Consider the following 137,300-nt stretch of genomic DNA (forward strand, 5'->3'; position numbering starts at 1 on the left):
AAATGTACAAATGATACGTTCATTTAGAGCTGTGTTTTGATCCAGCCAAGAAGTCAAAATAGGTCCTGAATGGTTCAGCTTCTGCCTACAGCACAAATCTGCCTCTCTGTCCAGGGAAATGACTAGGACAGAAGGGCATGTTTCATGGCATCCTCTTAAAATCAAGAAGGGCTGAAAGGGAACAAAGTCAAGAAAATCAAAGAAGAACAAGGCTGGGAAGTTAGGCTGTAGGAGAGCTATGGCATTAGACTGCCTTATCTTTACACTCTCATCCCCTCCACTAACTGCCAAGCTATGACACTTAGGCAAGCTGCTCAGCCTCCATGGTCTCTTCTGTATTATGGGGACCTGCTCACAAATGTGTTTTTGTTTGTTTGTTTTTGTTTTTAATGCAGAAGAATCATCTTTTTTTAAAAAAATCATCTGAGTTAATGCCCTCAGCACAATTTCTGGCACATAATAAGTACACCGTAAATTTTAGTTTTCACTCTTAGTGATTTTCTAAAATAATTTCAATTTCTTCTCTAAGGTTTTTCACTAAACATGATTTGTTAACTATATAACTAGAGGTAAAATGTCACAAATCTCAAAGAGCTTTGGTATAAATATATTCACAAATCAGGGGAAAAAAATTCTACTTCTCACTCCCTGATTTGTGAATATCTAGGGCCCCTCACGCCCACATACTGGGGTCATTAGTCTGTTCTCTCTGAGTTGGAAGTAGCCTCCTCCCAAAGGCAATCAGGCTATCTGTACACCCTGACAGTAGATTGAGGGTTGGTTCCTCTCTCAAAGACAACGATGCACAGATATACTGGATTGCTTTGCTGTAAAAAGCCAAAGAATCTCATCAGTCTGGGGCTGTGCATGCTTGGTTTCTGGCCTGGATTGGTCCGCCAGGCCTTGCAGAGAGAGAGGGAGGAAGAAAGAGAGAGAGAGAGAGAGAGGACAGACCTCATCCACCTAAAACAAAATCAGGCTGACACAGGAAAGATGGCTTATGCTTTGTTTAAAGGCAAGTGTCACGACTTTTGGAATAACAGTCGTGCTGAAAAACTGACACACTTTTCGTCCTGGTATGGCTTTGCATAAATTGTTCCCCTCCCTGCAGGAGTAACTGATACCATCTGTGAGCGTTCTGGGCCCGTCACTCTCCTGATTCCCTTTCAAGCTGCATATTTCTCTTCTTTGCCTCTTTTCAAAGGTGTAGTTACACAAGAGTGTCCTCCGCCACCCCAACCCCCCACCCCAAGCTCTTGGCCAAACACTGGGTCTGAGCGCCTTCCCCAAGCCTTTTAACCCCTTGCCTCCAGCCGGGCATCTGAAGGCGAAAACAATCCTCGGAGCCCGGCCCTCCCACTGCCTGTGATAGGCTGCCTGAAATAGCAACAGCCCGTGTCACCGAAAAGGGCAAAGCCTTCGGAAATAGAAACAAAGTTGGTTACAAATCACACTGGTGTTTCTTTTTTTTTTTTTTTTTTTTTTCACCCTTCTTTAGCAGGCGACCATGGGGAAAGTGACCACTGCCGTCAGAGCCGACAGCCCGGGTGGCTCTGGGCCGCGGGGGCGCCTGTAACTTCTTCGCGACCATGGTACCTGTTGAAAACAGCGAGGGCCCCGGGCTGCTGAGCCCCGGGAGGACAGCAGCCGAGACCGAGGGCAGCGGCGCAGCCAGCGGCAGCCGGCATCCTCCCTGGGCCAGAGGTAAAGCGAGGCACAGGCCGGCGGCGGTACTCGGCTCTCGCTCGTGTGTGTGTGTGTGTGTGTGTGTGTGTGCGTGCACGCACACGTGAGCCGGCGAGGTGCGTGGAGAGAAGGGGACAGGATCCGGTGGGAGCAGGAATGACAAGGAGCTGAAGTGTGAAGATCCAGGTCCCACTCCTGGCGGGATGGGTCCATCGGTTGTATTGGCGGAGTGGAGAACGCTTACATTTTGGGAAAACTGACCCACCAGAGAGTCCCGTGTGTAAACACACACACACACGCACACACTTTTTCATTTATTGGCCCAAATGGGCAATCTGTAACAAGTGGACATTTAGAAACCCCGTGTTTTACATCAGTGTTTTCAGGAGGCTTCACATAAGTATTAGTTACGTAATTAATGAACACAACTTTCTTTTTTACGCTCCCAGCCTCCATTTGTGAAGAAGACTTTGTCATGAATTCAAGCCTGAAACCGCTGCTTGATTTGCTCCTGCTCTCTTTCCAACAGGCCTTTCAAACTGAGGTGCCTTTAATACTCTTTCCTTTCTGAGGTGAAATCTGAAAAAGTTTTAATTCATTTCAGTGATCTTGGCTCTGCGGAATGCTGTTCTTCACCTCCATGTTGACAAATCCCACAAACACGCTGCAAGCTCTTGGCTGTCCTTTCCTACTCTTCCAGTTGGTTCCCAAAGGAATAGAAACCAATCATGATAGGAATAGAAACAAACACAAATAATTCTCTCTCTAAGGTTTTCCTCAGCTCTTCTCCCCTTCACCATTCCATAGGTTCCCAGGCCAGAGATTGGAATTTCATGAATAATCCAGAACACTAAACCATACAAAAGGCACCTACCTTTCACCTTGCAGTGGATCTATAAAGTTATGTTTGCACCCTGGGTTTGTCTGACCTTGGATTTGAATCCACGACCCCTCTGTTGGAGGCGTGGATTGGGTCCTCGGCAATGAGAAGCTATCGGCCTTCCCTTCCCTGCTCCCTGCTCGGCTTTTCTCCTGCTTTCCCACTTCTGGTCAAGAATGAAGGTCTGGGGTCGTCCTTCAGGATGGCTGAGTCCCTCTCTGAAGCAGAGCTGCCCCTTCCTCCACATGTGTTCTCTGGCTCATTAGTCTCAGAGCAGCCCAGGGAAGCTTGTATTTGAGGGTTCAGGGAAAGAATCGCAATGTTCTCTCTGAGTTCCTGAAAGATTGAGCTGCAGTGTTTGCTGAGGTGGCCAAATCAACAAAAGAGTTCACTAAATAGTCGTGATAATGTCACAAAGAAGAAAAGAAACTTTGTCCTGAGGGGGCCTCGGCAGCAACAATTAAAAAAATGTACTATTTAATTTTGATACAGCTTTGAAAGCATGGTGTACTCCTAATAGGTTAAATTGTGCAAGTGCACAAGTATCCTGAAATAAGGTCACAAGTATGTGTGTTTGGAAAGATTGAATATATTCACAAAATGAATTTAAAGTACAACTGTTTGTGTTCTAAAGAAATGATAAGTGGGTAAGTACCGTAAGTTATTTTTTAAATTTAATTCTAAATGAATCTCTGTTATATAGAAAAGGAAGCTGAAATGTTTCAACTAAATCTTAAATAAATACAACTGATTTGTGCTATAGTTTACATTTAGATGAATACATATATTTTAGTGTCACTTGTCTATTTTCCCAAGTTGTCTGACACATCTCTTGGTCCCCAAAGGCAATTATATGTCTACCGAATTCATAGTACAGGCTCGCTGTGTGGTTTGGGATGATACTTTAGTCTGTTTTATGAAGATGTTGAGGCGTCATACAATAATGCTTGCCAGATACCTCTTTTGACGTCTTTATATTTCAAACTTTCATAGTTTCATCCAGGAAATTCAGAGTATTTAAATATGCTCAATAATAATCATTCTAATCCTACCTTTGACGATTGAAGTTTTTGTATATTCCTAGATGGGAAAATTAAAGCACAAGGAGGAACTAGTCATACAACCCAGGGGAAGATAATTAAGTCATTCGAGAGACCGAAAAACAAACAAACAAAAAATTCCCAAACTCCATGATTGCACATCCAAATGCTTTTCTGCCCAATGAAGAGTGTTGGCAGATCTTGTTTGGCCATCCCTCCTTCAGCTGATGAGAATGCTTTATTCCAAGAAATTATGACACAAAGTGCATATATCTTCAGTAAATTTTTTAGTTTATAATCTACAGACATGTTATAATTGACCTCATAGGAAGGGTTGAGCTCAATCCTGGTGCCGACCCTAATATACATGTTATTGGAAAAGTGCAGTACCAGAACATCTCACACAAGAGAGCGAAGATGCGCAGTTGGCTTGAGTTCACTCAGTGCTGGTGCACAACTGAGTGTGGTAGGCCAGATGCCTGCTCTTCCATCTCAGGAGATGGGTCTCCCAGGCTCTTCTAATTTCATGTTTCGAATGACTGGCTGAGGGGATGGTTTCCTTAAGGCCCCCTGTACCCCAGCAGCAACTGCCCCAATGTTCCGAAACCAAGAACAATATTCATTGTATGAATGCAGGTTCTCAGCACATTAGATCCAGCTATCGAATGCACTGGAATTCAGGTCACTAGAACTGGACTCACTGACCCAGCGGAAAGGGCTGGGCTCCATCCTCTTAAGACCCTTCTCAATCCAAAATGCCACAGCCTGAGACATAAGAAATGCATACTTGGGCTAATCAGATGAGTGTTCGAAGGCATTTTTCTCAGACTCGTTTAAATCTGTGAAACTCCTTTTGATAAAGGAGAAGCTGAATAGGTGATCGATATGTAAGAGAAGTCATCATGTCGCTTCTCTGGAGATAAGAGGGGAGGTAGAGAAAGGAAAAACTTGAGGCCGGGGGCTTCCTGCTCCCTTCTCACCCCTTGTATCCCCGAGCAGACTCCTGGGTGGGACCACATTAGCAAACCACAAGTCCATCACCTCTCTGCTCATGCAGGCCATGCTTAAAGAGGTCAGGGCATTCTTACTACGCTCCCACTGAGTCTTGGAGTCCCATGGTTAACCTAAACCAGGCCTCCTTGAATTCAGTCAGGCCTAGTTTTCTCAGGCTTCTTTAGGCAGCCCCATAGGAAGTCTACTTTTCAGAGAGCTGAGGAGACTTTTAGAAGCAAGCTCATCCCCAGGGAAGAGTAAGTCAGACCAACCGGCTTGACCTCATAACAGAGCCTTGGTTGTGAGAGGAACAGTTCTAACAATGAACCAGTCATTTTGGGAAGACCCAGGGCCTTAGCCATTACCATTCCTCCAGGCTTTCCATGTATCAAAGAATGACAAAACCTCTGACAAAAATTATTGTGTTTTAAAAACACACGTATTTAATAAATTAATGGCTGATAACAACAAAAAGTCATTGTATGAAGCTTGATATTGCCAAGGGAGGGCCAGGATTTATAGACATGTGAATCTATGAGGTGCTGTAGACTCTTTTGTCTGAAAATAAGACCAGATTTAAAGATAACCACCTCTCTTTTCTCTTCAGTCAAATTTTCTCTATGATTGTGCATAACACATCACTTGGAAATGACATCAAAAGTCTTAATTTGAGGCTTTTTGTGACTGTGAGGCTCCAGCAGGGGGCTTCTCCAAGATCTAGAAAGAGAGAAGGCTCTAAACAAACATGGCGGCACGGTGTTTCACCACAAACACTGGGTGGTGTGTCGCTCACACAGCAGGGCTCTTGTTTCCTCTGGAGATCAGTCTGACCTAGAGAGGGCAGAGAGGTTGCCACTTGCCACAGACTAGCTCCCAGGGGCCACTGCGCAGCAGACACGCATTGGTGGGAATCGGCGGGTGGCAAGGCCTGACAGACATCGACAGAGCCTTTATGCAACGTGGCTGACCTGGTGGGACTGAAATTAATCAGTAGGCACCAGTGTGCCCGAGCTGGTTTTACAGCTCATGTCTCTTCCAATAGGTCAGTGCCCCTTTCCCAGCTGTTAAACATTTGTAATATCACCCTTCTTTCTGGTAGGACTGCTGTCAGGAGCCAAGGTCTCTGAGATCCCAGGAACAGGTCTAATGGTAGCCCTTTACTTACGATGTTTGTGAATTTTCAACGGGGTACTTTTTAGTGGGCTGGATCTTCTATTAGCTGGTTAAACAAGCAAAAAGAACAACCAGTCCCAACAAAGAATGACTCCACCCTGGAGCTGCCTAAGGAAACTTCAACTGACATGTGGAAATCAAAGGTGATTTGGCCAATTTTAAAATGTTATTTTTAATTGCTGTAGATATGTGGGATTCTATTTTTCATTCAAAAATAGTTCTTGAATATGGTTTTGTAGGTAGCATTTTTACAATAGTAAGAACCTAGGTAATACTTAGCCTAAGGGTGTGAAATGTTCTAAGAGCTCCCAGTGGCCCTCCATTAGTGTGCAGTTGACTTGTGCCTCTAAGCATTGAAATGGCTCTTTACTCAGATTGGGTGGGAAAGCACCGATTGTATGCGATTCTTAAAGATCCAGAGTTGGGGCTCCCTAGTTCATTTTTCTTCTCATGCACAGTCTTCCCCAAGAAAATGAATTATTGAATAAAATAGGGGATGAAAGCCATGTAAAAAGACACCGAATTTTGATGGGGAGGAAGGGGGAAAGTCCACATAGACTTCTTCCCAAGGAGCTATTTGACCAAACTCCAAATAAAGATATTTTCTCATCCATCTTCCTTCAGAAAGTACCCAGTCTCTGTTAAAGGCAAAACTTGAAATCACCCCAGATATTTCCCAGCTGAAACCTTGGAGTCAAATACATAATCTTTGTAGTAAATCATGAATTCATAGGGTTCTTTTCAATTTATGTTTGGTTTGTTCTGGCTCATTGGTATCATTTTAACCTCCTTTGTCACAAGAACAGTCATTTATGCATTTGCTAAATGGCTATGCCTTGGTGATATACTAATATTTTATACAATTTAGTAGAAGTAATAATAAGACTCAGATAAATGATCACATAATTTTAGTTTTAGTAGCGTTCATTCTTTTTTGAACAATTTCTCACATTATATTGTTCTGCCAAAATACAAGGGAGAAAAACGCCATCCTTTGTTTGACTTTTAGGAATTTTTTTTTTTCAAAGATTTTATTTATTTATTTGACAGACAGAGATCACAAGTAGGCAGAGAGGCAGGCAGAGAGAGAGAGGAAGAGAAGCAGGTTTCCCGCTGAGCAGAGAGCCCGATGTGGGCCTCCATCCCAGGACCCTGGGATTATGACCTGAGCTGAAGGCAGAGGCTTTAACCCACTGAGCCATCCAGGCACCCCAGCAGTATTTTTTACCTGGAGTAAATCAAGTGTAACTCACCTTGAAGCTGTTATCTGGTGCTTCCCCTGGAAGTAATTGTTTCTCAGGAACACTCATGACTCAGGTCTGCCTGGCATAATGAGGGTCTGGGGGCTGTTGGTTACATCCATATTATTTGCTTCAAAATGTTATGCTCCTGCCTGCACCTGCTTCCACACTTTGTGGAAGTCGGAGTTGGTAGCAATGTGCAGTGCTAATTTAGAAACCTGCCCGAAGTGATATTTCAGCCTCAGATGTGCAAGACTTTAACGAATGGAGAGAAAAGTTGTGATTAAGATCAATTTGTAAGGTGAGAGGGCATTCCCAAACTAATGAAATATTTCAATTCCACTGGGAAACAAAATTGTTGAAACCCCAAGGCAAAATTATGGGAAGAATTTTTCACGAGGTAAGCCCAATTATGTAGGTACTGCCAAAAACGAAGGAATTCAAGAATTTATGGAAAGGCATAACTGTTATGCTGGGATCAAGGTATCATTTTACTTCCTGCACTATCAGTAAGGGAGACTGTTTCCAAGTCTTACTTCCATGTTATGGCGATTTTACCCCACAGATTCAGGCTAAACAAATCTTTATTGAACGATTATTGTGGGTCAAAGGCTTCTATTACTATTATCGCTTCTTATCTTTGCAACAACCTCAATGAGATATTATCCCCAGTTCACAGATAAGCAAACTGAGGCTAAGAGAATAACAGCAAACATTACCATGCCCAACGCAGTTTTCATTCTCATGGATTCTCGTAACAACTTTATGAAGTTGGTAATGTTGTTATCTACATCTTGGGAGTGAGGACACAGAGGAACAGAAAGGTTAACGGACATGTCACAAACTAGCTGGTAACTTGTCAGGCACTCTGACTCCTGACTGTACCTTCACCCTTCGGCCCAGGCACCTCCAAGGGGGAAGAAAGGGATGCTCTCCAGGAAGCATGGGTAACGTGTGCCAGAGTCTCAGTATCCTAAAATCCAGTCCAGGGTTTTGCCCGCCTGACCATTAATACCATCCAGCACTGATGTCTCTACTTCCTGCTCTGTTCTGTGATCTGATCTGGGATTTGGGGTCTCTGTTACAATCATTTCAGAACTTTATTGCTTTTTTATTATAGCTACTTCCCTAATTTTCCTTGCAATATGTCTTTGGCTATAAGGTTATGGGTTTCTGGGTAAAATATATATTCTGGTACCAGAATATATATATTCTGGTATCAGAGTTCTGATTGAAGGTACTGTGAGCTTGGGCAACTCACAAGGAGTATCTTTCCTCTGTATTTCCGTCAGGGGTCACAAGCACGTAGTTACAAGGAAGCACCATCTTGAGCCATCAAATCCAGATATAAGGTAGGAAATCTCTCAGCGCAGTGCTCGCGGTGACCACCATGCCAATCGCACTATTTATCCAGATAAACCTCTCACCATCTGTGCCCAACACAGTGCCGGCCCGTGGTCCATCCTTCATCGTTACATGGGTAAATGAATTAAGGGTTTGTTCAGCTAAACTAAAGAACATTTTCCTTCAGCAAGACTAAGTGAGCTGGATACTTCAGAGTGAAAAAGGCCACAGAAAACCTTACCCATGGTTACAGATTTTTCCACCTCATCAGAAAGATAAGAATCTAAGTAATTACAAGATGATTGCTTAGCCAATGTTGAGTCCACTAAAACTCAGATATGATGCTAGACCCTAGGTCCAGTGGTGAATAAGAGACAATCATGTGATGTAGATGCTTATTACCAACTGGTGGAGAGAGAAAAGAGATCGGGGAGCCCACGATGGAGAAGGTAGCCGGATGAATGATACTCTGCTAGGACCCAGGTGGGGGGCGGTGTGGGCAGCTCTACCAGCTTTTAACGGATTCTGGGAGATAGGAAAGCGAAGCTGAGTTAAGAAAGCATAACTGAGGTCAATGCATTTGCAGAGAGCATTAGAAGCAGAAAAAATAGCTTGTGCGCCAGTTCTCAGAAGAGAGAATGGCACATTCAGGGACCTACGGATATTTCTGTATGACGAGAGCACAGAGTTCATCCAAGGGCCAGAGTATGGCAGAGGAATCTGAAGATGTAAGCAGGGACCATATCAGGAAACTTTCGTGCTAAGCACCACGAGAGGAAGGATTCTTCGGAAGAGGCTCTATCAGTTTAGAGAAACCAAGCCAGTCTCCGCAGGTGATCACAGTGGGGACAGCATTAGGCACCCCCAGAGAGCCTCACCTGCATGTTGAAATCAGCTTCCTGGGGTCACCATTCTTTTAATATTTCAACAGACAGAGCTCCAGCCCCTCTAAGGTTAGATCCACATGCCTCCTTGCCCCCCACCCTTCTCTGCCCATCCTCAAACTCACACTGTCTCCCTTAGGAGCCTTGTGATCCTTCTGATCACTTTTTGTGCCAACTTCCGGCCTCTACTGATTGTTAACTTTCACCTTGTGCAGCGAGTCCTTTCCTCATGTCATTGCTCTGATCCACGTGTCGATCACCACCCCTTTTCCTTCCCATTCTCAAATCCCATTCATAGGAGCTCTTTGTGGATCGCTATAGGACAATTAAATATTTGATGGGCACATTAAAATTCTCCTGTCAAATCCACTGTAGGAAATTTCTTGTAAACTGACATATGTAAAACACATATGGCTGTGACCCTGTTGTTTCCTTATGTGGCTTTACAGCCCCCCAGTCCCCAAAACCCGACAATGTGTCCGTTCTTTTTCTTCCATTTTTCCTCTTTCTGGACATTCTTCTCCATTCTTTCTTGAACTCTCTTTCTCTTGCTCTCTCTGTTTCTTTCTGTCTGTCTCTCTCTCTCACACACACATCAGAATTTGTCCTTTATATTATATGAAACCTCTTGACTTTTTTTTGTTCTCTCCCCTTCCCATAGTCCACCTGTGTATCATCAATGTGTCCCATGCTCCTCTCCCTTAACACCAAGGGAGCCATCCAGGTATTTATGTTTGGTAAATAAAGTGCCCTTCCTCAGAGTTTTGCATCCATAGGGTTTACAATCTTATTTGTTTTTTCCCATTGTATTTCCCTAATTTAAACATTTTAAATGCACTAAGGGTTATTCGCTGTCATTTTCAAGTACGTAGATTCCTTTAACAGCTCCTTCAACAACTTTAAATACTCACATCATAGTCTTTGAAGTTTTATATTTATTGATTTGAAAATATGGGCTGACAGAAACTTACTGTGAAATCAGGGGACCTTTGCCTTTTTTTTTTTTTTTTAATTTTTCATCATGTCTGCATACATCTGAAATCTTAAAGTTCAGGTACGTGTGTTACTATTTTCTTTCCAACATCCACTAACCATTGATGGGATGAAGACCCTTTTAAAATATTTTATTAATCCTCCAAGGTCCCTAGCTCACCCCAGCTTGCACACATTGAGAGCCCCGCCCAGGAAACCTCAGAGGTCTCTAGGTAAGATTGTCTGCTGGTTTGTTTTCCTCATTCATCCTCCCACCCCAACTGTCTGTTAAAAATATCCATAAAAACATGGAAAAGATGGAAAGAGATGCAAAATCGCAAAAGCATGAAAGCCAGATATAGTCATCAGTGAGTTAGGATTTAACCCTAAATAAGATGCAGGCATGGACTTAATTCATAAAAGGCAGTGAAATTTTAGCTTTGCACAAACTCGCACGGGGCATCCCTAATTGAAAGACTTTTCAGGAACCAGCTAAAGGGCAGTCATTTCCACAGACCCCTGGAGCCGCCCTGGCAGAGGGTCGAAGTTTTGCTCCACAGCCTGATCTTCCCAGCCATCTTGTTACCATTCCTTCTCTTTCTCTCTCAGGAACTACAGTTTCCAAGATGTCCGCACCTCCGGTCAGGTAGGAAGGACAGTGGCTTATTGAATTCAGGGACATGAAATCAGTGTTAAGAAGGGACAAAGCCCGGAGGAGCCACTGGAATGGTGCCTTCCAGAAGTTGTAGTTTGGCAGGTACTTGTTTTGACAAGCGAAGGACTATGGGCCCCTTTAAACCAAGCAGGAATGATACCTCTTATTCCTAGTCAGGGGCCCAAAAAGTGGAAGCAAAAAAAAATTCCATTCTCAATCCAGTGGAGTCACACCAGAAGAATAACTGACAGACATCAGAAACTTGGCTAGCAGCTACAATGTAGTTTTGAATGTTGGTGAGGTCCAGAGTTGACAGCCAAGAAAGAGTTCTTGAGACATCTTTGGTGCAAAAAGGTGGTTTTATTAAAGCACGGGGACAGGAGCCGGGGGCAGAAAGAGCTGCTGCATCTGGGTCATGAGGGGTGACCGATTGTATACTTGGGAGTTGGGGATGCAAAGAAAAGGGAAGTTTTCTAATGAACTTTTGTATGCTGAAGATGACCTACGAGACACTGGAGGCCTTGCCATTGTCAAGTTAAGCATTAACTTGAAGATAGTTGGGAGTTTCCTTCTGGAAGTTAGGTTATGGATAAGAATACAGTTTTCTTGTAAATCACTAAGACACTTTGTAAACTGATAGAGGCTTCTGTCGTTTTTGGACTGTGATCTTTAGTAGTTAACCATTTGTTTTTGTTTTTGTTTTCCCCTTCCTTCCCTTAGTTTTAGGGCAGCCAGGAGTGTCTGAGGAATGTCACTCATATCCCATCTGGGGCCATGGGGTGTCAGCTCACACTTGGCCCTCAGCTGGCCTTCTGCTCCCTCATCAACATTGCACCTCCTGGCCTAGCTAAGAGGGAAGTAGTGGCTAGAATGAGGTGCGTCAGACACTAAAAACCCACTCACTCTCACTCCCTTCTCATTTTTGGCCTTTCCTAGCTGCGGAACTAAAATATTCCAACGCTTGCATCTCATTCTCTCTTGCCAAGATGGACCATGGAACCCAGTGGTTCTGGCCAATGAGACATTTGGGTGAGTCTTCAGCTGGGTCTGAAAATGAAGCTGCCAAAGACAGATTAGAGAGAAAAGCATCCAAATGTATTTAATGTAGGTTCTGCACGTCATGGGAACCTCCACTAGGAAATAAAAACTGTAAGAAACGGCTAAGTGTGTGTACACTCGGTCTGATGATGAGTGGACAGGCATGGAGTAACATGGCAGGTCAAGCTGTATGAGGTTAAGCATAGGAAGCTAGGGGACGCTTGGCAAGGCTTGTTTGTTCAGATCCTTCGCGGTCTCTCTGTGTCTTCAGAGATAAGATTGCTCCTTTCCTCTGGGTGTAGGGAGGGCATCTCTCATGTGAGGGTTTGCGACCTGCTTCCAGGGAGAAGGGCAGGGGGAAGGTCAGAGGGATCCTCCTGCTTCTGCTATTTTCTCAAACTCCTTCAGATTAAAATACTCAATAAGCCAAGGTACGTTTTAGGGGTAGCATATCCTGAAATCCATCAGGTACTTCCGCGGTACTTCTAGACAGTTTCCTCCCTGATAAAAGCAAAAAGGCCTTGCCCCATGCCTTCTTCCATTGTCACCTGCCTTTGACTTTGGCTTTTTATGCGTGGAGCTGCCACCTTGCACATATGGTGGGTGGCAAATCGGGGACAAAAGCCAATCCTCTGAGGAGGCAGGAACAGAAGGATGGATAGAGTGTGAATCCTTGGAAACACCAAACTCAACTTGGTATTCTCACTAATTAAACCGTAAATGCCATAATGTTTTTAATCCTTGTTTTTTAGGTTTTGGTTTCTCACAGTCAAAAATATCATAACTGCTCTGGGGGCTGGGTAAAGAGAAGACAGCAAATCTGGCCATTGGCAAGTCCATTTTAAACACAAAGGCAAGGAAGGGATGCATTTTGAGATTTCTTTTTTAAGGGACCATTCGTAAGTTTTGGAAAGCATCTGATTTCTGTTCTCTGTAATTTTGTAAAAGTGGACTCTGAAAAAAGAGATTAGGACAATGTCTGACAATGAGAATAAATTGAGGTGATGACGGCGCTGAGGTTGGAGGTGCAGACAGACCCTTCTGAAACTTTAACGAGCGTGAGGACGAGAAAAACCGCAGGCGTAGAATTATCTGGAATCTGTGACACGGAGGATAAATGGGAGATACTCCTCTAGTGTACATAGAGAGCACAAGAAGATGGAGACCGGAAATGAGATGAATATATACGATGAACACCTACATAATTATCACTAAACAAATAAGGGGAGCAAGAGCCAGGGACAGACGAAGAAGCCCACATAAGCAGTGTCCCCTCTGTGCACCTGCCCAGACCACAGAAGTCAGAGAAGATTGGTTTCCGGAAAGTGTGTCCGTACAAGTCCTACTGAATCAAACCTGAGATTTGAAAAATGAAAAAGAAAGCAAAGTTCCTATCCTTCTGTTTTAGAAAGGTCAGACCCTAGCAGGTGTAGAGGGAGGCCAAATTTTCCACTGGGCTGAGTTTCATTGTATGCTAAAGAGGATTAGGGGGCCGAGGAGGGGGAGAGGGGTTAGAAGAAGGCTAGAGCCCAGTGTTTGCCACCACAGGGGGGCCCACACATGGCCTGGGGCTGGGAGGCAGCATCTGGGACCTTTTTGGCTGCTGTTGGAACCAGCTCTGCTCTCATGGGTCTGCGGGAGCTCTCTCTGGTCAAGCCAGTGCTCCTCCATGTGACATCCAGTAAGCCTAACGAGCTCTCGTGTCAGGCCCTGTGTGGGTCCCTTGAGGGTGATACTCCTACTCTCAAGGCGCTCCGGATCTAAAGTGACTGGCATAACTGAATAAAATGCAGGGTACTATGAGGCCACAGGAGGAAAGGCAAGGGAGAGGAGAGAGAGCAATGCTAACCAAAGAGAGGCCGTCTGGAAAGGTTTTGCAGAGAAGGGCAGTTTCAGACTGTATCTTCAGAGATGACTCAGATCTCCCTAAGCTCCGAAGTTAGGGGAGAGACATGCCATGAGGGGGAGCAGCTCCAAGAGAAGCACAGGCCCGGGAATGTGCATGGCATTTTCCAGAAACAGCAAGTGGTGAGGTTGGGCTGAAGAGCTCGTGCCTGGAGACCACTGTGGGGCCTGCAAAACTGAGTCCCGGATGGGCCTGCTGCATACAGTCTGAACATCTAGAGAACAAGGCCATGCACAGGGCTGCTATTTCATAAAGCAGAAATATATGAGCGATAATGAAACAATTTATGGTCTCTACCGCGGTGCTGTATTAACATGCTAATAACAGTGCTGAAAGCTTTATAGAAATGCTAATGCTGTGCTGCTCAGACGCTAAGTATTTGTGTAAATACAGAGTTGTATATGTTCACTGTTCCAGGATATTCCGCATTCATCTTTTAGTCTACTGACAGGAACTTGGGAGGAGAGGACCAAGGATCCCTATTCTGGAGTGCTGTTATCATTCATTCATTTATGCAATCACTCAAGGAACATTCACTGAGTATTTATTTACCTTGTGCCAAAGACCAGAGATGAGAATACAGAGATAAAGAAAGCGGAATTCTTGGCTTTAAGGACTTTCGGTTGAACAGAAGACAAATGAATAAATAAATGAGCACCTTGAATGACAGGCGCCCTAGAAACACACTCTGGTCAGGAGGACCACCCAGGGCTTAAGGGTGAGGCTGCAGAATAAGGCAGAGCTGGGTGACTTTACTGGGAGAGATGGCACTTGAGATGACTCCTGAAAGACGAATTGGGATGAAAGATACTCAGAAGGAGTTGAGAAAGGGGGAGACCACGTCTGCAAGTTTTTCTTGAGCAAGCCATGAAGTAGGGGATCTTCTCCATTTCTGAGACCTTGGCACAGGGCCAAGTGGTCTAATCCCTTGGCTGCCTGCCAGAAGGACTTGCGCGCGCACGCTCTGCCGGGTGTGGTAGGGCTTGGTGAGCGGGCAGGTGTTCACTCTGTGTCCTTTATGCGCATAGGCTATAGTCGGTGTACAGGGAAGAAAGGAAAGCAGAGAGCCGGCAGCAACTCAAATATTATGGAAAACTGAGTGTCTCGTGCGCGAGCCAGTTAGAACGTGGCTTCCTGTGAGTCACCGTGAACAGCAGACAATGCAGCCTTTGTGACCTCGCCAAGGCAGCAGAGGCTCCTGCCCTCTGTGTCTTCCTTGTGGGTCTCGGGTATTCGTGTGAAGCACCTTGCTTGTGAGTGCCTCTCCTGTGAGCGGTTTTACCTTCTTACCTTGTTATAGAATCCTCATGACACCAGAAGGCACACTGCTGGTCTTCCGGCAAAGCAGCCAGACGCAGGGGGAGATACGAGCCAAGGGACGGCGGGTGCCACTTGCATGTGGTTTCTGTGATGTCTGAAAAAGGCAGAGACGTCTCTGTGGCCCTTTTGGGGAAAATGAATGAAGGAAGGGCCCCTGTGAAGCAAGACCATGAACAAAACGGAGAGAGATGCTCAATTTCACCAAGAACGTAAAGTGCAAAGTGTTTGACTTCATGGCTGGATGTTCTTTGAAAAGGCATCCATTGGAATTCCTTGTCCTGCCCTCTCCTTTAGCTCTGGCTGCTTTTTCTGGGCACAGCGAGCTGCCTAAACTCTCCCATCAGTGTTCAGACAAACATAAAGCCCACCTTCCTGCCACATGTTCTTTCATTGTTCATGCCCAGATCTCTTGGAAAAGAGATTTCTGCTTTCTGATGCCCATGGGATAATGCCTTGCTTTTATCATCATCAACCAAAAGTAGGTAGGGGAAAAAAAGCCCACTTTTTATGTTTCTCTTCATTGTCTTTATATGATCAAATAACTCCAGGAAATTGTCCTGTGGTGGAAGTCCCACAGTGGCACAGGGCCACAATCCCAGGAGCATTAGGCACTAACCTTCTACAAGCTGCTGGAATTCAAAATCCCAAATGGGCATCGTGAAACGTGTACAGGAACATCGGCAGTACTAAGTAGCAGTATCGAGATGAGTGGAAGTTGTGTTGGTCGGTTTCCCTTAAAGCAGATCACAAGGAAGACAAACCCCTCAAATAAGATGCAGACAGTGAAGACCTTAGCCTAATTCTGTGGCATATAACGCATGTTGGTAGGCCCCTTGTGTGGGAATAAGGCCAAAGAATGTCTTAGTGTACATTTTTAGGCTTTTAAAGGCCAACTCCCTAGATAGATTGATCGATCGATCGATAGATGTGTTATGTAAAATTATTTTAGAACTTGTAATTTTATAAAAATAATTTTTAGTAATTCATATAGAAATAACTTTATTATATTTTTTTAAAATTTTATTATCATATTTCAAAAGAATTTTTATTATCATATTTTGAAAGGTTCTCATCCTTGTGCATGATAATTTATTATATTTTTAAAACTCTTAGCTGCTGGGTCTCCAGAGGGACATTGACAAACCAGGATGGGTTCCAGACCCTTGGCACACATCCCAATTCGGCAGTGTCCCGTGAACACTGACAGAAAGAACAAGGCATATGAACCTGAGTCCCGAAAATGGACAAAGAAGCAGGGTCTCTCCCCTGTCAGGAGCATTTCCCCCACAATACAAGAAGCAGGCTTGTGACTTGCCCCTCGCCTCACACCCACTCCTCCTTAATTCACTACCTCAGACTCTGTCTGAAGGAGAATGATAGAGCATCAAAGGAAGGGACTCTTGTATCTCAATGGGTCTTTCTTTTGGTAGGAAACCCTATTTCCCACCCAGCAAAGTGGGAAAACTCGGAAGGTGAAGGAGAAGAGCAGAGTGGCAAGGACAGTCTTCTGCTATTCAAGCGGCTCCAGCCTCTGTTCTGCCATGTCCTGGACTCCGTATCCCCATGCTGCCCTGTGTCACTCAAAATCCCCTCCTGGGTTGCCTCCCTCAAACTACCTTTTAAGCGTTTCATTCTCCAATGTTACTTATTTCTTTAATCTGAATATCGGTGACCAATTGCCCAAACACATAGAAGCTAATCAATATGGCAAACAGAGATAAAATGAATGACAAGTAGAGATACCAAGTAATAGGATATTCTTATCCAAATGTGAGAATTTGACCTGATTCTCCTTGTGGTAGAGAAATATGTTGTTTTAACACTAATTTTGGTGTGTGTGTCTATGTGTGTTTGTGTATAGTGAAACATGAGGATATTAAGACCACAATGGGGAAAATATGTGGAAATTTAGGACATGAATGAACCTATAAGAGAGTGCTTTCAAGTCATTTTACAAGTAAAGATTAAAGCAGTGCATAATAAATGATAGATAATAGAGATATCACCAGAATGTTAAGTTTCTTGGGGGGCAACTATTAACTACATCTGGTTTCTTTCGTTGCTACAGATATGCCTCCCATACCTAGGAAAATGTCTGCTGTGTACTGGTACTAAATATTTGTTTTCTAATTCACTAGATAAACCACTGATTTAATTTTCACTTAATGGTTTGTGTTCACTATGCTCATGAATTAAATTCTATGTTATTGTGGATTCTTGCATTTTTATTTGTTCCTCCCTCTAAATAGTCGATCTTTTTTAGATTATTTTTTTGAAGTCACCTATGTCCCAGGATCCTGGAAATGTAAAATGCGTTGGATATTTCTTATGGGAGGAAATTCAGACCAACTTTATTTGACCTGCTCTTTTTCCTAACCCCCTACAATGGCAGGGTTAAAGGGCCCTTGCTCAGCCTATGATAAAAATGTGCCCGCATACATGTCTAGTCCAGTCTATACACATCTCAGGTCTTTTCTTCTCCATCTCCCTTGCTGTTTTCTCCTCCTGTAAATGTTGGCATTCCCTAGGTCCCAGTCCTAGTCCTGCTTCTCCTGCTCCTGCTCCTCTGTTTATTCTCCCTAAGTGATCTCATTCATTCCCATGATTTTAAATCCCAGATGCGTGCTGCTGAATCCCAAATATATATCTCCAGCCTTGACTTCTATTTTATTTATTTTTTAAATATATATATCTATATTTTTCTTTTTTAAAGAATTTTAAATAGAAAACTGTGTTTTAAAATCACAGAGTGTGCATCACACATTTGCTGTACTAACATTAGATTATAAAACTGGGTGCAGTGTCAATTTAATTGCCAGCTGTAGAGAGACCAGATACATGGTAAATGATCAGTATTCATTGCTCGGTTTTCTTCATGTCCAAGATGCCATCACAGTTGTTAAGACCTTAAAAGATAAACTTAGGATTGGCAATTATAATTATAAGATGCCATTGAAGGTAAGATACAACTCTACTTCAGAGTTCCCAAAATGTAAAAAATCTGTATCTGGAGATCAATGAAATATGATACTGTTATTAGCCATTAAGAAATACTTACTGAGGGCCTTCTATTGTCCATAGTTTTAGCATTGGGAACTGTTAGGTATATAAAAATACTATACATACCAGCCTTGACTTTTAAACTCCAAATCTGTATATGTCTGAATTGACATTTTTTAAAAGATTTTATTTATTTATTTGACAGAGAGATAGAGAACACAAGCAGGGAGAGGGAGAGGGAGAAGCAGGCTCTCCGGTGAGCAGAGAGCCTGATATGGGACTCAGTCCCAGGACTCTGGGATCATGACCTAAGCCGAAGGCAGCTGCTTGACTGACTAACCCACCCAGGCACACTGAATTGACACTTTTAACTGAAGGTCTTATAGATAAAACAACTAAAACATTTCAGTAAATCTAAAACAGAGATCTTCTGATTTCTACTCCTTCTTTTACCCCCACTTATAACCAGTTGTCTTCTCAGTCTTCCTTTGGTCAGTATATTTCCCTGAACAATATATAGGCCTGTACACAGGGTATTGAACATTGTAAAATCACCCAGCCAACAGCTCAAACTATGGAGGCATTTTAGGTTCTGACCCACCTCTTCACATTCTAACTCCAATTCATGAACAAGTATAGTCATTCAATTCCCTTGAATCTGTCTACTTGTCTCCAGGTCTACTCTGAACATCCAAGTCTAAGCTACCATCATTTCTTGTTAACTCTAAGGCAACATACTACTCTTTGTTATCAGTCTTGCTCCTGGAAGAACTAGTCTGCAGCCAGCAGCAAGGAACTCTGAAGTCAATGCCCCCATACCGCTCAGTGTGCATCAACCCCTTTATACTTGGAAAACCATAAAAAGTTGTCACTGTGACTTGCAGAACGCTGTCTGAAGCATCCCCTCTGCACCTCTCCAAATGTAGTGGATCCTATTTACCTCTCCAAGCTGCTGTGCCCCACATATGATGTACTGGCTGTCCAACAGTTCCAGAAACATGCTTTCCTGTGTTACACCTTGCAAACTATTGTTTCCTGTTGCAGCAATGCTCTTCCGTTGGTTAGTTTTTGTTTCATTTTGTTTCTTTCTTGACAAGTTACAAATATATAACAGACATCCACATACCTCTTTCTGAAAATTAATGACTGTTTAACTTTTGTTATTTTTCCTCAGTTTTTAACATTAAATTATAAAACAATATGAAGTCCCGTTTGTTCTTCTTCCCGCTAAGTTCCATTCCCCTGCCTCCTTATTCGGAACAAGTAATGGGTGCTATTAGTTCCTTCCCTTGCATCCATTTCTTTCTTCTTTCTGGTGCAACTTTAACTTTGTTAAGGCACACATGCACGCACACACGACCAATATCCTCATATGTTTTAGCAAGAGCCAATTGTGGCCGGATGTGGCCAAGGAGATATGAGGTCAGGTTTCCTGGAGGCTGTGCTTCATTTTTCCCCAGGTTATACCAGGGGACACCTGTAGCACTTCTTGAGGGTCCTACCCTCTCTACTCTGCCTCAGAGGTTTGCCTTTAGAGGACAGCCTGCAGCAGGATCTGAGGAATTGGGCTGTCTGAATTTCTGATCCAACGCCAAAGCAGGAAATAAATGGTGTTCTTGTTTGCTCAGTCTTCATATTTGTCATCTGCTTATCTTGCATAGCTCTCTACTAGTAACTAAAAACAGCATCAGCAACACGAACAGAAGGAAGTGACTTCCTAAATGTATCCCCTCTCCTCCCAAAAATGAAAGAAAAGGATTTTTCTTTTTACATCTGATCATTTTTGTTAATATATTATTTTATTATAACATGTTTTAATACATTCCTTATATATTTATTATTTTATTATTATATATTTATTTTGATATACTTTAATATGTTTATCTTATTTTTATTATTATATTTATGTGTGTGTTTCTACTCAGTGCTCTGAGAAACTTCCTTATATAAGGTTAAGTCTCCATTCAGACATAAAGTGTTTAAAATAACAGTGCAGAACTGACCTCTCTGTCTCTTCTCTCTGCCTGTAGGTTGCGGCATGTTTACTCTCCTGTCATCCGCCACAGCTGCTGTCAGTGGCCTCCTGGTGGGTTATGAACTTGGGCTCATCTCTGGGGCCCTTCTTCAGATAAGAACCTTATTAAACCTAACCTGCCATGAGCAGGAAATGGTTGTGAGCTCCCTCCTCATTGGGGCCCTTCTGGCTTCCCTCACTGGAGGGGTCCTGATTGACAGGTCTGGAAGAAAGGCTGCCATCATCTTGTCATCCTGCCTCCTTGGCCTCGGAAGCCTAGTCTTGATCCTGAGTTTATCTTACACAGTTCTCATAATAGGCCGCATTGCTATAGGGGTTTCCATTTCACTCTCTTCGATTGCCACGTGTGTTTACATCGCAGAGATTGCTCCACAACACAGAAGAGGTTTTCTCGTGTCCCTGAATGAGTTGATGATTGTCACTGGCATACTTTTCGCCTACATTTCAAACTACGTGTTTGCCAGTGTTACCCATGGATGGAAATACATGTTTGGCCTTGTTATTCCCTTGGGAGTTTTGCAGGCAATTGCAATGTATTTTCTTCCTCCAAGTCCCCGGTTTCTGGTGATGAAAGGACACGAGGAAGCTGCTAGCAAGGTTCTCAGAAAGTTGAGAGGCGTCTCGGATACAACGGAGGAACTCACTATAATAAAATCTTCCCTGAAAGACGAGTATCAGTATAGATTTAGGGATCTGTTTCGATCAAAGGACAACATGAGGACCCGGATAATGATAGGCTTGACACTGGTATTTTTTGTGCAAGTCACTGGTCAGCCAAACATACTATTCTATGCATCAACTGTTTTGAAGTCTGTTGGTTTCCAAAGCAATGAGGCAGCCAGTCTCGCCTCCACGGGGGTTGGAATCGTCAAGGTCATCAGCACCATTCCTGCCACTGTCCTTGTAGACCACATTGGGAGCAAAACCTTCCTCTGTATCGGTTCCTCGGTGATGGTAGCTTCACTGGTGACCATGGGCATCGTGAATCTCAACATCCCCATGAACTTCACCAGTATCTGTAGAAGCCATAGCCCTATCAACAAGTCCCTGGATGAGTCTGTGTTTTATGGGCCAGGAAATCTGTCAGCCCGTGATGACTCTCTTAGAGAACTCTTTAAGGGGATGACTGCCCACACCAGAAACTCCCTAATGCCCACGAAAAATGATGTGGATAAGAGAGGGGTGACGACCTTTCCAAGTGCTGGACTGAGCCAAGCTGAATACCAGACAGTCACAGACCCTGCGGACGTCCCAGCTTTCTTGAAATGGCTTTCCTTAACCAGCTTGCTTGTTTATGTTGCTGCTTTTTCAATTGGTCTAGGACCAAGTAAGTATTTTATTTTTTTATTCCTTCCTTCTTTGCCCTTATGAATGTTAACAGATTGCTTTTGACCATCAGAGCATCTTACGGCTATGGTACATTTTACATAAAACTACTAGAAGTAAGATGGGGATAATACTGGCCACCTGATGTTTCTGCTAATGTGGAAAGTATGCTTGGCTCATACTTCCTTTATGAATGTGCAGGTCTGGTATTCAACAGAAAGATTAGTTTTCCATTATCTGTCACATGAGGATAATTTAAGAGCAATTGATTGGAGTAAACCAGACCTCGAAAGATACATATTGCCCAAGAGAATATATTGTTTTGTGAAAGCAGTTTACTGGGATAACATTTTCTTCTGTATCATTCCTGAGTTCTTTATAAATGGAAGAAAAAAATCAATCATTCAGATTTTCTTAAAGGCCCACTCTGGGAGGCATTCAGTAAAGAATGAGGGACAGGAAACAATGAGCTGGGAAGGAGGGTGGATTATTCCTTTAAGGACCATGTGTTTTATCACCAGAGTAACCTCCCTGAGCACTTTACTCATTAAGCAGGAGAATGGGAGTCAAGGTACTCCCATTCAATACAATATAAACAATTTACAGGGAGATAGCTACACAGTTGTCTTATTTTATACAGCCAGTCTACTCCGACGACGAAGCTTAAACACTTCTCTTGTGCAAACTCTCTAGAGTTTTCTAGAACAGGTTGTTGCAGTTCCTTGTCTTGCAGCCTCTTACCCAGTCTAAAACTCTTTAGCGAAGTAAAGTGCATCTCTTACACCTTTCTTTTATTCTCTCAGACTTCTCTCCCCTTCTCCCTTTCTTCCCTCCTCCCTCACACAAAGTCTTGTTGTTGTTTACGAGGATCAAGGACCAAACAAATGTGCTCAAATAAAAGGAAATAGTGGAGCTTGGGAACATGAGAAGACATAGGTTATGCTGAAGGAGAAGGAATCTCATGGACAAATTTTGGTTTCTGGTGTCAGTGTTTCCAGAAAGAAGGTCACTTTAGGGCTTGCTCTGGTGATGTACGGTTAAGTCATTAACTCTTCATTCAGGTGATATGTATCAAGTGGCTAGTTTTTCCCAAGAACAAAGAACTATGCCAGATGTTGGGGAAATAGTAATGAACAGACAGACACTGTCCCTGTCTTTAAGGAGATTACACCTGACGTCACTGAGCTATATTCCCTCTGTCTGCTGCTTTCTGGTCGGAGACTGGTGGGTTTGGCCTGCTTAATCTCAGTTATTGAATAACTGGATTTGCACAGGGCGGATCCGGCCTCTCCTGCAGCTCTGTTTCCTCACCGTGCAGTGGGCTGTGAGATCAGCCTCTGGATATTGACTCTTTCAAATTCTAGAATGAGAGAAGGAATCTCATTGACTCTGCTCTTTGCTATGCAGAGTCATAATTGGTTGTTCACGGACACCTCTAGGCCACATAGTCCAAACTATGCATGACCAGAGCTGGCCCTTCCTCTGGCATTAAGAATAGATGGGTCTGCTTACGAGACCTGTACATGGACGGATAGAGTAAATACTACAATACCATCAGCTTCTGATCTCTCTGACTTGTTTCTGAACCCTGACCCACCTTGTTAGGACTTAACAAAGACAAATATTATTAATGAACAGTTTCCTAGAAACAGGTTTCTACTATATTTCAGGATTTAGTTATCTTGGGTGTGTACCTGGGAGACATTTGTCTTAATCAGTTTGGGTTGCTATAACAAATCACCAAAGACCATGGCTTAGACATCAAAGGTTTATTTCTCACAGTCTAGAGGCTGGCAAGTCCAAAATCAAGGTGCTGGCAGATTTGGTTGTTGGTGAGGGCCCTCCTCCTGGTTTGTAGCCGGCCATCACTTTCTTGGTGTGTCCTCACATAGCAGAGGGATGGAGAGAGAGACCTAGCTAGCTTTATTATGTCTCTTCTCACAAGGGCCTTAACCCCATCATAGAGCTCTACTTGATGACCTAATGACCTTCTACAGGCCCTACCTCCAAATATCACATGGGGAATCAGGACGACAACATATGAGTTGTAGAGAGGACACAAACATGTAGTCCAGACAAATACTTACGTCGTTACTCTGGTACAGGAAGCTAATGAACTTTGAAAAAGCATCTTATACTTTTATTTTTAGAAACTCTTTAAAGTCTACCAGAAGGGCAAGAAAGAAGTGTTGGTTTGTACCAAGGAACAACTTAGCCTTCTTTGTGAACTTTCCTGTATTGATAAGTACAGTCAGTTTTGCTCATATGATAAACATCAGGTGATAGTGTCCTCATTGATTTCCTTTGCCAGCATCTTTTTTTCTATAGATTTATTATAAAACAAAATATTTTTTACATCAATTTTCTTGATATGATTTTTTGAAATATCAAGAATCAACTAAGAATCTAAGGAAAGCTTAGCAAAAAGAAAAGGATGCTTTCTTTGTTTTAAGTCAGAGACGTTGATCTTAAACTTCAGAACCCACCCATTCATGGTCAGAGTTTTCCCCAGCTCATACTCCCCTTCTCCCTTTAGTTTTTGGGTGACTTTGAAAAAAATGCAGCAAATTCTCAGCACTAATGTATCAATCGATGCATTATTTTATTAGAACAAGAATTCCTCTTTTCAGGAAACTTTAGTTCGATTTTGGGAAAAAATATTGGGGGCTGTTAGTTATGTGCCTTTTAGGATCCTTTAAATAGTATTCTATGTTAATTTTTTTAAATGTGATTTGGGCTTTAGATTTGACTAATATTTATGGACACTTCTTACATCAGATACATAAGAGGAAGGCTTTTCATACTTTGGAGCATTTCATTTTACTTTCACCACAAGCCTGTGAAGAAAGAGTATTCACCAAATTTTATAAATGGTGGCACTCTATCTCAGAGAGGCTAAATAACTTTCTCAAATAGTTGAAAATATCTCCTGTCTTCTGAAATTCAGTGGTATTGCCTCGTCAAGGACACGAATAGACAGTCCAGTGTTGGTCTTGTTAGTAATGTTAATTCCTTTTAGTTCCCTCTGCCATGAAAATACATTAGAAGTAAGAATGAATGGAAATAGTGAATCACTGTCCACTGTGCTTTGGGCCACTCTGCATTTTATGCAAGAAAGAGATAGTCTCTCTTTTCTGAAAATCTGCTCTGTAAGCGAGCATGTCTGTTTATGAGGCTGAGCTATACTGGATAAGAGAGGGAGGATAATGATAAGTTTTGATGTGTCTTCACTTGAATAACTGAACTTGATTCAGATAATGTTTTATCTGATAATGTGTATTTGGTTAGAATTCAAGCTCAGCCATAACAGAGACCAAAGTAACAGTGGGTGAACTAAGGTAGGAGTTTGTTTATCTCTCATTTAGCACCTGGGTAGTTCTGGGGGCTGTGGAGGCTTCCAGGGTCAAGTGCCAGAAGCCTATCGATGGTGTTTCAAACCTCCCTGTAGCCAGTGCTTTACTGTTGGTTCTCTATCATGATGACTACTTAGAAATACTAAGATGCATTTTAAAATTTTATCACCCTTTTATGATGGCTAATGGGCCCTTGGGAATAAGGGAAAGGCAAGAAGTACAGTCAATGAAAGGGAGGCTGGGTGTAGAAGGGCCTGGATAATAAGGCACTGTGAGCAATTCCATCAGGGAAGCAGAACCACTGTGAGGGATGCGGGCAAGGACTTTCCTACTAGGGTTGCGCCTCACACTGGGGAAGATGAGAAGGGAAGACAAAGGGGACGGTGAGAGGAAAAGGAGAAGGTTGTTTCTCAGGGTCACAAAGGGAAACTGGTGAAGAAGCCTGTGGAAGCCTGGGGAAGCCTGTTGCCTCTGCCTCAGGCTGTGGCCTGAGGTCTCTGCAGGTCAGCAGGGTACAGGGAAGAAAAGCTGGACTCAAAGCCAGGACAAATTGGAATCTGTGAGAAGCAACTGGAGCCCGTATCTGTCTCTCACCGGATCAACTCTGAGGACACTGGTCACCTTCAGAAAAACAGGTGTCCTTCTCCACAGAATCCTGACTGTGTGCCTGGTCTAGTAGTAGGAAAGGCTAGAGGAGGGGACCCATTCACTGGCTGCTTCCCCAGACCAGTGAGGAGAGGCAGCATGTCACAGCAATGTGATAAGCTGCCGTGATTTCTAGGACCCAGCACGGGGCTGATGTGTCACTTTGGCCTTCCAAGTTTCTTGCAAATATATTTTCCTACCAGCCCTCACCAAAAACTACACAGAGGAGGGAACTCTGGGAAATGTAGTTTCAGCTCTGCTAAATGGACACAGTATAGAACCGCCCAAGTAAGAAATTCTGGACTCAGAAAGAATAGCTGTAAATATGGAAGAAAAATATTCCAGAAGGTCAACGGCCCTGAATTCTCTCTTCAAATGCTGTGATAGGTATTTATTTCTTTTAATTAAAACATTAATTGTTAAAATGGATGACTCGCTTCCATTCCATCTCTTTCTGAAAAGAGATGAGGTCATTAAATTAATGTCTCTTGGCTTTTGTTTCTCTAGCTATAAAACCAAAAAACACTCATTTGCTAATGCACTGTAAAAGCCTCCACATTTATTTTCTCAGGGGCGTTCATGATCTCCCTTGAGCTGATGACTCTCACTTATCTCTCCAATTCTATGGTGTCATATGGCTTCTAGTTCCTTTTCTCCTAATGAGTACTGGATTTTTCTACTTGTATGCTTTACTATCAGCCCAAGGTGATAATTCCATAATGTTGAATTATTTTCTGCCTTATGCCAGGGAAATGTCCCTTGCTGTCATTCAGTCTGGTGGGCCTTTTCTCAATCCAGTCAATGACCAAATGTTCTTGCATTTCCCCTCACAAATGGCTCCTATGTGTATCTTTTCCTTCATTTCTGCCATCCTAGTCTACCCCATATAAGCTCATGCCTAGATTCCTGGAAGACCCTTCTTGTAGTTCTCTAAACACTGCAGGTCCTTCCCATGTTCACCCATCCGCCATGGGAGAGTACCTTTGTTACCATGTTCCTCATGTCAGCACGGCTCTCGAATCTTCCATGGCCGCCTACTTTCTACCAAATCAGAGAAGTCAAATAACTTTCAAGATGAAACTAAGATGAGAAATGATCTAGCCCAACATATTCCTTTTGTAGAAAAGGAAGAAGTCCAAGAAAAAGAGGTGACACAGATTTAGGACTAGAACCCCAGGCATCTGGACCCCCATTGCATCCTCTTTCTACAACTATCTGACCCATCTCTGAGGGAAAGAGGGTGTGATTTTCAAGGCCCACCATCATCTTACTCAGCTCTGTCTGCATGCCTGCACATCTCTGGGGGCACCATTTACCTTGTAGTCATTGGCTTTGTGCTCTGGGGCTACCATTCGTACAGAAATACATGTAGACGCCTCCTCATGCCAGGAACTGCAAAGTGAGGGACGCTCCCTGCCCATGTGCAGTGCTCTCTGTGCTGCTTTATCTCCACTGCTCCACACCCCAGTCAAGGTCAAGGGACACAGGCCCTGGTGGCCCTTCTCATTCCCTTCTACTCTACCCAAATCCTTCCTATCTTTAAGATTTAGTAGAAGTCTTAATCTCCTTTATGAATTCACCCCGTTTCTTAGAGATCTTTATTTGTATGAACTAGGAAGTGTTTCTAGTGTAACGTAGTTCAAGTCTGGGAGACCAAGAGCCTGAATTTAGAATCAGAAAAGCCGGGTTCTTCCAATTCCAGCCTTCCTGCCTACTGGCTGTGTGATCTTTAAGTTAGCTATCATCTCTGAAGCTGTTTCACATCTATGAATTGTGCATAATAATGCTTGTTCCATCTCATGGGGTGTAGTGAGTGTCCTATGAGCTGATGCACGGGTGTGTTGGGGTTGCTGTTGCATATGGTGGGAGTAGAAGTCACAACCGGTGTGATAACACGACTTAGTCCTTCATGATGAAATGTATTTCTTCTGTATGTTTGTTTTGGCTTATTAAACAAATATTAGAATAAGCTCTTTAATGGAAGAAATGACATCTCATATGTTCTTCCTTCTCTGCCTCTAAGTGAGCATTGCGAAAGTCTGTTTGGAAACCACGAAGGAATACATTACTCTTTCTAAAAGGGAGGTTGGGGAAGAAGGGGTTTAAAAACGAGATGCGAAAATAAGAAAGATCTCGAAGTGTGTTTTTACGTGGGTCAAGCTGTCCAGGGCAGGCCAAGTGCCACATCAGCTGAAAATTAGAAGTTTCTGCACACACTACTGTCCCTGCCAGTCACTGTCATGAGGCTTTTGGCAGAGCAATCCATCACTTGGCCATAGTTCCAAAAATCTCTTTCTACTTTTGCTCCAAAGATAAAATGTTGGGAAGTCAGGAGTGCTCAGAAATAGGGCTTTTCTTCGTTAAATTGTGAGGAGTTCTTTGGGAATTTCAGACTCAGAGTATCTAAATGTAGCTCTGGGTTTGTCTTGGATACCTCTGCTTTTTCCTGCTGTATGGACAGTTCTTTTTTGCAAATGAGATGGAGAATCTCATGGTTGAAGGAGGCTTGGGTATGGGAAAAAGAAATGACCCTTCATCTCATGGTTTCTCCAACTTATAACTGCAGTTCCAAGGACTGAGCTGGATTACATGTAAGTAACAAGGTATGGGTTCAATTTTTTAGAAAAGGGAAAGCATAAACTTTGAAGCAGAGCACCTCCCAGAGTCGAATCTCAGCAATGCCACTTACCAGCTGTGCAACCTTAGGGAAGTTAGTTAACTTCTCTGTGCCTTATCTTGTATCACTTATAAATGTGGTTACAATTCACAGTTATCTCATAGTATTGTGAGGAGTAAGTCAGCTCATAACAAAGTCCTTAAAGACTGGCCCTAAAAAGTGCCATATAAGCACTTGTTGAGTAAAATAAACAGGACTAAAGAGCTGGGTATTTACATGGGAGACGGGGAGGCATGAGTCGGAGACAGAATCCCAAATCTTCCCCTCTAAAGAGAAAAATCAGTTATTTCACACCCATAGTTTGGGGCTGTTGATTCTTCTAGAGTATTTATAAGGGATCTAGTAATTGTCCTTGTTTTTCTTGCCAAGAGTCAGTCGTTTATGTCCGTATTTATGCAGTTTTTCTATTGTAAAAGAAAACATATCCTGGGAATTCCGATCCAGTCACCAAAATTGTATTCTCGAAGATTGGTATAAACTGCACAAACTAGAGTTTAAAGAAGGTTTTTATTAGAAGCAAGGTTTTCATACCAGATCTTGGATGCATTATAAAACTTATAAACCTGAAGTGATTATTGCCCAGGTATTTCATTTACAGCGTATATTGCTTGTAACAGACGCAAATCCTTTGCATAAACAGTAGTATAAAGGGAGAAGTACTTGCTTTTATAAAGTAAAATTGAAAGCAAGACTAAGACCATTTTTATTAAACCTTCTTAAATACAGGTTGGCTTAGAACAACATTCCTTCATCGTATTATATCACAACATAGTTTCTCCAGCCAAAAAAAGTGTTTCTACTTTTAGGTTAAAGCATATGTCCTACATCATTTTACTTTCTGGTCCTCTGGTTCCCTAACTGTAAAATAATAAGGTTGTTTTAGAATCTAAATCCAGGAGGAGCCATGAATTCGACTGGTACCAAGTAATCTCACATTATTTTATTTTATGCATTTAAAATGTTATTCAAAGGAATCCATAGTCTTCGCCAGCTTGCGAAAGGGCTCATGACCTGAAGAAGTTAAGAGCCTCTGCCCTCCATTTGTCAGTCACTAATACAAAAACTCCTCCATCGAGTGAAATCAAGATATAGACTCCATTGTTTTTATTAGAGACCTTCCTTTATTTGACTTTCCATACTTCCTTTTTCACTTTAAAATATGTCCAATATCTTAACCTTACCTTCCACTGTGTTTCTGGGGGGCTCCTGATCATCAGTTAGCTCCTTTTACTAGCTGAATATTCATCCATGATTGTTCAAACTTCAGGGTAGAACCAAAGATTCCTGACATTGTGGGTACATGGAACTACACGAAGATTTCTCTTCTACTCATGCTTCAAAAGTAAGACACAGAAGAGCCCAAACCCAAGGCATGCAATTATTTTCTCATGAGTTCATCTGAGGTGATATTTGTAGAGAAACCCAGCCCTCCTTAAGTTAACCACTGTGACATAGAAAAAGTGTGTGGTTATTCTTTTCACAATAATTAGGGCTTTTCAAAATCCAAACATTCTTATGTTCATAAATTAATTAACCAACCTCCTCTTCCATCTCATGACTGGAATCTCTTCATGAAAGCAGATGAAAGGAATTTGTCCAACGTCACATGTCAAGTTCAGTAATGAGACCATGACGGTTATCTTTTAACTACCTTTGTATTCACTCATTCAAGCAGAAACCTCACCCTGGAGGCTGAGAGACAGGTACCACCAAATCACCTCCCTGAGTTCTTCTACCAAACAGACAGGAGTTCCAGCAAGAAAGCAATGTGGGGGGGACCAACAGGAGAGGGAGGAAGTGGTGGGGATTCGTTCATTCACTCAGGTATGCAGCGTGTGTGTATTGCTGGCCCCAGTGTTCAGTGTGGCGATTCAGGAATGGGTGGGCGATTCGGGGACGGGTGAGTGGGGTCCACAACTTGCCCTCATGGAGCCAGTGGTGGGAACAGGCAAGAAGCAAGAACATGAATACCTGTATAATACAGTGTCAGGAGGGGCGAAGTGTTCAAATCTAGGTGGAGGTAAGAGTGGTAAAGAAACAATGGAAGGATAAATGAAGGGGCACCTGTGGAGGAAGTCGAATGGTCACAGAAGGCCTTTCTAGGGTGGTGACATTGGGCCATGACTTGTATAGAGAAAGCAAAGTGAAGATCTTGGAGCAGGGAGTTTTAAGCAAGGGTGATGGCAGGTCAGGTGGCATTGAGGGGACACAAGCTTGAAAGTTTAGAGGCACAGTAAGAAAGCCTGTTGAGGCTGTGACACAGAATGCTTGAATTCTGATCAGGCTTTGGCATCTGGCTGCCTGGCCTTGAGTTCCAGCTCCAGTGTGTAGAACTTTGGGCAAGTGAGTGCCTCTTTCGAGTTTTCAGTTTCCTTACTAGAAAATGGGGCAATCCTGTCCGCTTCACAGAATAATTGTGGGGACAAGTGAGGCAATCTGTATAAAACATTCCTAGTTCATTGCCTCGTGTGTGGTATGGACTCTGTTCAGTTAGTTATTAGTGCTAAAAAATGTCAAACTTTAGTCTACACATGACATGAATAGTTCTGATAATGCCAACCCTGACCTCAGCAAGCATTTTGCTTAAGCCGTGTCAGGACACGCAGGAAGTGCTCCATGACCCCAAGTTGAATTATGATGCTGTAGTCTTCCTCACCTCCTTCCCATACACTATTCCAGTTGGGTCAAGACTAAAAAGAATAGATTTGTACTTTGAATTATAGGCTAATTCTGGATTACTTACACTCAGGAGATCTTCCTAGAAAATCAGACAGATTTTTCAGAAAGCCCTGAGGCGTTGGGGAAGGATGAAAGGTGTCATATAGCCTGAGAAACACTCTAATGTCCACCCTTCTTAGTTGGTGCAACTGGTTTAGTTGTCCTGTGTGTCCTATGTGCACACAAACTCTGCCTTTTATTATTATTATTATTATAAACAGAGATCTCAAGTAGGCAGAGAGGCAGGAAAAGGAGAGAGAGGAGGAAACAGGCTCCCTGCTGAGCAGAGAACCTGACTCGGGGCTCGATCCCAGGACCCTAGGATCATGACCTGAGCTGAAGGCAGAGGCTTTAACCCACTGAGCCACCCAGGTGCCCCCAAACTCTGCCTTTTTTTACTGCTGTTTCCTCCAGCCCAACCTAGAGCCTGGCCCACAACAGAGGCTCAATGGATATGTGTTGGATGGGTCAAAAAAGTGTTTCGGGGACTCTCTCAGCTTCTTGACTAGTGGTTGATATATCTTGATCCCCTGGTATATATCTGAGTCAGTATATAGGGAATTAGAGATAAATGTATGGTGTGGAGAACTCCGTGTACATTAACCAAAAGTTGTAGCTGAATAAAGTTACTCAATTAAGGACACAAGGCTATCTCTAGTATTTGATGACCTAAAGTTTGTGTTTTTTAAATTTCCTAAAATTAAAGTCATTTAAAAAAGTTTATAGTGTTAAACAAGATCCATTTCCAGATTTCTATTTTATTTCTCCAAATACAAAACCCAGCCCTTCCCTTGAACACAAAGATTGAGATTAGCAATATCATGGGTTAATTTTTCATACCTTGGTTTAGTAATTAGATGTATTTGAACCTGACTCTTTACAAAAGAAGACTTGAGACCATTTCTTCACAGTTTTCCTAAGAGAAATATGTGAAAATCTGAACCTGACATTTGGGGTTTGCTTATTTAATTAATATGAGAGTTTTAGAAATATTTCAGTGGATTATCTCAGGCTTACCAAGCCCATCAAATCCCTCAGATGTAAATGGGCACCCTGTAGTTAATAATGATAATAAAGGATCTTTGCAGGAAAATCATACCATAGCCACAAGTAATCAAACTCTCAAGAACTGCAAACTGGCTAATATTTTAGCTCACTTGCAAGCTAACAAGTTATCCTGTCATAGTTTTATGGATTTTGGAAAACAACAGAAGAGTTCTTGATCAGAGACAGAGAAAATTTATTACCCCCCAGAAGAGCAATGGCCAAAATATCAGCATTGCCCTGTCTTCTTAAGCCCCAGTACCAATAGGGCAACATGAAGGGAACCAGATGACATCTGCACATACACTGGGTCACTTTTGAGAAGAGGAGCCCCAAGTCTAGGGAACCCAAATGTTTTATAATAGACACTAAGCCACCCTGATGTCCTCTGTGGAAGAAGATACTAATTTACTGGTTAGTAAACAAGCCTTTGTTCCAGAGGAGACACTATTTCTGTCTTCCAAGGCAGTTTGTTCTACAAACATCGTTAGAAAAAGAGCCCAGAAAAAAACAGTCCCTGTTTTTGTTCCTAAGACATGCAGAACTGCAGGAGAGCCATGGAGAATTGTCTCACAAGTCAAGCATCCTAAAAAGGCCACTCTTCCTATTTTAAATAAAAATCTAGCATTTTTTTCAAGGCTCAAAAACTGTAGAATCTAACTTTTTGTTTGGTTTAGATTTATGGAGTTTAGCCAGCTTTTTGGAGGATGGGTATCAGTAGGAATCAGAAGACTCATCTGCCATAACATTTAAATTTAGATTTTATACCCAAATAATTCTAGCTCTTCAAAAAGAAATTGTTTGTGTGATGGTAGCACAGCTAAAGATTTTGACAATTCCCAGGGATATGAAACAGCAGGTTCTAATTTAGAGGTTTACTTAGCTGCTTTACTACAAGATATGCTGGGTTTACAAGGGAGAAGCTTACAGACCAGAAGTACACCCAATGTTTCAAAAATGATTTTGATATTCTCCATATTTTTTTCCTAGAATCTAGGTCTTTAATTTTCAGAATCATCACAGTTGAAGTTAGTTTTTGTGATCATCTTTTTTACCCCCCTGCCATTCCTATGGGATAATTACATTCCTTTAGAGAAAAGGCATACTACATAAATTATTATGCTTTATTTTATTATTTTGATTTTTTTAAAAATATTTTATTTATTTATTTGACAGAGAGAAACCACAAGTAGGCAGAGAGGCAGGCAGAGAGAGAGAGAGAGGAGGAAGCAGGCTCCTTGCTGAGCAGAGAGCCTGATGCGGGACTCGATCCCAGGACCCTGAGATCATGACCTGAGCCGAAGGCAGCGGCTTAACCACTGAGCCACCCAGGCGCCCTTATTATGCTTTAAATATGAGAGTTTCAGTATCAACTGTAGCCATTAAACAATCACATTCATACACTGGTTTGTGTAAGGATAAGTTAAGTGTGTAAGTTTAAGATCTTTCACATTTTTTCTTTTAAATTTTAGGTTTTAGTTATCACCCATATTCCCATCCATATTGTTTCTTTTTTCCAATTAATGAAGTTAAAATCCATTTTCATTGATTAAAGAGATGAGTTATTCAGTCCTCTGATGTTAACCATTAAAATAATGTGACGTAGATAAAAATTAGTGTCAATAGTTTTACACTAAGTTTGTATCCAGGCAAAGGAGGAAAAACTTAAAGACATATGTGCCCTTACCTAGTTAAATCCTCTTTTCCTCTTTTGAGTTAGATGATGGAGCCGGCCAGTACCTAACAGAATCAGTCTAAAAATTGCATTTTTGTATCCTGAGCACAACTCAACACACAGTGAAATGACACCATCAATTCTGTTACCATGGGCAACTGTTCACATAAAACAACAGTGTTGAACTTTCCTCTCAGTCCTGTGCCCTTGAGAACTGTGAATATCAGACAGTAAAGACATTAAAGAAACAGACAAAGGTTTAAAACACTATGGTAATAAACACAAGCTTTCCTTTTTTACTTTATTGTTTTCCAGAACACAGTGTTAAGAATTTTTCCAGGGAACATTTCTAACACTAAAAATCATAATACCTTTCTGATTAAAGTGAAACATCAATCATCAAAAAACACAACATAACATACCTGAAGCATGACATTCCAGTTATAGTTTAAATAAGAGGTTAATTTCTTGGAAGACATTTATTTTTCCATTTTGAATCCAAGTTCAGTGGTCTGAAAATTCAGATATTTATGCTCCTGAGGGTTGATTTTGCAGAGTACTGCCTCAAGGATATGTCAAAGAAAATCAGCTTCTTGATTTTTAGGAAAAATCTGTTTCCTACAATTTCTTCTTCCTCATCTCCCTAGTGATAATTGTTCTTCCACTTAAAGTGGAAGAAAGCACACCTATTATCCATTAGAAAACTTACAATGATACATGTTCCAAATTATAAAAACCTCAGGAACAATAATCAAAAAGATAATTGGAAATATTAGTGTAGGTGTGGTATTGAAGAATGATTCTAATGACTAGATAATAATCCTTTCAGAGGCCTACATATTGCCAACAATTTGCTTTCAGCAAAATTAAAGGATGACCTAACCAAGTGATCAGCTGATAAATCATTACAAATAACTTTTTTTGTTAATTCAAAGAATTGAGTGATTCTTGTATCATAAAATTTCTTCAACTCCCCATCTTTTTTCATTATTCTTGAGAATAATAAACTTCATCTAAAGAGTAGAAATATATCCTGTTATTCTAGAAGTTACATTCCACCCACACATACATAATAAACAAAAAACTCCCTGTCTGTTAAGAGAGGTTTCTTTCAATAAATTTCTCTTTTTGTATCTCACAGTTAATTCTAAAGATTTATAATATATTTCTATAATTTTGACCCATTTTGTGTTAATTATTGTGTTAATAGTTGAGAAAAATTACCTAAAAGTTTTTATGGAACATTAAAAAAAACCTAAAATTTCAGTTTATGTTAATTTTTGTCAGAGCACTTATGATGGAGTGATCAAAAGACTTTGAGTTTAAAAATGCATTGAAAAAAGATAAAATTCTGAGTTCAAGTGAAAAACAATATAAAACCTACTTTAAATATCTTATTCCTGTATTTTTTAAGTGGATGATGACGAATATCAGATAGGTATTGTGTTTCAATTCTACCGGAAATATTTAGAAGAGTGAAAAGTGCTCTCTTTTATATGTTAGAGCTTATAATAAAATAGAAATTGCATTATTTAATGTCATTTATATTTACAGTGAGAAGAAAATTTGATGTTGACTTATAAATGAGAGAAAGTACTTAGTTTTTCAAATTATTTTAAAGCTACCCAGTAAGAAAATTTAAAGACCAACACCAAAAGCTTTTACTTATTCTCAACAGGTACTTGTTCACAAAAGAGTTTCATGATCAATTCTGACATTTTTAAAAAATTGAGAGTTATTCCATTGAGTTCAATTTTCCCTAAAATGTTTTCAAAAAATTATTTCAGTTAGTGTTGACTAGAAGTCATTAAGAAAGACTGGGGAAGATTGAGGCTTTATTTTGTTGCTTTTCTTGGTTTATTTAAGTAATACAAGACAATATTGTTGAATGAAATATTTACTTTAGAAGGGGCCAGGCATGAGCCCAACTCAGAGTAACTGAGAGAAAGGGGAATATGAGAAATAAAAATAAGAACAAATGAAAGCTACCACATCATAGCTGATGTTGGAGATGGTGGTCCATGGTAGAGTGTCTTTTATTAAAGAGCATCCCTTTGCCTCTTAGAGAACTTAATGAAGCCAGGATTTAAACATCTGTTTGGAAGGAAATGGGCATATGTCCCTTTCATATTCACATTTAAAGGATCTCTTGGCAGACAGAGAGCTGGGTGTGCCGTGTACCGCTTGCCTAGGCAATAAAAGCCATGGGATTTGGCTTCATTTTGGCAAAGTATCAGAACACCGACTCCTCTTCAAATCAAGTTGTTGAAAACTCTGCCTCCAGAGTTGCTAGGAATTCCCTGGCAAGAGTTTAAGACCTCCGTGAATCTTTCATACTTGGAGCTAGCATGCCAGGAGGTTGAGGAAGACTCAAATCAAGGCAAGACAAGGGCTTAAGTGACCGCCTCAGTGGCTTATAAGGAGGGGCCGAGGACGAACGTGGCATGTTACCTACCTGTTGACAGGTGAGGTCTTCCACATGGATTGCCCCTACTAAAGCAAAGCCATGCCTTCCACATCACATGGAGACACCTCAACATATTTGTCCTTCACATCTTTTCGTGATGCTCTGTGTGTCTATAAGCGCTGTCTGCAGATTTCATCTGGATCAGGCAAGTTCTGACGGGCGGCCCTGGAGATTTAATACCATGTGAAGGAAAGTGCCAATATCTGTGGGCAACTTGTGTCCTGGCAAGTCCAAAATGTCCTCTATCCTTGCAGCACAGGGGAGGCCTTAACGACATGTGTGGACTCTGACATTTACAGAGGGGCATGCTGTTGAGCTCATTTTGGAGTGCCAAGGTAAAAGGTGGAAGGATGGAGGTCAAGGAGGATTGTTCCAGGGCCAGCTACACAGTTGTGGTGGCCCTCCCTGGAGAAGAGGTCACTGGGTCTCTGAATACTCCATGGATTCCTTACAAACAAATAGCGCAAGCATTCCCTGTGGGTCTGTCATCAGGGCAACAGAGAACGAGGACACCCAGAGAGCCACCACTTCTTCACCGTGGCGGTGGAGATAGGTTGATTTTCTCTGGGGGAGAAATGAGACCACCTCATTGGAAAAACCAGCAGTAATTTGCAGAAGTCTTCCACTTGTCCCTGCAAATGTCAACATATGAAATCTCCATGTGATGGTTTCCATCTCTGTGCTCTTGACTTATGAGTTGAAAGAGAGCTGCTGCGTTTTTTTCTACGTTGGACATTCCCAGCACCTTTCCAGGGACCATGGACGCCTGTCAGATTCTGGCCTCATCTTGCTCCTAAGACAGCCCTGGGAAGACTCTTACCCTTTCAGTCAGTTTTATCTTGTTGTAGGAGCCATTTCAGAACTTTATTTCACTTTCTGGATTTGACAATCTGTGATTTGGGGCTGCTGAAATCATCGTTAAATAATATTCTCTTTATTTTTGACTTGACAGACTCCTTTTTGGGAGCTTGGACCATTCCTGTCAAAACCCTTGTCAACTGCTACAACACGCAGTTTGTCAATATTAGATAAACCAAAACATCAATTCTTGAATTCTTTCTATTAGATCAAGAAACAAGAAGCTTTCAGCAACGATATATTATTTTTAGAAACGTCAAGTGCAAGGTTTGCCTGACAATGTCTCATCAAAGATGGAGGGAAGTCTCTCTTTCAATGTCCAGCTCGTGGCTCACTGGCTGGTTCGAGTGCCCAGTTGAATGATGCCTAGGACGGGCTTTGAGTGTAGACTGTGGGTCCTTTTAGGCAAGCCTTTGACAGTTTAAACTGAGTGCTTATAACTCGAGATTTGTGACACAGTCCCATCTTCTTGTGGGTGAGCTCCACCACTTTCTGTGATGGTAAGATCAGCACATTCTCATCTGATGCCAACATGGGTCTCATGACCCCAGCAATGATTTTCCAAGATCCCACCAAGTAATTCCAAAAGGTGGTCACGGTGAAAGGTGGGGAAGGGAGGAAGAGGTTTTGGAGCTAATGAAGTGGGAATGGAAGTAGGTTAAGAAAACCTCTATGAACTCATCTAGAAAAGAAGGAGTGACACTTCCCCAACCTCCTCCTCATGGCTACTAGAGTAAAAGGTGATGAGGGATTCCCCACAACACTGTGACAGATACCAATGGCAGACAGGGGCACAGGGCACTGGTCAGTGGCATAGACTATTTAACTTCAAAACATTGTATTTACATAATTTTATCTTGCGTTTGTCCAATAGTAGGTCATTACAAAGGCTTCCACAGAACTATACGGCTGTCATTCTACTCAGACAGAACCAGATCCCCAGTTTCACAAAACTCAAAGACAAGTTTACCTGAGCACTGCATGGGTCTCATTAAGAGCAAAGTGATCCTACCAAAGATATAATCTGCAAGAACCTAATATGGTTTGGGTGGTAGGAAGTGGAGCGGAGGGATACAGAATTTTCTTTTCTTTTTCTTTTTTTTTTTTTTTTTTAAGATTTTATTTATTTATTTGACAGAGAGAGATCACAAGAACGCAGAGAGGCAGACAGAGAGGGGGAGGAAGCAGGCTCCCCGCTGATCAGAGAGCCTGATGCAGGGCTCAATCCCAAGACCCTGCGATCATGACCTGAGCCGAAGGCAGAGGCTTTAACCCACTGAGCCACCCAGGTGCTCCTGGGATACAGATTTTTCATTTTGAATTCCCTGTCAATTAGAATAGTAATAAACATGTTCCTTTTGTTACAGTTATCTTCCGTGCCCTAATGATAACCCTATGGTGGATTCACTTGGAAAAAGATAATCTAGAAAAAATGTTTATTCAACTCTCTGCTATAATTAATTTATTTTCCTTACTTTAAAAGAACAAATTTAGTATGAGCAGATGTTTTCTGTCCGGAGTCTGGTCTTGTCAGGAGAGGTGAGTTGTTAAATTTGAGGCACATCTGACAGCCCCATACCCACAAAGGCCCATACCCACAAATGAGTGGTGGCTGGCATTGGGGGGGCCCTCCCCCACTGCCTCCGGTGGGCTAGGACACTGCAGCTGGTCTGTAACTGCTGGCTTTCCAGCACAAGGTGACTTCACCAGCAATGAACGAGGGCTGAGACAGCTCCTACGTCCATCCTTTCTGCAGAACCAAATGCTTATGTTCTGCATTTACTTATTCATTAACAAGTATTTATTGAGCTATCACCAAGAGAGCACCATGATTAAAAAGCATGAGTTTCATGGACTGAGTGCCAGGACTCAGTGCCCCCTCAGCCACTTCAGAGCTCCGTTGACCTTGGCAAATGATTAACTCTTGAAGCCCGAGTTTCTTCTCCTCTAAAGAGGGATAATAATAGTTCCTGACTTGTAAGATTTGGGGACGATCCCTGGAGGTAAGGTTCATAAAACACTCTACCCCTTGTAAGAATGTGTAGCTATTTTATTAGGGTGCGTTGGGCTTGATGGGCTGGAAGCAGAAGACCAGTGAGTTCTTGATCCCATCCGGCAAGTCCTGTAATGTTCCCTGTCACTCTCGGATAATGAGAAGTGCTCTGATCAGTTTCGGTGCCAACAACAGTCTCCTTTCAGAAATTCAAACATTCCATCAAGTATCATAATCGAATTTTGGAGCTCTGTTTAATTCAGAGCTACAGTCCACTCAGCTTGACCCCCATCAGGAAGACCGAGTGGGAGAAGAGAGAGCCGTGGGCCTCCTTCCCCGTGCCTTCCTGGCTCCATCTCCTACCCACTCATTAACTGTGATGTTGGACTTCTCCATGGGAAGGGTGGGGACACACAGCAGGGGGAGCTCTGGTCTGGTGTGGGCTCTGAGCCGGGCAGAGGTCCAATGCTGCCCCTCTCGCTGCTCCCCAGCGGGTGACCCAGCCACCACCCTCACCACTTGCATTCTCAGACCCGTGTCCCACACCCCGCCTTCCAGGATTATTGTCAGGCTCTGTCAGTGTCCCTCCCAAATCCTTTCTCACTGGGCTGGAGATGAGAAGGAAGCACATTTCCTCTCCCCTCCTGCTGAGGAAGGACCCAGCCCGGCTCTCCAGCCACAAACCACGAAGGCCTGGGGCAGAGGGCAGAGGACAGAGGGCTGGCCCTCAGTTTCAACGGGTTTTTATCATTTTGCTGCCCCACACCCACTCTTCCCTTTCTTCTAGTGCACTGGCTGCTCCTGAGCGAGATTTTTCCCATTGGAATTAGAGGACGAGCCATGGCTTTAACTTCTAGCATGAACTGGGGCATCAATCTTCTCATCTCTCTGACATTTTTGACTCTGACCGGTAAGGACTTGTTGTTTTCCTCTAACACCTTTTGTGCTCCTAGGACAAATATGAGGGAAGCAGACTCACCTAAAGATCATTTTACTGTGGACGAATTCAGAACATTCCAAAGTAAAAGAAGGTACCTGATGCACCGACCACCCAGTTTAAAGTTATGACTCTTAATTCATTTTTAACCGCACCTGTTCTTTCCCCAAATTATTTTGAGTCACATCTTGAATATGATGTCATCCCAAACATGATTTTGTCTATAAAATTTCCACATGGACGTCTGAAAGATAAGACATTTAGAAACTCTACCTGTCATATCATGATCAAGACCCAACATATTAATAGTCATCCCTTGGTATCAAATATCCAATCTGTCTTCCCATTCTTCCAATTGTCTGATAATTATTTTTTTTATACTTTGCTTGAATCACGATCCAAAAACACAACTTACAATTGATTATTTCTTATAATTTGTAGGTTTTATCTTCATTTCTCCCTCTTCTTCCCCATCTTTATGTTTTTAATGAAGAAACAGAGTTATCTGTATCATAGAGTTTTTCCCATCCTGGGTTTTGCTGATTATAATCCTATCACATGACCTTCTGTCCTTTGTATTTCCAGTGAACTACTATCTAGATCTGGCAGTTTGAATAGATTAAGATTTTCTCACTTGCTTGTTTGTAAACTCCTTCACAGATGATGGCGTGCGTCCTGCCACAAGGACACAAACTCTCTGTCTCCCACTTTGTCATGTAGGCTTCCGTGAGGATCATCGCCCAGATCCGTTATTTTTATTCCATCATTGCTTCTAAATTTTGATCATAGCTACTTCTCTAAGGAGAAGTTCTTCTCCTTATTTATTTGCCTGACCTTGAAGTGTGAATCAAAGGAAAAAGGCAAGAAAATCACTTGAAACTTTCTCTTTATTTTCTAGTTTTCCAAATAATGAAGTAGTTCCCCAGCAGTCTCCAAAATTGACTGATGAGCTCTTTCCTTTCTTTCCTCTTTCCTTCATATATGCATGTGATATGAATATTAAGTAATACATATAATATATAAATTTGGAAAAGTGGATATATACTCAAAAAGGCATAGTACTTCTGAATTTTATCAACCACTTTTTTTTTTTTTAGTACATCTACTTTGGGAAATAAACTTTCAGAGTTATTAATTAAGTATGGTTTGGGTTCTTACATAAAATTTCAAATGTTTATGTCCTACATTTTTAGAAATAGACCCAGATTAAAGGAAATGAAGGAATTGGTTATTAGCACCAACCATACCGATATTACTGAGATCACATGCATAGACCTGTGCCTTTTACCTTTCTCTCTCTCTCTCTCTCTCTCTCTCTCTCTCACACACACACACACACACACACCTTTATCTGCTCTTTGATATGGAAAAAGAGAAATATAAGAGAAAAAAATGGATGGAGCACAGCATAATGTATAAACCTGACAAATCACTATGCTGTATATCTGAAGCCAATGTAACATTGTGTGTCAACTATGCTTAAAATTTTTTTTTAATTAAAAAATAGAAGAAAGAATGGAAATGATCAGGGGTGAAAAAAGAGGACACAAATCCCTGGGAAGGATCGCTAATCTACTGGAGAGTTAATGCACATTGAGAAGCACTTCCGCGTTTAGAGCAAATTTTCAGAAAACACGTTCACCTAAAAATCCTGGAATGAACCTGTAGATGACATTTCACTAGACTAAGCTTGAAATTCAGTACAGGTTTCTCTCACTGTCTGAAACTAGAGCGTCTCTAGGAAGCTTTTCAGAAGCCAAGAGGGTGTGATGCAGAGGAGCAACTACCACTTTTGGAGAGCGAAAATCCTCTTGGGATTTCTCTCAGTTAGCAAAAACAGATACTAATGTGGATCTTTGAGAAAAGCAAAGTGGCATAACGCAAACTTGCCGAGAGCATGGAAACCTGTACTTACTTTAAAAAAATCAATTACCCAAGTAGAAGACGTAAGGCTTCTGCTTGGCAGCAAGCCCTTAGACACCAGCCTTTTCAGGGCAACTTCAGCCGTATCAATAAAAGCAGTGTGTTCTGGGGAAACTGACCCACTGGGTGGTGGTCAGGATGCAGCTGCATTGCACTCAGCTCGGAGTAAACTATCCTAAGAAGATTGCTTAGAGATTTTCAGAGTGTTGCCCTGTGTCCACCATGGGGGTCGGGGGTGCACCTGTGGTCTGTGTGGGCAGTTGCAAGAGTTCAGGGTGTTTGGCTGGGGGGAGAAGGTGTTCAGGGAAGGGAGGGGGGCAGGCAGGGATCTGCATGGCTGTGGGCTGTCCTGCTGTCATGAAGAAGGGATGGAGAGCAGACCCGAGTGCAAAGCAGAACCTCTGAGCTAAAGCTCCTGAACGGGAGACTTGGGCTTCTGAATCAGGGAGGAGGACCTTTGTAAGAGGCGGGGCCAGCCCACCCTGCAGTGAGAATTTCCAAAGGGGTAAGCTCCTCGTTACCGAAAGTACTCAAATGGACCAAAGGGCAGGTTTGATGAGGTGAACTTTTGTTTAGTTTGGGTTTTTTCTCTGTCTGTATCCTGGTTTCCTGTCCCAGAGGGGAAAGGAGGACCCTTTCTACAAGCACTTTATTAAGCACTCACTGGGGCAAAAACCTGTGCCCGCAGCAAGAGAAGCGCAGAGGGACAGGGCTTTCATTAAAACCACCCTAAGAGCTGTCCTGCAGTCCCTCCTTCCCGCTTTGCCTCACCTCAGCACAACGGATGGACAGGTGGCTAATATGCTTAGATATTTCCAGGCTGTATGTGCCGTGCCACCTCACTACAGACCTGCTGGGTCAGTTCTTCTGGCCTCCGGGGGGGATCGGTGGGTGCAGCTGTGAAGGGCTGTTTGCCCTGTTTCTGGCTGTGGTCAGTCAGAGCCTGTGCTTGTAAAGACCCGGCTTCTTCCCCGCTGCTCCCCAAGGCTGGACTTCCTGCTCCTGAGCCCCCAGGGTGGGGCACGATGCACCCAGTGCCTGGGGGCGGGGGAAGGGGGGTTACTTCTCGCCACTTCATGTGACTTGACCAGGTTCAGGAACCGCCAAGGGACTGTACCTGTGGCCAGCAGCGGTCAGAGGCCACTCTAGGCTGTCAGGCCAGATAGGACAGCACCTGAGGGTGTGACTGCTTGCAGATGACTCTTAGCAAGTGAGTGCCTTTCCTTAGAACTGTTCACACTTCTTCCTCTGAATCCAGGAGGAGGCATTAAAACACACTGCCAGCTACTAAGAGGAAATACTGCCAACATGAAATGATTTATTTGAATAATAAGGGTAAAGAAGGGTGAGCTCATTTCAAGAAAAGTGCATCTGTATCAGTGTCTTTAAAAATGTCCACCACATAGAAACCCAATTGCCACAGTCGTTTCTCCTGAGAGGGGGACATGCGAGGGTAAGGAGCCAGAGGAGATATTTGACCTTCTGCTTTCGATGTTTCTGCGTCATTTGAGGTTATTTTATTTTTATTTTATTTTATTTTATTTGTTTGCAATGAGCAGGCATATTACCATTTCAAAAAAGAAAGGCATGCTCACAAAGAAGATGGCGTTGGGTTTAAATTGTGATTGTCACAAGGCTGTAAGAGAGAAAGCTGCGTTAGTCTGTAAAAAGGAAACTTACAGAGATTGGCTATATTTTCAGCTTGTGGTTGCTACTTCCCAGGATACTACCAGCATGTTTGAAAATACACGTGTTTTTATTTATACCCCAAGAAGCAGCTTGTCCACAAAATGGGGTCAAAGCAAGGCAAAGCACATTTTTAATCAGTCTCTCTTGTCCCTTGTAGAGCTCATTGGCTTGCCGTGGGTTTGCTTTATATATGCAATCATGAGCCTCGCATGCCTGGCTTTTGTCGTTGTGTTTATACCCGAGACAAAGGGACGCTCTTTGGAACAAATATCAGTGGAGCTGGCAAAAGCGTAAGTATTATGTTTATGCTCTCTGAACAACGCTCCAGTAAAAAAAAAATGAAGCTTTTATATACAACCAAATGATGACCCAACATCTGAAATTATTTCAGGATATTCCCTTTGGCCTGAAACCATATCTTAAAGCACAATTTCAGTTTTGTTTTGTTTTTTTTTTTAAGATTTTATTTATTTATTTATTTTTTATTGAAAGATTTTATTTATTTATTTGACAGACAGAGATCACAAGTAGGCCGAGAGGCAGGCAGAGAGAGAGAGAGAGAGGGAAGCAGGCTTCCTGCGGAGCAGGGAGCCCGATGCAGGGCTCGATCCCAGGACCCTGAGATCATGACCCGAGCCGAAGGCAGCAGCCCAAACCACTGAGCCACCCAGGCGCCCCAAGATTTTATTTATTTACTTGACAGAGATCACAAGCAGGCAGAAAGGCAGGCAGAGAGAGAGGAAGAAACAGGCTCCTTGCTGAGCAGAGAGCCCGATGCGGGACTTGATCCCAGGACCCTGAGATCATGACCTGAGCCAAAGGCAGAGGCTTTAACCCACTGAGCCACTCAGGTGCCCCCACAATTTCAGTTTTTGTGCAGTGTGATGAATCTAGGTGACTAAGCTAAGGAATTAAAATAACCAGTGCTTCCTTGCAGGTGAACCTTTCAAAGTTCTTTTCAGTAAAGCCCGAAGAACCTCTTCTCATCTCCCTAGGTGCCCCACGAAGGAGGGGATTTTTTTGTTTGGGGTTTCAGGTAAATCTTGGAATGTCGTGCCCCTCCCCCCCTCCCCCGCACCTCATGCCAGAACCATGGGCCTCCTTCCGCTCTCAAACGTGTAGGTCATCTTGAAGCCCTAACCACCTGTGAAGGCTGAGATGACCAGGAACACCTTTGGGTTCAAATGACGGCACTTATTCCAAATACGGCACAATCAAGATGAATTTCAGAAAGCTGAAGAGTTTCTCCTGCAGATGGCAGCTGGAAGATGGTTAATACATCTCACAGAGAGAGATTGTTTAAGCAGCTTAATTTAGGCGTGGGCTGTAGAAAACTCTTTCCTTTTGAGAAACAGAGCTCAGATCTCTAAGTGGTGAACTGCAGGGAAGGAGGGGATGCTCAGGGGCCCGGAATGAAGCAGAACTTGTTCTTCTTCCTAGCAATAAATCATTACACTCGACAACGTAGGGATACTGGTTCTTGGGTTTTAATGGGAGGGTGCTGTTTATCTACAGTTTGGGAATTTCTTCTAAAAACACTCTCAGTGGGCCAGACAGAAATGATTGTTACGGGAATCTGATGGAAGAATGAACCTGCGAGGTGATTTCATGGTCACTCTACGTGGACATATTTATTCAGAGTAGGATTTGGAAAACTTCTGCTTTGTATTTTATGCACTTAGACGTGGTTTGCATTTTTTAAATATTTCACTTTAGCAGGCAGAAAGACCTCTCTTAATTCAAGCTGTGAGTTAAATATCAAATTGTAGTTAATTTTTAATATAGATAAAGCCCTGTTTTTTAAAAAATACAATGAAAATGAAAGTTATTCATTTATGGGGAAATCTAATTGTCAGAAGGCTGGCTAGACCCTTGGCCTGATCAGCACATTGCCTGGCTCTATGCAAGTTGAAGCCAACTGAGTTTCTTGGGGGAGCACAGAATCTGAACAAGACTATGAACTACTGATACATGATTCAAATAACTGAGAACCTCATTTCTTATGCATCCATTTGGGGCCTTGATTTAGATTCTAGGCCTTTGCCAGGACTAAGACGCAAGGACTCTGAAAACTTCCAAACCTACTGTCCAGTCTTCATTTCTCATTCTGCTCTGTGTTTCCCATCAGTTGTCTGTTGAAGTGTAGCACACCATCTCCACATGTCATGACTTAAAATATACTACTCCCATTTCCCAGGATGCTTTGGTTTGTCTGGGCGGTGCTCCTGCTCGTTCTCCTCCTGGGTGCCCTCATGGGTTGACATGGCAGGAGGGCCAATCAGTCTGGACGGTGTAAGAGAGCCTCACCAAGGTGGATGAGAGTGGGTGCTGATTCGCTGGGGTGGTTCTGTTGTCCTCCGCAGGGTCTTGCTCCCCAGAAGGCTGATATGGCTTCCTCACATGGCAGATTCTGGGCAACGTTCCAAGGCAGTGGAAGCAGGAGGGAGCTATAAGGCCTGTAAAGTGTACATTCTAGAAGTCACACTGCAGTACTCCAATTTTTTTTCCCGAGACCGGTCCAGAATGAAAGGGTGTAGAAATTGACTTAAGCTTTTGATGGGATAAAGGAAACAGAATTTTTTTTAAACCACATTAATCTACCACCCCTGCTCTTTCTTGAAATTTTCTTTTCGCTCCCGTGAAACGATTTTCTTTCCAGCAATTTACCTCACACACACTTATCTCTTTATCTCTTTCTATTACGACATTCTGTATATCATTGACGATTTAACTCAAAATCCTTAAAGACAACGCAAATCCTCGTCGTTGAAGTCCTGCATAAACTTAGCCCTGGAGCATATTTCTTTCTCCTGGATTTTTAATATTTTCTCGTTCCATTTTCTTCTCTACTGCCTTAGCTAAGACCCTGTCAGCTTCACCTCCTTAACGAAGTTGTAACATATTGCTTTCCAGGAATGGTTTCTGCTCATTATCCTTCCTATGAAACCTCTCTGTGCAGTGCCTAGTATAATACTGATTCCTAGCAGAGGATCAAAAAGTATCCACTGACCAATTTGATAACTTGTAAACAAGGCCAGTGCTAAATTCCTTATTGGGGCAGGGGTGGGATTCATTCATGGATAACGGTGTAAAAGCACAACACGTTTTGATCTGGTCTCAGGATATGAGTTAATCTATAGTCTAATACAGCCTGTGCAACGGGAGGAGGAAGAGGCATGTGGGCAGATTAAGTGAGACAGTCTGGCTTTCCACACCTCTACCTTCCCCTCCACTTCAGATATTGTTTAACTAATTCTTTTATGATCATGTGTTAGGCACCCAACACTGTACTAGGAAAGAACTGAGAACATAGGAGACGAGGAGTCCCAACTTCTTCCGTCGAGGAGGCAGGCAAGAAAATACAGAGCATCACAAAGATTTCCCATTGTTGGCAAGCACAAAGGAAAATCACATATATTCGAGGATGTCATTTATAACATCTTCCTGAGAGAGAGAATACCGAAGCAGAATCCTGAAGGAGTGATCTGGGCCAAGAGGAGTACATGGGAGTCAGAGGAGAATCGCACTCAGAGGCCAGTGTGCTCACTAGTGGGGTCTGAAGAGGACAAGTTCTGGGTGGGGGACTGAGAGATGAGTCCAGAGCACAGGGCAGAGAGCAGTCAGGAAGGGTCTCGTCCGTCTTGGTAAAGAGTTTGAATTTTATGCTGAAGGCAGTGGGATATATTTAAAACAATAGGGCAGGGGATAAAAGTTACCTGATTTTTTACGGAGGACTCTGGCAAAATATAGAGATTGGAAGGGGGGCTGCTGAGTGAGGGAGACCAATGGGAGTCTTGTGAAGAAATGGGGTAGAGAACTATGGGGCTGGATGGCGTGCACGGATGAAATTAGATGACTTGGAGCTGGATTGGAAAAGACAGTTGAGGGAAAAGAGAAAATCAGGATCTTTCTCGAGAATAGAGAACTAACCCCATTTGGGGACATCCACTGAAGTAAGACGAGGAGGAGGAAGAGCAGGCTTGGGAGGCTGAAGTCTGGCGGGGGCTCCCGTACCCCACTGAGTTAAGTTGGTGCGTACTGTACTGTCTGTGGGCTCCTATAGGACACTCGAGGGGAAGGAAGAAAAGACCAGTGTGCGTTGGAAGCTAGTCCTGGACATATCAGTGTGTAGAAGGAAGTGCGTATGAAATCCGGGGCAGACCCACATTTTGTGAAGCCTAAGCTTTTCAGGGCCTTGTTGAAGGAAAAAAAAGATACAAATTATGAATGTAAAATTAGGTGTGACTGTGTGTGTCTTACAAGAAAGAGGCTGTGAAGTGAGGGGTCCCGGGGTTGAAGTGTCATTGCCCTTATGGTAGGTCCATCTTGAGCCTATGCACTTTTTAACTACCTGTTTATTAGCTGGGGGAGTGAAATTTCTTTAAAAATAAAGGTTTGCTAAAATTCTTGTGAACAACACTAATTGCAAAGTTGAGCTGGAGAGAAAGCAATTATGAATGAGCTGAACAAAACAAAGGACCTACTTACTCTATTATCACTCCCTATTGCATTCTTTTTTTTAAAAAAAAAAGTCTAACTCGAAACCGGAATGAATAAATAATTTGGAATTAAGGTTAAGAAACTTTCAGGTCTATTTTTCATATGGGGCTGTTGGAATGTATCAAATTGCCAACCAAATAAAAATATGAGGACAAAACTTGAGAAAAGCCAATCTTTCTATCTAGTAGACCCCCAGAATAAGACATTCCTTAGCAACCTATCATTTGGCTACCTAAAAACGCAGCAAAACTTATTCAGAAATAGGGTGGGGAAGGACTCTGTCTAAATTCGTAAAACTCTGAGTTATGAAATGTTTTTGAAAGAATCACATTTCTGTGGCTTTTGAGTCATGCGGTTACCCAAATTTAAATCCAAACCTTCAGTGATAAATTGCAAAGTAAGGGAAATCCGAAAGCCCAAATCCTGGTCACCCTAGATGTACCACACTTGTGCTAGGTGTTGAAGAATAAGAGTAGATACGAGGTCTGATATAGAGAATTATAAAGGGTGGGGGATGCAGAGTAATACTGCAGATGAAATTCCCAGTGGCAGTGAAGGCATCTCCCAGGGTGTGAGTTGTGGAGCAGAGAGGAAACCGTTGTTCTCAGAAACCTTGGCTGACTCCTATTTCTGTAGTACTATAGGAAACAATTTTTTTTTTTTTTTTTAGATTTTATTTTTTTATTTGAGAGAGAGAGAAAGCATAAGTAGGTGGAGGGGCAGGGAGAGAAGGAGAAGCAGGCTCCCTGCTGAGGCTTGATCCCAGGACCCTGATATCCTAACCCGAGCCGAAGGCAGACACTTAACCCAGGTGCCCAGCAAATGTTTCTTTTAAATTGGAAATATAAGTAGCCTGAATTTTGTCAGCTGTCTAAAGTACGTATGGAGTATGTATGTTAAACCCGGTTCCCAGCAGGAAAATGTCAGAGACAAAAATAAAAGGAAGATAAAATCCGTGATGGTATGGAGAAGTTATGTAATCAGCTCAGTGCACTCAGGTGGGCGGGAAGCCCAGGGAGCTCACTGGCAGGCGGGAGCTGAAGTGAGCTCAGAGACGGTGCTAAGGGAGTCTTCTCAAATTTAGGAGTTACTGAAGAAAATGAGTCCAATTTTGTCACCAGGGAAAGAGAGTGTCCTGACATGTATAGCCCAACGAATCCCTAAGGAGGAAGAAAGGAAACGATTTCTAATGTGAAAATGACTTCAAAGGTGATATTACAGTGTTGCTTAACATTTTCCTTTCTCATTCAATATTTTTATGGGGCGTCTGGGTGGCTCAGTGCATTAAGCCTCTGCCTTCATCTCTGGTCATGATCTCGGGGTCCTGGGATCAAGCCCCGCATGAGGCTCTCTGCTCAGCGGGGAGCCTGCTTCCCCTCCTCCCTCTCTGCCTGCCTCTCTGCCTAGTTGTGATCTCTGACTGTCAAATAAATAAATAAAATCTTTAAAAAATTTTTTTTTCCTTTTTCCTATTTGGCGTTCAGTTCTTTTACTTCCATTACTGCAAGGCTGAGAAAACAAATATTCTTCCAAGGTTATTAGGTTTCTTATAAAATAAACAGTGATTCAGCTGAGAGGTCAGAAAAGATTTCAGCAATAATGTAATTTGAAAGGATTTTATTCTGAACTTCTGCCCTGCCAGCGACCAACTCAAGATGGGGTGTTGGCTGTATTTGCTATTTCAGCTGTGACTTTTATGCTTTTCCTTAGTTTAAGTGGAAACAAAGAGAAAATGAACAAGTTGACGTTTTGGAAATATATTCATTCTGAGACTTGTTATTTTTCCCTTCTAGCAAATTTATTGTATGTGGTCATTCCTTCCTTCCTTCATCCAAACTCACTTGTTCGAGAAATATTTACTGAGCATCTAATATGTGCCAGGCACTCGCTGTTCAAGGTGCCACAGACAGTACTCAGTGAGCAAAAATGCCTTGAGAATTAAAACATGTTGATAAGAGAGGGAGTGAGTGGGGGGCTACTTTTGATCCGGTGATCGGAGAAGGTTACCTGAGAGGTAACACTTAGGATAAAATCTGGGTGATAATGAGGAGTCGACAAAGAAAGGACAAAGGAGAACTGGAGCAGAGAGAACAGCTAGCACAAAGGCTAATCCGAACACACTTGACCTGTTCCAGGGGCAGCAAGAAGGCCACGAGGTTGAAATTTGGGAGATTCAGTTAGAAAGTCAGTGGAGCCCTGCAGGCCCAGCAAGTTTGGATTTCTTTTTTCTTTTCTTTTCTTTCTTATTTTTAAAGATGTTTATTTACTTATTTGAGAGCACAGTAGCTGGGGTGGGGGTGGGTGGGGACAGAAGGAGGGCAGGGGAGGAGGAGAGGGAGAAGCAGACTCCCCCGGGAGCAGGGAGCCTGGATCATGACCTGAGTGGAAGGCAGACGCTTAACCTTAACCGACTGAGCCACCCAGGTTCCCCTTGGATTTCATGCTAAGTGCCATGGGAAGCTACTAAAATATTTTCACAGGGTGATGTGAGCTGATTTACATTTTGAGGTGTGCCAACTGAGCCTCTGCGGTCACACAACTGAACATGGCTGAGAAAGCATGTAAACCCGGTGTTGGGTTTTTCTCACTTTAAATCATGATCCTCGGGGGCGCCTGGGTGGCTCAGTCAGTTAAGAGTCTGTCCTGGGCTCAGGTCATGATCCCAGGGGCCTGGCATCGGGTTCCTTGCTCGGCGGGGAGTCAGCTTCTCCTTCTCTCTGTAGCCCTCTCCACCTCCTGCTTATGCTTTCTCTCTCTGTCAAATAAGTTAATTTAAAAAAAATCACGATCGTTGACCTCAAGTGGCCTTCAGTGCTGCCTGACAGTCACATATGTCCCAGGCCTATGGACTGGAAACCTCCCCGCCTCCTTAGCCCTGTTCACTCCCACTGATGACCTTGTCTCTGACTTCACTGAAGAAAATGAACACAATCAGAAGGCAACTTCTGTACACAACAACCCACATAGTAGTGTTTGTATCTAAATACACCATCATCCTTCTGGGTTCTCTCTGTTAGTTCTGTCATTCCTGTGTGAGGCCCAGCACTTCACGCTCTCCTCCATCCCTTTTCCAGGACATTATCCAACAGTTGTCTCTGTTCAGTCTTGCATCATGAACATTTTACCTCTCGACTGGATCCAACTTCTCACCAGAAACTGTGTGATTTTTTTTTCCCCCATCTTAAAAAAAATGGTCTTGATTCCATTTTCCTCTTTAGCTTGTGCTGTTCCTTTGCTACCATTTATAGCCAAGTTCTGGAATATTCATTGACATCAATTTCTCTTTCTCCATTCTCTCATGAGCCTGCCCCAATGAGACTTTTAAGGCTACCACCCTAGCGAAATTGCTCTAACATCCCAGTGACCTCTACATTGCTAAACCCGGTGATTAGTCTCATTCCTAGATGCTTAGGATTCGTCCATGATAATCGCTACACCACACATCTGCACTAAGTCTCATTATATCTGTTAACAAAACATACCGTGAACCTGACCCTTTCGATGAGTGCCATGCTCCATCCCAACCACCACCTTTTTCTTGGACTAGATTAACCTCTACACTGTCTTCCAGCCCCTGCCCTCCTCAGTCTATCCTCGAACCAGCAGTTTGATTGAACTTCTAAAGATGTCATTCCTCAGCTCAAAATTCTGTGGTTCAAATTACATTTCAAATAAAATGCGCACTTCTGTGGCTGCCACCTACTTCTCTAAGCTCATCTCATCGTTCATGTACTAGCCATGCTCTGACCTTTCTGGAAACACAGTGCTTCCAGTTTTTCACAGGGTTTCCTCCTTAACTTGTCAGTTTCTGATCAAATGTCACTTCTTTAGAGTGATGCCAGCAGTGTGATAGTCATCTCCCATCTGTTTCCATTTTTTGTCCTGTTTATTTTTCTCACTAACACTTTCACTACTCAAAATTATATGCTTATACACTTGTCTCCTTTATTAAAAGATAAGCTCCTTGAAGCAGAAGTCTCTATCTGCCCAAGTAACTGGTTCAAGGCACAGGGAAAGATCTTTGAAAGAGGGTCAAAGGTGGCCTTTGTTTCTAAAAAACGTAAACTACCAGGGCATATTTTTATACTGATGGGAATAATCCCGTAGAAGAGAACTTCTTAATGCAGGAGCAAGCACATAAGGCAGGAGGCAGACAACACAGACGCCAATAGAGGCATACTGGTAGAGTTTAAGAAGAGGAGGAAAATAAAATAGGATCTGGGACACTATCTCCATTAGTTCTATGTAATACTATCCTAGGACTTCGCAGGTAGGAATGCCTTGATTTACTGGGAAGTCGCCCTCCCCACCTTACCCTTTGCATGAGCTTGACCAAAGTTCGGGGTAAATCTGAATTTCATGATACATCAAGGCTTTGCAGTAAAAACGTCTTTTCGGGCAGGCTAAAACCTTAAAGCCCCAGGGTGGTTTAAAAAAAAAAAAATAGCCTGTACTTTTTTTTCCCCCCCAAGTACTATAAACTACGAGTGACATTTTCATTAGTGCCTTTCTCTTTCAGGAACTATGTGAAAAACAACATTTGTTTTATGAGTCATCATCAAGAGGAATTAGTGCCAAAACAGCTTCAAAAAAGAAAACCCCAAGAGCAGCTCTTGGAGTGTAAAAGTCTGTGTGGTAGGGGACAACCAAGGCAGCTTTCTCCAGAGACCTAATGGCCGCAAACCTTGCAAATGTTGGTAAAGTAGGACAACAATTAGAAGGGTGTCTTTGTACCAAGACACATTGGCCACTCCCATGTTTTCTCCCTGGTGTTGTGGAGGTAGTTTTAGAGACACCCTGAAATTATAAAGGCAAACTTTAACCTCCACCTCTTGTAAGGTAAAGGAGGTACAAGATTCCGTGATCCCTTTCTTACTCTGCCTAGGACTCCAGGTGAAACAGATCCTGGCTGGTTCAATACCTCACACCCTTTTCACAGAGCAGCCTTTGAGAAACGATGAACAAGTAATGCGATCAACTTTTGCCTTAAGGTTATGTGTGTGCAGAGGCCAGTTGCGGCTTCATGATCCAGACACCTCAGTGGCCTGAACACAAACTCACAGGTTTTTGCCCACTATGACAGTACTTGCACTGGGCCTTCTTGTGAAAAAGAACCGGGACACAACGTGGAGAGTTGCACCTATGTTCTAGATTAGGAGAGGATCCTGGCTAGGATTTCAGTGATAATCCCTAATTATAGTTCAACAAGTACAAAGATAATGCAGCTTATTTTATGAACTACAGTGTAATAGAAAATTCCTTTCTATGAATTTTATGTATAAAATATTACAAGAAACAATTCTGCAATAGTTGAGAAAAGTAAAACATTTTTTCCATCCATTTGGAAAAACACGACTAGAAAGGGCTATTTCAAAATCCGGGGACCATTTTTACATAGTTGTACCTGTTACTAAAACTTTAGAAAAGGGTCAGGCCATCAGGTGATTGATCTCAATCTTTATAATCAATTAGGTGTGAGTTATTAAGTCCAGCTTATGAAACTCTCTCCTTGGAAGGCTTTCATGATGACTTACTAGCTATCCATAGCTTCCTGCAATCCTCTGCGCTCCTCAGGACTATCACTACCTCAGGTGATGGCACACGAGCTGTAACCAATGCGGCCTTGCAGACAACGGCAGATGCAGTGAGTGACATTCAGACAGCAGGACAGTTCCCTCACCATGTGTTCTTCTCTAGGATGAAATGGAGGTCACCGACTGTAACAGGAACTTGGGTTTCCCCCACACAACAGTGAACTGCTCTCTTCTGTCTCTCCAGCTGAATATTGGGACTCGGTGAGGTGTTTTTCCCAACTCGGATATGATGACAGAAAATCTACAATAAAGAATCTCGATCTATTTAAGTAGTGACCCATTAAATTACTATTATAAGCTATGGGAGACACATGAAAACTTAAAGTATGAATAATCTAACTTGAAAAAGAATAAAACATGTCCGGCCTGAAGAATAGAGAATCCTAAGAGCCAAAACCCATTTGTTATTTAGACTGGAATTTTCCTATTGGCCCCTAACAAACTGTGCCAGTTTGATGAGGGTACATGATCTAGGAATTCCCCTATAAAATTGAAAGACTATAAATCTACGTAACAGTGACACTGTATTAGCAGAGACTCAGAAGAATGACTTAAAGTCCTGATTCTGAAACGTATTACATAATGAGAATTGGCAGAGAAAGTTCTGAGGAAGGGAGATTTGAGATTTTACTTCTACCACAGCACATTTCCTATGTAAGTTGGAGCACGTTTTTTGTGTTTTATTTTGGAAAGAGAAAGAAAAGTGTGTTCTGTAAAGGATCAATTTAAGAAATTTATTATGAATCCTCAGCGGAATTATATGCGGAGATGATTTAAAAAAAATCAAGACAGGTAATTGATACGAATCTTCTTTGTCAAGCACCCCAGATTGTAAGATATTTAACAAAACTGTTACATGTTCCCTTCCAAGTTCAAAACTGTATATTTACATTAGCAATTTCTTGTTTTAGCCATTCATCATAAATGGGTAGGAAACTGTTCATAAACTTAGGTTTATCACTAGTGATTTCAACTGCAGTATCTTAAACACTCCTGTATTTTTCTTTTACTGTCCTGAGTATGTAACTAAATAATTCCGTCTTCAAACAAATTTTTACCCAATAAACCCTTAACCAGAGATTTTTGATTTCCAAAAATAAAAAAGGGGGAAAACTTATCATTTGTATGTATATATTCACAGTTTTTATTTATAAAAAAAAATTTACAGCACTTGTGAAGAGCCAGCAGAAGACATCAGACGTGCTCATTCTTCCCAGCTTTGTTCAGTTTAGCGGGTTATCCGTGACACTTCGCCAGGCGATGCTCACACGGCAGCCCTGACACCTGACCCAGTTAGATTGTCTTTCTTCCTTTTTTCTGAGAGAGCATTTTGATGAGCTACTGATTACCTATTTCTTAAGTTACTTGAATACTGAAAATATTATGGTATCTGGATCCGCACCTTGGCCATATAATCATGTCCCCCCCACCCCCTTTTCTCTTTCTGTGAACATTACCAAACAGGTTACTTATTACTGTTAGTTAAAGCTAAGTGGAAAATCTCAATTTTTAAAAGTAGTTTCCCAGAACCTGTGACTTCTTTACTGAATTGTATCTTCTATATTTCATGAGGTTTACCCTATCCTACTGGATCTTAAAATGAAGCAAAAAACACAATGTAAAAAAAAAAAAAAAACAACAAACCCCAAAAACAAAAAACAAAACAAAACAAAACAAAAAAAACCAGGAGAGAGAGAATAAGAGAAGTTTGAAAATCACAATTAAGTTTTTCACAAGAAAGAAAATATAAAAGCGAGCCTTTGTCCCCTGACTTAAGAGTGAGAGGCACCGCAGGGGAGGGCATTGAGAGAAAAGGGGATAAAAAAATAAATGTAAAAATAAGGTATATTTTTCAGTGCAGTATGTAAGCTAGATTTGGAAGACTTTATAATATAGTAAGGAAAATGAACTAGAACATGGAGGATTAGATGTTGTGATTTTTCATGAAACTTCTAAAACATTTTGAAAACTCAGGTTTTAGTGGAAGATTGTGTTGGAATATTGTCTCTATTAAGTTACTACTAGGAAGTTAATTAGACTCTCCACTCAGCTTTATTTCTAAGTGAAATTACTGTTGGTTCTACTCAACTCCTAATCCCAAGTGGTACGGCACGGGTGCAGCCTGATCGTGTACTACCCCAAGGCTCCTGGGTGAGCCAGAGGGCCAGTGTTTCACAAATGCACATTTATTTTAACTTTAAGAGTCGTAATCCCAAATACTGAATAGTCACTCTTCAGCTCCATTAAATAAGACACAGCAAGGGGGAAAGACCTATCTTGTTAAATGGCTTTCAAGTTCAAGTTGAACTGTATTATAATTATACTGTGGCACAGAGGCAGCTTGTGGGCACTTCTTGTTAAAACAGCACAATGTATCAACTCCTGACAAGACTCTTAGTATAGCCTTCGGCACCAACCTAAGATTACTACTTTCCTACAACTAGAGGTGAGTCTTAACCAGAATAACACAAGTATATATGAGGTACAACCCATCATAGCTTCTTTCTCATATCCATCTTGTAGGTAAGAGGTTTTGCTTCTTAAAACTACACCTTTATAACTTTTAAAAGATATTTAACATTTTCTATCATATTAAATTAGCAACATAAAACATTATGCTTAATCTATAAAGTTCTACTCCGGTTTGCTCCCTAGAGTTTATATACATACTTTTATTTCTAATCTGCAAGAAAAAAAAATTCCTATTTAATATTTGGTAACAAGAGCAGTAAAAGATACTATACACATGTGGCATATATATATTTACAAAATACACTTCAAAAAGAAGCCAACACACTTTAGCAAAAGTCTAAGCTTGCATAGATTAAAAAGAAAAAAGAATTATGAATACAATTTTTGTTAAAATAGAAAATGGGGAGTAAAAGTTACAGAATGAAGAGAGATCTTTTCCAAACTTTTATTTGTGCACATTCAATTGAAAAAGATAACTTTTACAGGTTCTTTGGTGCCCATATTCAGCATACAAAAATGTAAAAGACTATTCACAAATAAAACACATTAGCTCAAACTGGGAAGAAATAATGACAATAACGCAACAATTTAAGGTAGTGCACACTGTGACAGCTCTGCTTACGGGGACATGAGAATTACTGCGAAAATAAATAGAATGTCCTTTTGTAAAAGCAGCAATGTCATGTCTTGTAAACTTCCTTTTTATATTACAGCAAGGTTTGAAATAAAATCCAAAGGGCTTGGAGCTTACACTGTAGCCGTGAATGAATAAAAGAGTCTATTTCCTCAATTACTGTTGGTCCAGTTTTCCTTTTGTTTTGAGTCCAATGTGCAGCAGGTTTTAAAAGGTGCTCAGTTAGGAATTCTAACCAATTACATGATGAATTATAAAATTTCTTTCCTGCTTTCAAACACAAATGGGTAAATCTGTTCCACAGCAGTCGCAACAGCCTTTACGTTGGGCCCTGAAACAGAAAAAGGGGTGAGAAGAGCGCTAGGAACGTGCATTTCCCAGAAGGGAAGACATTCACATAGTTTAACTATCGAACTGACTGTTTAAAAAAAAGATCTGCACTTTACATAATTATACAGCCAGAACACAAACCAACAGAATAACATTTTTTTTTTGGACAATTCAAGGAAATCTGAAACACAAAATGCTGCTATTCACCTCGTTTTAGGGCAGTGTGAAGACAGTATATATAAAAATATAAAAATCTGACAGCACTGTTAAATGCTGATTAAAGAAGAAATGATGAAAGGGACTGACATTTTGGTCACTATCCTCTTGGTCATTGTAGCCTGGCTTTTGGTTAGGATCCTGCTGATGCTCACAGCTCGCAGGAGTACTGAGGAACCCAGTAAAGAAGACAAAGCTGCTTCCAAAGTACTGGGAAACCAGAGAGCTGTTATTAACTAAGTAGTCTAAACTGTCCCCCCACCCAGATTTACTAGTCCTCATTACCCACCACCTGTTTAATATTCATCTGGCCACTCATCTCACAGCTTACTCAGTAAATTAGGGAAACACATATGCAGGAAGGGGGTGAGGGTATATGTGAATTAATCCATATAATGCTTGGGATAACTTTTTAAAAAGGTAACCTTCCATTTAAATAGCTAAAAAGAAACATAAAAAGAGACAATGGAAATATTTTCATAAAACTTATTTTGAATAAAAGCAGTGTCACTAAAGTACACTTAATTCTTTTGAAAGATGCTGAAAACGTACATATTATACCCACTATGAACTCTCTGAAGGTACTGACCACGTGTTATCCAGGTCTGCTCCTTCCTGATTCCCCTTGCCTCCCCCACACAGGATAGTGCTTTCCCTGTAGGAACTACTCAGAATCTGTTCACTGACTTGTTAATGTTTCATAGAATGATACAGATGTAAATATGTAATGTATACTAATTAATCCAATTATCCTCTTTGTTATTATGTTAATTATCTATTAACTCAGTAAATATAGATTTATAGGTACTTATTGATAGACTTTGGGGCTTCTCCGAAGTCTGGGCTCCAAAAGAAAGAGAGTTGAAAGAAGGGGACACATGGATTTATTCCGTCACTCCATTTTAAGATTCAGATGCTGGCAGGAGGCTTTAAAAGTTTCCAAGGAAGATGTGAAAACCCACGGGATGAGTCAAAACTAAGCTTACCTGTTGAGAGTCTAAAGGTGTTAATAATGTGTATTTTCCTCTAAGGACTAAAGGAGTACAAAGAAAATTCAAGAACCCCAAAGAAATTTTCCTGAACTTACTTTAGCCAAAGATTGGGCCTGACTCCTAAGTGATGTTTCTGTACCATTTATAAATACAGTATCTTTAAAGCCATCCTGTGTGCTAATGCTCTCTATGCCTAGTTGCTTGAAACCACCACTTCTAAATACTTACGACTCAAGAGATATAGAACAAAATACATATGAAATATGACAAATAGTTACCAATGATATTTGACTATTTTACTTACGTAAAACCTCTTCTCTATTAATTTATAAAATGGGTTTCTCTTGAATATTTTAAATGCAAGATATCACAAATCAAAAAAAAAAATCACACTATGAAAATATATACTAAAATATTCTTAATAGCTCCAAACTGGGAACTATCCAAATGCTTATAATGGACAGTGTAATTCAGATCCTGGATACTACATGGTAATAAGAATGAATGATCTCTAACTATATAGAATAATATGAATGAATCTCACACTAAAATAATGAGTGGAAGAATACAGACCTAAAATAGCATCTATACAATTTTAAAACAGTATATAAAAGTAGGGAAAACTACAGTGTTAAAAGTAGAGACTGGTTCCCCTTGAGGAGCAGAAGTGACTGAAGGGGACAAACGAGACATTATTTCCATTTTGATATAGGCACCTCATTCAAACCATAACTGACCATAAGCTTGGGTTTAATATCATAAAATACCTGTTACTGTGATACTTCCTGTTGAAAAAATCTGTAATGTAGCTCTTAGAGATTTTATCCGATAGCACACAGCAGGATGAAGTTCAGGTTCATAACTATACAAAAAAAAAAAAAAAAAAATCACAATGAATGTAAATATTTGCAGGCTGACAAGTCATTACAAATTTGGTAAGTTGTCTTGACTCGGCAAAGACCCACCTGGCATGAGGTCTGTTGTTCTTCGTGAATTCCGGCAAACGGATTTCAAATGGCATGTTACACACCGCCAAAACGTTCACAACCTTAAAATCTGTAAATATTACCTGCAGGAGAGAAGGACAACTTAATGAATTGTTTTGAAACAAACAAAAAAAATTATCAGGAAAAAGAAAACAAACAAAAACCCCTGCTCATCAGGGCAACTGTAAATAACTGTTTCAATCCTCTAGCTTCCTGCTCAGCAGGGAGTAGGCTTCTCTCTCCTTCTAACCCTCCCCACCAGTAGTTCTGTCTCTCTCTCTCTCTCCAATAAATAACAAAATCTTAAAACAAAACAAAACAATTAGAGCACATGAAAAAATGCTCCACATCACTCAGCATCAGGGAAATACAAATCAAAACCACAGTGGGACACAACCTCACAACAGTCAGAAAGGCTACAGTTAACAAGTCAGGAAATGACAGATGTTGGCAAGGATGCAGAGAAAGGGAACCCTCCTACACTGTTGGTGGGAATGCAAGGTGGTGCAGCTACTCTGGAAAACAGTGTGGAGATTCCTCAAAAAGTTGAAAATAGAGCTACCCTACGACCCAGCAATCGCACTACTGGGTATTTATCCTAAAGATACAAATGTAGTGATCTGAAGGGGCACGTGCACCTGAATATTTATAGCAGCAGAGTCCACAACAGCCAAACTATGGAAAGAACCTAGATGTCCATCAACAGATGAATGGATAAAGAAGATGTGGTATAGAGATCTACAGTGGAATATTATGCAGCCATCAAAAATGACCTCTTGCCATTTGTGACATGGATGGAACTAGAGGGTGTTATGCTGAGTGAAATAAGTTAATCAGAGAAAGATAATTATCATATGATCTTACTGATATGTGGAATTTGAGAAACAAGGCAGAGGATCATAGGGTAATGGAGGGAAAAATGAAACAAGATGAAACCAGAGAGGGAGACAAACCATAAGAGACTCTTAATCTTGGAAAACAAACTGAGGGCTGCTGGAGTGGAGGGTGTGGGACTAGAGTGGAGTGGGGTGGCTGGGTGATGGACATTGGGGAGGGTATGTGCTATGCTGAGTGCTGTGAAGTGTGTAAGAATGACTAATGAATCACAGACCTGTACCCCTGAAACAAATAATACATTATATGTTAATAAATAAATAAATAAATAAATAAATAAAGACAGTGGGGGGAGGGGAAGAATTAGAGCACACAAGAAAGAATAAGCACATCTTAAACATCGATACGATATAGTATTTTAGATTATGAGTGATTTCTTAATGCCATGCAGTTGACCCTGAACAACAGAGGGATTAGTACCCTGACCAGTCAGAAGTCCACCTGTAACTTCTGACTCCCCAAAAACTCAACTACTCATAGCCTACAGTTGACTGGCAGCCTTACCCATAAAACAGTCAATTAATACATACTTTGCATCTTATATTATATATTGTATTCTTACAATAAAGCTAGAGAAAATAAAATGGTATTATAATTGTAAAGAATGGGGCGCCTGGGTGGCTCAGTGGGTTAAACCTCCGCCTTCGGCTCAGGTCGTGATCTCAGGGTCCTGGGATTGAGCCCCGCATCGGGCTCTCTGCACAGCAGGGAGCCTGCTTTCTCGTCTCTCTCTGCCTGCCTCTCTGCCTACTTGTGATCTTTCATTTAAATAAAATCTTTAAAAAAAATAATAAAATTGTAAGAAAGAGAACATATAATATTATACTATGTTTATGGAAAAACATCTGCATATATGTGGATACACATAGTTCAAGCCTGTGTTATTCAAGGGTCAACTGTAATTAAAGGGAAATAAAAGGTCAAAACTTAATCAAAAAATTAAATGAAACCTGAGATAGTTGCATGATTAAAACACCTGGGTCTCTGAATCTTATGTTTAATTTTTTTAATACTTTAAATGGGATATTTAATCTACAAGGATAGGATAAAGAAGAGTGATTAAAAATTTAAAGCAGAGTTCTCTTTTTAGAGTCAAAATGGAAAAGTTGCCACTCAAAAGTCAATAAATACTGAGTGTACTCTGAGCTCCAAAGGTCATTTTCTTATATGCAGTAGAATAGAATGATATTTCTATGAGTTTAGTTAGTTTATGTTTGTTTTTGGGGGGGGATAGGGTGAGAAAACTGTGTTTTTAACTGGGATTTTTCTCAACACTTCCAATGTTATGCTAAGACAAGAAGCTCCAAGGCTAAAAAGTAACTTCAGCCACTCCTACCAATAACTTGAATACCATAATATCCTACTATGTTTTGAAATGTTCCCAGTAAAACCACACTTCTGGATTAACTGTTCTCCAGCTTAGTACCTGCACAAGGCAGTTGATGAGTCACAAAACTGTCCAAAAGGGCACCACCATCAGTCAAGACTCTCAATATCATCACTTTCCTCAAGCACCAACCCTCCCTCTACCCACCAGAACTTCGGCACCTTTCTAGCACCTTCCACCTCAAGGAAGACCAAAGAAGTCAAGACAGAAGCTCAACTTTTCATCAGTGTTCATTCCATACAGCCTGGACCCACCTCTTTGGGGACCACAGCTCATCTTTATCTTTCTTTCATTTACTCATCACTTGCAAGTGATGTAAGAAGTTCATAATACGTACTAACTTTACTCAAATTTATGCCTCCATAAAATTATATTTGATAAAGTTAACCTGCTAGCAACAGTCACTTTACATGTGAGAGCCCGCCAACCAGTGTGTACTTTTTGTGGACCAAACCACAGATTTGACACGGCAAGCCAATCTTATAAATGTCCCTTTTTATACAATGTGCATTTTGTTTAGAATTTATGTCGTTTTTAATACCTCTGATTTTTACAGAATGCAGGCTTTTCTGACTTCTTATATACAGGTGTATAGCTGGAATTAGTTATTCATGTGAATTCTTTTCAACTTATAATGTAGTTATTTCTAAAGCACAGATTAAGTTTGGCATATTTTAAATAATCACAATATCCTATTATAATGGTAATGTTCTCACTAACCATAATATGAAGGAACACTGTTTATTCTTAGCTATTAAATGCCTAAATCTATGCAGGTTCCATTCTAGTATCTTTTTTCTTCTTTATAATTTATGTGATAGCTATCTACAAATAAAAACAAAGACACTTTAACTAACTTTTTACACATATGCCCTATTCTCTACTCTCACCATCCCGACATTCCAGTCTTGAGATGATCAAAAACAAGATCTTTTTGGTGAGAAGTGAACAGCCTAGAAGAGTTGCAAAGGCAGTTCACTTGTAAGGCAGTAAGTCTCTCAGTGAGCAAGGGGTTAGTGAAAATGCCAAGGTCCTTTACAAGTACTCACATGGTTTAGAGTTTGCTACTAAATTTTTGTACTGAAGGACAGTAAGAAAAAGGTTAATCATGAAAAGAGTTATTTGTGTGATTTCTTTTTTTTTTCCTTTAAAATTTTTATTTATTTGAGAGAGAGGGGAGAGTGAGAGCATGCACAATCAGGGGGAGTGGCAGAGGTCTCAGAGGGAGAAGCAGGCCATCCCCAAGCAGGGAGCCCCGAGGCAGGGCTCAATCCCAGGACTCTGAGATCACAAACTGAGCCAAAGTCAGACATTTAACTGACTGAGCCACCCAGGTCCCCATCTGTATGATTTCCTTAGTTTATCAAATTAAAAAGTTTAACTCTATAAATTAAATCCTTTAATATTTGTAGTTTGGATTTTTTTTTTTAAATGTTACCTGAAAACCTAGTTTCTGAAGACTGCGGGCTAAACGTCTGGCACCAAATTTAGCTTCTTCTTCACTATGGTTTTAAGGAAAGAAAAAGATTATCAGTTACACAGGAAATAAATTTTATACTGAAAAATATGACAAACTGTACACATGATTTCAAGTCTAGGAAAATATCCTTTCCATGAAGGAAAAATTTTAAAGTTAAAGTAAGATATCCAATTAAAATTTACCTTGTTGCTCCAGTGCAAATAATTTTTCCTGAGGACCAAATTGTAGCTGTAATTCTAGGTTTTCTCAGCTTCATTAATACTTTCTGCAAAAGAACAAAATAAAACACACGTTTACATACTAAGCATTAATTTTCACTTACGCTCCTGCTCCATATGGCCATTTCAATAAAAATATAAATAGTACTCGATGCTTACCCAAGACTGAAATAAGTAATTGCTCTCCAAATCACCCATTCTGAATTTAAGTACCACACTGAACACAAAGGACATATTAATTTAAAAAGACATTTAATTAATTAAACATATAAGGTCTATATCAACCTCTTACTATATACTTGAAATCATGTACTACAAGCATGCAAACTTTTCAACTCTCATTCCACCCTGGCCACATAACTGGAATTTGCAATTTGCATGGATCCTTAAAGATGCCAAACGTATTCAAACCTCAGGGGTTTTGCAGTAATTGTTAATATTTTCATGTGGAATAGTCTTCCCTCAATATTCTCACTTTCATTCAAGTCTCTCATCAGATGTCAGATAGAGGTCTTCCCTGACCAAAAAGCACCCATGCCCTCACTGCTCTCACCTCGTATCCTACTTTATTCTGCTTCACGGTACTCATCATTATATTATATCTTACAGTTGAGATGACTACTACTACAGATTCAAGTTCAATATATAAATCTTGAGCATAGGACAAATGTTGGAGCTAGAGATGTAATTTTCCTTAGATATGAAAGGCATTTGAAGGCTGTGGGTTTGAATGAAATTATCTACAGAGTGAGTATAAATCACTCAAGGACTAAGGTCCAAGAGAACAATGTGAATTTAAATTTTTATTACCATTTTTCATTTATGGAAAATATCATATGCCCATTATGCATAAGAGATAAATGTTTACTGAATACTGTAACATATAAATGAATTGGATATTTCTCCTTAAAACTTCTGTTACTTTTCAAGTTTCACCCTTTCTTTGTCATATGTCACATTATCAAATGAGAAAGCTATAAAGTCTGGAAGGATAAAATTTAACAAAGAGCCAAATTAAACTTCAATTAAAAGATATTATCAAATTTCATACACAAGTGGCTGAGAAACACTAAACTGAGTTTATTCTGCATTTAACTATCTTTCACCACCACCTTATCCATCAATTCAGCTTTTTCAATTAACCTCCTACGAAAAATGACTTCCCTATCACATGGCATGCTCAAGTTCCAAAGCAGTATTAGGCACTTTATTAACCTTCTTAGCAGATATCTTCATTCCTTTATTTAGGTGACGATGGCAAGACTGATGAACTTGAAAATCTTTAATTGTAGGTCATTGCAATTTTTAATTGAATTTAATTCATCTCAACTTAGTTTCTAGAACTAAGAGCTAATGATAATTTACTGAGGTATACTGGCATCGAATTTTTAGAGCTTAGAGCCTTCATATACATTCATAATTTTCATAATAAATGTATAAGATCTATATCTCAACATCATTTGGTTTATAAAAGCCAGTGAAAACACACTGTCCTTTGTAATATTAATCTCAGTAAGGTTAAAAGCAAGTTATCAATGCTTTTATTTTAAATAATACAGGTCTAACAAAAACTAAAATTAATACTGTCCAGGTTAGGATATGAACCATATTATTTTCAGCAATTTATTCATAAAGAATACCAACTATTTTGGCTAAATAAAGAGGGGTATTAACATATACTACAAAAATCACAACATACATATTATAGCATCATACATATCATACATCATTCATGTAACCAAGAAACTATATATATATAAATATTTTTAAAGATTTATTTATTCGAGAGAGAGAAAGTGAGAGAGAGTGGGGTGAGGGCTAAAGGGAGAGAGGAACTTAAGCAGACTCCAAGCTGAAAGCAGAGTCTGACGCGGGGCTCAATCTCAAGACCCTGAGATCATGACTTGAGCTGAAACTGAGAGTCTGACACTTAACCATATGTGCCACCCAGCAGCCCCTAAAAAATTATATTTGAATAAGTATACGCCACGTATAAATGTCTCCTTCTTCATTTAAAATAAATTGAGAGAACAATCAAATTCTAGTAGCCTTTGAATTCTTTGCTGAGTCCTGGAGATGGGGAATATCCAAAAGCTGACACTTCAGGGGAGGAGGGGCCACTTCTACAAGGCTCAGTGTTGTATTCAGTACAACTGGCACATGGTAATGTGCTCATAAACTATCTGTATAGAGAATATGTTTTAGTATATGATTCATAGCACTATAAAATTAGTCTATGCAGCATACATACCAAAATTTAGATACTTACTCCAACATCACGCTTATAAATTACATTTGCTCCCTCCAAAGCAATCTTCCTTAAGTTCAAATGACATCTTGTTCTAAAAACACAGACTACATTTGTAATTAGAATGTCCAATGCAACATCACTGTCTGCATCCATTGGGGTAGTTTAAAAACTTAGCTTCCCACCACGAAGATCACATCCTGAGAAATAAAACAAAATAAAGTAATTAAATATTCTGTTAATTTATTTTTCACAAATAATCCTGAAAATAAAAATATAAGGAATTATTTATTTTTTAAATGCTACTCAAAGCAAATCATGTTCCTTTTGTTCCCCATTAAAGTCATTTTTAAAAAGGTAACAAACATGTCATATAAAATCTTTCAAAATTTGGGACTAACTTGTATTCCTTACAATTAATAAGGAACTTTTACATGCCTGGAGCCTACCAGACTCATCTCCTGCTCCTTGCCTTTACAACGACTATGTTTCAGGTGTAGCACAGTTATGGCAATTCTCCAAATATACCAAGTTCAAGGGCTGGACTTTGTGGTCCCAATGTCCAATCATTAATGGTACTATAAACCACCTCATACAACTTGCAAGGGTTTAAAAAAAAAAAAAAGGACCCACTTTTCCTCTATTTTAGGTAATTGGCTTACTTAAAGGAGAAATATTAATTACATTTGTTAACAGATTTTTCTCATTTACCAGTCATTCATTCAATATTTACTTATCAAATATCTTCCATATAGTGAGGACACCAGAGGATGAAAACGAGTAAGACAAAATCTTTTGTCTTCAAGGAGCTCTGGCAAACAGCACAGCACAATTTTTGTCAAGATTTCAGTCTTCCAAAATGTACCTTTCAAAACTATGAGATGAGCATTTCTATAAACAATCAAAAGTGAGCCATAGTTTTTACTACGTATACGACCCTTATCCAGCTAAAAAATGCTCTTGGGCTAGGATTCTATGTTTATTTATTTATTTGAGACAGTGCACATGAACACGCATGGGAGAGGCAGAGAGTCTCAAGCAGACCCCGCGGAGCCTATGTGGGACTTGATCTCACAACACTGAGATCATGACCTAAGCCCAAACCAAGAGTCCAAAGCTCAACTGACTGAGCCATCCAGGTGTCCTTGATTTCCACTTCTTACAAAATAAGTAACAGTAATTCAGCTTAACTAACACGCAAAGAGAAAACCGGAAAATACTAATATTACCATTATAATGACCTTTAAAGAGTCGTTGAAACTGCAATATGAAAAACCAGTATTCTTTATAAGGATTCAAATTATTATGTGATGAAAATAATGCAGATGCCCAGAGTCCCAACGAAGAAAATTCAAGCTTGTTTTCCTGTCTTTTATTTAGTATCTGATAGAACACAAGTCAGACCCAGCCTTCTAGCACCTCTCTGGGACGATGGAGCATTCAGCTCTGTGGACCACTTCTATCTAAGCCTCATCAGGTTCTCTCATGATTATGTTCCCTTCAATCTGCTTATCTTCTTATTTTGTTGTTTTCTGTTTGTCTGGGCAACCTCAAATAATTTTTATGTGCAAGGAGTGGGGCAGGGGTAGCAGTGGATAGCTATATGGGTAGACAGATGCATAAAGAGGACAGAGGCAGTTATCAATACTGATCTTAAACCGTGGGATCAATAACTGACTTATCACTTAACCAGTTATGAGAATGCGACAAGTTATGCAATCTCTCTGGGCCTCGGTCTTCTCATTTGCAGCATGAAATACAGTGCCCTACCACAAAGTGTTGTAGGGATTACAGAGAAGGTATTAAAAGTACTTAGCCCACATATCTGGTAACAATAACACAAAAGTGATGTTACTATAGATCAAGTAAGTTTAAATCAGCAGGCAGAGCAGAGATACCTTAGTATCATTTCCCACTATTCTATTAGAACCCAGATATTGAGCCACCTAGACCTCACCATGTCTCCTATGTTGCTAATAAAAACTCTGCACTAACCGTGAGGTGAAGCAGCTCTTAGCTGCTCACCTCAACACCCATCCCATCCTTCCTTCACAGTGAACAGAACCCAACAGAATCTAGCTGGGTATACTGTGGGAGAAATGAATACTCAACACACTTCCAAGGCTCCCTGCTAACGGATATAGCCCAGAGGCCACATGGCCCTGTCATGGTTAATGAAATGTAAAATGAAATGGTTTTGTGTCTTTTGGGAAGAAAAGACTGCTTAGAGTGATCAAACTAAGCCAGCAAAGACCCCGTTGTGCTTTTCTACCCTTCTTCACTTTTATTGCCTGGAGTCTGGATGTGAGAGGTGGAGCTCAAACAGGCATCTGGGATCATGAAACTATGTGATAAGGACAGTGGAACAGGAAGGAAGACCGAAGATGCCTGAATGGCCGATACAGTGAGACTCCTTATTATCACTGCACTTCCTAATTCCAGACTTGATGACTGTGAGAGAAAAATCAATTTCCATACCAACCCCCACACATTTTAGACTTTTGTTATATGCTGCCAAACCTAATCCTAATGGATATACATCCCATGAGAGAGGCTACAGAAAGCACTACTTAAAGAGAAACTATGAAGACACTATGTCAAATTTACTGTTTCACACAGATTTTTTTTACATCAAACAGGTTAAAACAAATTAAGGGGAGAATACAAAGGCAATATATAGGGTAAAAATAAGACTGGGTATAAAACAAACCTTGGTGAATGCAAAGGAGCCTCAAAATTAATACAAAATAGGTGATTATGTCTGTACTTTAGCAACTTAGATTCTAAAAATGAGGTTGCAGGCATAGTTCATCTTAAGCTGTTCAATGTTCATATTTTACGTGAATATAATCTGGCAAGAAGCCTCAGAAAATACTATTGCTCTCATAGGTTTTAAATCAAGGATATAACATTAAGTCAGTACTTAAAAAAGAAAGCGGCATCCTACATTTTTGAAGCATTACAAACAACTGAATGGTGAAAAGTTCAAAGCTTTCCCTCTGAGATCCCTCTGAGATCAAGAATCAAGGATGCGTACTCTCACGACTTGTATTCAACATAGTATTGGAAATCCTAGCCAGCATAATTAGGCAAGAAAAAGAAAATGCATCCAAAATGGAAAGGAAAGAAGTAAAATTGTCACTTCTTGTGGATGACAGGATGTTAAATACAGAAAACCCTAAAGACTCCACCAAAACAGCTATTGCTAATAAATGGATTCAATAAAGTTGCAAGACACAAAATCAATATATAAAATCTGTTCTGTTTCTATATGTTAGCAATGAGCTATCAGAAAGAGAAATTTTTAAAAACTCACTTTATAACTGCATCAAAAAGAATAAAATACCCAGGAATAAATTTAAGCAAGGAGGTGAAAGACCAATATACTGAAAACTGTAAGACACTGATGAAAGAAACCGAAAAATAAGTAAATGGATATACCATACTCAATTGAAAGAATTAATATTATTAAAATGTCTATGCCGCCACAAAACAATCTACAGATTCAATGCAATCTCTATCAAAACTCTATTGGTATTTTTCAAAGAAATAGAATGAACAATTCTAAAATTTGTATGGGACCATAAAAGCAATCTTGAGAAAGAACAAAGCTGGAATCTGATTTCAAACTATATTACAAAGCTACAGTAATCAAAATAAAATGATGCTGATATAAAAACAACAAAACAAAATAGAGTTTGGAAATAAAACTCATGCCTATATAGTCCACTGATTTATGAAAAAGGAGATGAAAATATACAATGGGGAAAAGACAGTCTCTTCAATAAGTAGTGTTAGGAAAACCGGACAGCCATATTCAAAAGAATAAAACTACACTATCATATACCATACACAAAAATTAATTCAAAACGGATTAGAGACTTAAATGCAAAAGCTGGGAATTATAATACTAGAGGAAAACAGGTGGTAAACTCCTTGATGCCAGTCTTTGCACTGAATTTTTGGATCTAACTTTATTTTTTTTAAGTTTATTTATTTATCTATTTACTTATTTGATAGAGGGGAAGAGAGAGAGAGAGAGACTGTGCCCACAGGCTGGGGAAGGGGCAGAGCGAGTGGGAGAAGCAGACTCCCTCTGAGCAAGGAGCTGGGCCTGGGGCTCAATCCCAGGGCCCCAAGATCAGGACCTGAGCCAAAGTCAAATGCTTAACCAACTGAGCCCCTGATTTTTGGATCTAACTTTATAAGCAAAGGCAACCAAAGCAAAAATAAACAAGTGGGAGATACACCAACCTAAAGAGCTTTTGCTTGCAAACAAAATGGAAAGGCAACCTATAGAATGGGAGAAAACAGTTGCAAATCATATACCCAATAAGAGGTAAATATCCAAAAAATATAAAGAACTCCTATAACTCAACAGTAAAAACCAATAATACGATTAAAAAATGGGTAGAGGAATTGAAGAGACATTTTTCCAAAAAAGACATACTGATGGTCAACAGGCACATGAAAAGATATTCAATGCCACTAATCATCAGGGAAATGCAAAATCAACCACAATGAGATATCACTGCATATGTGTCAGAAAGGGTGTTAATAACCAAAAAATAACAAATGTTGGTGAGGATGTGGAGAAAATGGAACCCCTGTGCACTGTTGGTGGGAATGTCTATTGGTGCAGCTTCTATGGAAAACAGTATGGAGGTTCCTCAAAAAATTAAAAACAGAACTACCATATGATCCAGCAATTCTGCTTTTGGATATTCACCTGAAGAAAATAAAAATGTTAAATTGAAAAGATATATGCACCCTATCTTCATCACAGTATTATTTACAACAGCCAAGATACAGAAACAACTCAGTGTCCCTCAGTGACTGAATGGATAAAAAAAAAGATGTGGAATAGGTATATATACAATGAAATACTTCTCAGCCATAAAAAAGAATGAAATCTTGCAGTTTGTTACAACATGGATGAATCCCGAAAACATTATGCTATGTGAAATTAATCAGACAAAAATTTCATTTATATGTGGAATCTAAAAAAACAAAACAAATAACTAAAAAATACAGAGAAGAAACTGGTAGTTGTCAGAAGGGAAGGCAGGGGTTGGGATGGGTGATATGCAAGGGGATTAAGAGGTACAAACTTCCAGGTATAAAATAAATAATTCACTGGGGTTAAAAGTACAGCACAGAGAATATTAGTCAATAATACTGCAGTAACTTTGTATAGTGACAGATGGTAACTACATTTATCATCATAAGCAATTTGTAATGCATATAAATGGGGAATCACTATGTTGTACACCTCAAACTAATATAATATTGTATATGTCAACTATACTGCAATTAAAGAGGAGGTTAAAAACAAGAAATACCTATTGGAAAATAAGAAAGGAAACATAAATGACTTAAGCATTTGATCCAAGAAATCAAGTACATAACAATCACAAATATATAAGGAAGAAAATAATAAAACTAAAAAAGTAAACATGGTAGAAATAAATATTCAACTCAAATCTTAAGATTCTAATAGTTTTTTTATATGAGTATCAATAATTTTCCATTTTTTGTGTACAGTGTAGTAAAACACATATATTAGTTACTATAAGAAAAATAAAGCTAATTCTATTTTGATTTCAATTATTATCAATAACTTTCTCACTGCCCATTGTTTAATCAGGTGTTCTGTCCTGTGTCTCAGGTAAATGCCTACTATGAGTTGTCAAATATTTTCTTCTAATAAAAAGCAAAGTTCAAAACTACCTGTCCTAACTTCAGGAAATGCTATATTTTTAGCTTTTTATTAAATGCATTATAATTGTGGTCAAAAGTACAAACTTCTGGTATATAAGTAAGTCCTGGGGATATAATGTACATCCTGGTGACTAGAGTTAACACTACTGTATCCTGTATTTAAAAGCTGATAAGAGGTTTTAAAACTTCTCATGACAAGAAATTTGCAACTATGTGTGGTGATGAATGTTAATGACATAGTGTGGTGATTATTTTGCAACTCATACATACATTGAATCATTAAGTTGTATACCTGAAACATAATGTTACATGTCAATTGTATCTCAATAAAAACTTTTAAGTCAGTCTTAGAAAAAAATGCATCATAGAAGTGGAAGCAGCTTCTTCCTCACTCAACGATTTTAGGGATCAGAACAAATTTATGTTTTAGGTTTTCTGACTTTCAAGCAGTATTTAAAAACAGTACTCAGCGAACCATCACAAACTGCAACCTTAAAGCATTACTTGGAAAACACCGCCACCTCCTGGCTCTTAAGACAAAGTGCATCAAAGACTACAGGTACACCTTGCCAATATTGTGGATTCGGTTCCAGACCACCATAATAAAGTGAAGAACTCAATAAAGCAAGTCAAAAAAATTTTCTGGTTCCTCAGTGTATATAAAAGTTGTGTTTGCACCATATTGTAGTCTATTAAGTGTGCAACAGCATTATGTTTACAAAAATCACTATATGTACCTTATTTAAAAAGTACTTTATCGAGGGCGAAGGGGGGTAGGGTTATGGACATTGGGGAGGGTATGTGCTTTGGTGAGTGCTGTGAAGTGCGTAAACCTGGCGATTCACAGACCTGTACCCCTGGGGATAAAAATATATGTTTATAAAAAAATAAAAAATTAAAATAATAATAATAATAAATAAATAAATATTTGCTTCACCTAGGGGGGAAAAAAGTACTTTATTGCTAAAAAATGCTAACCATCATTTGAGCTTTTAGCAAGTCAATCTTTTTCCTGGTGGAGGGTCTTGCCTTGATGTTGAAAGCTGCTGACTGATCTGGTGATGACTGCAGAAGGTTGGAGTTGTGGCAATTTCTTAAAATAAGACACTAATGAAATTTGCCAGATGGACTGGATCTTCCTTTTACAAAGAGTTTCTTTATAGCATGGGATACTGTTTGACAGCACTGGGCCACTGTTAGAATTTCTTTCAAAATAGAGTCAATCCTCTCAATCTACTAAACCTACTACTTCATCAACTAAGTGTATGTAAGATCCTACCTAAGTCCTTTGCTGTCGCTTCAAAATCTTCACAGCCTCTTCGCCAGGTATAGACTGCATGTCAAGAAAACTTTTTTGCTCATATGTAAGAAGCAACTCCTCATCCATTCAAGTTTGCTCATGAGGTTGCAGCAATTCAGTCCCATCTTCAGGCTCCACTTCTAATTCTCATTTCTCTGGCTTTTCCTACCACAGCTGCAATCACTTCCTCCATGGAAGTCCTGAGTCCCTCATCATCCATGAGGGTGGACAAACAGGGTCTTCCGAACTCCTGTTAATCTGGGTATTTTGATCTCTTCCCACGAATCACAAATGTTCTTAATGGCATCTAGAATGGTGAGTCCTTTCCAGAAGGTTTTCAATTTCGTTTGCCCAGATCTACCAGAGGGATCACTATCTGTGGCAGCTTTAACCCTATGGAAATGTATTTCTTAAAAAGTAAGATGTGCAAGTTGAAATGAGTCCTTGATCCATGGACTGCAGAACGGCTGCTGTGTTAGCGGGCATGAGAATAACATTAATTTCATTGTATGTCTCCATCAGAACTCTTGGGTGACCAGGTGCATTGTCAATGAACAGTAATATTTTGAAAGGGATCTTTCTTTCTGATTCCTCAACAGCGGGCATAAAATAGTCAGTAAACCATGTTGTAAACAGATGTGCTGTCAGCCAAGTTTTGCTGCTACATTTCTAGAGCACAGGCAGAGTAGCTTTAGCACAATTCTTATAGGCTCTCGGACAATCAGAATGGTGAATGAGCACTGGCTTCAACTGCAAGTCACCAGCTGCATTAGCCCTTAACAAAAGAGCCTATTCTTTGAAGCCAGGCATGGACTTCTCCTCTCCAGCTATGAAAGCCTTAGATGGCATTTTCTTCAATCTATATTTAAACTCTGTTGTACAGTACAGCCAGCCTCATGAGTGAGGTCAGCTGGATCTTCCGGGGAGCACTTGAGCTTCTTCACCAACACCTGCTGCTTCACCCTGCACTTCTCTGTCATGGAGATGGTGTCTTCCCTTAGACCTCATGCACTGACCTCTACGAGCTTCAAACTTCCTTCAGCAGCTTCCTTAGCTCTCTAGTCTTCACAGGCTTGAAGAGAGTTAGGGCCTTGCTCTGAATTAGTCTTTGGCTAAAGGGAATCTGGTGCCTGGTTTGATCTTCTATCCAGACCACTCGAATTTTCTCCATATCAGCAAGAATGCACACATTCATTTGTGTGTTTACTGGAGTAGCACCCTTAATTTCCTTCAAGAAATTTTCCTTTGCATCCACAACTTGACTACCTGGCACAAGAGACCTAACTTTTGGCCTACCTCAGCTTTTGACATGCCTTTCTCACTAAGTGTAATCGTATCTGGCTTTTGATTTAAAGTGAGAGCTGTGTATTTCTTCCCTTCACTTGAACACTTAAAGGCCTAGTTTCAATATTGTTGTGTCTCAGGGAATGGGGGGTGTGAGAAGAGATAGAGGAAAGACCAGTTGGTGGAACAGTCGGACATGCACAATATTTCCTAAGTTTGCCATCTTACATGGGTATACTTTGTGGTGCCCCAAAACAATTATGGAGGTACATCCAAGATCACTGATCAACATAACAAATATAGTAATAATGAGTTAAGTCTGAAATACTGAGAGACTTATCAGAGTGCTGGAAAGATGGTGCCACTAGATTTGCTTGGTGCAGGGCTGTCAGAAGCCTTCCGCTTGCCAAACACACAGTATCTGTGAAGTGCAATAAATCCAGTTATGTCTGCACTTCATTTTTATATCTTCCACGCCAGGAAAGATATTTAAACTGAAAAGGCTACAATAAACATTGTCATCAAAACAAGGCAAAAATACCCCTAAAATCCAGTAAAAAGCCAAAAGAACCTAAAAAGCCAAAATAAACCTGAGGATATAGAAAAGTAGATTCTAGCCACTTCAAGTGCATTCGAGTAGCATCTGAGGTTACTGAGGGAGGGGCCTCCAACGCTCTAACCACAGAATTACCATCCATGATTTGAGGAATGGCATAAGTAGGGGAAGAAGGAATATAGAGCAATTTGCAAACAACTCGAACCCTCATGGTCTCCTGGAAATTGGTCTTTTCTACAAGCGAAGCAAGCCATCCAAGTAATCTCTTATTCTTTTTTTTTTTTTTAAAGATTTTATTTATTTATTTGACAGACAGAGATCACAAGTAGGCAGAGAGGCAGGCAGAGAGAGAGAGGAGGAAGCAGGCTCCCTGCTGAGCAGAGAACCCGATGCGGGACTCGATCCCAGGACCCTGAGATCATGACCTGAGCTGAAGGCAGCGGCTTAACCCACTGAGCCACCCAGGTGCCCCGTAATCTCTTATTCTTTATGAAGCTCTCAAAATAGCACATTAGGAAGTAGACATTTTGTGCCCAGATTCAAACAGATTACTTAACAGTCTCTCAACACATGCCTGTGACCAAGCTAACATTTAGCCTTCTAAAAGACAGTGTTTTTTCACATCTGTTTAATAGCACAGGAGATCCCTTACTTATTTTCCTCTTCTGGAAATCGGTGGTATCATTGCAACCTCTCAAGGTGCTTTTAGGATTAAATACAGTTATGTATGTCCAGTACATAGCATACAGTATGTGTTCATTAAATGGGAGCTATTACTGTTTGATGGATTCACAGGTAGTTGAATTTTATGGTCAGATAGTATTATTTAATGAACTGATACAAAACCTTAGAACAGTCAAATTAACAGATGGAAAGAGTTGAGATCTCAACAGATTAGGCAGGGATCAGCAAACTATTGCCAATGGGCCAGTGGCTATTTTGTAAAAAATAGTTTTATTGGAACATGCCATGCTCAAGTATTTACCTAATGGCTATGTGACACAGCTGAGCAGTTATGAGGAAGACCAAATGACCTGCAAGTCTAAAATAGATACTGTCTAGGCCTTAAAAAAAAAAAAAAAAAAAAAAAAAAAAAAAAAAGGTTTCTCAATTCCTGGGCTAGCACAATGAGGCAGTATCAATAAAATAAAATGTAACACTGACAAATTTTAAAGCCCACATTTTTATTAAGATAAACAAAATATCTGCTTGTCATGGTCCTTGACTGAAGGCTGGTTTGAACAAACCAGCTGGAAGAAATATCTGAGAGCAACCAGAATGGATCTGAGTGGTAGATGATATTGGGGCATTACTATTCACTTGTTACATGGAATGATAGAGTGCTGATGGAGACAAATATGCTTATATCTTAAAGATGCATACTAAAATATTCATGGAAGCATGCCATGTATATAACTTACATTAAAATACATGAATTTTTCATTGTCTGAACTATGAGTAACACTAGATTTGGGTATGGTTTCAGATGGCCCCCTAGATGTTGGCACCTTCCCACAGGAATCAAACAAATTGGGACGACCTACTCTGAGGTACAGAACAGATATGGATAGTAGATATAATTGTATTTTAGAACCAAAAAATACTGTGCTACTATTTAATCTCAACAACTGTTAAAACTAGGGGATAGATATGGGGGTGCCCATTATACTATTCTCCCTACAATTCTATCTGAAAAGTCTTTAATAAAAATACTTTACATCACACTAGGTCATACTAAGCCAACATGAAATTGTAATCACTTCGAAAACAAACAAATGAAAGAGGGGTTAGATAGGAGTGTCCAGAGCAAAGGACGTGCGATAGCCTTTTTTTTGTGACTGAAACATCTAGAATGTCCTAACATTATCATTTAAAGAGGGCAATGATAACCAGATATCCAGAGGAAAGTAGAATGGTATGAAATATAAAAATAGTGTGTGAGGAAAGTCTCAGGACATTTAGCACAGGAAAGAAAAGACAGCAGTTGTTCTCAAATACCTGAATAAAAAGGAACCTGAGAGAACTAGTTAAAGTCACATAGAAGATCTCTCAAAGCTACACCAATAAACAAGTACCTGCAAAGCAGTAGGCTCTGCAGAACAGAAGTGTCGAGACAAGGGGCAATGGGGCTAGAGAATTAACCAACAGTTAGGAATGTTACAGGAGTCTTCCATTCAGTGGATGAAGAGATTAGGTGGTTTCTAAAATCCCATCTAATTTTAAAATCCCAGATTCTAACATCGTAGAAGCAGACATGCTATAGACACACTTAGGAATTATACACTAAATTCCGATTTTAGTTCTAAAGCTATTATGTTAGTTTAGTTAAATTAACATCCCAATTCTCAACTTACCATTTTCCCTTCAACATTCATTTGTGTTCAAAGGGGCAGTAAGGAAGACAGGTGTTAGTTAGCACCACTAAGGGGCAAAGCATAGGCACATGACCCAAACCCCAGTCCTTCACTCGTGTGGCAGCGTGCCATTCCATCAGAAGGACATCATCATGCATGGCACAAAAACTTAGATTTTAGGGGGCCATTCTTAGGGTTGGCATTTTTGTGTTCTATCCGCAGGAAGAAAATTTTACTAACAGTAGTCCTGGCCTCAAAAATGCTTGTACTTTCCAAAGGAAAGGAGTATATATTACGCCACCTGTATTACATAAAACATTTAACCAAATACTCAAGTATGAAGCAAAAAGTATCTGATATACAAAACCATTATCATATTAAGTTAAACAGAGAGTTAAAGCATCTTCATTACTTTTGCCTCTACCTACTATCTATGACTTAGTCTAAATACCAATTCTGAAGACCAGTAAGCAAGTAGCATTCATGTAAACAGCTTGCATCAAAATGAACTGTTAAATTTTTTAAAATCCATATTAAGAAAACTAAAAAAATACTGTTTTTTTTTTCTTCCGGAAATTAACTAACAACAACTGGGGCTTTGTCAGCAACTATCTACTTTAAAAAATAGTTAAGGAAAAAATATTATGCTTCGGTCAATAAAAATATTTGTAATGGTGCCTAAAAGGTAGTGGAAGAAAATTTAAACAATGCTGATTTTCTGAATGAGTGCTTAGTAAAAGATATGCCAATGGTTTACACTCTTGTGAAAAAGTTTCAGTTAAAAAGATATTTTGTGATTTAAGAATACTGGGGTGTCTGGGTGGTGCAGTTGGTTAAGCATCCAAACCTTTGGTTTCAGCTCAGGTCCTGATCTCAGGGTTGTGAGATCGAGCACCGAACTGGGTTCTACATTTAGTGCAGAGTCTGCTTGAGATTCTCTCCCCCTCACCCTCTACCCCTCCTGCTCATTCTCGCTCTCAGTCTCTAAAATATATACCATGATCCCAGGGTCCTGGGACAGAGCCCTGCCCAGTGGTGATCCTGCTTCTCCCTCTTCCTCTGGCCCTCCCTCTGCTTGTGCAGTCTCTCTAATAAATAAAAACTTTAAAAAATATATATGTATATAAATACATCTTTAAAAAATAATCTAATATCCATCTCATATTAATGTTTAAACAGTAGCCTGCTTGAATTTCACTATTTCATTATGTACTAAAACCTACTTATAAAGAAAACCTGGATCCTCAGGGAAGCTATGTGACAGTGGACTCGCTCTGAACTGTTTGTTCTACACTTATTTGTAAAATGTACACAACACCATTTACTCATCACATGATTGTTTTGAAGAATTAATGAGCACCTCACAAATCATAAGCTCAATTAAAGTAATGCCATATGAGTCAATGCTAATATTAACTTATGTATTATTACAGAAAAGAAGAGAAATAATGTATTTTACTGAATACAACTTGAAATTTGGGGAATCAAACTCAAAAGATGAGATATCAGGTGCATCAATTCCTTATTTTAGATCCATTTCTTTCTTTCTTTCAGATTTGAGAGAGAGAGAGAGAGAAAGAGAAAGAGAAAGGCATACAAGCAGGGGGAGAGGCGGGGGAGAGAATTCAAGACTCTCCACTGAGCATGGAGCCCTATGGCAGGGCACAGGGCTCGATCTCAGGATCTGTGAGATCATGACCTGCACCTAAACTGAGTCAGACGCTTAACCGACTGAGCCACCCAGGCACACACTGGAGAGATTTCTTAGTATTTCAAATAAATGGTCTTAATGCATCATTTTTAGGTAAGATAGCATGTCATTTTCTGATTACATAAAAAATACTCAGAGAAAAGTCATTCACAGTTCTACCAAAGTGATCATTTTTTCCTATGCTCGTATAGGCACATTTCTAGGCTGCTGAATCCTTTTACTTATCTGTATATTAAACAAGATTGAGATCACATGTATATGCGGTCATGTCTACTGAACGAAGTATTTTGTCAAAGTCTTTGGCAATCTGAGATATGAGACAAAGCAAAATTAAATTAACTGGTGAGGGTGAACTTCTTAAATACTAATGAGGGTGAACTTAAAAAGTATTGCTCCTCATATTTACTCTGTGTTAACTGTCTCGGATCCCTTGTTCATTTTCCTTCTGAGATTCCTTACTGATTTATGCAAGTTCTTACATGTTAAAGAATATTAACCTTTTGCCTGCTTATACTATTTCTTCTGCTAAAATTCTATTTGTTCTATAGCTCAGCATCACCTTCAATCAATTCTATAACAATGAACTAGAAATCTAAGCATTAGGCCTCCTGCTAGGGGACGGGGCTCCAGCAAGAAACAAGACCTTGTAGAGGGAATAGCAGGTATTCTCAGCTGTGAAGTGAGCTGAGAGTATGAACTAGTCATACATGAAGAAGGGCCCGCATGGCTAGAGTGGAAAGTATGGCAAAAGATCAGGCTGCGAATGCAGGGAGGGGTCAAATCATGCCTTCTGGGCTATATTAAGGATTTTCACATTCATCCCAAGAGTAAGGGGGAACTAGAAAGAAGCAAGAAATGACATGACGTATTTGCTTTTTAAAAATATATCACTGGCACTTTTGTAATGGGAGAATGGACTGGATGATAAGAATGGGCAGGAAACTCAGTCAGGGTCTAGTGGAACAGTCCTGGTGAGAGAGGACAGCAGTGGAGAACAGGATGGATGAAGATGAAAAGTAGACAGAAGACTGACATTATGGGAGATGAGGGAACAGAGCTTTGTGGCTGATATGGGGAAAAGAAAACGGGATGACTCCAGGTTTGTGGCCTAAGATACTATGTACTGAGACAGAAACACTGGAGGGAGAGTAGGCTGCAGGAGATAGGACAAGGAGGAGGAGTAAGGATTCTTTTGGGGAAATGTTGAATTGAAGGAACCCGTGAGACATCCAAAGGGAGGTCCAGAGCAGACAACCAGATAAGAGATCATCACTCAGGACAGTTCAGTCCAGATTACAGGTAAAAATTGGAAAACCCTAGTATAGAAGGTAACTAAAACCATGATGGGTAAAAAAAGAAATTAAAGGAACTAAGACATCTCATCCCTAAGACCAAGCGAGGATATCCCTACTCTTGAGTCCCATTACCATGTTGCTATGTAAAACACTATCCCAGCATTTTCCCACACTACAATAAAATTTCTTATTTATTTATGTTTCCTTGATAGACAACAGACTCCTCAGAGACATGATCAAATCTCATTTATTTTTGTACCAAGCCTTAGCACAGGTCCTGAGATACTAAACACATTCCAAAAAATGTCTGCAAGAGCTTAACAGTTTGAGATCAAAAAGCAGTATATACACACTCACTCATTCTCTCTCTCTCTCTCTCACACACCCTAAAGTTTAAGAGCTTAGATTCTGCAGTAGATCACTTGGGTTAAATCCAGACTCTATCATTTACCAGTAGTGTCATGTTAGGCAAGTTATTTAATGCCTCTGTGCTTCAATATCCTGATCTATAAAAAAGAGGTAGGTAATAGAACCTATCACAGAGTGTTGCAAAAGATGATGTTTCATGCATAACACTTAGTACAGTACTTGCACATGGTAAGCATTCATATTTAGCTATTCTCATTGCTACAATTATAATCTCCTTGCTTCATCTTCCATGAATAGAGAAATGCTCAAAAATGGAAAGGATTTCCAATTATTCGTTGTGGTCCTGAAGCTCTGGAACACAAAAACAGATCATGTTCCTTCAAGTCTAAAAGCAAGGGGGTAAAAACAAGGAATATAATTTTGATGTTATCTAGTAAGCAAAATTAGTATTTCAAAAAATAAGTTTAGCATTTTTTTTTAAAGATTTTATTTATTTATCAGAGAGAGAGGGAGAAAGCGAGCACAGGCAGACAGAGAGGCAGGCAGAGGCAGAGGGAGAAGCAGGCTCCCTGCTGAGCAAGGAGCCCGATGTGGGACTCGATCCCAGGACGCTGGGATCATGACCTGAGCCGAAGGCAGCTGCTTAACCAACTGAGCCACCCAGGTGTCCCAAATTTAGCATTTTTTAAATCCCCAGTAATTACAAAACCATTTCAAACCAAGTGTTGACTGTGTGGGGTTTGGGGCAGAGGGAGAGGGATTAGGAGAGAAAGGGAATAGGAAGAGAGAGAGAAAAAGAAACTGACCAAGTTTATTATGTATAGGTAGGTCTAGCTGTTCCCTGTGTTAGCTAGGTACAGCAAAAACAGACAGAAGAGTGATATTTAAAAGTCAAATTGTAACACAACTGTTTATCATATTCATTTCTAAGTGTAAATTTATTATGTTCATTTTATTTTATTTGTAAGGCATCAATTTTCTCTAGCAGGTCTTACATGTCTGTATTTTCCCATATTATGGGCTATCATTTTAAAAACCAGTTAGTTTATCACTTTATAGAGAATCTTGATATTTGTCCTAACTTATGCCCATAAATAGCTATAATTTCTGAGACTAATTAAGCCATTACCTGATAATAAGCTAATACAAGTGCATACTTTTAGAAAGGTTATTTTTTTCTTTGTAAGTGTACATGTTAACTCACCAGGTGGCTAACAAACCAAATAACCCCTCTTTCAGCTTGGTTGGTATTAGGGTTGACAACGCATCAAGTTCAAACTTCTCTGTATTCTGCTTTTTATTCAGGGGTGTGAATACAGGGTGCAAACTCGAATGCTGACAGCTCTTCAAGAATTTAATCAAGAGAAAGAACGGCCAGGTGAAAACACAACATGTACAATTTTCTATTTTGGCAGTTTCCTTGCAACTGCTTTTACAGGTTTACCCCTCATGTAAACCATGTGCTCTTGTGCAGACAACCCACCTAAGGTCTATGCCATGCATGACCACCATTTTAAGAAAAGAAAGGTAAGTCAGCTGGTGGGAAAATAGTATACAGAGTGCAAACTTTCTGGCTAAAAAATAGTTTTTACTATTTAGTAAAAAAAAAAAAAAGTAACATACTTAAATAAAAGCAAACAGGATTAGAGAATGAATACTAATTCCACATGTAAGCACCATTAAGAATTCCTTATTTTTCTCAGAGCTGTCAGGTTGTTTTTTTTTTTTTTCTTAAATTTATTTGACAGACAGAGATCACAAGTAGGCAGAGAGGCAGGCAGAGAGAGAGGAAGGAAAGCAGGCTCCCTGCTGAACAGAGAGCCCGATGCAGGGCTCGATCCTAGGACCCTGGGATCATGACCTGAGCTGAAAGCAGAGGCTTTAACCCACTGAGCCACCCAGGTGCCCCAGCTGTCAGGTTTTTAATTGAAGGGGGGCTGCATCACTCAAAAACAGTATGGAGAATGGAGCTGAAGAGTAGAAGAAAATTCTAACTTTTTTAAACTGGAAATTAAGATCTTTGAGAAAGTAAAAAAAAATTTAAAACAGCACAATATTAAGCTGAGTAATTAGATAACATACAAGTAAAAGAAAGGATTCTTATATAGAACATAAAACAAAAGCGATAACGAAATTTTCTGATTGGAACACCAGTTCTTAACTATTAAGAAAAAGATAAAACAAACAAAATGAAAACTATGAAAAGCCTCAATGCCCCGAGATATTGTTTAACTAACCTTCATGGGGCTCTAATTTTTTAAAACCTTTCTGAGTTGTTTCTAATGGGCAGCCAGTAGAGAGCCACTGGGCTGAAACGCCACAATAGGTCATCAAAATAATGGAATTTCCCTTTCAGCAGGTCCTTAAAATGGGCTCTATTCTCAGATCAGGACTGTTTATCATTAAAGAACATCAAGACTTCTGCACACTGTTTACCGTGCATTGTTTCCTTAACTGGATTCACGCATGAAACCTTTACAGTCTGCCTTGTCCTCTGCATGCTATGAGATGTTTACGAATGTGTGGCTCACCTCTGAATCTGATGTCACAGCTGAAACTCCCTCCTACTGGGCCTCTCCAGAAAATAAAACACTAGGCACTCCTGATTCTCAAAATTCTCCTTCACCATCCCCTATTTATTGGCTTCTGAGGCACCCTTCCTACATTCTCCTTCCATCTCAAATACTTCTGTCTCCTCCTTAAACTTGAAGACCTTCACTGAAATCCACGACAGTCCTGAAAAGCTCATCAACAGGTTCCAGAGGTGAGGGACCCCTTGAAATTGTATACATAAAAATTTGGGTGCATATATGAGGAGGCCCCCTTTTTTCCCCCCCATATTCTCAATGGATTTAAGATCCCTGAAGGTTATAAATCACTCCCATAAATCCTTTTTTTTCTTTAAGCTTTCCAGGCTTCAACTGCTGTCTCTGAGCTTATGGCTCCTACATCAATCCTAACCTATCAGAGATCTGAATCCATATTTCTAACTGGCTGTTCGGCATATTCATTAAATTAAACCAACATATGCGAAATTAATCAGTTCCCTCAGAAATACTTGGGGTTTCTTAACTCCCACTTTCAGTCAATGGAGCCACCCTCCAACACTCACACACCTGAGTCAGAGATTTCAGAATCATCCTTCAGCTCTTCTTTTTCTCTTCCACCCCATGAATTTTTTATCTAGCTTCTTTTCTGCATCCAAAGCATTGGCACTTTATTTTAGGCTTTCTCATGTTCTTATGGCTACAGCCTTCTAACGGAGCTCTGCCTGCAATCCCCGTGATCCAGTCCATCTACCAAATAAGCTGCCAGAATTATCTTCCTAATTGTGCCACAGCCCTGCTTAAAAAGTCTCTTGGCTCTCTTGCACGAACAAAACAGAACCTCGCTTGGTTGGCTTGGAATGCAGTGAGCTCCAAGTCCCCAATTTACATTTTGTAATTAATCTTCCACTTCCAACACCCTTTAACAATCTCAACTTTCTACCATTTCTCCTGCAATAGCAGACCTTTTCCTAATTTTGTATTTGCTTACGATGCCCTTTCCTCACTGCTTCAAGAGACTCATACTTTTAATTGGATTCACTGAACATGCAACTGATGTGAACCAAGCACCGTGGCTAGACACTGGAATTACAGCTCGGAACAAAATGGTCAGGTAAGGCACCTTCACAGCAGCTGCAGAATCTGACAACAAACAGACACGCAACTAAAACAATGAGAGAATGTGATTTAAGTTATGAAAGAAATAAGATGACAAAAGAGAAACTCTATGGGGAATGATGCAGGCAGGCTTCTTACCTTACTCAGAGAAGACAAATTATTAAAATCAGATCTTGTGGAATAAGTAAGGAGCCAGTCATGAAACTCTGAGAGAGGGAATCCAAGCAGAGGGTGCTGCAAAGGTACTGTCTGTATCATACACTGTGTGCAAGACTGTAGGCACCACTCTCCTTGAAGACAACCATTTAATACAAACATGTGTCCTTAGAATTTGGCTTCGCTGGCAAATGGTCATTGACTCAATAAAGAGTTGCTAAATTAAGTGAATAAGAACAACTGAAAGAGAGAATGGTGGGGCTGGGGAATAAGTAGGAAGGGCAGACATCTTCCATGATTACAAGTAAGCTCTTAGTCTCCCCCAAACCACTCCAGTTCTCTAGCAGCATCCTATTATTTCCTTATTTACCTTGTCGCTATGTTCTGCTTAGTGCTCATACAGCTAACAAGTTATTCTTGGTTTTCGTTTAGATCCCCAAATCCTGAAAAGTAATTGTGTTTTAGGAACTTTTACAAATACAGGAACATGTTTCTGATGTTAAGGAAAGAACTGTTTTAATTGAAACATACATACGGATCCTCAGCGTTTTTGATATATATATTCCCTTCCCTGTCACCCGAGAGTTACACTCTCCATTGTAACCCCAAGGGTCCTTACTCATCCGTATCCTAAATTCATTCCAGGATAGCTGGTCAGAGACTAGCTAACAGGTCAGTTACTTTTAACACACATCAATTATCAATTGAATGGGTATGGGTATGATAATGAAGCCATCCTTCCTCTCTTTAGGAAGTGAGAGTAAGGATAAGTAACACAAGACAACTTAAGAATGTAACTTCAGGGGCACCTGAGCGGCTCAGTGCCTTAAGCCTCTGCCTTAGTCGGGTTGTGATCTCAGGGTCCTGGGATTGAGCCCCACATCGGGCTCTCTGCTCAGCAGGGAGTCTGCTTCTCCCCGCCTCTCTGTCTACCTCTCTGCCTACTTGTGATCTCTGTTTGTCAAATAAATAAAATCTTTTTAAAAAAAGAATGTAACTTCAAACATTTGATACTCTTTCAATTTAACAGGCCCCAAACAAAAAGACTAGAAAGAGTGAATTAAAAGGCACACTTTCTTAATGGACACACTAATTAAACAATTATCCAAGCAGTACTGTATTATGCACTAAAGCAGAAATTTCAAGATCACTAGTCAGCCGGAGGTTTTTTCCGCTATACTGACATCAAGATTTACATTAACAATATACTGCTGAGAAGCTGATAAACATATTATTCACATGGCTTTATAAGTTATACACTGTTGAGCTCTGTCATATACCTTACTCTAGGTCCCCCATTAAAAAAAAGGAGTAGAGAACTGCATTAGGAAATCTGGTGTACCTTTGAGATTAGCATACCAAGTTCATGCTGAGGAAGGTCTAATGAACAGGTGAATATGCCTTCATCTTGATTGTGCCTTCCACATCTACCCTAATGTGACACAAGCAGGGATTCTGGGATATGGTCAACCCATGAGCAATTAAAGGATGCTCATTACAACGTCACTAGGTTACACATGCATACAATAACTGGAAATAGCCAAGAAGCTCACTGGCTCACTGTAGCCATAAGCTGTTAAGGGGCAAAAAAAAAAAAACAAAAAAAAAAAACGCTTTGTTGCTCAACCAAGTATGTGGGAAATTTAAAAAAATGAGAGGGTTCTTTTTCCATAAAAGCTTCAGGTTTCGTGAATCTTAGCTAAGGTTCAAATAATGATAGGTTCTATAAATGTTGACCATAGTCATAACCAAATTCCCATCTTCATATTTGAACCTCTGGATTACACATTAGCTTTATTGTTTTTGTATCTCAAGGGCAGCAACACCTATCCCTGAGAAAGTTTGGTAGAAAGAACTCTAAGGAAACATTAACAATGTGTCAGTCAAACTTTTATTTCAAAACAGGCTTTTATTCTGGGCAATACTGACACCTTAGAGACCTATTTTTGTAAAAATTTCCCACTTTCGTCCTTCGAATATCTAAAGCTAAAGGATATAGGTTAAGTGTGTATGTATATATCAATATTCTATATCCATATCTATAAAGATATCAGTAAAATAGCCATGACCATTTCTTTGCTTATTTTTCAGATCCACAATTCATGAAGGCTATAGGAATAATGTTAACAGTACTCTATCAATACAAAATCTATCTGGCCAATGTAATGACTACGCAACTAAATCAGCAAGATCAACTAAACTTCATTCTCTTTAAACAGGAAAACAAAAGCCACATCTCCAAATACAAGCATACTGGCCAATTTTCTTAGTATAAAGCCCAACTAAAACAAACAAAAACAGCACAGCATGGAAGAAAGAGTTATAAAACTCTACTCCTGTACATTTGAAGTAAAACACATTTTTTTTTTTTTTAAAGATTTTATTTATTTATTTTACAGAGAGAGATCACAAGTAGGCAGAGAGGCAGGCAGAGAGAGAGAGAGGAGGAAGCAGGCTCCTGCTGAGCAGAGAGCCCGATGCGGGACTCGATCCCAGGACCCTGAGATCATGACCTGAGCCGAAGGCAGCGGCTTAACCCACTGAGCCCCCAGGCGCCCTAAAACACATTTTTAATAGCATGTTTCTGTAACACACATTTTATAAAAATATTCTATCAACTAAATCCAAGAGCTGGATATTAGCCAAAACGGGAAAGAACAGTTTGCCATTCAGTGTATAAATGAAACTGTCAGCAGTTTCAAATGCCCATATAACTGAACTAAAACACTTGGATTTAACTATGAAAAGTTAACCTTTCCGATAACCCCCTAAACAAAGCCACCATGATCAAGTTATTCCCCTGATTAGGTAAGCCTCAGTATATGGTGCCAGCCTTACCATAAACAAATACTGCTCCAATCGTATGCAGTCACTCTTGAGCCACCTGAATCACTGGAGCAGAGCAGCAGTTTCAGCTACTTCTAAAATTACAAGAAAGCTACTATGTAGAACATTTATGGTGACACAGAAAACTCAAGTTAAATGGCTTGACAAAGACACCAACAAGTTTCAAGTTTACCACCATTTCAGGTTATACGAGCAAAAATAGTGCCCTCTAAAGAAAGACGAATTCTGCTAAATGAAACCATTGGGTCTATTCCCTTTATTCAGAAGCACCATATAGCAAAATAAGCGGTCGAGTCCACAGGGTAATAGCATTTCAATAGCTGCAATGTGGTGCCAGACCAGGCTTTGTTGGCCTTCCTTTTCCAAGAAACAGAGATGTCTCTTTTTACTTAGTCCATCTGCCCTAAGTGATAACCAGATGCCTGTGTGATACTTCAAAATTTAAAAAGTGCTTTCTTCCCCGCCAAAACCAAATGGCAGAGATGAGTCCAACAGTCAGTGATTGCAAATCAAGAATTCCAATGCTTTAACAGAAAGTCCCCAGAGGGAAGAAACAAAGCATACAGCCGGTTCATCTTTAATGTGCTGCCTAATACCGCTGCTGGGAGGACCAGCTCGTAGTTTTTTAGCTCACTATGCTGAGCATTGTTCTGGTACTTTACACTTAGCTCTCACAGCAACCCCCACAGGCATGGTGCTAGTATTAACCCCATAACGCGGTTGAGGTTTTTGATAAAAAATGTTCTGCCTCACAATGAAAAGACCTCTAATTGATGGGCAAAAGGAGGTTAGCACATGATTCTTTGGAACTATTTAACTAATAAAAAATTTCCGACTTAAAATACTAAGGGTCACCCACACATGTCCTAAGAAAACACAACATTGACTCTGATTTGCAGTACTCTTGCTTGAATGAATTCCGTGTGGTCAAAGTTGCCAGCCAAACTTTTGTGCTGCATTTTCTTGGTGAAATTTTAAACAGTTTCACTATTGACTCCTACATGAAGGCCAATTTGAACTGTCCCCAAAATCACCTTAGTGTATTTTTTTAAACATTTAATAGGATCCCTAGCAGCATGTCTCACATACAATACAAGCCATTTAAACCAAACTTTGAATTTTATCACCAGTTGCAAGATGAAACCAGATGAATACAATTTCTGATATACCTGATTATTTTTCATTTATGACATACCTCTGGAATCGTGGTTTTTCCACAATTACACATACATACATTCCATCTCCCTACCTAATAAAAGACTGTATCAAAAGTCAAATTTGCGTCTATGGCCTGGAAAGACCTCAAACATGCATATACTCTTTCTCCTTTTTGAAACTTCCCAAGGTGGTATTCAGGGGACAAGAGAAAAGACTGCATCTACTCTAGGCAGTAAACCATTATTTTTATTGTCTGAATTGGTTTCAAAACAAAAACAAAAAACATGCCCTAATCATGTCAGAGAAATTTTTGCTGCTTTTAACTTGTAGCCAGCATAAAAAAGTTGAAATTTTAGGCATCAAGAATTAGATTACTAATTAGATTAGATGTCTGAAAGACTGCCCTCATCTACCAGAGAGCTTCCTGAAGTGAAAGAAAAATAAATAAATAAATATATATATATATATATCCTTTTATTAGCATGTTAATCTTCAAACATGCACACACACTTACATGACATTAATACACAACAGGATGCCAACTCACAGTCCTGATCCTCAACAAACCTCTAATTTAGCAGGCATGACGAAATCTGTACACCAACAGCACCAGGCAGTACGTAACAAAGGATTTAAAATTCAGATTTGTGTGTCATGTTTTGGTATTCAGGTACAGTGTTTCTCTGCTATCTATAAGGTCACAAAAAACACCTGAAGAGAAACATCTTTCATCCTGGTGTCCATACCTGATTTGGCATCAGGCATCTTGAAGGTGCAACAGATATGAATATAAATTTCAGGAAATCCTTGTTTTTCAATTCAAATGTCACAACACAGCTAAATTTTCAAAGCACTACAAGTTTTCAGTTAGAGACACTGTAGAAATACTCTACTATAAATTCTTCTAAAATCAATATAATTTTATTTTTCAAAGCAATAATAATTTCATCACATGGTCGATGATGCAACAGGAGGAAATCAATCATCAGATTATTACAGACCTCCTTCACCTAAAAACACTGATACCCACTCAACTAGATTATACAACATTTATTTTAAATGATGTGATAGATTGTAAGAAATAACACTCTCAAAAATTCAGTTGCATATTTCACATGTATTTGTTCTACTTTAAAGCAAATTCTGCACATTTTATATACGTATATAGTAGTTCTCCTTCATCTGTGGCAGATATGTTCCAAGATCCCTAGTGGATGCCTGAAACTGTAATACCAAACCTTATATATACTAAGTTTTCCTACAGAATTATGATAAAGTTTAATTTATAAATTAAGCACAGAAAGGGATTAACAATAATAAAACAGAACTGTAACAATAAAAGCTACGTAAATGTGGTCTTTCTCTCTCCCAAAATATCTTCATGTACTGTACTTACCCTTCTTTTTGTGATAATGTGAGATGATAAAATGTCTGTGTGTTGAGATGAAGTGAGATGAATGATGTAGGTACTATGACCTAGTGTTAATCTACTATTAACATTTTGAGGACCATCTGCTTCCAGACCATGGTTGACCAAGGATAACTGAAACCATGGGAAGCAAAACCACAGATAAACAGGGAACTACCATATATCCACAAAAATTTTGAGACAAAAATTTTCCACATAAAGAAAAACTTGTGGAAATCACTGAAATTGTTTCCTCAAATTTGGGAAAATGTAATTTTAGTCAAATATTCACATGCAAAATAATCAGAAATGACTGATGTTACGGAAACTTTTTTAGAATAAGAATTATGAAAATCTTAGGTTCAATTAAAAGCACACAGTAAAATCTACAATACTGTCTTACCTTTAAAAAAGTGACTATGTCTAGAGTTTTAATACTACCCTTTGAACTTCTAAAAACACCTTTAATTCGGCAAAGTTACAACATTTTGTACATGCCTTATTTCAATACAGTCTTTTGAGTCTCAGCATGAGGCTCTTAACCTGTTGTATTGCACAAACAGAATGAATACAGACATGTGGCATGACCACTCCAATTCTCCAAGTAAAGGGGAGGGATACAGAAGGAAAATACAACAAAGTAACATTAATGGAAAAGATATATAGGCGAACCACATATGTTGAAAAATCCATAAGAAACAAATAATACAAATAGCACAAAAAATCATTTTGATTGAGACATGATTAAATAAGGAGAGAAACTAAAACACCACCGAACACTGAAAATGTTATAGTAAAGAGCAGGGAATGCAGAAACTGGGACTGTTACTAAAGATGGAAGATAGGGCTTGACCCCCACTCTAACACAGAAGGGACAGAGGTGAACACAAATAGGTCTGGGTTAAGTCAGCATGATGGCAACCCTGAGATTGAGGAAATATACTAAGTTTCATAGGCACTATAAAAATCTTGGGACACAACAGCCAACAGCTTCGAGTGTGGTCATCCCCCAGGATATCCTTCACAGAAGAACAGCTTTGTGAAAAGATTAAACAACAATCCTTGATTCTTTAACCTAAAGGTGACAATACTGTGTTTTTCCACTGAGGAGTCCTAAAATGCAATTTTAAGTTTCCCAATGTTTATACTTCCCATTAAAGGAAACTGCCCACCTCTTTGCACATCCGTGAACTTCCTTTAACAAGAGACACTGAACCTCAATTCATCTCAATTCCATGAAAATGCCTGAGTTAAAAGCTCTATTCCGGTACCAGTCAACCAATGAAGAACACTCAGTAGCAGACCATTACAGTTTCTGATTTTGAAGGCAGAGAATATGAAAAGAGGGGGCTGACGATAAGGATGACACATTTTAAGACAAGCCAGACTTAACAAAAAAAAAAAAAAAAAAAGTGGGAGAGAAACAGAGGCTGTGGTTGACATAATTGCTTCTATGACTTATCAGTTTTATTTTCATCTTTAATCCTCGATTTAATAAAAAGAGCTTTATTCTCACTGGACACAAAAATTATATTCTCTAATAGGTATATGTAGCCTTTTCAGTATGCCATAGGGAAACCTCAGTTACTGACCTGGAATGATTTGGGAAGGTATAAAACCATTAAACAGAGATATAAAGCATAAAGAGGTAATATAAGCTGATAAATATGTAACTGGACTAGCCGACTGTGAATAATTCATCAGAACAGATAGCGATAAAAGTCCCTTCTCCATTTGTATGAACTGCCATTTTCTCAAACTTTAAGAGCAGATTATGCTCCAATAGCTGAAATTTTTCCTTATATTTCTCTTTTTCAATTTTCTCAGGGATTCTGTAATTGGGTCTTTACACAAAAATCACACCAAGCTTGTTTCCTTTTTCTTTTCTTTTCTTTTTTTCCTCGAGCCCATTTTAAAGCACTGTTCTTAACCCTAAATACACAAACCCACGCTGGTTAACTGCTGGTGTCGCTTTGGAACTGCAGGTGACAGATGCAGCCAGAGAGCTCACAGATGTGGACTGGCTGCACTGTGAGTCTTATTGCAATGAGCACACTGACAGAGCCCGCAGTTGCACATCTCCGCAGGAGTCTGAAAAACCGTCATTCCGAAACGCATTTACTTTTAGGGCTCTTACTGGCTATCATTAAGCGCTTATCCTAATTCTCATCCTTGCTTAGCCCTACCCACAATTCATTTTTCTTCCTTAGCTCCAGACCCTTCATCAAACCTAATTTGGTTAATAACAATAATAATAAAGCGGGGCTGTGGGCATTGCCAGCACCAGGAACCGGCGAAGGGGCTACTCCGGAGCCTTCCCGCCGCGGCACAGGCCGCTGGAAGTTTTCCGGGAAGCAATGGACCCCCTAGCATCTCTGCACGATCCTTCTTCCTCCGGGTGAGAGCTTCATACAGGCAGATGGGGAAATCACCCTTCTCCTGCCTTCCCCGGGGTGGCTAACACGAAAAATAAAAATACCTCTTTTCTTATGCTACACCCCGCCTGATAACGCTCGAAGGCACGGACGCCCCGCCCCCACGCCGTTATCCCTGATGAGCTCCCCAAATATCACCCTGTCCTCCTAAGAAGTGGACCCTCCCTCGGCCCCGGGACCAAGTGCCCCCACCTTAGTTCCTCTCCTCCGGTCGTCCGCCCCCTCACCTCCCACCCGCAGCGCGGCCGGGCTCGCACACACCAGCCCCGGCACTCAGGCCGCCCAGTCGCCCGCGCTCCCCCCGCCCAGGGTCGCCTCCGGGGTTACCGTGGGAAGAGGGGGCGGCGGCAGAGAACGCGGCGGCAGCGCTGCTGCCGGTTACGTCGGACGCGAAGGATAAGCTGGAGGACAAGGATGATGATGAGGCGGGCGCGCTCCCCAGTCTCCATGGAACTCCCGCCCCGGCCCGTTGCTAGGAGCCCCCGAGGCTCGGGCTCCGTCTTTCTCGCTTTGTTGTTCCGGGTACTGGGCGGCCGCTTCTTCCCCGCGACAATAAATAGACCAGACGCAGGGGGAGCATAGAGACAGGGCGCGGGGGCTAGAGCGCCGCCGGACAGGGTGCCCCTGGGTTCCTCGCTAGCCAGTCATTTCCGGCTCTCACTGCTCCCGTCACTTTCGCCCCCGCCCCTTTCCCTACTTTCCCTTCCTCCTTCCTGGTCTCCTCAAAGCAGGCCCCTCCCGCTCCTGGGCTTGGCGACGTCCGGGTATTGGGGACAGGGACTGCTCTTGGGCTAGACTTTTTTTTTTTTTTTTTTTTCTTGAGGACGACCCAAAAAGATTTTGGAAAACAAAACAAAACTGCGTGACCGTTGTACCTTTTTAGCTGATATTTAAACATGAGTACGTAATACCTGACATACAGTGTAATATAAAAGGACTTTAGTTTTTTGTCAAAACCACGGAACTTTCTCGTGAGCTCATTCAATTTAAAGGTCCACTATTTAACATAGTTAGCAAAACTAGTTCTCAACAACCGAATTTATTTTCTAAGATACTTTCTGTCTGAAAAAGTCCTATTGCGCGTTTTCCGTTAGACGCGTTCCGATAAGGGTTTCATTAAGGACTTCTAATTGTGGTCCCCAAATACAGCGATAGGCGGTGATGGCGGACGGAGGGGTGGAGAGGTGGATGGACGGATAGATGGACAGACAGAAAGATAGGGCAGGGAGTTTAGGTCACACTTCCGTCGCCTCGCCCTTCGCTATTCCTTACTCAACTTGGGTTTGTGGTCGCGGCTCCGCCTCGGAGCCCGAGCACTTCGGGGTCTTTCACGCGGTGCAGCCAGATCCGGGAAGGATGGACGGGGAAGAGCGCGGCTTCAGGCTAGGGCTGGAGCGTGGGTCCAGCCGAGGCTCAGACCGGCGGGCGCAGGAGGGCGCTCCCTCGCAAGCTGGGCCCCTTGGGGGCTGAGACCCTTCCACGGCTCTGCGCCCAAGCAGCCCTGGAATGATCCGGGGACCCCGGGAGGCGCACACCCGCCAGTTTGAACGGCCGCGCTGGGGCCAGATGAGCCCTCGGGGGGTGGCCTGAGAGACGCTGCCGGCGGGAGCGAGACTCGAGTAACGGCCTGGGGAGCGCCAGGCCGTGCAGAACCCTGAGCCGCCCCCGGAGCCCTACTCTCAGGCAGGCACGGGCCTCCGTTCCCGAGCTCAGCTGCTGTAGTTCAGAAGCCTCGGCCCCTGGTTGAGGCCGGGGGCAGCTCTGATTTAATAAAAGGCCGCAAGGCGGGATCATGGGGTGCCTGGCCTCTGATTGGTGTGACTCTTGTATGAAAAATGGTAAAGCCACTGTCCTTTGGGAAGAAAAGAGGAGGGCTGATTTCAGGGGATTTGGGAGGATGCGACCATTTGCGTATTTTATTATTTACTGGGTCTCAAAGAATGCCTTTTGATCTTTTGCTTCCCACCCTGTTCAGAAGACTAGCTGAGCATTTGAAAGCCCTGTAGATCTATGGAATTTCCATTTTGTTTCAATTTCTGTACTAATTATTTTAGGATAATATAAAATAATTGTAGCTTGTGTTAGGTGTAAGCGAAGAAAATAAACAAGAAGCTTGATTGGAAAGTTATGTCTGTGTGTTAGTGGGGAGAGACGACTTTTTGGAGGTAACGTCAGCGGTTACCGGGAAGGGATGGGAGTGAAAGGGATGTTCATAGTGCTACCGGCAGAGGGAGCAAGAGGCTAAAAGTTTGCTATGCTGGAGCGTTGGGGTGGATGGGGCATCCTGATCAAATCCAGGGAAAGAGTGACATGAAATAAAATTGGAGAGAGACGAAGGCCTTAAACCTTTAGTGCCTTGTAGACATAGAAGAGAGATTGGATTTTCTTCCAAGTGCTGGGAGAAGTGAAGCGTTTTAATGTGCAGCATAACGTGATTTACCAAGGGAATGGGCAAGGGAAATGCCGTAATCCGATGATCAGTGCCATTGCTGTAAAGTCAATTTTCCTGCAACAGTGACCAATTTTAAGGTCTTTATGAGGCAACTTTCTCTCAGGGGACTAGCAGGCGACCTGGTATAAAGCATGTCTCTTACTTTGGAATCCCTTTTGTCATACATTAGTCAACGATTTGTCTTACAACAACGGTTCCACATTCTGGAAATGGATTTTGGTTTTGCTGCAAGCACCATTCTCCATAGTCCTATTGAATGTCTGTACACTGCCACATTAGCCCATACACTCTTCCTCTGACCAAGAAATTCACAAGATAAAAGAAGTAAGGCAATGAGATACAGTCTGTGGACTTCATTGGTCTTAGAATATGCTCCATTATTTAGGTGCCCAGTAAGATTATAATATCATTCATTATTCAGGTGGCAGGTGGGGCTAGAATATACAGTATATGTTCCAAACTAAGACTGTCCATTAACACAGAAATTGATAACTTGGCTGGGAAAATAGTGAGATTTATCTGTTAGATCAGTACTACTTAAAATGTGGTGTATGGACCAAAGCCAGTTTGCAAACTGCAGTGAAATCAGCAATGAAATAGCTTTAGAAATTAAGAGGAGACTTTCAAAACTTCTAGTAATTTAACACTAACATGGAATCTAAGCATGCAGTTTTATATTTACAAAAGCATTTGCCTGCATTGGGTTGCTAACTAAAAACAATCAGACAAACAGTAATCCTTCACAACAGTTAGCTATGCCCACTAAGGCTTCTAGCTTTATTAACTTGGTTTTTAAAAAATCAACCTATTGGAATATATTGGCTACTTCTTGTTCCCTTAGTGCTATGATACAGACAACTGGTTCAGTAGAGCCCTTCTGAAAAAGATGAGCAGTGATACAGGATGATACTTATGTAGCTGTTAAGAGGCCTTTCTGCCAATGGATTTACTGATGATGATTATATAGTATCTACTCTGCCAATTGAAACAACTAAAATTTCTGCCATAAGGTTCATACACTAACCAGAACTGTAGATCCCCAGCAAGGCAGTGGAGTCAGGGATATCTCATTCCTCACGACTCTTCTCAAATATCTTCCACTATGCCCCCTTACCAAATAAAAGTAATTTCTCGCATTATTCCAATTGAATGGTGCACAAATTAGGGGATCGAGTCTGAAGCTGTAACCTGCCTTTACAATCCCAGCCTGTTTCTCTCCCTGTCATGGATAGTCTGTGGCAAAGACAGTGAACTAAGATGCAGGGTGATTGACAGAGTTGTTAGGCCAGTTTCCAAGAGATAGAAACAAGAAAGGCAAAGTACCTACTCAAGCTTACTGTCTCAATGAGATTTCTGATAACAATCAAATGGATTTCCCCCAAATGACATTGACAGACAGCCAAGGAAATTTTAAGGGATTGCCAGAAAGCCTTTATCCTTGCAAAAGGCCTCTATTGGTGTGCTTGTCTAAGACAACATCCCAGTCTCGGTATCAACAAAGAGGTGACAACAGTTGCTGGAGCTGTCCCTGGAAACTCCTTGTCGCTACTCCTGTAAGGAAGGGTCTTTGAGGATAATAGATAAAGGAAATCTTGACACTTAGAGTGGCTGACCAAAGATCTTAGTTCTCTGCTGGAGAAGAGAAGCCCTTCTTACCCTTATTCTTGTCCAACAGGATGCAGTATATGCTCAACTTTTGCACAGTGAGTCTCCTTTTTGCCCTTTCTTTTTAGTTTTTGTTATCCTTTCCCCCATCCCCTTATTATATATTTGTGCATTGGGGAAAATGCATTATTTATTGTTTAGCTAGATGGGGACCTTATGAAGACTGACTACACTTAAAGATCCTGAATTTGGGCTGGATGTGACTTTGAGTTTTCCCCTCCCACTGCACAGGAATTAAGCACATTTTCAATTACATAAGGTATAGTTGCTTTATGTTAAGAGAAACTATAGGTAAGTAAAAACCAGTGTGTGTGTGTGTGTGTGTGCGTGTGCGTATGTGTATGCATATGTGCACTGAACAGCCAAAGGATAACATGTAGGAAACATGTATACTTTTGTCAGCTCAGAACACCTCTCTTCCTTTGGGAAGAGTACTCTCACCTCTTATTTCGGGAACTATGCATACTCTTTACCTTTCTCCAATCTAATGTGCATCCTAATGGGAGTTGCCATAGTGATAATGATTGGCAGAGAGGCGGATTTCTGAACTAAGCTGGGGCAACTGTATTGAAATGGAGTTGTCACTCCCACTGCCAAACTCACCTTGTGTCTGCTCTGTGAAGATGGATCTTGATCTTAAATATTCTTGTTTGCTAGCTATCAGAATGTTAAGTTTTATCAATAGAAAAGGCTGGAGAGACACTGAAGTAGGAAAGTGTTTTGCTTCCTGGTTCCAGTGTTATCCCCCGGACAGGCTCCTGAAGCACGGAAGTCTTCTCTAGAATCTGCCTCCTACAGCACAGATGGATCCCCTTGCCCACTCAAGGGTCTGAAGGACAATCAGTGGTAAAGGAAAATCTTCCAAGGGGGCATAATTAGAACAGTAAATTTGTTTGTGCACCATGTCTAGAGTGAGGGGTGACCAGAATGGGCAATTGCTAACAGTTTTTCTAGATGTACACGGACTTGGAAGGAATAAGATTGGAAGACTGGTGACAAGGAAGTGTGGGGAAGAGACAGAGAGATCAATTTCTCTAAATGGGCACACATTGGGAAGGTATCTGTGTCGCATTCTGCTTCACGCTAAATGTATCCATTGCAGGAGAGACTGCTAATAATCAGGAGAACGAAATGGCTCTCTGTGGCTGTCAACCAGCCTCTTACCCAGTCATCCAGGGCTTGTTCAATGGGCCCTTGAACAAAATGGCCATGGCAGTAAGGATGCAGGCTCTGCATGTGCTCAACAATCTGGACGTCTCCTTAACCAAGGCTCATCTTGACACTACTGTTAAGTGCCTAATTTGCCAAGAGTAGAAAACAACATTGAGATCTTGATATGGCCCGCTCTCCCAGGGTTTGAACCAGATGTCTCATGGAAAACTGGTTCTACTGGACCTCTTCCATCATGGAGGGGGCAAAGTTTCATCCATATTGGAATAATCACATATTCTGAAAATAGATTAGCCTTTACCCCTTAAAATGTTTCTGCCAGCACCACTATCTGTGAACTCACAGAACAGTCTATCTGCCAGCAGCGCTTCCCACACAATGCGGCATCCAATCAGGGAATTCATTTCCCAGCAAAGGGAAGTGCAGCAACGGGTCCATGTCTATGAAATTAACAGATCTTCCCACAACTGCAATCACTTGGAAGCAGCTGGCTTAACTGAAGAGTGAAATGACTTACTGAAGACTCAGCAATAGCCTTCTTGGGAGGCAACACCCTGGAAAAATGAAATTCTTACAGGATATATTTTGAATCAGAGAGCATCACATGGTACCCTCTCTCCCATTGCCAGAATAAATTTGAATCAAGGTATGCCAGTAGGAGGGGCTCTCCTCACAATTTCACCTAATAAACCACTCAGAATTTTTCTTCCCTTATCTGGAAACTTTGACTGCTGCTGGTGTAGAGAATTTAGTCCTCACGGGGAGAATGCTTCTTTCATGAGTCGTGTCAGTGGTTCTGCTAAATCAGAGGATAAGACTACCACCTGGCCATTTCGGGTTCCTTATGCCCCTGCAACAAAAAAACAAAAACAGGAGGTAATTTACTGGCTGGAGTGATTTTTTTCTTTTTTTTTTACTTCCACCAAACATTTACTGCATAAATATCATATAAATGTATAAAGAATCCATTAAAACATTTATTTCTATAAATAAAGTACACAGAAAATTTACACACAAATTAGAGCAATTTTGAATTCTTACACTTAACTAAATTAGCAACAAGTGAAATCCCTACCCAAAGCTGTAAACAGTTAGTGAAATGATATACTTTTCTCTCTCTCTCTTTTTTTTTTTTTGAATATAGGCTCCCTTGCCCAATATGGGGCCCAAATTCATGACCCTGAGATCAAAATCTGAGCAGAGATCAAGAGCTGGATGCTCACTGACTGAGTGACCCAGGCTCCCCTGAAATGATATATTTAAACAGTGATACTGCTTGAGAAATTGGCTTACTTACACACAGTATAGGCAAGAAAGACAGTCTAGAATCCAGAACATTCTCTGGGGTCCCCTTAGTACTTAACATTATGTCTAATATTTAAGTTAATGAAAACTTATAGCAACTGAAAAGAAATGGTAGGGTATTTGAGGACTCAGATCTTCTGGAATTGAAGGTTTGGGCCACTGCAGAAAGCCAAGAATCCCTGAGTTTCCAGCTGATGGTAGAGGAAATACAAGATGGGTAGAAGAAGATGAAAGCTGTAGATACTAACCATGACCTTGTGAACAATTACAGAAATGAGGAGTATAGTATCTTTGCATGTTTTCTGTTGGCTTATTATATCTATGTATTTCTTGTGTTTACTAATCATTTTCTTCCTTAATCTCCTTCCTAGCTTTATATTCAAGTTGTTGGAAGTTATATTAGTTTCCTAGGTCTGCTGTAACAAAATACCACAAATGTGATGGCTTAAAATGACAGAAATTTGTCCTCTTTCAGGCCTGGAAGCCAGAATTCTAAAATCAAGGTGTTGGCAGTGTTGATTTCTTTTGGAAGCTCTTAGGGAGAATGTGTTCCATGTTTTTCTCCTAGTTTCTGATGGCATCCTGGAAACACCTGGCATTCCTTGGCCTGTAAATGCATCTTCATACTGTCTTCTCTGTGTGTGTCTAGGTCTCAAATTCCCCTCTTCTCTCTCTTATAAGGACACCAAGCTTTGGATTTAGAGCCCACTATAAATCCAGGATTACCTCATCTGAAGATTCTTAATTTAATTACATCTGCAAAGACTTTATTTCCCAACAAGGACACATTCACAGGTACTGGGCACCAGAATTTAAACATACCTTCTGAGGCCGCAGTGCAACTAACTATAGAAGTTAATTTTACAATTGGTCTTTTTTTTTTTTTAACTTCCTTACATATTTTACTTTTTAAAAGATTTTATTTTTTTGATACAGAGAGAAAGAGAGAAATTGCACAACCAAGAGGAGGGGCAGAGGGAGAAGCAGTCTCCCCACTAAGCAGGGAGCCCACAAGGGGCTCAATTCCAGGATGCAGGGCTCCATACCAGGACCCTGGGTTCATGACCTGAGCAGAAGGCAGACACTTAACAGACTGAGGCATCCAGGGGTCCCTATAACTGGTCTTTAAGTAATAGAATATTCAGTGGAACAATGGCTGAATTTGGGGATTCATATAGCTAGCAATAGATACAATGTGTCTGAAGACTCTGTTTTTCCTTATTTGGGGAAAAGATGAGTATTTCACTTCTAAGAATAGCAGTGTTTTATGACACAGAAATACAGCATTGCTTTGTTGTCGGGAGGTGCCTCTGGAAGTTCCGCTGGTCAGGCACTCCCGTTAATGTCAGCAGTTTCTCTAGGGTCTGCCTCCTACAACACATGTAGCTTCCTCTCCTGCAGCTCACCCCTAAAACCTACTCCCTAACCTGAGCTTTTGTAGGAGAGCCCCTCTAGGGAAACAGCTCCCAGTGACCTACTATCCCCAGCAGTTAGAGGGGGGATTTCCTGTGACTTCTGCACTTGATCTTAACCAAAAGGTCAAGAAGCGATTCCCTGTGACTTCTGCCTGGGAAATATCCTAGTAAATTTCAGGGAGTCCTGGCCACGCCCTATCCAACAAGGTCGGCAGCTCAGAGGTACTGGAGCCGGCGGGGTGGGCTGTGTACAAGGCTGTTCTTGGCGCTTCACCTCTGCCCCAGGAGTAGTGCCTGTTCCTGAAATGAGAGGTTTTTATATTCTTTCCAGTTTTCTTGGTTTCATGCTAGCCAACCCCTTAAAAATTCTTTACATTACACTGTCTCTACTCAAAATACTGTGCAGTTTACCTCTCCTCATTTTCATGGCTCCAGTGATGTGTGAAGAAAAGGATATGTGACCAAGTCAGGCCAGAGAGTGTCCTACCCCAGGATTTATTGAGGTGAAGCTGGGAGAAAAAAAGCAATTTCCTTTTCTAGTAGTAATACTGGGAAGGTGTGAACTGAGGGCAAAGGACTGACATAATCTCTTCTGTAAGAAGGATGAGTTAACAAAGCTGACAGAAAGAGAAGCCAAGACAGAAGATGGAGAAAAAAAGATGGAAAAGCTCAATGGTTTAAAGAAGTCGATCCTCCTCAAATGTCTTTATAACTGTAATATTATCCCTATCAATAGCTAATGGTAATTTTTAATACAGTTAATCAAATTCTAAATTTCATCTGAAAAAGAAAATGCAAGAGCATGACATAGATACCTTTGTAAATATATATATGTATAGATATATATACATGTATACGTATATAAATATACATGTATATACAAGTATATACATGTATATATGTATATATATGACTGCCAGATCTAAAAACACATTAAAAAGCAACAATAATTAATATAGTATAGAACTGGGACAGGGATGGACAGAAAATGAATGAAAAAGAACAGAAAACAAAGATCCATGTATTTAAAGAACCTACTAAATGATAAAGGTACGTTTCAATTCTGTTAGAAAAGGGTAATCAATCAATAAATGGAATTAAGACAGTTAGCTATCTACTAGAAAAAGTATATATATATATACAGTCAGATCTTTATTTTGTAACAAAAATACATACCATGTGGATTAAAGAGCTTTATTGTCTCCAATTTTAACCCCCTTTTGGTGGAGTTCTTGGGACATTTGTCAAAGATCCTCTGCTTTGTTAGGATTTATCATCAAATCTTGATCCATATAGTTTACTCACAAATGACTATGTAACCTTTTTTTTATCCTACAGAAATAACACTTGAGTACATTTTCTTTGTAGAAATTCAGACAACACAAACATACACGCACGAAATGAAGTTTCTTCTGTTCCTCCTCCTGTCATCCCACTTCCCACCTCAGATTTAACACTGTTGTGACTCACCTACTTTATACGATTCAGAAACTCTCCGCTGTTCTGGTATTCTGGTGGCACCTCAGAGTCTTTTTTTTTTTTTTTGTGCTGCTATGAATTAAATTTTATGTTTATATTTATTCTGTTAATGGAGTTGAATCTTGAAAAGCTAGAGATATAAGTATTTTTAGGTTACCGACTTGAAACAAAGGTTCCTTTGGTCATTTAATCAATAATTCAATCACCACTACCATAAAGAGCATTATTTTGAAATATATAAAATCATTTCGAAAATGCATCTCGCCCTCTAGTGGCGGAAAAGTTTTCTACTTAATTTTTACTTTGGAAACATTTTCCGTGGGGCACTTAACAACTCGTTAACTCGGGGGGAACAGGGTGGAGATTGATGCGGGGAAGGTATCCTTAGATATGTATTGTTTGAAAGAAGTTACAGTACGATCCATTTTAGATCTTGTTGGATTGTTCTATAAGATTACTAAAATACTAGTACTATTATAAAGAGAATTTTAAAAATAGGCTGTATACATTTCCGTCTAGTAGAAGACAAAAATTAAATAAGAAAACAAATAAAAAATTAAACAGGTAAAAGAAAGTTAAGAGAGAGAGAAAAACACAGAAAAAGTGGAACAGGGGAGCTTGCGGGGCTCTGTTGGTTAAGCCTCTGCCTTCGGCTCAGGTCATGATCGCAGGGTCCTGGGATGGAGACCTACACTGGTCTCCCTCTGCAACTTCCCCTGCTTGTGCTCTCTCTCTCACATACTGTCTCTCTCTCCCAAATAAAAGAATAAAATCTTAAAAAGAAAAAAAAGAAACAGAAAAAGTGGAACAAAAAGAAAGCATAAAGATAGTGGAAATAAGTTATAAATTTCTACTAACCATGACACATGTAAATAGATTAAACTCACATGTAAAAAATGCCAGAAAAATATAATAGTAGATTAGAAATAATTTAACTATATTCTGTGTATAAATATATTGAGTTCAAAAACAGAGATTGTTCTGGTGGATTACAAAGATAAACAAAAAGAAAATATAAGATTTCCAAAGATTCTTTTAAATTTAAAGAGTAAAAATTATGAAAACTAAAAATGAAAATTGGTCAATTACCAGAATCCAATGGGGGGGTGGGCGTAGGGTAATTGGATGGTGGGCATTAAGGAGGGTATGTGATGTGATGAGCACTGGGTGTTACATGCAATTGATGAATTATTGAACTCTACATGGGAAACTAATGATGTACTATATGTTGATTAATTGAACTTAAACAAAAAAAAAGGTTCCAGAAAAATAGTAATCATAAAAAACTGGTAGCTATATTAATATCAGCAAAATAAAAGTAAAAATTAGTAGATACATGTTTAAAATTTGACAAATTTATATCAGAGTAAATATGCCAATATATCTCTGAATTATTAATAGGTAAAGCAGATAAAAATAATAGAGATTAATATAATTCATAAGATTTTTATTTCATTTAAAGAACAAAGCCTGAAAATTCATGAGCTAAGTATCCAACTTGAGAAGTTAGAGAAAGAAAAGCAGAAGAAATTTCAAGAAAATAGAAAAAACACATGATAAAGACAGAAATTAATGAAATAGAAAACACAAAATACAGAGGATTATACTGATTTTTTTAAAAGGGTAATAAAGTAGACAACCATTGTATGAGTCTGACCAAGGAAAACAAGAGATAAAGCTTAAATAAAAGCAATTAGAAATGAAAAATAAAGTCTTAGACTCAAATAAAGACCAAAAAGATAAATAAAGAACACTATGAGCAACCAATTTCCTAAAACTGATAACAGCAAAAATGACTCGGGAAGAAAAGAATGAATCTTTGGATTTTGGTAATTGACCAATTATCTTACAGAAAACTACTGAAACTTGTGGGAGAAAAATCTAGAAGACTTTCTTAAAAGCAAATGCTGAAAAGAGAATAAGAAGGCCAAAATTAAGAACAAGGAAGAACTGAGAAAGGTAAATGATCATTAGAAGGTGTTCTTGGCTCAAGGAGCTTTGGCCGGTCCTGAGAACTGGGACTTGCATTCACTCAGTGAAGGGCACAGCAATAGCCCAGTGATCGCACTAAGTGGGAAGTTGAAGAAGATCTTCCTGACACCAAAATGAGATACAAGAGCTATATCCTGAGGGTAAGAATGTACCTGAAGTAAACAAGTTTTCTCATGGCTGTTTCTATCACCTCAGTGGGGAAGAAAACTTCAAACTTCGAACTTATATTAAGGTGATTTCAGATGGATAGGTTTCCCTAGATACGTAACAGAAACACAGACCTCTCCATAAGAAGGTAAATTTCTATTAGGTTTCAAATCATCCCTATTAATAGGTTTTCTTTCTCTTTTTTAAGACTGTATTTATTCATTTAAAAGAGATAGAGAGTGCACAACATGGGGAGCAGCAGAGGGAGAGGGAGAAGCAGGTTGTCTACTGAGCAGGGAGCTGGAGGCAGGGCTCAACCCTAGGACCCTGGACTCATGACCTGAGTCAAAGGCAGACGCTTAAACAATTGAGCCACCCAGGCGACCCCCTGTATATAGGTTTTCAAGTCCTATTCCCCACACATATATAGTTCAACTTACACAGGCACTTAGAGAAAGAAGACAACAGGAGCAAGAACCAAAAGAAACAAGAGATAACAGAAATAGAGCCATAAATATTTAATATTTGGATTTAGGTTATCAGATAGGTAATAAAACAACTATGCTTACTATTTAATAAATTAAAAGCTATATTTGAAATACCTTTAGGAAAAAATTACATAGCAGATTTGAAAAAGGTCGAGATGAAATTGCAAGAACCAAAACGATATTATAACTGAAATGAAAAACTTGATTGATTTTTTAAAAAAGATTTTATTTATTTATTTGACACAGAGAGAGAGATCACAAGTAAGAGAGACAGGCAGAGAGAGAGGGGGAGGCAGGCTCTCTGCTGAGCAGAAAGCCCGATGTGGGGCTTGATTCCAGGACCTCGAGATCATGACTTGAGCTGAAGGCAGACACTGAACCCACTGAGCCACCAAGACGCCCCTTGATTGATATTTTTAGCAGCAGAGCAAACACAACTGAAAGGCGGGGTTAGTGAACTAGAAGATAAATTAGACAAAATGTTTTGAAAATGAAACAGAGACAAAAAGAAAATACAGAAGAAAAGGTATTGACATAAAGGATGGGGAGAAATGATTAACATACATTTAATCAGAATCCATGAAGTGGAGGAGAGGGAAAACAGGTAAGGGTAATATCTAAAGAGATAATGGCTGATACATGTGTGATTAATAAGCATTACAAATATTTGTAGTTGAGATTGAGTAAGAAAAAGAGTACAGTTACTATCATGAATATGAATGCGGACATCTTTACAGATGCTATAGACATTAAAAAGTGATCAGAGGATATTATAAACATTCATATACAGATAGCAATGGATTTGATAATGGGTTTGACAGATTTTTAGGAAGACATATTTTGCCACACCTAAGAATTTAAATTAACAGCCCAAATTTTTCTACAAAGAAAATTTCAGGCCCAGATGGCTTTTGTGGATACCAAATATTCTGGTATCAAGCATTCAAAGAAGACAAGCAGCTCTAACCTTATATAAAATGTTCCAAAGAATAGAAAAATAGGAAATATTCATAGATTTATTTATGAAGCTAGAATGACTTGTTCCCAAAACATGACAAAGAGAGTCTGAGATCTGAAAATACTGGTCAGTTTTAATCATTAGGCAAAATTCTTGAACAAAAAAATTCAGAAATGATAGTCTTCTCAGACCAAACGGGAAAAAAGAAAGAACTTCAATCCATTTCTTGAGGCATATATAGAAACGAATTCAAAATAGATGCTACACCTAAAGGTAAAGCCTGAGACTATGAAACTTCTTGAAGAAAACGCAAGGGAAAACTTGATGACCTCAAATTGGGCAAATATTTCTTATATATGATATCAAAAGGATACCTGTTAAGGTATGAATACATTGGATTTCATCAAAATTTAAAACTTCTACAGTTTTTTTTTAAAGAGTTATTTATTTATTTTATAGAGTGGTTGAGGGACGGAGGAAGAGGGCGAGAGAATCTCAAGCAGACTCCCCCCGCCCACCCTCTGCTAACAGGGACTGAATTTCACAACCTTGAGATCATGACCCTGAGTCATCACCTGAGCTGAAATCAGGAGTTCAAGGTTTGACCTAGTGAGCTACCTACATGTCCCACAAACTTCTACTCTTCAAAAGGCATGTGACGAGAATGAAATGGTAAGCTATAGACTTGGGGAAAATACTTGCAAATCATGTATCTTAAAAAAACTCAAAAAAATTATAAAAACACAATTATAGCAAAACAAGTCAATAAAACACCGAGCAAAAGACTTTGACACTTTGTCAAAGAAAATATACAGGTGGCAAATAAGCATATGTAAAGATACTCAACATCATTAGTCATTAGAGCAATGCAAATAAGCCACAATGAGATATCACTTCTGGAAATGTGAAAGGGTAATTCATGCAAAGACTTGTACACAAATGTTCATGACAGCTTTGTTTTTAATAGCCCAAAACTACAAGCAATGCAAATATCCAGTAACAGGTGAATGGGTAAACAAATGGTGGTATTTTCATAGAATGGAGACATGAGAAATGCCAGAATTTCTACTCAGAAGTAAAAAGGAACAAAATATTGCTATAGGAGAGAACAACATTGATGAATCTCAAAATAATTATGCTGAGTAAAAAATGATGTCAGCAAAATGAGTACATACTGTCTTATTCCATCTGCAGAACATCCCAGAAATTCAAACTACTATATAGTGACATATATCATATGTCGTATATCAGTATTATATATCATATATGTCATATATCAGTGGTTCTCTGAGGATGCAGGAGAGGGGTGAGAGGAAGAGATTATAAAAAGGAGCATGAGGAAACTTTTCAAAGTGACAAAAATGTGCATTATCTTGATTGTGGTGATGGTTTTTTGAGTGTATGTATATATCAAAACTTACAAGATTATACACTTAAAATATAGGCAATTTATTATATGTCAATTTTACTTCAATAAACTGTTCAACCTACTAGCCAAAATGTAAAAAGGGAAATATACCATGACCAAGTGAGTTTATCCCAGGAATGCAAGGTTACTTTCATATATGAAAGTAAATAAATACAGGCACCTGGGTGGCTTAGTTCATTAAACATCTGACTCTTTTTTTTAAATTTATTTTTTATTTTCAGCATAACAGTATTCATTAAACATCTGACTCTTAATCTCAGCTCAGGTCTTGATCTCGGGGTTGTGAGTTCAAGCCCCATGTTGGGCTCCACTCTGGGTGTGGAGGCTATTTTTTTTAAAAAAGTAAGTAATTATAATTCACTAAATGAATAGATTAAAATAGAAAATCAGATGAATATTTCAATAAGAAAGCATCTGATGAATTTCAATATGCACTTATGACTTAAAATGTAACTTTTATAAGGTCAGGAATAAAAGTAAATTTCTTGAACTGATAAGAAGAATCTACAAATAATAATAACTTTATTGCAGATATCATACCTAATGGTGAAAAACCAAACACTTTCCCTTTAAGAATGGGACTTAGACAAAGAAAAATGCTGTCAAACTTCATTTTGTTTCAACCAGCTCTCTAGTGGAGTACTAGCCAGGTGAGTATGGCAAGAAAAACAAATTAAAGATACAAGGATTTTTTAAAAAAGAATGGTTATTTCTAGAAGATGAAGAGATTATATAAAAAGGAAACAGAATAAAAATGGAGTTTAGCAAGGTTGTTAAATAAAAAATAAAAATATAAAAATTACTTGCATGTGGGACACCTGGATGTCTCGGTTGGTTAAGCCTCTGCCTTCAGCTCAGGTCATGATCTTGGGGTCCTGGAATCGAGCCTCACATTGGGCTCCCTTCTAAGTGAGGAGTCTGCTTCTCTCTCTCTCCTTCTCCCTCCCACCCTATTTGCTCTCTCTTTCAAATAATTAAAATATTTTTTAAAAATTAGTTACATTTCTATAAATCAACTAACAACAAGGAACTAGAAGCCACTCTAAGTACTTCAAACAGTAAGAAATTGAATAGACAAAATTAGAGGAATATGAAATCACTGAGAGAGTTGAACTTCCAGATATGAACCTCAGAACAGCAGAGAAGCATCTTCCAAAGAAGACCACAAAAAGTAAAAGCGTCAGGTGACTGCATTCAGTAACATACCACCAATGCTGCAATTCAGGAACCTGAAATGAGAGAGTCACTTTCCGGCTGCCTCTCAACTCAAGGACTGCAAAATGCAACTGGATTCTAGAACATGGCTACATACAAACTTCATACCTTGGTGACCTTGCCTCCTAGCCAAAAACCGATGAAGTGACAGAAAGATGACTTCTGCCTTACTTTTGTCCCCCACATTGCCTGTAAATGTATATAATTGGTGGGAACTAATTCACAAAGATAAAATTAGCTTCAAGGAGATTCTGCAAGATGTAGATTTTAGCTTTCCAGACTCTGCTGCAAGTGTCAGTGACAACATAGCAGTCACTCTAGAAAAGAGTAGGAATGAAAACTGAGGGTCAACCACATGCACTTCAACAAAGAGTTCCAAGAATGTAAGAAAAATACATAATATTTATAGAATCCTCAAAACAAAGCATGGATGAATACTTACAGTAAGAAATACAAGACCTTTATGTACAAATTATGTTATTGAATTAAATTGAAGAACACTTACACAAATGCAGAGATATACGATCTTTACAGGGAGGAAAACTCAGTATCCAAAAGTAATTTCTTGGGTGCCGGGTAGCTCAGTGGGTTGAACCACTGCCTTTGGCTCAGGTCATAATCTCAGGGTCCTGGGATCAAGTCCCGAATTGGGCTCTTTGCTCAGCGGGGAGCCTGCTTCCCTTCCCCCCACCCCCCCACCTTGCCCCGCCCCCGCCTGCTTCTCTGTCTGATTGTGATCTCTGTCTGTCAAATAAATAAATAAAATATTAAAAATTTTTTTTTAAATAAATAAAAATAAAAGTAATTTCTTTCTAAATTGGTCTATAGATTCAATGGAATTCCAATCTAGATCCCCAGAAGATTTTTAGAGGAACTTCACAAACAAGCCTGAAGAATATGGTTGGGAGAAAAGAGTGAGACTTGCCCTATCACTTAGCATAATTTATTATAAAGCTGTATGATTAAATGATGAACTATTGGTGCAGGATTATATCAATTGACTTGTAAAACAGAATAAAGAGCCATAGTCAGACTCATATAGGGAAACATGATATATATCGGAGGTCATGTTGTAATTCCATTGGGGAAAGAGTGGACTAATCAATTATCAATGTTAGGAAAATGGGTTATAAATAGGACCCCTACTTCACACCACACAGGAAAATCAATTCCAGCATGATTAAGGACTTAAATGTGAAGGGCAAAATTTCAAAACCGTAAAAAGAAATAATGGAAGAAAAAAAATCTATGATCTCAGGATTGGGAAATGTTTCTTGAACAAGATACAAAAAGCAATAATCATAGAACAGTTCAAGTTTACAACATTAAAATGAATGTCCTCCCTCCATGAAGAAACATGGAAAGAACAGAGGAATTTAATGCAAATCAGTAAGAAAAAGTCAGACAACCCATTGAAAAAACAGGGTGAGCATAAAATGTAAAGAGCATTTCACAGAAAAAACATGATAATATGAATAAAAATGTGAGTCAAACATAGGGAAAGACGCTCAATCTCATCTTGTTAGTAATTATAAGGATAACTCTTGCACTGAGATACGTACACAAAAATATTCAAAGCCACATTGCTAATAGCAAAGTGATTTTTAAAATAATCCAAAAGTTTCCTGAAAATAGAATGGGTAAATTGTGGTGTATTTATGTAAGGGAATATTATATAGCAGTTGAAATGAATAAAATTAGAAGCGATCACAGGGTTTAATCAATTGAAAATTGAGTGTTATGAACAAAGACTACATAGAGTATGATAGCAGCTCAAAGATGAGCAAAATTAAACAAACTTAAAAAGCTCTTTTGAAGAAACACTTTTAAAAAAAACTAATAAAAACATTTTTTTTCTATAAGTAAGGGTACTATAAACAAAAAATTCAGTGAAGTGTTAACCATATTGGGAGGAAGACAGGAGGGCTGAAAAGTCAAACTTTGAACATTTTAATGTCTTTCGTGTTTATATTATTGGTCAAGCCTGGAGTTGCAACATATTCATTAAAGTAGAACTAAGACCAGGATGCTTCTTATCACCATAATTTTCTCCTCTTTGTTCTAGAAGTTTTAGCCAATAAAATGAGATAAGAAAAAGAAATAATGGTAATAAAGTCAGAGTAAAATGATTTTTATTTGCAAATGATGGTGTTATCTGGGGACCCCAATAAAATTAATTAAAAATTTACCCAGACTAATAAAACCCTTAATGAAGGGACCAGTTTCTGCAATGCCGCCATTTGTTGGTATCTACTATGTGTCAGAAGCTCTGCTTGACACTGTACATTCATTGTCTCAATTATTCCTCACATACAACTGTCTGAGGTATCCTGGGATCTCTTTGAAGATGAGGAAAAGGGTTAGGTTGAGTAACTTACTCAAGGGGCAGGACAATTTGAAATTTGCATGGTCTAATTTCAAGGCTTGCGCTCTAAAACACTTTGCTATATTGTCTCCAAATAAATGCTGAAAGTAAGATACTTTCTGTATAATAGAAATAACCAGTCATCAGGACACTTGTTCAAGGAAGAATACTTGGATACTTTTAATGGCAAGCATTATCAAACTAGGATAGTAAATGTCTTACCTAAAAGTGCATAGACCAAATACATAATGATGGAATATATATATAAAATGCAGTATGATCAAGACTTTCTTTCCTGAACAATGACACAGAAGACATTTTTTTTGTTTATTAACATACAGTGTATTATTTGCCCTAGGAATACAGGTCTATGAATCATCAGGCTTACACATTTCACAGCACTCGTGATAGCACATACCCTCCCCAATTTCCATCACCCAGTCACCCTATCCCTACCCCCCACTTCCAGCAACCCTGTTTGTTTCATGAGTTTAAGAGTCTCTTAGGGTTTGTCTCCCTCGGGATCCCATCTTGTTTCATTTTTTTTCCCTCCCTACACCCCATGACCGCCACCCAGTGGCGAAGACCTCTTAAATTCTTCTGTCTTCCCTTTATAGACAGCATGCAGTGTGCTATCTTTCTGTTGACTTGTTTTTTCTTCAAAAGAGTTACAATAATATTACTGATCAGTTAATGATTATCCTCTCTGAAACTATACCTTGATTGGCTTGGGATTGTTTTTGTATTTCTCCTCTAGACTTACTTCCATTAGCAATGATTCCCCCCCCCCCCAACTTTCATCTGAGATGGCAGTTTTATACATAAGGATTGATTTTAGGATATTTTCTAGGTCGTGGACACTGAATACTTATAACTAGTGTTTCCTAGCTCATTTATAACTTCCATCAGAATCTTCATTAATTTCGTTTGTCCTGTAGACTCTCAGACTTTCAGAGAGGTTTGCTGAGCTGCCTGCTTTCATACCTTCTGGATTTGAAAATGCTGGGAACACCCTCGCCTCCTGCCCGACCTCACCTCTTTCCCCACCTGGTGCCTACTTGTTCAACTTGCCCCTGAAGGTTCTGTCCCACCATCCCCTTCTCACAATCTTAGATTCAAGTTCAGTTTCAAGTCAGTTTTGGAATCATAAATTAGAGCTAGAAAGGACTTGGGAGATAATTTGGTTTTATAAGTAAGGAAACAAAGGTCCACACTATTCTTCCTACTCATTTCCTCCAGAACGTGGTTCTCCATCAGTTGGTTTCTACTGAGAAACAATACCCATTCAGTAACAATGAGGATCCCTGTTGTGAAAATACAAAACTGGAAATGAGAAACAAGGCTGCCACCCTGTGGTATGATCTTGAACAGAGAGGAGGGATTTATACAGAGAACCGTGAGAACTGAGGAAATTGTGCATGGTGAATTCTCATTAATTAGAACGGTAATGACCAACTTTTGTAATTGTCATTGTGATTCATTTTGTGAGATTTACAAGAACGTGAAATTCTCTTTAGGCGACATCTGGAAGTTCTGGGGCAGCCATTAGACCAGATGCTAAAGTCCCAGGAAGATATAATAATTGACTGATCAATATTCACAGACTGAGAGATCTATGGAAGGAATATATATATATGCGTATACATACATATATACGCATATATATATACATATATATGCATATACATACATACATACATATGCGTATGTATGTACGCATATGTACATATGGGGGGCATATGCATATGTATGTATGTATATGTATATATATATCTTACATATATTATATATATTATATAGCTTATCATATATATGTTATCTTAAAAGTAGGTCTAGATAACACAATTTTATTTTATAAAACCAAATTAAGTAAAATAATGTGCTATAGATCATTAAATTCTTAAAATTCTTTGTCCCTCCCTTTTCTCACAATCAAATGCTTTTGGCATGATAATCATGTTATATAAATGAGATAATTTAATGAAATAGAATTAAATGAAGTCTAAGTGAAGCAAATACTTAAATATGAAATATTTAAATGAATTTGCTTTCACTAGTTATCTAAGTGTTGCTCTAATTTGAGCATCACAGAAATGGCCACTAAGATCTATTTGGGGCTAAACATAGAAGTGAAAGCCTGAGGAGACTTATTAGTTGAGTTGCACAAGGGTCCCCTTGGTAGACGTGATGCTTTCAGCCAGGAGACATAGGGTAAGAAAGGAGGCCATGAAACATCGGTTTGCCAAAAATATTTATTATATCAGTAACTACTCTAATCCTAGACAATTGCAAATTGCTTGTTTCAAGTATGCATGCATCTGCCCCATCTCCCTTAGAATTCATGAGAATGGACAAGGGTGCCATATCAGTAACTCGGAGATGGGGCTGCTCACCGTAACACAGCCTAACATTCTTAAAGGAGCCAAATAATTTCAAGGCAGCAATTTCTTTAATTAATTGAATGTAGCTAAAAATATATGAACCCCATTTTATATTTTTAAAACTTTAAAAATCAGGAAAGTTTGAAATGGATCCTATTTGGGTTCCAATCTTACCACCTCTACTTCGGTGCTAACTTAGGCCAAGTTATATTTAATCTCTCCAGCCTTTAGCTTCTCCTCTGGAAAATGGGGCTGGTTATACCTACCCAGGGGACTGTAGCAAGGGTTAGGCAGGAAAAGGAATTTGCAGCACATAGTGCCAAGCTTAACACTTAGTGCTCCATAAACATTAAGCTGCTAGAATCTTCCAACAGTGGAGCTGTGGGTGCAACCGGACTCTAGGTGTGCTTACAACGAGGCTATCAAATTTCATAGAGAAAACCCTAACTTTTATTTCATTTTTAGGCATTCAAAGCAAAGATGTGTCAGACAAAAAAACACGGATTGCCAGTTGGTTTTCTCAAAGTCAGGGCACTGCATTTTCAGCCTGGTGCCTGAAAGTTCTTGGCATATCAATAATAATAGTAATAATAATAATAATAAATCTCTTGGTAAGAAATTCATTCTGAGTTTGTGAAAAGAGTGCTGATTTTCTAACCAGATGGTCTTGGGTCCATATTTTTACATCCACCTCTTACTGGCAATGTATTCTTGGACTTGTTTCCCATGTGTTAAAATAGAATAATACCATGTACTTACATAGTGCTTATAGTTTAATGTAGTGGCTATTATAGCATCCTACATCAGGAGATAATGTATGTAAGCATCCTTTCTACAAGTCTCAACAATTTGTTTGTTGTTGTAGTTCCCTTGAGATTCTTTGATGATGGAGAAATACCGAGATTCAAGTACCTGGGAAATTGATTTACAAATCCATTTTTTCCTGATGAATAGAAAAATAAAAGCAGGAGGAGAACGGTTTGGGGACAGTGTTCCAGTTATCACTGTATTGCCTCGCAGCCCCAAATGCCCTATTTTGCAGCTGGATTTTACACCCATTTCTCCTTTGCAGCTGGCACAATGCTAAACTTTGTCAGTAGAGGGCGCTAGAGGGACATTGCAGGAGAAAGGGGCTCCTTTTTCAAAATCACTTTCTGTGCTATTTCCAAGCAGGGTCCTTTGAGCGGCCCCTTCTGCAGGCCAGGTCCTACAGCACTCTGGCAGCAAGCAGTGTCTTGGGTCCTGGGGGGACCTGTAACCAGTATCTCCTCTCGTGGCCTTCTGAGGTGTGGCACCTGTGGTGGATGGCTTTCTCTTGCAGAATTCCCAGAGGGCAAATTCCCAATGAATCCCAGTCATGGCTCCCAATTTGCCTTCAACCCAAAAGAGCCTTCCGTGCGCTCTGGCCTGGCTGGAATTCATTGCTTGCCAGTCTGTGCTCCAGTCAATACGGACCAGCTCTGGCATGGAACAATCAGGGACCTTCTCTGTCCAGTGGACTTCTACAATGATGCCCAAGTCCTAGCCTTGGGAAGAGGGCCCCTTTTCCAGGTTTGCTCCCTTTGAGGGTATACTTTCTCAGCCCCAGTTCTTTCTACTTAGTCCTCTGCTGTAGTTAATTTTTAAATTTTCCTTATTTTTCCTTTTTGTGGTAAACCTTTTAAATTAAGCCTTCATTGTTCAGATTACTGTATGGTTTCTGATTGGATACCGACTACAAAAGTGGGTCCTTCATCCAACCTCCGTGAAAACTCAGTTAACTCTATTCCACCACAGAAGTAACTGTCTTGTGACAAAACATCCTCTGCCCCTCATATCTTCCCGTAAAGTTAGGAATATAGAATGGAGATTTTTGTTTCCTTATGTCAATCACATCCCTTTTGTCAATTCATCTTTGCCTCAAGATGTATAAATTTCAGTAAAAGGTCAAGTCGATATTGATGAGAACCTGCAAATGTTAGACTTCTCCGGGTTATTCGTTGATTTAATTAGGCAGATGTGTACTGTTCTAGAATCCACCTTCCTCACACGGCAGCTGAACCTTCAAACTGAGGCAATTGGGAAAGGCTTCACGGAGTTGGCAGCGTTTGAATTGGACGTTGAAGGAAGGATGGGATTTCACAAAACTGAAATATAGCCCCCGTCACGGGACTTTTCAAGAATAAAGAAAAAAAAAAAAGCAAAGGCATGCCTGTTTACCAGGAACAAACACACTGGATAGGGAAGAAGCAGAACAGAGTTGAGAAGATGGTAGAGTCCGCTTGTGGAGGACCTTGAATGCTAGGCAAAGAAGCCTAGAGAGATACTGTATTTTCATGTCGATTTGGCTTCAGTGTAGAATAGTTGAATTGGAAAGTGATCCTAAGACCTAATCAAGGACACTAATGAGAAAACTATTATAGGAGCCAAGATAGGAGGCCATCTGGACCCATTATGATGGAACAAGGGAGAGTAGGGAAAATGGAAAGGGAAGAACAGAGGTATAAAAACTGCAGGGGTGCCTGGGTGGCTCAGTTGTTAAGAGTCTGCCTTCGGCTCAGGTCATGATCTCAGGATCCTGGGTTCCAGCCCTGCATTGGGCTCTCTGCTCCTCTCCCACTCCCCCTGCTTGTGATCCCTCTCTCGCTGTGTCTCTCTGTCAAATAACAAATAAAATCTTTAAAAAAAAAAACAATCCCCCCCAAACTATGTACAAGAAGACTCCATTAGAGACTGAACGGGTCGATGTAAGAGAGGAAATCTTGATGATTCTAGGAGTCCAGTTGATGTGCCACGCAGAAGCAGGGGATCATGGGAAGACAGAGATCGTGTTGATTTTCCAACCTAGCTGGAATATGCCGTGAGAAATGGAAAGTCCCTATAATAAATAAAACAGCTATGCTGATGTAATTCAAACACCAAATTCACTTATTTATCCATCCATTCTCCTACTGTTGCTTTAAACTGTTCAGTGGGGGAATGAATGAAAAGTTGACAAGCCTTCTCACTTTTGTGTTCCTTCTTGGGTAGGAGACAGTGCTAAGTGTCAGGGAGTCTCAATCCAGTAATTAGAATATCCAACCCATGATGTTAATAAAAATTCTGGACTATATTATGTGCTAAGTCTCAAACCCCCAGCACAGGCCAACCTGGGGCTGCAAGAGACAAGGGGCATAGAGTTGGCCTCATCTCAGTTTCTCCTCCCTTTTTATTTCTCCCCTCACCCTCCCAGTTCCCCACCTTGAAAAGTTGAAACAGGAAGGAGCTGTTCCAGAGACTCACAAGGGGCAAGGAAAGAGCTCACAAGAACAGGGCGTCATTACAATCTGACTCTGTGTGATCTGGACCCGGCAGACATTTAGCACCAACTTTTCTCTTACGAGCACTGTCCTTCGCTTCAGACGGATGCATCTCCACATCTGGAGGCCAGTTGAGGATTTATTGTGGATTTTAACTTACTGCTTGAGACTCTTTGCTCTTCCAGGTTGTGTGCTTAGACTTGGTCCACTGTGCCCTCATGCCTATTCTCTCTCTCCTGTAGGGGACAAGCCCTGGGTATATAGATCCCAGCACACTTTTGGCTTCACCAAAGAAGCAGCCAACCCTCCCGCACCCCCCTCAAGCAGAAATAAAACGTTGAGCTGCATTCACCCAAATAATGCAGGCTAATCCCCCTATCTTAAAGTCAGCTGCAGCTGATCAGCAAGCATAATTCTGTCTGTGGACTTCATTCTCTTTTGGCCTTTATTCCAATCAAGCTTCAACCAGAGAAGCAGAATCAGTAGGAGATATATATTAAGAGATTTATTGCAATGAATTGGTTTATGTAATTGTGGGGGCTGAATAGAAAAGTCAGGGAGGGCAGCTGGATGTCTTGGGCATGGGCTGAAATTGCTGTCTACAGGTGGACTTTCTTTTCCTTCAAGGAAGCCTCAACTCTGCTTATAAAGCCCTTCAAATGATTGAATTGATGCTCATACAAATTATGCAAGACAATCACTCTTACTTAAAGTCAAATTTAATTGATTACGGACTTTTGATTTAATAACTGGGACTATAGCTTAGGCAAGTTGACGTATCTACTAGACCATTACTGTTCATTCTGTCAGCTCCATACACACAACTCTGTCAGTCGGAACACACCTCTGTAAATGATAAATTACTCTCCAAATAAAGGCAACAACGAAGTCACCCTTCCACCTGACATCACACATCCTGCATACAACCAAAACACACTAACTCTTTTCTTCAGAACAGGATGCAAAGTGCTGGGGTGATACCCTGGCTGAATTGGATTGTTGCAGTTTTCCATTTCCTTTTTACAGGGTCAACGCCTAATTTTATGTGTTGATTTGACTGGACTATGGGGTGCCCAGATTATTGGTTAATCATTATTTCTAGATGTATCTGTCAGGGTGTTTCCAAATTACATTAACATTTGAATTGGTAGACTGAGTGAAAGAGATTACTCTCCCAGATGTGGATGGGCACAATCCAATCCACTGAATGCAATGGTTAGAAGAAAAGGGCGGAAGAAAGGAGACCTTAATCTCTCTGCCTGACTGCTTGAAATGAGATGTAGGTCTTCTTCCTGTTCTCAAATTTAGACTAACACCATTAGGTTCACTGGTTCTCATGCCTTTGGACTTGGACCAGAACTTATACCACTGGGGGTCCTGGTTCTCAGGATTTTGGACTCAGATTGGAACATCATTGGCTTTCCTGGATTTGCAGTGTGAAAATGACAGATCATGAGGCATCTTAGCTCCATAATTATATAAGCTAATTTCTTACAATATCTATCTATCTATCTATCTATCTATCTATCTATCCTATCTAATTGGTTCTATTTCTATTAAGAACCCTGACTAATACACAGGGCAAGATAGGTCAACCCTCATTTTTCAAGATTCAATATTTGCAAATTCACCTATACTAAAATTTATCTATGATCCCAAAAACAATACTGGAAGGCTTTTATGTTTATTCTCAAATGTACAAAGGAAAATCCGAGTTGTCACTGGGCTCATTTCTAGGTGAGCTTACCAACAAGGATATGCTCTGCTTTCCGGTTTCAGTTCCCATACAGAGATGACCAGAGAATGGAGCAAGTAGGAGATAGAACAGTGTAGTGCAAGAAGTTCCAACTCCAGGACCAGTGGGCAGTGTTTAAATCCCAGATCTGGCCCCTGCTAGTGGAGCAGACTCAGGTAAGTGACTTAACACTTCGGAACTTCATTTGCACTTAAAAAAAAAAATTAAACACTTTCTTTTGATATGGTTGTAACATTTTCACTTATGTAAAACAAAGAAAATAGAATCTACCAAGATGAGTCATTTTAGGATTTTAAATTGCAATCTATGTTAAAAATGTGTGTATATATATGTGTGTGAATATATATATATATATATATATATATATACATATATATGAAATATAGACATCTTTCCCCAAAGAGCAGCAGTTCAATATTTGCTAACTCTATTAACAGTGGCTTTATAAAACATAACTACAAGAAATAAGGAGAATTGATTGTACTAACAGATGCCCTAGGATATTGCCTGGATATTCTTCTTTATTTCCATTGTATGACCCAGTTTCTTTGTTAATCGGGTCAAATCAGTCCACCAAACATAGTAACCACCTTTTTTTGCCTGTTATTTCAGAGTCATGGGACCCCAAAGTGGCTGAATGGCAGTCTCAGCTTCCAGCTCAGTAGAATAATTTTTATGTCTCCTGGTAGAAACATTCCTCCCTTTCGGACTAAGAGTTTTAGACTGGCAGAGTGTGTAAAGGTCATATAGATGAGTAGCAAAAATTTTGATAATGAACCACTAGGGATAATAGTGACTGGAACATTCCTATTTCCACACTTTGATTCTTGGGCCTGAGAACACTGGCTATGGGAGGCACAACATGTATTAGATGCTGACTGAGAGCATGTGAAGACTCTTGGAGGACATTGTCCCAGCTCAGCAAGATATTGGCACTTAGCTAGGGTTATAACTGTCTTCAAAAGGCTGTTCTACTATTCTGTAAAGCTAGCTGGTTCAGGATAGTGGGGTACATGGTAAGACCAGTGATTTCCATGAATTTGGGCCCACTGCTACATTTATTTGCTGTGAAGTGAGTTCCTTGTTTGGAAGCAATGCTGTGTGGAATCCCAACAGTAGATAAAGGCTTCATTCTGTAAGTGTACTCTTGGGCACAGATGGAATCTGTTGCCCACAGGTGAAATTTCTTCTTCATCAAGAAAATCTCAACTCTGATTTTAAGGGCTTTAAACTGATTGGCCCAGGCCTTCCCAGATTATCCAGACTATCTTTCTTCAAGTTAACTGATTATGGCCTTCAGTCACATCTACAAAAAATGTTTATTCACACCAACATCTAGATTAATGATTGAATAACTAGGGACTTTAGCCAAATAGGCATGTCAAAAAGACCATCGCACCATGTAACATAACGTTTCCACAGCTTCTAGGGATTAGGAGGTGGTCATCTTTGGGAAGTCATTATTCTGCTTACTAAAAATGGATAATATAAGGCAGGATAAACATGAAAAGTAAGAGAATATGATAAAGGAATGATGGGAGTGAAAAAAAAAACCAAGATGTATCCTTTGGTGGAGTCAGTACATCACATTGGCTACATGACTCTGAATATTTGCTATGATTTTTCTACTGATGATTTGTCTATGACCTTTCAAGCATCTACGTAAAAGAAGATGTATCATTTCAGTCACAGTATTAAGAAGAGAAAAAAACTAGTTGACAGGATAGGTACAATCATGCCTGGTATTCTGGAACATTAGTGAAATTGGTGGGCATACTCTTTTAGGTTCTCAACAACACCCTTAAAATGAAAGCAGTAGCAGATGACAGAACTCTATTTTATATAATATTTAGTATGAAACCAATACAGTTGAGTAAACGAAGCTTACCCACAGATAATTTGAAGTGGCCCACAACCCGCTCTCTACTGTTTCACTGTACGACTAGGGTCAAGTTTTAGGGTACTTGACAGTTGGGATGGATTGTGCATGCTTCTGGCTATTCTCTCTCTTTGTTAATTATCATCGCTGAAATTTACATAGAGAATACTTTGTGTTGTCCTTTAAGTTAAAAAAATTGATTTAACAGTCAGCTGAGCTGGAGCAAAAATAATGCATTGTTATACACAAGAAGTTGGATGTAGATATATTATTAAAAAGAAACTACCTCACTTTGTCATACAAGACTGAAGACAGTTCAAAAACAGGTCCAAGTATATGTGGGAATTGTGTATATGATAAAGTTGACATTTTAAATTAATTGGCAGAGAATGAATTATTTAATAAACTATTTTGTAACAAATCACTATTCACTTGGAAAAAATAAGTGAAATCACTTATTTATAATAAGCAGAAATAAATTCCGAGGTTAACCAAGATTTTAGAAAATTTTAACAGAAGAAACACTTTCTTTAGAACCTGTTAAAGTTCTATACCCTTACTTGATTTCTGTCTGGTTGTTCTACCAAATGTTGAATGAGGGGTGTTGAATTCTCTAACCATAATTGTGGATTTGTTTCTTTTTCTTTTAGTTCCATTAATTTCCGCTTCACATATTCTTCACCTATTTTGATTGGTGCACACACATTTAAAATTGTTATATTTTCTAGTGGACAAACCATTTTATAATTGCATTAATATACCCCTCTGTCTCTGTAATTTCTTGTGCTCTGAGTCTTTTTTTTATGATATTGATATGGTCACTCCTTCTTTTTTGGATTGTTTGCATGATACATCTTTTTCCATCCTTTTACTTTCAATTTATCTATATTGTTATACTTGAAGAGAATTCATGTAGACATCATATATTTTGACCATCCACTCTGGCAATCTCTGTCTTTAATTTATATATTTATATCAGTTATAGTCCATGTAATTATTGATATGTTCGGCTTATGCCTGCCACTTTGTTTTTATTTATCTCTGTTTTGTTTCTGTTTTTATTTCTCCTGTGTTACTGTGGGTTATTTGAATGTTTTCAGAATTCCCTTTTGTGATCTATAGTGTTTTTCAGTACATTTCTTTGTATAGTTTTATCAGTGGGTTCTCTAGGCATTACCGTGTGTGTGTGTGTGTGTGTGTGTGTGTGCTATTTTATATATAATACATTATATATATAAAATGTATTATAGTCTATTGATACATTATTTAATTAGTTCAAAATATATATAGAAATCCTACCTCTCTTTATGTTCATTCACCCTGTCCCATTTGTAATATAATTGTCTGTCATAAATATTTCCTTTACATACATTTAGAACCACATCTGACAGTGTTATAGTAATTTTGCTTCAATTGTCAATCACAAATTAGAAAACTCAAGAAGAGACTGAAAATCTTTTGTGTTTTAACCATATTTTTCCTTGCCTTGCTCTTTCTTCCTCCTTGCTGTTGCAGAGTTTCTTCTTATATAATTTCCTATTTAGGAAATTCCATTAGCCATTTTTTTAAAGGTTAGTCTGTTGATGACAAATTGCCATAGCTTTTTTTAACCTGATCTAGTCTTGATTTTCCTTTCATTCCTGAAAAAAATTTTATAGGCCTCGGATTCTGCCTTGACAATTCTTACTTTTAGCCCTTAAAGAGTATTATTTCACTTCTTATCAATCCCTATTGTTTCTGGATGAAAAATTCACTGTCATTGCTTTACTCACATAGCTAAGGTATCATTTTTCTCTGATTTCTTCCAAGATAACTTTTTTTCTGTCTAACGATTTCAGAATTCTAATTATGCTGTATCTTAGCCTTGATTTGGGAGAGAGGTGTTATGTTTGAGGTTCATTCAACTTCTTGAATCTGTAGGTCTATATATTTGCCAAATTTAGGAAGCTTCAATATATCTTTGCATGCTCTTTCATTCCTGCTCTCTTTTCCTCTCTTTCTAGGACTCTGATGATACAAATGTCAGGGTTTTTGTTTTGTTTTCTTTTTGTTTTTAATAATCCAATAGGACCCTGCAGACCTAACAAACTTTTTTCAGCATACTTTTTTCTCTTCTATTCAGATTGAATAATTTCTACTGTCTTATCTTCCAGCTCACTGATTCTTGCCTCTGTGTCCTCCATTCTGCCATTGGGCTCATCCATTGAGTTTTTAGTTTAGTTATTATATTTTTCAGTTCTAAAAGTTTCATTTAATTCTTTATATCTTCTTTCTCCCCCTTTTCCTCTGTCTTTTTTCTTCCTCTTCCTCTTCCCCTTTCTCCTCCTCCTCCTTCCTGGCTAAGACTGTCTATTTCTGTGTTAATGTTTGTATTTTATAATTTGTTTCAGTATGTTTGTAACTACTTATTTAAACATTTTTATCATAGGTGCTTTAAAATATCTGTTGGATAATTCTAATATCTTTGTCATCTTAGTGTTGGCATCTATTGATTGTTATTCTTTTAAAAAGAGACTTTTAATTTTTTAAGAGCAATTTTAAGTCCACAGCCACATTGAGAAAAAAGTACAGAGATTTCCCTATACCCTCTTCCCCCACACATGAATAACCTTCCCCATTATGAACACCCCACACCAAAGTAGTACATTTGTTATAGTTGATGAACCTATATCAATACATCATTATTATTCAACATCCATAGTTTACTCTGGGTCTCACTTTTGATGTCACACATTATAAGGGTTAGGACAAATGTATAATGGCATATGTTGACTATTGTATCATGCACAGTATTTTCACAGCCCTAAAAATTCTCTGTGCTCTACCTATTCATTCCTCTACCTCCTACACCAACTCCTAGCAACCACTCATCTTTTTACTGTCTCCATAATTTTGCCTTTTCTGGAAAAAGTCTTGACTTTCCACTAGACCTTCTCTAATACCACTCCCAACAGGGATGGGATGCCCCCCCACTTAGTGACACATGGGGATGGAAGTCCAGTTTCCTCACATCATCTTCACTGACTCTGTAGGGGTTGGGGTTTTTTCCATGTTTTTCCTTCATTGTATGTTCACTTTATATAAAATGTCTAGAGTTTTTAAGTTGTACTTAGTAGTCAGAATAGAGAAAAGTATATCTGCTTCAACTTCTTGGAAGCAGAAGTCCTCAGCAAAAATTTGAAGAGTTTGATAACATTGAATACTGTCAAGGATGTGAGGCAATTGGTACTGGGATTACAAACTTCTTAAAATTTTGGTGAGAGTAATTTGATAGTAGATATCCACAAATTTTAACAAGATTAGCAATCCTACTTGTAAAAATCTATTCTACACAACTACTAACATGAATACATAAATAATAAAAATGCTTATCTTAGCATTATTTGTAAAAGTGAAATTAATTAGAAATAATTCATCAACAAATAGAAAAATGGTTAAAAAATATTGTGGTATACAAAAAATAAAATTACATGCACCCATCACTTTTTTTTATGCTAGTATTGCTTTTATTAAAAATGCTTTTACATAGAATATATAAATTCTATGTAAAAAAAATATAAATATAACATTTAAACAGAATAGTATGACTATAATGGACTCATGAAGATGTGAATATTTCAAATTTGACACAAGTAGAATTACCTAATCTATAGGGAAGATATGGATAATACAATGAGCATTGCCAATATGTTATCTTTTTGCAAAAAATTAATTAGATCCTTACCTCCTTCCCCACCCATCACTTTTTTATAAAGTAAGCTGCAAAAAATATGTATAGCATGTTCTCATTTCTCATACGAAAATTGTTGGGGCGCCTGGGTGGCTCAGTTGGTTGGGTGACTGCCTTTGGCTCAGGTCATGATCCTGGAGTCCCATGATCAAGTCCCACATCAGGCTCCCTGCTCAGCAGGGAGTCTGCTTCTCCCTCTGACCTCTCTCCTCTCATGCGCGCTCTCTCTCTCTCTCAAATAAATAAATAAAATCTTAAAAAAAAATTGTTGAGTGGCTTTTTTCCTATTGTTTAGAATTGGAAACTAAGGCTATAAGGGATAAAGGGACATCAAGTATGTTATTCTATAGTGACACCCTCTAAAAAAACTCAAATATCTGTAGGCTAACACCTCTATTAGATCTTACAAACAATTGAGCAGATTAGCCTTCTTGCCTCCAATCATTATCCCAGCACATCACTCATTGCCTTCCTTCAACCTCATTTATCACCCCAAGACTTCCTACAGTCCTCTAAAACAAAAGACCTGGGTAGAGTGATAGAGTAGGGGAAAGTCTTTGGAGTCAGATATTGTTGGCTTAGGTGGGACCTCTGTTTATTTTCCATTGGGTTCCCATGGGAAAAGTAAGGGGGCTACTTATCCCCCTCCACAAACCAGGTAAAGGAGGGACAGTCAAGGTAATTGTTTAAAGACCTTAAGAATACCTTATAAACTAGGAGACTGACATTTCGTTCCCCAAAGGAGCTTTTGGGATTTTAGCTTAAGCAGTTGAGTCACCAACTGCTTGGGTAATTATATAAACAGTGAAAAGCAGAACTGGAGAGAGATGGCAGACTGATGAGTGTTGATCACAGGATACGGGGATACCAGTGGCAAGAAGGCAGGAGCTGAAGGCATTGAGAAAGCTAGACAGGAAGATATAGAGACAAACTCTTGTCAGGAAACAATGCAGAAGGTAGTGGCTTCATGGCACTCTCTCCCCCACAGTGTACTGCCCTCCAGAAAAGACACTGAAGAACAGGGACACCTGGGTGGCTCAGTTGGTTAAGCAGCTGCCTTCGGCTCAGGTCATGATCCCAGCATCCTGGGATCAAGTCCCCACATCGGGCTCCTTGCTTGGCAGGGAGCCTGCTTCTCCCTCTGCCTCTGCCTGCCATTCTGTCTGCCTGTGTTCGCTCTCTCTCCCTCTCTCTCTCTGACAAATAAATAAAATCTTTAAAAAAAAAAATTTCTTAAAAAAAAAAAAAGAAGAAGAGACTGAGGAACTTAGTCTTGGGCCCAGGTGAAAAAGCATATTTGAACCCTTGCCTCATAGAGGGCAGCCAGGGCAAGCAAGAAGCAAATCCCAGAGGACCACCACAGAGAGCAGTCCATAAAGAAGCATCCTGTCTCATACTCTCTTTCAATACCTAATACCAGAGAAATAAATTCCTGAATAATATAGAGGAAGAAATGAGCCAAACTTCTTTGCCTTCACTTCAACCCAAGTGAGTAACTTGATGGAAGAGCCAAAGGGCAAACCCACTGCAGGTCCCTGAAGCCATGGACCACAGCTAGCAGAAGAGATGAATTTTATATCATATGTGAGATCTGAGTTTTAAACTGGACAATACTGAATTTGTCTTTTTTTTTTAAGATTTTATTTATCTGACAGAGAGAGAGATCACAAGCAGGCAGAAAGAGAGAGGAGGAAGCAGGTTCCCTTCCAAGCAGAGAGCCCGATGCGGGATTCCATCCCAGGACCCTGAGATCATGACCAGAGCCGAAGGCAGAGGCTCAGCCCACTGAGCCACCCAGGCACCCCTGAATTTGTCTTTTACTAACAAAGTGTTGGAAGTGCTGTTGTATCTGCTCAGGATATCATTAGAGATCTGCTCCCTGCTAGGAAAAGGAGATTCAACATACACAGTAATAGTGGGAAAATAAAAGTGGCTTGTGTTTCTATCCTTAGGCAGTTAAAACTGTTAATCAACATATGAAATGCACATGTATGTATTTGGTATTATGTGTGTGTGTGTGTGTGTGTGTGTGTGTGTGTATTTTCTGTAAGCAAAGAAAACTGGAAGAATCTGTACCCCATTATTAACAATCACACATTGGCATATATAAAGATGGAATTTATAATAACCAATAAGTTTCTAACTTGAGAAATACAGAGGTTTTCTTTATAAGTAATAGATGAACACACTAGGTTCCAGTCAGATGAAACTATGTGCATAAGCTTCATAACAATAAAAAAAAGAGCTCACCAATTGATAAATAAATCTTTCATATCTGTACCCCAAACATCCCAATGCTCAGAGTCTCCTCATCTTGCTTCACAAGCTGTGGTGTTTTGCTTAATGAATTCCTAGAACTATGATCCTGTACGGGTCATTCTCAATGTTGGAATCTCTGAAAGACTGGTTGTGGGCGTAGGAGTTGGGTTGAAGTGGTGGTGGGCTTTTCTCTCAAGCTAATGAGAGCGGGGTTCTCTGGTTCCTTTGAGCTCGTTTCAGCTCCTCTCCCCTCCTGCTCAGTTGATAGCTGTGGTTCTTCTGCTGGAAGGAAAATCAGTTGCTTTGGGACAGCTGACCCTCCCTTCCCATGGATTTCTGCCATTCTTGGGGCAGTTTCTTGGTGTTTTTTTTTTTTCACACTAACTATAGGAAATCTATTTCTGATGTCTTGCTTTTATTTTTTTTTAAAGATTTTATTTATTTAACAGAGAGAGATCACAAGTAGATGGAGAGGCAGGCAGAGAGAGAGAGAGAAGCAGGCTCCCTGCTGAGCAGAGAGCCCGATGCGGGACTCGATCCCAGGACCCTGAGATCATGACCTGAGCCGAAGGCAGTGGCTTAACCCACTGAGCCACCCAGGTGCCCTGATGTCTTGCTTTTAAAAAGGGTCTACCACAGCCCAGCAATTTGCTGGGAAGGAAGTAAACTATTCCTTCAGCCTTCAGTGACTGATTCAGAGGATAGCTGGGCCCAGGTTCTCGCTCTCCCTGGAACAAGTGTCCTTTTCAACATCCACACCTTACTGCACATTTAAGCCCGCTCCACTCCACTCCTCCTCACTCAAGCTGATATTTTTCATTCAGCCTTCACTGTTCTCCCTTTACTCTAGATTACTTTGGGGACCTGCAGGTTATCAACAGAGCTCAAGTTATGTCTCACAGGACTTCTGAGCTCATGCGAAACAGGGGATATGACCTGGCAGCTATTCTACATCTCCCTTAATATTTCATAACAGCGAAGTTAATTGTGAAGCAAATGAAACCAGACCATAAAGGGAATCTCAAGGGGGTGGTGGGACCTAATTCCAACTGACCACATAACTCAGCAGCTATCTCAACCCTAATGCTATAAAGGGAAATAACTTGGTTTCCAGAGCAATCCTTGAATAATTCCGAGGACACAAACTCTACCATCTCTCTCCCTCTGTCTCTCTCTCCCTCTGCCTCCCTCTATCCTTCCCCTGACTTGAGTAAATGCCATATAAGTAAACTAGCAAAGTTACCAAGATGTGATTTGAAAGCAACCTAGAGAAAAACAATGAGATGTTTTTAACAAAAACATAGAAATAATATTCAGGGCTCATAACTACTCATTGTAATGTATCTTCTTATACATTGTTGGTGAGATTTTGAATGAGTATAGACTCTGCAAAGCAATTTTATACTCTTTATTTAAAAAAAAAAAAAAGTTACTTCTAGGGTGCCTGAATGGCTCAGTCATTAAGTGGCTGCCTTGAGCTCAGGTCATGATCCCAGGGTCCTGGGACTAAGGTCCACATTGGCTCCCTGATCAGCAGGAAGCCTGCTTCTCCTTCTCCCACTTCCCCTGCTTGTGTTCCCATTCTCACTGTATCTCTCTCTGTCAAGTAAATAAATAAAATCTTACCCCCTCAAAAAACCTTTAAAAAGTTACTTCCAGTAATCCATCCTAAAGAATAATCTGAGAAATAATGAAATATTTGCAAGGACATAAAAGGATCATCAATGTAGTATCATTTATCATAGGAGAAATTCGAAACAACCTAAATGTATGAAATAAGTTACAGTTTTTCATGAAATGGAATATTGCCCTATCTTTAAAAATCATGTTTCCAAAAAATAATTGTATGATATGATAAAAAGCTTAGTTTATAATATTGAGAGAAAAAGAATAAAAACTGTATATACAATATTAACCTTATTTTGTTTTGTTTATCAATCTCTCTGGAAGTAAATATTTTCTTTTCAAATGCTTTGAAATAATCAAAGATTATTTTTATTTTGAGAAAAAGGTTAGTGAACAAAATCTATTTTAATTTGGCAACAATCTCTTTTGGGGGCTTCTGGTTCCAGGGTTAGACCTTTCCTGTGAGACACACAAGATAGAATTTTGGGGGAAGGTTTTTAGGAAAGAAATGAAAAGACAAGAATTTAGAAACCAGCTTACTCTTTTCCCCAATAGCTGTACAATTTTAATATTTTTATCATTTCATGTTCTCCTTGAGCCATGCCCAAGAACAAATACTATTATTTTTTTTAAGTTGTATTTCTATCCAAGGGAGTGATAGTGTGAATTACTGTCAAAGAAAGAAACTCACTAATCTTAACCCATTATTCTTTTTATCTGCTCAGGTGTTTAACCTCCTTATATAGGAAAGGGAAAAAAATAGTTAAATTTAAAATTTAGTCTGAGTAGTCACCTAGAAATTGCTGTTCTGAAATAAAATAAGTAGCATTTTGGCAATATAGATTAAGAACCTAAAATTAGTCCCATTTTATGGCTCAGTATTCTACTTCTGGAAGATGCAGACCAAGATCCAAGATGGGCATCATGGCCTAGAATGAAACGGTAAAAAATCGTGGGATGGTTAGCTCAACTGTGGATGGGATAAACAAAATATTTTTTAAAAATTAAATCTTCTGTAGGTTTAGTAAATCTTCAGAGATTGCCATATCTTTGGGCCATCCCTGTCTTCTTAGCCCCATTTTGATTGTCCAGCCATTAGTGGAAATGAACCTCAGACCAGGGTCAGAATGGTAACTAAATAGATGTGAACATATAACTTGTTTTATGTATAACTTGTTCTCTAAAATGGTATGTAACTTGTGGGAAAGGAAATCATTCTAATGATTCTTAGAAGAAATCTCGTGCCCTTTTCTGATAGTCAGGACAAGCCAAGATTTCAAAACTAATCATGTACCAATGATTTCTGGGATTTTCTATAACATACAGTTAAGACTGGGTGGGCCTTTAACTGGCAAAATATGAGTAGTCTGGCTCAAAATCACAGGAAGTTTTCTCTACAGTCATGACTTTTTTTTTTTTAATGCTGGAAAGAACTTTAGAAATCTCACTACTGGTGAAGAAACCAAAGCACAGAAAGATTAAATGATTAGGTTGGGGCCAGAGCAACTTAGTGGCTGAGCCCCCTATTTATGAAGCCTTAGAAGTACCATTTTTTTAAGAAACTTTATTCTAGTAAATTGGAATAAACCTGATAAAAAATATTGAGAAAGATAGTGGAATTCAGTATCACATAATCTGTGAGTTGATTTATAAAATTCAAAGAGAAGAAAAAGCAAAAGACAGAGTTGAAGACAAAAAGTATTCAGGAAATTTATAAATTGTTTGAGCAGAAGGCCTCTGAGATGATTCAGAATGCTTGGCAGGTGGGGAATGAAAAGTTAAGCTCAGCTAACATGGGGCCTAAGTGACTCTGGAGATCTATATCATTCATAGTTTTGATGTCTGTTGATTTTCCAGTAATGAAGAGAAGTTTCTGCTATTGCACCCATCATATCCTGAATTTTTTTTTGCTTTGAACCAAGAGTATTTATTTGCAAAATGGCTTCCTACATCAGTGTAGTATAATGATGGCCCATCTTATATAGCCCATCTCCAAATGGCTTGAGATCCAGTTTTAGCTTTAGGAAAATAAAGGCCTCCAGGACAAGCCCCTTAGATGCAGAAAGGGACCTTTTGAAATCACATCCCCAGATATTTGCCCACTACTGGGAGACTGGTTAGTGTAGGGTGGAAGCAGCTGGAAGCACTCCATGTTGACCTAACTTCATGAATGACAGGCTGAGTGCCTATAGCCTAGTGGCTAGAGTATATCGGGGAAGCCAGCATTTATCAGTGGCCTGTCCTTCCAGAAACTGGCATAGGTGGTGTTTTTCTTTTTTTTTTTTCTTTTAAAGATTTTATTTATTTATTTGACAGAGATCACAATTAGACAGAGAGGCAGGCAGAGAGAGAGAAGGGGAAGCAGGCTCCCCACTAAGCAAAGAGCCCGATGGTCCAGGATCATGACCTGAGCTGAAGGTAGAGACTTTAACCCACTGAGCCACACAGGCACCCCAATGGTGTTTTTCAGAATACAAGGCTGCCTTGCTCTTCTTGGGGTTGAAGAGAAGAGATTATTCTACGATTGCTCAAGAGAAGACCTAAGCTAGAGATGAGGAAGGTGTTATCTATTTCCAGGGTGTAACACAGGATCCTGGACACTCAATGATGATGCATGGAATGCAATGAGCTACTGTATATCATCATTCTAAGATACATTATTTGTCACATTTTCATATTTCTAAAATTAAGATGCATCTTAACATATGTCTGAATTTTCTATATTGTTGGTATTATCCATGCTGGGTTCAACTGCTGTTAAAAATGCTTTTAAAAGTGAGAAGTCATTCTGACTGGTGTGAGGTGATATGTATTTGATTTGTATTTCCCTGATGCCGCGTGATATGGAGCACTTTTTCATGTCCAGAAATGACAGATGCTGGCGAGGATGCGGAGAAAGGGGAACCCTCCTACACTGTTGGTGGGAATGCAAGCTGGTGCAACCACTCTGGAAAACAGCATGGTGGTTCCTCAAAATGTTGAAAATAGAACTGCCCTATGATCCAGCAATTGCACTACTGGGTATTTACCTTAAAGATACAAACGTAGTGATCCAAAGGGGCACGTGCACCCGAATGTTTATAGCAGCAATGTCCACAATAGCCAAACTATGGAAAGAACCTAGATGTCCATCAACAGATGAATGGATCAAGAAGATGTGGTATATATACACAATGGAATACTATGCAGTCATCAAAAGAAATGAAATCTTGCCATTTGCGACAACATGGATGGAACTAGAGCGTATCATGCTTAGCGAAATAAGTCAAGCAGAGAAAGACAACTATCATATGATCTCCCTGATATGAGGATGTGGTGATGCAACATGGGGGCTTAAGTGGGTAGGAGAAGAATAAATGAAACAAGATGGGATTGGGAGGGAGACAAACCATAAGTGACTCTTAATCTCACAAAACAAACTGAGGGTTGCTAGGGGGAGGGGGATTGGGAGAAGGGGAGTGGGGTTATGGACATTGGGGAGGGTATGTGCTTTGATGAGTGCTGTGAAGTGTGTAAACCTGGCGATTCACAGACCTGTACCCCTGGGGATAAAAATATATTATATGTTTATAAAAAATTAAAAATTAAAAAAAGTGAGAAGCAAAATTTATTTTGTTATATAAATAATAAATACAAATATTATTTTCTCATACACCTAAAGGCATGAAAATAGAAAAGTAATGTGTAGGAACAAAGGTATTTGTCATTGGAGAATTTGTCATTGTATTTTCCTACAAAGCAATATCCAAGTGCCTTACAGAACTTAAGAAAGGAAGTAATCCATGAGCCGATAACCCTGTTACATTTTTGTTACTGAGATACATTGAGGGATTGCCTATCACAAGCTGTATTAATTTCCTCTGGCTGCTGTAACAAAGACCACAAACTTAGTGCTTGACCCAATAGAAACTTATTCATCCTTAGTTGGTAGCCAGAATCTTAACATCAGTTTCACTGGCTTGAAATCGAGGTGGGTATTGCCCTGCTTCCGCTGGAAATTCTGGAAGGGAATCCATTCCTTGCCTCTTCCAGCCTCTGGTGACTACATCACTCTGATCTCTACCTCTGTCTTTACATCACCTTATCCTCTTCCCTGTATCAAATCTCCCTCTCCCATTCTCTTAAAAGGACACTGGTAATGGCATTAGGGCCCACATAAATAATCAAGGATAATCTCTCAATCTCAGTATCCTTAACTTAATACATCTGCAAAGACCCTGTTCCAAATAAGATAACATGTACAGTTTTCAGGGATTAGAATTTGAGATCTTTGGGACCACCATTCAGCCCACTACACATACCAAGCAATACAACCAGAGTCAGAAACAAACAAACAAACAAACAAACAACAAAAACAAAAAAACCAAACCCAGACTTCTAAGAATAAGTAAAAGTTTGGTGTGATTAATTAATAGTGATATTTTCTTTATGCTTCCTTCTGACAAAATCAGAAAATCATTAAAGCTTGCAGAACTGGTATCAGTGGCTTGGAAGAATAACTCAGTGACAACAAAGAACTCTTCTAAGGAATGTTCATAATGGTCCAGGGAACACAACTAGATAACAAATTTCTGGATATCGGCCATGTGATGTGGGAAGTGATTCAGAAGGGCTAGACTCTGAACATGAAGAAGTTTTAGGATAAATTTAATATAACAGATTAATTATAAAAATGGTTCCAAATCTCCACTCTTCCCTGATCCGCACTCTATACAATATGACTTTGCAGCTTCTCCCATCTAGAGATAGAATCTATTTCCTCACCCCTCTGATCTATGATGTTCTGTGACTGGCGTTAGCCAATAGAACACAGCTGAAGGATGTTATCTAGATCTAAGAGGCCTTGTTTCTGTTTTCTCCAGTCACCATGAGAGCAAGTACAAACTGGCCTACTGGGTGATGAGAGACATGTGGTTCAGTCCCTCTCATCACTCCAGCCAATAAAATAGCCCTCCTGCCACCAGACCTGTGAGTGAGGCCATCCCTAACCAGCTAGCTCTCAGATAAATTGCCAACCAACCACAAATAAATGAGCAAGTTCAGTGAGCCCAGCAGGGCCCTGCCCAGACCAGCAGAACTGCCCAAGTGACCTACAGACTCTGAACAATAATAAATGTTTATTGTTTTAAGCCATTAGGTTCTAGTATGGTTTATTATATGATTAAAAACTAACTAACACATCATGGGTAGAAAATCACCAGATTTTAATAACAGAATAAATAAATATTTTGGAATGAATTAGATTCTGAATGTAAAACATATTTTTGGAATATTTTAATGAATTTATTTTGTTTATAATTTCTTTTTTGTATCCCCGATAGTGACATAGGATAAAAATATATTAACTAAGAAGCCTGAGAGATCTTTAAATAAGTATAAAATAAAAATTTGAATTGAAAAAAGCATCATGTCATGATTTTATTGGAGGTATTCTTTTTTTTTTTAGGGTTATAACCATCCTTAATTTCTTTTATCTTGGGGACTCTCCTATGTTTAAGGCAGAAGTCCATTTCAGTTTAAATATAATAATTCTATGCTTAGCTTTCAGCCACTTCTTCACTATATAACTTCAGGTAATATAATCCCCTCACTGAGTATCAGTTGTCCTATATGAGAAGTGAGGATGATAATACCTCCTGGTTAGGGTTATTCTGAAGATAAAATATGATAATGCATACAAATGTGCTCTGTGTTATGCAAATGGATGAAAACATTAGGAAAGCTGAATCTATGCTAATTAGCATATTTCTAAAAATGTTCAATAGTAACATTTTATTGGCTGAAGAGTGATGGTGATTTTTTCAATAAAATTTTTCTATTCCATAAAGTAGATCATTTGGTTATGTGACTATATCTTTTCTTGCTGTGGTTATCCCCACTCTTTCCCACAACGTAGATATAATGAGATCTGTGAACATGACCTTTTTCCCATCACATGTTGCTCACTGTTGGTGTAACAGAATAAAACCAGGTGGTCCATATGCAGACATCCCAGTCCTGACTGCATTAGATTACATATGTAGCAAGGAGATTTGAGATTCTTGTCTCACCTAGAACCTCCCTCTCAAAAAATCTGCCTCAGTCAATAGCCAACCTATCCATCCATCCCCAGCCAACCACAGTTGATGGGACAAGAGGCATACAACTGTTCTGGGGAATTTAATTAGAGCTTCTTAGAACAACTCTGTAGTGGTCCTGGTCTTGAGAATTCAAATTAAGACATGCTGAAATTAAAATTTTGGAGAGTGGAGTCTAACTGAATATACACATAGAACTGGTACCACAGTCAGTAAGTAACCTAACAGATCAATCACATACGAAAGAGAAAGTTCCGGAAGAATAGAAAGCAAGTTAGCACAGAAAATCAGAGGAGAAAATGCAGAACACTGGCAGAAAAAGCAGAGCTAAGGTCCCAGATAGAAAGAGAGGGTGTTTCACTCCAGACTTTCCGTTTCCCAGTAGATTTTCTTTACTGTTTATTTTATGCCTGGAGATGTCAGCCAGATTCCTTGGACTATCTTTACAATGCCTCATTCCCCTTTTTATTTGAGCCAGTTTGGAGGGATTTTTGTTCCTTGTAACCAAATGACCCCTGCTGGTTTGAAAAATTCTCCTGTGTTTAGCGATCTCTTGGATTTCTTTTTAGTTCTTGGTGGGGAAAAAAAAGCCTATTGAGGAAAAAAAAGAAATGATGGAGGAAGGAGCTATTGAGTGGGTGACAGATGCCTGAAAGTAAGAGACTGGGGAACCACAGAAGGTGATAGTATTCACATAAAGTGTGGAGAAGAAAAGGGATTCTAATGAGATTCATTAGTGAAAGACCCCAGGAACCAACCAGAACAGTTTAGACCTGAGGACTCCCCAGTGATGGTAAGAATTTTGAAGGGAGACCCACAGTGTTTTGAAAGACACAATACTTAATAAAGACCCCTTTCTTGGCTTTGGTATTCAAAAAAAAAAAATCCATATGTAATGAGAACTCATGTTTTAGGTTAATTCCCCTTTGATAGACTTGATGGTGATTTTTTCATCATAGATTTATTTTTATTATAGAGTAAATTTCATCACAAATTCCAACATTAAGATTAGGCAATATATTTGAAACAGCCTGGGGTTATAGCAATGCTACAGGAACTTACCCAGCAGACAGAGACATCTCTAACAAGCTTATTTTTTTTTTTAAGATTTTACTTATTTATTTGACACAGAGAGAGAGAGAGAGAGAGAGAGAGAGACAAGGGTGGGGAGCACACAAGTAGAGTGGAGCAGCAAGCAGAGGCAGAGGGAGAAAGGAGATTCTGGATGAGCAAGCACCCCATGTGGGTTAGGTCCGGGACCCTGGGATCATGACTTGAGCCAAAGGAAGATGTTCAATAGACTGAGCCACCGAGGAGCCCTCTAACAAGCTTATTATTAAGCTTTTGCATTCATTCCTCTTCAAGCACTTGCTATGTGTCTGTCACTGCACCAGGTGCTGGGGAAACCAAGGTGAACCAGCCAACGCTGTGGTCCCTGGCTTCATGGAGTTAGAGTAGATAGACACAACTGGATAATAGAGAAATGAAAGAAAATAAGAATTACCTGTTGCGGGTAAAGTGATAGGTGCTGAAATACAGAACTTCCGAGCAGGATCCACGGCAGATAAGAAAGACAAAGCTGAATGTAACTTGTTTTAAACACTTTTAAGACAACCCGAGCAATGAGATTATAAGAATTTACTATTGTTTTCTATTGGCTAGAAAATTACTTAGGGGATATGTATATCATTCTTTGAAGTACTTTTATAATTCAGCGATGAGAAGAAAGGGAGAAGAGAGAAGGAAAACCAATTTTAATTAGTGTCTAACATGTTCCAGGCATTATGTCACCAAAGGAGTCATTATTACATGTAGAGGAACCAAGGTCTGAATGGTCAAGTATTCAAAAGCTCCTTCCATTACACTATACACTAGATATAGATCTAACTTCATCTGTAAAAGCCAACAGACTACTTCCTTATCACCAACTTGGTTAATTTTAAAATAAGGTCCTGTAAACATTTTATTCTTACAACGTGTCTTATATTATTTCTAGTATTTAAAGCACCTTCTAGGCTAAGGGCCTATTCTGGCCTAAGGGCCGGATAAATTCATAACTAAAAATGTCATCTCTGGGAAGGGAAAAAGCAGATTTCATCTGAGTTGGCGGGGGAGGGGCAGATGAAACATCCCACGCCCAGATTGTGCCACCCAGTCCCATCCTGTCTGTTCGCTTTGTGCTTTTCTCAAATACGCACTGAGACGTCAGGGCAAGAGTTGAGTTTCCATTTAAGCACCGCAACAATCTCACAATTTCTTCCGTCGAGCTTCCTTCACCATAGTCTCAGAGAGTCAATGATTCAAATTCATTCTTGATTTAACATTCATGGAGGTGTGGGGCACTACGCTGAGTTCTGGGGGCGGGGGAGATGATGACGCTGTGAAGAAGTCTGGTCTCCGCAAAGTTCTAAACGCCAGTTCCCTCCGCCCTTTTCAAGTTTTTCTCCTCCTTCTGCTCGGGGAGGGGATTTTAAGCCTGGTCCCGGGGGGTGGAGAATCCTGTCCGCAGGAAGGTGGACCTGCGGAGCGGGCCCAGCCCAGAAGATCAAAGTCAAGTCGACCCCAGCCGCTCGGAGGAAGCCAGACGAGCTCTCAACAATGCAGCAGGCAGCACGCGAGCTTCCAGGGGCACAGCCAGCGTTTGGAGGGAAGGATGCAGAGCTAGCAAAGGAAGTTCGGCAAGACAACTGCGTGGGGAGGGCGCCTTCCTTCCGCGTTTGTGCAGGGTCCTAACCCTAGAACCTTCCGGGGTGGTGTCTGCGCGCCAGGCGGTTCGCACGCGGACCGGGCGGTCTCGGGGGGCGGTTCTCAGAAAAGGCCGTGGACCCAGGAGACTGTGTAGGCTAGGGCTCGGAACTCGGAGCCTTGTCTCTCCTCCTCCAACCTACTTCATCAACACTTGGGAGTAGAAAAGCCGCCAATGAAAACCTGTGGTTCCTTACTCTGCCTCTGGGCTCGGGTCTCTGACCTGCCCGCCAGCCGCAGCCGAAGCTCGCTCTGCGATCACCATCACCTCCGGAGCCCCTCCACCCAAACCTAAGCCGACTTCCCATAGGACTGACGGGGCCCCAGCCCAAAGCCAACATACCCACTCCTACTGGAGTGAAAGGGAAATCTTTGCTGGACCCTCTGCGCAATCGGGGGTTCGCGGGGGGTGGGGGCTGGAGGGGGCGTGAGTCCTGGTACCTATTTTTTCCTACCCCTTTAGGGGTCGCAAAGGAACCAACAGCAGAAGGGCCTTAATCCATCCAGGGTTGTAATTCATCTGATGACTGAAATCTGTCTCGAGGGCACGAGATGCGCGCACAACCTTTAATACATGAGGGCCACACAAATCTTTTATTTTCTGAGGATGAATGATTTGATTTCCCGACAGGCATTTAAACGTTAATCTGGAACTGGGAGAGGGGATGAATCCTGATCATGGACTTCCACCAGCCACCTAGGTAATTCTCCTGGCTTAAAAGTCACCTTGGGCAGAATTTCCCACTGATCACCGAATATAACCAGAGGTACCAGATCTCCTTTACCACTTCTCTTTTTAGAAAGTCTCCAATTTGGGGGCACCTGGGTAACTCAGTGGGTTAAAGCCTCTGCCTTCCACTCAGGTCATGATCTCAGGGTCCTGGGATCATGCCCTGCATTGGGCTCTCTGCTCAGCGGGGAGCCTGCTTCTCCCTCTCTCTGCCTGCCTCTCTGCCTACTTGTGATCTCTGTCTGTCAAATAAATAAATAAAGTCTTAAAAAAAAAAAGGAAACTCTCCAATTTGGCAGCAGAAAAACCTGGTAGAAACACAATGAATTGCTTGTAAGAAGTCCTACAAGCAATCAGAGAGAGAGAAAGAGAGGGAGAGCGAGAAGAGGGACTTCCTGCACTACACGGCAGTTTTACTATCTGTCTACTGCTCCTGAGGACTCACAGACATGTTTATTTTCCAAGCTTCTGCAGTCTGATTTCCTTGTTCTCCCAGGTTTTGTTTTGTGTTTCGTTTGTTTTTGTTTTGTTTTGTTTTGTTTTTCCTGAAAGCACCTTCTTTTTTTTTTAACTTTTTTTTATAGATTTTATTTATTTATTTGAAAGACAGAGATCACAAGTAGGCAGAGAGGCAGGCAGAGAGAGAGAGAGAGGGACCCTGAGATCATGACCCGAGCCGAAGGCAGCAGCCCAAACCACTGAGCCACCCAGGCGCCCCTGAAAGCACCTTCTAAGACAGTTTTTATAAGGAAGAGGCCAGGGGCAAGTCACACCCTACCCCTCACCCTCATCTGAGGAGCAGCAGAAGAGTCCTCATTCTTTCCCCAACAACCACTTGCCTCCTTTTCAAATCAAGGCACACCAGGTACCTGGACAGGGCAAGGGTAGGATGGCTGTCACAGGACTACAGACACTGGAAAGAAGGGCATGGTGGATGGGGGAGAGCTGGCTGGCCTAAGAGAAGGGTCCACGAGGAAGAAGTGTTTAGACTGTAGATGTGTGTATGAAGGTGCTTGGGGTGGTCACATTGCCACATTTCTGTGCCTAGTGGGGGTCATTACCCAGTCATTCTTATAG

At 40.0% G+C, this 137,300-nt stretch overlaps 2 protein-coding genes across 10 annotated transcripts; one reads left to right on the forward strand and one right to left on the reverse strand.

Moving 5' to 3' along the window:
- The first annotated feature begins 1,442 nt into the window (after window positions 1-1,442).
- SLC2A12 (solute carrier family 2 member 12) lies at window positions 1,443-53,835 on the forward strand. 7 transcript variants are annotated; one of them, XM_004740230.3, is made up of 5 exons: window positions 1,444-1,704; window positions 20,163-21,494; window positions 39,711-39,833; window positions 43,630-43,762; window positions 52,492-53,835. In XM_004740230.3, the coding sequence occupies exons 1-5, from the start codon at window positions 1,590-1,592 to the stop codon at window positions 52,643-52,645; spliced, it is 1,857 nt and encodes a 618-aa protein (XP_004740287.1). In that variant the 5' UTR covers window positions 1,444-1,589; the 3' UTR covers window positions 52,646-53,835. The 7 variants fall into 7 exon arrangements, with proteins under 7 accessions (XP_004740291.1, XP_004740290.1, XP_004740287.1 ...); XM_004740232.3 differs by lacking the exon at window positions 52,492-53,835 and adding an exon at window positions 44,595-44,932; XM_004740231.3 differs by having other exon boundaries at window positions 1,445-1,704; window positions 53,670-53,835.
- Window positions 53,836-56,469: 2,634 nt separating this feature from the next.
- TBPL1 (TATA-box binding protein like 1) lies at window positions 56,470-93,413 on the reverse strand. 3 transcript variants are annotated; one of them, XM_004740236.3, is made up of 8 exons: window positions 92,010-92,467; window positions 86,673-86,755; window positions 65,445-65,623; window positions 63,140-63,222; window positions 62,916-62,979; window positions 59,176-59,279; window positions 58,978-59,072; window positions 56,470-57,003 (listed from the first exon to the last, which is right to left on the reverse strand). In XM_004740236.3, the coding sequence occupies exons 3-8, from the start codon at window positions 65,577-65,579 to the stop codon at window positions 56,924-56,926; spliced, it is 561 nt and encodes a 186-aa protein (XP_004740293.1). In that variant the 5' UTR covers window positions 65,580-65,623; window positions 86,673-86,755; window positions 92,010-92,467; the 3' UTR covers window positions 56,470-56,923. The 3 variants fall into 3 exon arrangements, with proteins under 3 accessions (XP_004740293.1, XP_004740294.1, XP_004740292.1); XM_004740237.3 differs by lacking the exons at window positions 86,673-86,755; window positions 92,010-92,467 and adding an exon at window positions 92,959-93,413; XM_004740235.3 differs by lacking the exon at window positions 86,673-86,755 and having other exon boundaries at window positions 92,010-92,458.
- Window positions 93,414-137,300: the final 43,887 nt, after the last annotated feature.

The sequence above is a fragment of the Mustela putorius genome, unplaced genomic scaffold (assembly GCF_011764305.1).
Source record: "Mustela putorius furo isolate JIRA1106 unplaced genomic scaffold, ASM1176430v1.1 tig00003863_pilon_pilon_pilon, whole genome shotgun sequence".
In the NCBI taxonomy this organism is placed as follows: domain Eukaryota; kingdom Metazoa; phylum Chordata; class Mammalia; order Carnivora; family Mustelidae; genus Mustela; species Mustela putorius.

What these genes read in the sequence shown, in the direction of transcription:
- SLC2A12 (XM_004740230.3), top strand. Translation starts at nt 1,590, where the DNA reads ATGGTACCTGTTGAAAACAGCGAGGGCCCCGGGCTGCTGAGCCCCGGG. An exon ending in GACATTTTTGACTCTGACCG is followed by an intron (nt 39,834 to 43,629) that starts GTAAGGACTTGT and finishes TGTCCCTTGTAG; the next exon opens with AGCTCATTGGCTTGCCGTGG. An exon ending in TCAGTGGAGCTGGCAAAAGC is followed by an intron (nt 43,763 to 52,491) that starts GTAAGTATTATG and finishes TTTCTCTTTCAG; the next exon opens with GAACTATGTGAAAAACAACA.
- TBPL1 (XM_004740237.3), bottom strand. Translation starts at nt 65,579, where the DNA reads ATGGATGCAGACAGTGATGTTGCATTGGACATTCTAATTACAAATGTA. An exon ending in ATTTGCACTGGAGCAACAAG is followed by an intron (nt 62,980 to 63,139) that starts GTAAATTTTAAT and finishes TTAAAACCATAG; the next exon opens with TGAAGAAGAAGCTAAATTTG. An exon ending in TTCAGAAACTAGGTTTTCAG is followed by an intron (nt 59,280 to 62,915) that starts GTAACATTTAAA and finishes TCTCTCCTGCAG; the next exon opens with GTAATATTTACAGATTTTAA.